General features: G+C 44.4%; 3 protein-coding genes across 4 annotated transcripts; 1 reads left to right on the top strand and 2 right to left on the bottom strand.

Annotated features, from left to right (window-relative positions):
* Positions 1–27743: 27743 nt before the first annotated feature.
* Positions 27744–36146, bottom strand: LOC149450377 (E3 ubiquitin/ISG15 ligase TRIM25-like). 2 transcript variants are annotated; one of them, XM_089692070.1, is made up of 2 exons: positions 35477–36146; positions 27744–28669 (listed from the first exon to the last, which is right to left on the bottom strand). In XM_089692070.1, the coding sequence occupies exons 1-2, from the start codon at positions 36144–36146 to the stop codon at positions 27744–27746; spliced, it is 1596 nt and encodes a 531-aa protein (XP_089548196.1). The 2 variants fall into 2 exon arrangements, with proteins under 2 accessions (XP_089548196.1, XP_089548197.1); XM_089692071.1 differs by having other exon boundaries at positions 35486–36146.
* Positions 36147–46893: 10747 nt separating this feature from the next.
* Positions 46894–95029, bottom strand: LOC149450376 (cytochrome P450 2C20-like). The gene is made up of 10 exons (XM_089692069.1): positions 94863–95029; positions 84516–84699; positions 77953–78115; positions 75848–75988; positions 71150–71310; positions 70563–70736; positions 58557–58698; positions 54144–54331; positions 53493–53634; positions 46894–48691 (listed from the first exon to the last, which is right to left on the bottom strand). The coding sequence occupies exons 2-10, from the start codon at positions 84693–84695 to the stop codon at positions 48495–48497; spliced, it is 1488 nt and encodes a 495-aa protein (XP_089548195.1). The 5' UTR covers positions 84696–84699; positions 94863–95029; the 3' UTR covers positions 46894–48494.
* Positions 95030–129885: 34856 nt separating this feature from the next.
* On the top strand, positions 129886–132253 carry LOC149450375 (syncytin-A-like; the record flags this gene model as incomplete). Its single annotated transcript, XM_089692007.1, has 1 exon — positions 129886–132253. A coding segment is annotated over one exon (1827 nt), but the record flags the coding sequence as incomplete, so codon positions are not given.
* Positions 132254–144179: the final 11926 nt, after the last annotated feature.

The following is a 144179-nucleotide window of genomic DNA, read 5'->3' as shown; positions in this document are numbered from 1 at the left end:
GCTGAGGCAGGGGGTATTTGTTGTTGGGATCTATTGTTGCTGAGGCAGGGGGTATTTGTTGTTTGGGATCTATTGTTGCTGAGGCCGGGGGTATTTGTTGTCGGGGATCTATTGTTGCTGAGGCAGGGGGTATTTGTTGTTGGGGATCTATTGTTGCTGAGGCAGGGGGTATTTGTTGTTGGGGATCTATTGTTGCTGAGGCAGGGGGTATTTGTTGTTTGGGATCTATTGTTGCTGAGGCAGGGGGTATTTGTTGTTGGGGATCTATTGTTGCTGAGGCAGGGGGTATTTGTTGTTTGGGATCTATTGTTGCTGAGGCAGGGGGTATTTGTTGTTGGGGATCTATTGTTGCTGAGGCAGGGGGTATTTGTTGTTGGGGATCTATTGTTGCTGATGCAGGGGGTATTTGTTGCTGGGGATCTATTGTTGTGGGGGATTGATTGTTGTTGGGGGAAGGGGTATTTTATTTTGCAGGATCTGTTGTTGCTGAGGGGGTCTATTGTTGGTGGGGAGATCTATTGTTCCTGGCTAAGTGGATCTATTGTACTGCTTTTCTTGTTACCAGTAACAATAGAGACGGTGCTTGGAGGTGGGTAGGGGGCGGAGACAAGCAGTGAGGTGAAAGGAAGTGGGGGGAGGGGTACCTGCACCTATTTTCTGAGAAAAAAATCCCTGACCATACCAGCCAGGCAGGCTTTCCTTTCAGTCATTAGTGATTTTCGGTCACACCTCTGCGATTTGAAATCATGCGATTTGTGTGTGATTTCTGAAGACTTTATTGCGACTTGTGAAGATTTTCAGCGATTTCTTGCCATTTGCGGTGCAATTTCCATTCTATTCTATGTAGGTGAAATCGCAACAAAACTGCAGAAAAAGCCATTGAAGATCTACTTTAGAAATCGCGCCGCAGCAAATTGCAAATGTTAAGACGCCGACATTCACATTCATTAGATGCGATTTCAATTCCCAAATCGCACCTGAAATCACACCGGTGTGACCGGGCACTATTGCTACTTGTGAAGATGTTCAGCGATTTCTTGCGTTTTGCAGAGCGATTTCCATTCTATTCTATGTAGGTGAAATCGCAACACAACGGCAGAAAAAGTCATGCGATAAACTACTTTGGAAATCGCGCCGCAGCAAATCGCACACGTTAAGCCCCCGGTCACATCAAGCCTGGCTTTGAAATCGTGCGACTTACAGTGAAGTCACACGATTTCAAAGTCAGGTGAACCGCCTATTTCTGGTGCGATTTGCAAGACATCAGACACAGATGTCTATACAAATCGCACCAACAGTAATGCATGCGCTGCTTTAGAAATCGGTGCGCCTCCGACCAAGTCGGAATCGCATGGATATGACCGCTCCAATTGAGGACAATAGGGTGCAAATTGGCATGCGATTTTCAAGTCGCATGTCATACCAAATTGCACCCAATGTGACCGGGATGTAAGACACCGACCTTCACATTCATTAGATGAGATTTCAGGTGTGATTTCCATTCCCAAATCACTGCGGTGTGACCGGGCACTAAGGCTCCATTCACACCCGGGCATTTTGATTAACGGGCAGAATTGCCTCGATTCTGCCTGCGATTTCAAAACGCTCGGCCCAAATGACAAATCGCACAACTCAAATATCAGATGCCATTCATTTTAATGGCACCCAAAAGCGAGGCGCGGTCCTGCCGCGATTGTCATGCGATAAATTGTGCTACAATTGTGGCAAATCGCATCAACATGAAGCCTGTTGTCCAGAAAAGGAGCAGGGGCTTCTATTGGGAGACAGGCCTCGTGTGATGCGGCTTGCCATAATTTACCATGCGACGATCGCGGCAGGACTGCACTGCGATTTTAGGTGCCATTAAAATGAACGGTGTGGTTTGTCCTTCCAGCAGAGTGTTTTTTAAATCGCAGGCGGAGTCACGGCGATTCTTCCAGCGATTCAAAATGCCCGTCTGTGAATGGAGCCCCTGGCCAACCAATACTTGGGGCAATATAGTGTATGGTATAACCTGTAGTAGGGAGACACCTAGTGGAGGTTTGAGATGCTGCACTTTTTAATGGAAATTAAAGGAAATTTAAATGGTTTCGGGCCAATTGTAATCTCACATTTGTTTTTTTTATATACATATTAAACTGTTTTATGTTTTCATTCCTCATCAATATAAAATATTTGTTTTAGAAATTTTAACATGAAAAATGGGATCATGCTTTGCTGGGGTTTTTTTTACCTTCCTCTGGATCAACTGTGGGTGTAGGATTATATCTTTTTTTTTTTTTAATGGTTGAACTGGATGGACTTTTGTCTTTTTTCAGCCAGACTAACTATGTAATTACTATGTAATCTGTGAACACGCTGTGTAGTGTATCCATCATGATTCCTGGGTGTTGTTGCAGCGTCCTGCATAAATCCTGCAAAAATCTAACCCCCCCCCCCATCACCACCATTGCAAAGAGGCTGCCATACCTGTGGCAAGCCATTCCATAGAAGGCAGAGCACAAATATAAACTGCTGAATTGTCCCTTGCACACCGTACAGGAAAGCACACATATATCATTGTAAGGGGCGCCTTATTCACAGTGGCATAGTGGTTAGCACTTCTGCCCTGCAGCGTTGGGGTCCTTGGTTCACATTTCCAGCATGGAGTTTGCCTGGTCTCCTGGTGCTTGCATGAGTTTCTCCCCACACCCACGCCATGGTGGGCGGTTTAATTGGCCCACAACCTTCTATTGAGGCACACAGTGCCCCCCCCCCCCAAGAGCCCACAGTTTCCACAGTGCTCCCAAGTCTGCTGCAGAGCCCCCAGCCCTCCATTGTGCCCCCAATCTCTGCTGTAGGACCAGGTGACCCACATTGCACCTCAACCTCCCCCAGAAGCCTCATCCACAATGGGACCACCAGGTCTGCTGCAGAGTCCCCTAACCACGCCACTGGGTTTGACCATTCTTCCAGAAGCACATTTGTCAGGTCAGGCACTGATGTCGGGGGAGGAGGCCTGGCTCGCAGTCTCCTCTGTAATTCATCCCAAAGGTGTTCTATGGGATTGAGGTCAGGACTCTGTGCAGGCCAGTCAAGTTCCTCCACCCCAAACTGGCTCCTCCATGTCTTTATGGACCTTGCTTTGTGCACTGGTGTGCAGTCATGTTGGAACAGGAAGGGGCCATCCCCAAACTCTTCCCACAAAGCTGGGAGCATGAAATTGTCCAAAATGTTGCCTTAAGGGTTTCCTTCACTGGAATTAGAGGGCCAAGCCCAACCCCTGAGGAACAAACCCACACCATAATTCCCCTCCACCAAACTTTACTTTTTTCTGCAGCGTCTCCATTGATGTCTATAGAACCAAAAATGCAACATTTTGAGTTTAAAAAAAGTCCCTGAAACTTTTAAAAAAATGCTTCGGGTGAAAATGCAGAGATGTGAACGTGCCCCATAGGAAATCATGTTCAATGGACTGCTGTGTGTTTCTGCAAAGCGCAACGGAAAATGCACAGGTTTGAAAGTGTTACTAAACCCTGGACCCTGCATTCAATATAGCTGCTCTCCCTGGACCCTGCATTCACCATATCCGCTCTCCCTGGACCCTGCATTCACCATATCCGCTCTCCCTGGACCCTGCATTCACTATATCCGCTCTCCCCGGACCCTGCGTTCACTAAATCCGCTCTCCCCGGACCCTCCATTCACTATATCTGCTCTCCCAGGACCCTGCATTCACTATATCCGCTCTCCAAGGACCCTGCGTTCACTATATCCGCTCTCCAAGGACCCTGCGTTCACTAAATCTGCTCTCCAAGGACCCTGCGTTCACTAAATCCGCTCTCCCCGGACCCTGCGTTCACTAAATCCGCTCTCCCCGGACCCTGCGTTCACTAAATCCGCTCTCCCCGGACCCTGCGTTCACTAAATCCGCTCTCCCCGGACCCTGCGTTCACTAAATCTGGTCTCCCCGGACCCTGCATTCACTAAATCCGCTCTCCCCGGACCCTGCGTTCACTAAATCCGCTCTCCCGGACCCTGCGTTCACTATATTTGCTCTTCCCAGACCCTGCGTTCACTATATCTGCTCTCCCCAGACCCTGCATTCACTATATCCGCTCTCACCGAACCCCGCATTCACTATATTCGCTCTTCCCGGACCCAGTGGTTGGGATTTGAACCAGTGACCCTAGTAATGCCAGGTGGAAATGCTAACCATTCACTATATCTGCTCTCCTCGGACCCCGCATTCACTATATCTGCTCTCCCCGGACCCAGCATTCACTATATCTGCTCTCCCCGGACCCTGCATTCACTAAATCCGCTCGCCCCGGACCCTGCATTCACTATATCTGCTCTCCCCGGACCCTGCATTCACTATATCCGCTCTCCCCGGACCCTGCATTCACTATATCCGCTTTCCCCAGACCCTGCGTTCACTATATCTGGTCTCCCCGGACCCTGCATTCAATATATCTGGTCTGCCCGGACTCTGCATTCACTATATCTGGTCTCCCTGGACCCTGCATTCACAATATCTGGTCTCCCTGGACCCTGCATCCACTATATCCAGTCTCCTCGTACCCCGCATTCACTATATCTGGTCTCCCTGGACCCTGTATTTTCTATATCCGCTCTCCCCAGACCCTGCATTCACTATATCTGCTCTCCCCGTACCCTGCATTCACTATATCTGGTCTACCGGGACCCTGCATTCACTATATCTGGTCTACCGGGACCCTGCATTCACTATATCTGGTCTACCGGGACCCTGCATTCACTATATCTGCTCTCCCCGGACCCTGCATTCACTATATCCGCTATTCCCGTCCCCTGCATTCACTATATCTGCTCTCCCTGGACCCTGCATTCACTATAACTGGTCTCCTTGGACCCTGCATTCACTATAATTGGTCTTCCAGGACCCTGCATTCAATATATCTGGTCTCCTCAGCCCCTGCATTAACTATATATCCGCTCTCCCTGGACTCTGCATTCACTATATCCGGTCTCCCCGGACCCTGCATTCACTATATCTGCTCTCTCTGGACTCTGCATTCATTATATCTGGTCTCCTCGGGCCCTGCATTCACTATATCCGGTCTCCCCGGACCCTGCATTCACTATATCCGCTCTCCCCAGACCCTGCTTTCACTATATCTGCTCTCCCCGGACCCCGCATTCACTATATCTGCTCTCCCTGGACTCTGCATTCACTATATCTAATCTCCTCGGGCCCTGCATTCACTATATCTGCTCTCTCTGGACCCTGCATTCACTATATCTGCTCTCCCTGGACCCTGCATTCACTATATCTGCTCTCCCCAGACCCTGCATTCACTATATCTAGTCTCCTCAGCCCCTGCATTAACTATATATCTGCTCTCCCTGGACTCTGCATTCACTATATCCGGTCTCCCCGGACCCTGCATTCACTAAATCCGCTCTCCCCGGACCCTGCGTTCACTAAATCCGCTCTCCCGGACCCTGCGTTCACTATATTTGCTCTCCCCGGGCCCTGCGTTCACTATATCTGCTCTCCCCGGACCCTGCATTCACTATAATTGGTCTTCCAGGACCCTGCATTCAATATAACTGGTCTCCCCAGACCCTGCATTAACTATATATCCGGTCTCCCCGAACCCTGCATTCACTATATCCGGTCTCCCCGGACCCTGAATTCACTATATCCGGTCTCCCCGGACCCTGCATTCACTATATTTGGTCTCCCCGGACCCTGCATTCACTATATCCGCTCTCCCCGGACCCTGCGTTCACTAAATCCGGTCTCACCGGACCCTGCATTCACTAAATCCGCTCTGCCCGGACCCTGTGTTCACTAAATCCGCTCTCCCGGACCCTGCGTTCACTATATTTGCTCTCCCCGGACCCTGCGTTCACTATATCTGCTCTCCCCGGACCCTGCATTCACTATAATTGGTCTTCCAGGACCCTGCATTCAATATAACTGGTCTCCCCAGACCCTGCATTAACTATATATCCGCTCTCCCCAGACCCTGCATTCACTATATCTGGTCTCCTCAGCCCCTGCATTAACTATATATCTGCTCTCCCTGGACTCTGCATTCACTATATCCGGTCTCCCCGGACCCTGCATTCACTATATCCGGTCTCCCCGGACCCTGCATTCACTATATCCGCTCTCCCCGGACCCTGCATTCACTATATCTGCTCTCCCCGGACCCCGCATTCACTATATCTGCTCTCCCTGGACTCTGAATTCACTATATCTAATCTCCTCGGGCCCTGCATTCACTATATCTGCTCTCTCTGGACCCTGCATTAACTATATCTGGTCTCCCCGGACCCTGCATTCACTATATGTGGTCTCCTCGAACCCTGCATTCACTATATCCGGTCTCCCCGGACCCTGCATTCACTATATCCGGTCTCCCCGGACCCTGCATTCACTATATCCAGTCTCCCCGGACCCTGCATTCACTATATCCGCTCTTCCTGTCCTCTGCATTCAATATATCTGCTCTCCCTGGACTCTGCATTCACTATAATTGGTCTGCCAGGAACCTGCATTCACTATATCCGCTCTCCCCGGACCCTGCATTCAGTATATCCGCTCTTCCTGTCCTCTGCATTCTCTATATCCGCTTTCCCCGGACCCTGCATTCTCTATATCTGCTTTCCCCGGACCCTGCATTCACTATATCTGCTATCCCTAGACGCTACATTCACTATATCCACTCTCCCAGGACCCTGCATGCACTATATCTAGTCTCCTCGGACCCTGCATTCACTATATCCGCTCTCCCCAGACCCTGCATTCACAATATCCCCTCTCTTGAGACCCTGCATTCACTATATCTGGTCTCACAGGACCCTGCATTCACTATATAGATTCTCCCCGGACCCTGCATTTACTATATCCACTCTCCCCGGACCCTGCATTCACTATATTCATTCTCCCCGGACCCTGCATTCACTATATCCACTCTCCCCTGACCCTGAATTCACTATATCCTGTCTCCCCTGACCCTGCATTCACTATATCCATTCTCCATGGACCCTTCATTCACTATATCCGGTCTCCCCGATCCCTGCATTCACAATATCCGCTCTCCCCAGGTACTGCATTCATTATATCTGGTCACCCGGTCCCTGCATTCACTATATCCGCTCTACTTGGACCCTACATTCACTATATCTGCTCTCCCAGGACACTTCATTCACTATATCTTGTCTCCCTGGGCTCTACATTCACTATATACGCTCTCCCAGGACCCTCCATTCACTTTATCCACTATCTCAGGACCCTGCATTCACTATATCTGGTCTCCCAGGAGCCTGCATTCACTATATCCGCTCTCCCCAGACCCTGCATTCACTATATCCAATCTCCCAGGACCCCCCATCCACTGGTCTCTCCGGACTCTGCATTCACTATATCCGGTCTCCCCAGGCACTGCATTCATTATATCTGGTATCACAGGACCCTGCATTCACTATATCCGCTCTACTTGGACCCTGCATTCACTATATCTACTCTCCCAGGATACTTCATTCACTATATCTTGTCTCCCTTGGCTCTACATTCACTATATCCGCTCTCCCAGGACCCTCCATTCACTTTATCCACTATCTCAGGACCCCACATTCACTATATCTGGTCTCCCCGGACCCTGCATTCACTATATCTGGTCTCCCCGGACCCTGCATTCACTATATCTGGTCTCCCTGGACCCTGCATTCACTATATCCGATCTCCCCGGACCCTGCATTCACTATATCCGCTCTCCCTGAATGCTGCATTCACTATATCAGGTCCACCCCGACCCTGCATTCATTATATCTGGTCTCCAGTAAAAAAAAATGCTGCGCTACATGAAACAATTGCACAATTCCTATATATCAAAAAAGCAAAGTGAAAAAATAAATAATAAAAAAAAATTATTAAAAAAGAATTAAGTAAATAAAACTCTCTCTCTCTCTATATATATATAACAAGGACCACAAAAAAAATCAAAAAGTATTTTTTGACCACTTCCTGTCCGGACACTTTTACCCCCTTCCTGTCCAGGGCAATTTTCAGCTTTAAGCGCTATCACACTTTGAATGACAATTGCGCGGTCATGCAATACTGTACCCATATGAATTTTTTACCATTTTTTTGAGACAGATAAAGCTTTATTTTGGTGGTATTTATTCACCGCTGGGATTTTTATTTTTTTTACTATGTAAATGAAAATGTCCAAAAATTTTGAAAAAAAGTGTTTTTTTTAATAAAATTTTGCAAATAAATAATATTTCATTATAAATCTTGGCCAACATTTATTCCGTTTTTTTTTTTAGTAAAAAAAAAAAAATCCAAATTAGTTTATAACCAAAAATTATCATTTTTAAACATTTTTTTTTTATATTTTTATTTTATTTTATATAATTATTATTCTCTTTTTTTTACATACTGTCACCCTAGCAGTACAGTGTCACCATGGTGACACTGTACTACTTGTGGGGCATGATGAAGATTTTTTTTTTTTTTTACACTGATTGCTTTTACACCCATATAGGATGTAAAAACCATCATTTCTCTTTCTCTCTGTCTGCATTCTTGCAGTCATTGAGAAGTACTGAGTGAGCTGTGATTGGTCACAGCTTGTCACATGGTACAAGGCTGTTGTGAATAGCCTTGTACCATGTGACCTCTGTGATCATTCACAGATTTCACACGTAGTAAGCAATGACGTCACAAGTGACATCTTGCTTACTACTTTGCATCTGATCACTGATTGGCCAATCAGTGATCACATGATCGGGACCTCGTACAGAGGTCCTGTCCGACGATCGGTGTTTCACTATGTACGGAGGACACAGCGGGCACCGGATCGCGGTGGTGCACGCTTCCAGGGAGCGCGCACAGCTAGAAAAGGCGGGTGCCGTTTATGAACGGCAACCCGCCCCTGGAATGCCACCGCCCTGCCGTTTATCAACAGCAGGCGGACGTCAAGAGGTTAAGTATGAATCAAGAAAAGTCATTCAACAACTCAAGTTCAATCAATAAAGTGTTCTTCTGTGAACTCTCCTTTGGATAACGAAAAATATATGCATCTGTCATCAATTCCCGTGCAAAGACATCCTCCACCATATATCTGCTCACCTCACGCAGTGTGACCGCACATTATACAATGTTACCTCTAACTGCACTTTTGGTCCCATTTGGACTCAGAAGATCAGCTTGTTGAATGAGGACTCCAAAGTAATCTCCCTCCTGATAAGCGTCTTTGTATCAGCCGTATTCCTCATTACAAAGAACTCCACATAGTGCTTTATCCTTTTACACTTTTATTCATCAATTAAACATAAGAAATGCACTCACGTTCCGGAGGTGTATATTGCACCAGGTATGATGAACATCCAGTGATGTACTGATTAGACACTAGATGGCAGTATCATCTCAGCAGCAGAGTCCTGTACATGCTCAAACCAGACCCCATCCATAATGTAATGCCAGGCAAAGCACGGGGCCACTTAATGAATGCTATTGGCTGCTGTAATGTTGTTCCTGGAGCCGCTTACAGAGTTCTATAACCGCTGACTCCCCGGACCCTGAATTCACTATACCTGCTCTCCCCGGACCCTGCATTCATAATATCCACTCTTCCCGGACCCTGCATTCAATATATCTGGTATCCCCAGATGTGGCATTTACTTTACCTGGTCTCCCCAGACCCTGCGTTCATTATATCTGGTATTCCCGAACCTGGCATTCACTATATCTGCTCTCCCTGTACCCTGCATTCACTATACCGACTCTCCCCAATCACTGCATTCAATATATCAGCTCTCCTCGGGCCCTGCATTCACTATATGTTTTCACCCCGGACCCTGCATTCACTATATCCACTCTCCCCAGGCCCTACATTCACTACATTCACTCTCCCCGTACCCTGTATTCACTATATTCGCTCTTCCTGGACCCTGCATTCACTATATCCGCTCTCCCTGGACCCTGCATTCACTATATCTGCTCTCCCCGGACCCTGCATTCACTATATCCACTCTCCCCGGACCCAGTATTAACTACATTATATCCGCTCTTTACGGAACCTGCATTCACTGTATCCGTTCTCCCAGGAACCTGTATTCACTATATTCGCTCTCCCAGGACCCTTCATTCACTATATCTGGTCTCACTGGACCTTGCATTCACTATATTCATTCTCCCAGGAACCTGCATTAACTATATTCGCTCTCCCAGAACCCTGCATTCACTATATCTTGTCTCCCCAGGCCTTGCGTTCACTATATCTGGTCTCCCCAGACCCTGAATTCACTATATCTGCTCTCCCCGTACCCTGCATTCACTATATCTGCTCTCCCCATACCCTGCATTCACTATATCCACTCTCCCGGAATCCTGAATTCACTATATCCACTCTCCGGACCCTGCATTCACTATATGTTGTCTCCCTGGACCCTGCATTCACTATATTTGATGTTCCTGGACCTTGCATTCACTATATCTTCTCTTCCCGGACCCTGAATTCACTATTTTTGCTCTCCCCGGACCCTGTATTCACTATATTTGCTGTTCCCGGACCCAGCATTCACTCTATCTTCTCTTCCCAGACCCTGCATTCACTATATCCACTCAAGTTCAATCATTAAAGTGTTCTTCTGTGAACTCTCCTTTGGATAACGAAAAATATGTGCATCTGTCATCAATTCCCGTGCAAAGACATCCTCCACCATATATCTGCTCACCTCACGCAGTGTGACCGCACATTATACAATGTTACCGTCTAACTGCACTTTTGGTCCCATTTGGACTCAGAAGATCATCTTGCTGAATGACTCCAAAGTAATCTCCCTCCTGATCAGCGTCTTTGTATCAGCCGTATTCCTCATTACAAAGAACTCCACATAGTGCTTTATCCTTTTACACTTTTATTCATCAATTAATCATAAGAAATGCACTCACATTCCGGAGGTGTATATTGCACCAGGTATGATGAACATCCAGTGATGTACTGATTAGACACTAGATGGCAGTATCATCTCAGCAGCAGAGTCCTGTACATGCTCAAACCAGACCCCATCCGTAATGTAATGCCAGGCAAAGCACGGGGCCACTTAATGAATGCTATTGCCTGCTGGAATGTCTTTCCAAGAACCGTTTACAGAGTACTATAACCGCTGTCCCGATGAATGGTAACCTTGTGACGTCATCCGCACACTCCTCCCTGGACCCTGCATTCACTATAACTGTTCTACCCGGACCCTGCATTGACAATATCCGCTCTCCCTGGACCCTGCATTCACTATATTCGGTCTCCCTGGACCCTGCATTCACTATATTCGGTCTCCCCGGACCCTGCATTCACTATATCCACTTTCCTCGGACCCTGCATTCACAATATTCACTGTCCCCAGACCCTGCATTCACTATATCCGCTCTCCTCGGACCCTGCATTCACAATATTCACTCTCCTCAGACGCTGCATTCACAATATTCACTCTCCCCGGACCCTGCATTCAGTATATACGCTCTCCCTGGACCCTGCATTCACTACATACGATCTCCCCGAACCCTGAATTCAATACATCCACTCTCCGCGGACTCTGCATTCACTATATCTGCTCACCCTGGACCCTGCATTCACTATATCCACTCTCCCAGGACCCTTCATTCACTATATCTGGTCTCCCTGGACCCTGCATTCACTATAGTCATTCTCCCAGGAACCTTCATTCACTATATCCACTCTACCCGATCACTGCATTCAATATATCAGCTCTATTTGGGCCCTGCATTCACTATATCCACTCTCCCTGGACCCTGCATTCACTATATTCACTCTCCCTGTACCCAGTATTCACTATATTCCCTCTTCCCGGACCCTGCATTCACTATATGGACCCTGCATTCACTATATCTGGTCTCCCCAGACCTTGCATTCATTATATCTCATCTCCCCGAACCCCGCATTCACATTATCTTGTCTCCCCGGACCCTGCATTCGCTATATCCGGTCTCCCCAGACCCTGCATTCACTATATCCGCTCTCCCCAGACCCTGCATTCACTATATCCAGTCTCCTTGGACCGCACATTCACTATATCCGCTCTCGCCAGAACCTGCATTCACTATATCTGGCCTCCCTGGACCCTGCATTCGCTATATCTGGCCTCCCTGGACCCTGCATTCACTATATCTGGTCTCCCCAGTCCCTGCATTCACTATATCTGGTCTCTCAGGACCCTTCAGTTGCTATATCCTCTCTTCCAGGACCCTGCATTCACAATATCTGGTCTCCCCGGATCCTGCATTCACTATATCTGCTCTCCTCAGACCCTGCATTCACTATATCCACTCTCACTGGACCCTACATTCACTATATGTGCACTCCACACACCCTACATTCACTATATCTGCTCTCCCCGATCCTGCATTCACTATAACTGGTCTTCCCGGTCCCTGCATTAACTAACAATGGTCTCCCCGGACCCTGCATTCACTATTTCTGGTCTCCCCAGGACCCTGCATTCACTATCATATTATGATGTGAAAAAAATGCTGCGCTACATGAAACAATTGCACAATTCCTGTATCAAAAAGCAAAGTGAAAAAATAAAAAATAAAATAAAAATTTAATGAAAAAAGTATTACTTAAATAAAACAATATATATTAAAACAAGGATCACAGAAAAAAATCAAAAAGTATTTTCTAAGTATGAATCAAACAAAAGTAATTCAAAAACTCAAGTTCAATCATTAAAGTGTTCTTCTGTGAACTCTCCTTTGGATAACGAAAATATGTGCATCTGTCATCAATTCCCGTGCAAAGACATCCTCCACCATATATCTGCTCACCTCACGCAGTGTGACCGCACATTATACAGTGTTACCGTCTAACTGCACTTTTGGTCCCATTTGGACTCAAAAGATCAGCTTGTTGAATGAGGACTCCAAAGTAATCTCCCTCCTGATAAGCGTCTTTGTATCAGCCGTATTCCTCATTACAAAGAACTCCACATAGTGCTTTATCCTTTTACACTTTTATTCATCAATTAAACACAAGAAATGCACTCACGTTCCGGAGGTGTATATTGCACCAGGTATGATGAACATCCAGTGATGTACTGATTAGACACTAGATGGCAGTATCATCTCAGCAGCAGAGTCCTGTACATGCTCAAACCAGACCCCATCAGTGATGTAATGCCAGGCAAAGCACGGGGCCACTTAATGAATGCTATTGCCTGCTGTAATGTCGTTCCAGGAGCCGCATACAGAGTACTATAACCGCTGTCCCGATGAATCGTGACGTCATCCGCACACTCCTCCCCGGACCCTGCATTCACTATATTTGGTCTCCCTGGACCCTGCATTCACTATATCCACTCTCCCCGTATCCTGCATTCTCTATATCCGCTCTCCCCGGACCCCGCATTCACTATATCTGCTCTCCCCGGACCCTGCATTCACTATATCTGGTCTCCCTGGACCCTGCATTCACTATATCTGGTCTCCCGGGACCCTGCATTCATTATATCTGCTCTCCCCGGATCCTGCATTCACTATATCTGGTCTCACACAGAACACAGAACATAGAAATGTAATTATTTTAGTAAAATTATAAACACTCCACAGCGCAAATAAATTATATATAAAAATTAAAATACTATAAATAAAAGTCCCAAAAAAATAAAGTCCACACATAAAATTTTTTTTTCCAAAACTATATAAATTGTGCTCAATCCCAAAAACCCGGTGCTCCAAAATTCTTCAAACAAATGTGCTCCCCCCATCCATGATGAATGCTCCTCCCCCCTCACCAGATGGAATGGACTCTTCCTGATATGGCACAAGAGTCAGACAAGCTTAGAATGAGTGGGCGTGTCCTCCCAGATAACTCTGTACTCAATATCCTCCAGAAACGACTCCCACGATTGGATGACAATGGAAAACAAAACAAAAACCACAAATAGTGCAATACTGTAAAAAAACTTTAATTTAAAGAACAAGTCTGCCTTCTATACACTCACATGATACAAAATATAGTCAGGCTTCATAATAGGCCCAGAGGCTCATATTATATGACAGATTTCCATTTGTAGAAGTGGACTGGCAAAGATCGATAGAAATCCCTTCTAGACAAGCAGGAAGTCACTCCGGAACACCGCAAACCAGCGTGCGTTCCACTCACCGGACGTGACGTCACCACGCACCCTCCGGAACCGGAAATACGGCGACACGTTTCACCCTCCTCCAGGGCGTTATCCAAGACATCATTTTCCAGCTCCAATCATCCTTTATACCTTCCCACTACTCCTCCCCTTTCTCCATTCAACCAAATCCATCCCATTAACCCTCTAACACCTCATCCCTCCAATCCACTTCCCAATTACAATCTCCAAGCCAACATATACATACCAATATCGATATTATAAACAACAAACACTTAATTACCTCTCTATTTATTTTAATAATAACAAATATTACTCCATACTAATTAATCTAATACGAAGAATAAAATACATGAAAAAAAAACCTAAAACAAATATTAAATAAATATTAAAAAAATAAGAAAAAAAAAACAAAAATAAATACAAATAAAAATAACAAAAATGAAAAAAAAGCAAAATAAAATAAAAAAAATATAAAATAAAACAAAAATAAAAAATAAAGACAAAATAATAAAAGTAAAAAAAACAAAATTCTACAATAAACAACAATCAAAGAATTCATATCTCATAAAATTTCATTTTATAGGAGACCACCAACTATTAGGAATAAACTTGTGAGAAATGTCCCAGACCCACCTTCCAAGAAAACTACTTTTTTGGATCAGGTGGGATTTTTCAAATGTGGGAGGTGTATGGCTTGTAAAGTGATGAAGGGTGACAGGAATAGGAAAATCTTACAAATTCAGTCACAGGCTAAAGGGGAATTATATAATATTAAGAAATGTGTTTCATGTGATAGACATCATGTAATGTATTTGTTGGAATGTCCCTGTCACCTTCAATACGTGGGAAGAACAACTAGAAAATTATCTGTAAGACTGGGGGAGCATATTAGAAACATTAACAAAGGTTTTAAGCATCACAGTTTGTCCCACCATTTTAGGAAGTGCCACAATAGGGATCCATCTTTGCTCAGGTTCTGTGGGATTGACAAAGTTGAGCCTCATTGGCGTGCTGGAAATATAACTAGGTCGGTTTCACAGAATGAGACAAGATGGATCCTAAAATTGAATACTTTATCCCCTAAGTTGTTGAATATAGATGTTGATCTTAATTGTTTCTTGTCCAATTGGTAGTATCTATTAGATATGAATTCCTTGATTGTTGTTTATTGTGTAATTTTTATTTTAATTTATTTTATTTATTTTTGTTTATTTTATTTTTATTATTTTTTGTTTTTATTTTTATCTTTATTTTTTTATTTTTATATTTATTTTAATTTTTATTAATTTATATCTAATTTTATTTTTTTTTTATTTTTATTATTTTTCCTATTTTTTTATTTTTATATTTATTTTTTAATATAATTTTTTTTATTTGAACTATTGTTTGGGGTCTATTAGATTAATTAGTATGCAGTAAATTTTTGTTTTTATGATGATTTAAAATAAATAGAGAGGTAATTAGGTGTCTGTGGAATTAAAATATTGATATTGGTATGTGTATGTTGGCTTGGAGATTGTAATTGGGAAGTGGATTGGAGGGATGAGATGTTAGAGGGTTAATGAGATGGATTTGGCTGAATGGAGAAAGGGGAGGAGTAGTGGGGAGGTATATAAGATGTTAGGAGCCTGAAAATGATGCCTTGGATAACGCCCTGGAGGAGGGCGAAACGTGTTGCCGTATTTCCGGTTACGGTGGGTGCGTGGTGACGTCACGTCCAGTGAGTGGAACGCACGCTGGTTTGCGGTGTTCCAGAGTGACTTCCTGCTTGCCTAGAAGAGATTTCTATCTATCTTTGCAAGTCCACTTCTACAAATGGAAATCTGTCATATAATATGAGCCTCGGGGCCTATTATGAAGCCTGACTATATTTTGTATCATGTGAGTGTATAGAAGGCAGACTTGTTTTAAAATTAAAGATTTTTTACAGTATTGCACTATTTGTTGTTTTTGTTTTGTTTTCCATTGTCATCCAATCGTGGGAGTCGTTTCTGGAGGATATTGAGTACAGAGTTATCTGGGAGGACACGCCCACTCATTCTAAGCTTGTCTGACTCTTGTGCCATATCAGGAAGAGTCCATTCCATCTGGTGAGGGGGGAGGGAGCATTCATCACGGATGGGGGGAGCACATTTGTTTGAAGAATTTTGGAGCACAGGTTTTTTGGGATTGAGCACAATTCATATATTTTGAATATAATTGTTTTGGACTTTTATTTATAGTATCTAATTTAATTTTAAATTTATTTGTGCTGTGAAGTGTTTATCATTTTATTTGATTGATTTTAAAATGTTGTTTGGTCGTTTCCTTAAGTTTTATTACTTTTTTTTGGTTTTTTTTTTTTTTTTAGACAATAGGAAATAAATCTTGGCTTGAAAAAAACTTAGACAGTACACACTTTGTCTTTTCCCCTTTTCCTTTTTGGTATATTCTATCGTTCTATACTAATATTGTTCTGTTTCCAGCACTGCTTTGTGCATTCACATTCCTCCGTTAGACCTCCGTCTGTCTGATGATCAGTGCCCTGCAGTGCCACACACCTGTGTCCATCATTTCCACCCATCTGTGCCCTGTGATACCCACCTGTGCCTAGCAGTGACACCCTCCTGTGCCCAGCGTTGCCACCCATCAGTGCTGCCCAGGAGTGCCACCAATCAGTGCCCAGCAGTACCGCCCAATAGTGCTGCCCATCAGTGCCACATCATCAGTGCTGCCTATAAATGCCACCTATCAGTGCCTATCCATGCAGCCTCATCAATGCACATCAGTGAAGGAGAAAAAATACTTGTTTGCAAAATTTTATAATACTTTTTTTTTCAATTTTTTTGCTTTTGTTTAATTATAGCGCAAAAAATAAAACCCCCAGCGGCGATTAACTACCACCAAAAGAAAGCTCTATTTGTATGAAAAAAAATGATAAAAATGTCATATGAGTACAGTGTTGCATGTCCGCGCAATTGTCATTCAAAGTGTGAAAGTGCTGAAAGCTGAAAATTGTCCCGGGCAGGAAGGGGGTAAAAGTGGCCGGTATTGAAGGGGTTAAAGGGACGTTCTCCTGATCCTTGTTACACTTGTTTCCTCATTAGCACAATACAATGAAATACACAGAAAAGTCGCCATCCGCTGCCTTATCCTGTACCTTGGAGAGAGGGAGGAAGACTTCTCCAGGAGTTTGGTGTAAGTAAATATCTGGCAAACATTCAATCCACACTAAAACACCCAGGAGAACAGCTGTCTGTATTCTCTGAATTTATTCAAATAGTAAAATATTTCATTCATAAACTTCAGCTGATATTAATTATTGATGACTTTAAATGAAAGTGAAATCTTCAGCAAAATCTAGGTTCCACCTATTCCCATCCCCCATTCTAAGGCGATTCTATGTATCCCTGTAAAGAAAAGATCTGTATACTTACCTATTCTGAAGCCACTCTGGCCTGGTCCCAGTATGAGCTGTCAGTGGCAGCTCCGGTGTAGAGGAGAGGCAGCCAACAATGGATGCCCCAGAGTAAGCCTATGGGTGATGTCATCTCCTAGGCATTTCTAGCTGTTGTTGGCGATCTCTTCTGTACACAGAAGCCACCGCTGGAGAGACCATGTGACCGGACCGTAGCGGCTTCAGAATAGCTACTGGAAGTACACAGATCTTTTCTTTAACCTCCCTGGCGGTAATCCTGAGTGTGGCTCGGGGTTAATTTTCAGTACCAAAAGAGGGAACCCCCGAGCCACACTCGGGATTACATTGTAGTGTAACGTACCTTGTCCCTGCGATCCCCGATGTCCTCCCACTGTGTCCTCCGGCCAATGCCGGCATCCGTCTTCTGGGTTCCCTTCCCTGCGAGTGCCATGACGCAGGGGGGTGGAACTGGCGGGAGATTCAAAAAAGTAAACAAAACACGACATACACACAATACATTGTCATCTGTTAGGATTCCATTACTGTATCAAACCATTGCTCCTCAATATCACGTACCTGGTGATGGAGGCCAATGGAGAGAGGGCTTCCCTTGTGGCTAAGTTCCGGACTCCCCTCAGAGTGGGACAGTGGGAGTCAGAACCAAAGTTGCACAGGTCGCCTGTAGGAGTGCTGGTTGGTGGTCCACTCAGAAGCACAGCTGGTGCACGGAGATAGGTCTGCAGACAGGAGGCGCCTGTGCGTGGTATGCAAGCCAAGGTCAGGTACCAGGCGGGAATCAGAGCGCCCCCAAGATTCCCATTTACTGGAGCATCTGGTATGAAAGTAGATGTTGAACACGACAACCTCTTGGCATACTTACAATTATTTCTGACCGATGAGGTTATTGAAAAAATAGTTACTGAGACAAACCGGTACCAAGAGCAAGAATTGGCTACTCTGCATCGAAAGTTTCCAAGAAGCAGAAAGTGGGAACCAGTGACCAAAGATGACATTTGGAAATTTCTGGGCCTAATAATACTTCAGGGAGTGGTGGGGAAACCCCTGCAGAAGTGGTATTGGACAACTAATAAATTGCTTGCCACTCCATTCTTTGGCACGGTCATGTCAGAGTACAGATTTTCCCTGATCATGACATTTTTACACTTCGAAAACAACAAAGAATTTGATGAAACTACTCATCCTGCACAAAAACTAAAGAAAATTTGGGAAGTATCTCAAATTATTCTAAAGAATTTCCAATGGAGCTATGTGACAGAAAAAGATATCAGCATAGATGAAAGTCTAATGGCCTACAAGGGAAGGCTCAGCTGGCTACAATACATTCCATCAAAGAGCACGATTTGGCATAAAATCCTACATGCTATGCGAATCGTCAAGTGGCTAGTGGCTAGTGGCAAGTGGCAGAAAGGCAAAATGATGGCACTGCGATGGCGTGACAAGAGAAGATGTGTGCCTAATGAGTACAATTCATAATACCTCCACTGTTATGGTACGCACAAAAGGTGGGAAAGAAATCAAGAAGCCACAAGTAGTGATAGACTACAATAACACCATGGGAGGTGTCGACAGAGCCAACCAAGCAATGACATACTACCCAGCAATGAGGAAACAGCATAAGAAGTACTACAAGAAGATCTTCAGGCATCTTCTTGAGCAATGCTTATGGAATGCCTACATTCTGTTAAAAAAAAAAAGAGTGACAAGCCTGAGATTCATTCTGACTTCATTTGGAAAGTTGCCAAACGTATCTTTGTGAACCACCAAACACCATCAATGGCTGTGAATAGAGCTAGACATCGTGCTGTTGGTGTTGTCAACCCGGAATGCCTGACTGGTCGTCACTTCATGGACTACATCCCACCAACCGAGAAAAATTCAGCACCTACAATGATGTGCGTGGTTTGTTGCTAGAAGCGAGATGACAGTGGAAAGAAAATCAGAAAGGAAACCAGGTTCCATTGTCCTGATTGTGACGTCAGACTTTGTGCAGTCCCATGTTTCAAAATGTTTCATACCCGGGATGTTTACTAAACCAATATGCAGTGTCTAGTAATATTGCACCCTTGTTTGGACAAATGTCAGTGTTTTTGGTTTGATTACATTATTGAATTAAATGTATTATTTTATTATTTTTTATAATTATTTATTATCTTATAATTTATGATTTTGTGTTTCAAACTTTATCATACCCGGGATGTTTACTAGACTCTTGTTTAGACAGATTTAAGTGATTTATTCCTAAAAATTACAGGCCTACAATATAAAACAACAAATTTCCATGCAAAACAATGTACAGCTTTGACATTCAAAAATATTGACATAATCAGACCACCAGGGAGGTTAAAGGGTAGACCGAATACCTTAGAATGGGGATGGGAGTAGATTAGTTACGTTTTGCATTAACTTCCACTTTCATTTTACTTTTGGTTTCCTGAGTTCTCGTTGATAACCAATGGTAACTATGGACAAATCCTCAAAACTAAGACAGACTCTGAGAGAAACCATAACAAACAATTTTCTTTTGTTCTACCTGTGGTAGAAGGAAAGAAAACTGTGTAATCTATGGCCTGCTTAAGACTTCATGGAGCAGTATGACCAAAGCTCTTTTGGCTGTACTTCTTCTATGGATCACAGAAGTGTAGTTCATTCTGCACTCCTGTGACCTGTTTTCAGCTGACAGTGGCCTAAAGCCTGCTGTCGGCTGACGTCACATAGCCGGTCCAGGCTCCCAAAAGAACTCAATGATATGGCCGGGATCCACCCGAATGCCTGATCAGCAGCTGGGTCAACCTCTTAGCATGCCGCTGAGAGCCTGCCCCCTCCACAGCCCAGCGCTCCAGTGAGTGCTGGAGGGGCAGAGTAGAGAGTCGGTGACTGACGGTCACCACTCTCTGCTCACAGAAGACTGAGAACTGAAAGACCAGCGGTCTTTGATAAGTCAGTTCTCAGTCTCAGAAGTGGCAGGGGATAGATGCAGCATCAGACAAATGCTGCATCCACTTAGATGAGCATCATTTTTTTAAACCCTGTATTTCTCTTTTAGGATTGCCATATATTATATCATCTTATCGGATCATTTTTCTTTAGATTCACCAAACCATATAATATGAGGTCAAACCTAAACAACACTTCCAATTTCTATCCAGTCAGGCAGGCCCTCGCACTACATAGCTGAAGGTAAATCTAGAGGAGATTGTTCAGAAATTGGACAAAAAAACTGTACAATGTATGGTGAGGTTTACAATAGAATAAAGGGTGTCATAGTACAAAGAAGTCCGTGGTAATCATCAAATTCATTATCCCCAACAAGCTGACATTTCTTTGAATTCCTTTTACAAGGATTTGGAAGAGTTCAGAGCAAACCTTGACATGCAAGTGATGAAAATTGCTATCATTGGTAACCAGCCCACCTCAGGATATGACCACAAGACAGCAACCATTCTGGTGGAGGGAACCAAAATCCTGGAGGGATTCAATATTCCAAGGTGCCGTGCTTTGCTGATGGGTATAATATATGCTCTGAATCTCTGCTATCCCAAGTAACTTAAATACACTTTTGAAGTGTTTCAGAAACTCTTCCTTGAACTTGATGGACTGAAAGCCAGTGCAAAAGTAATGGGTCTCAAGCACGGGTGGACTGACCAGTCAGACACTGGGGCATTGCACGAGGGCCCAGGGTCAGTAGAGGGCCCATTGAGATGCCCCTGGTACCTTTCATAGGCTTTTTTGGGAGTGGTTTGAGTGTTGGCGAGGACACAGGGGCCCCATGATCCCCTATTGTCCGGGGGCCCCATGAGTTGTCAGTCTGCCCCTGGTCTCAAGTACAGTATTTTCTGATGAACGTACGAATTCTATAGCGCATTCATACTATTCTCAGATGACATTTTTCACTTTTATTTCAGTTCACAAAATAGTTGCCACAGGGTAATGCGGAAAGAATATAGCAAATTGGAAGAAAGCTCACAAAATATCAGCTTTCAATATCCACCAATAGCTTCGCTGTATTGCCACAATTTGCTGCAACACATAGCAAAGGTCTGGTAGAGAAACCGTTTCTGCACCAGACAGACAATATAAAACAATCTTAATGCAAAGTGCTTACTCATTCATCAGTACAACTTTGAGGATTTGATTTCGGGGTGAAAAAAAATGAGTTTGAGTAATGTAACAAATGTTGTCACACACCTAATTAAATCATATAACAGCTTTATAGAACGTTTGGTTATCTACTCTTAAGGCTTCAAGGATCCTATGAAGGTCTCTCTGGTGCTTTTATTTTTTTTCTTTTTTATGTAATGTCACAACTGTGAGGTTGGTGGATAACAGAGCGGCTCTGGGATATTACCAGTCTTCTATGTTTCTTTGGGGTTTTGTTTACATTTGTTCATTCTGTCCTTTCGCTTCTTTGACCCCATTTGGGGCAAAAAGTATTTCTAACAACATAGTTCTCTGTGAATTTGTATTTGATACCTCAGCTCCAACATGACCTTCTAATATTGCTGCTTTCCTTGGATTACTTACTAGTAATAATTCCCTTTTTTTCTTTTAGGGATAAGATTGGCCTTTGCGTTTCTTTCTGGCAATTGGCCACTCAGATATGCGCATTATAGGTTTGTTACTGATGCTTGCAAATATATATTCAGGATAATGTTTTGGTATATAAAAATCTTTGTTCTTACTGGCTCCAATCTTATACAATATATTGTGTTTCCCTCCATGTCTAAAGTGACATCACACATAGGTATATATTGTTCTTTGTAAGAGATGGGATGTCATTTGTTATTGATGGTTGATAATGGACGCATGTATACGTACTATGCCATCTGTTGTACTTTACTTTTCTGTAAACTTAATAAGAACATTGAAACATAAATTATGTACGAATAAGTTCACCAGAAGAGGTCCCAGGACAGAGCCTTGGGTACCCCACTTACCACTCCAGACCAGTCTGGGTACATGGTACTTATGACCTCCTGCTTACATCAGGGTTCTCAGAGCCCCCCCTTTCATCCATCAGGGTCCACTCTCCCAGTTTGTAGGGGGGAGCTCTGCCCTCTCCTCTAAATGCTGCTCTCTCCCAGCATATAGACCAATTCCAGGTCATCTAATTGCTGCGATGGCCTCTGATGGCCTCTGCCTCAGCCGGCCCACGTGTTTTCTCTCTCTGAAACATTTTCTCTCTCTCCTTGCAGAGAGAAAAAAAACTGTAAAAAAATTATTAAAAGAAATAAATAATAATTTAAAAAAATCCTAGATCAAGGTTTGGTCTAGGTCAGTACCAGGGTTAGTGTTTGGGTCAGAATCAGTATTTTTTTAGCACAATTTTTTATTTTTAAATCAGTATCAGTGTTAGTTAGTGTCAGTGTCAGTTAGTGTCGGTGTGTTTTTTGGTAGGATAAGAAAATCAGAATGCGCACTGTTGATTCTAGGCTGTACTACGGGTACAAACAACAACTAACATACACACATGTGGTATCACTGCGATCGTCAGGAGCAGGAGAATTTATTTTGGGTTGTTCTTTGGTGATGGGTTATGGCAGCAGCAGGAAATATACAGCTACATTTTTAAAAAAAGTATTATTTTGGGTCAGTTTTCCTTCCATAAAATAAAAAAAATCAGGAGATATCCGTTACCATTTACCATCAAATGAAAGTGCAAATTCTCCGGAAAAAATTGCGGTATAATCCACCTGGATGCACAAAGTAGTAGTGATGATATGTACAGTTTCACTAACACATGTCAAAGTTACAAAATTGTGCTTAGGCATTAACATTTGTTTTACCTTTAGGCTTGAAAGGGCTCATTGAGGAAGCAGAAGCTAGAAGCTGATTGGCTCCCATGCACAGCTGCACCAGATTCTGAGTGCTCCAGTTTTCATAAATCCCCCCCCCTTCATGTGTTCCAGTGACACTTATCTAACCCTAGGTTCACACCTAAGCGTTTTCTGCAGCATTTTGAAGAAACGCACAGCAGTCCATTTAACATGATTTCCTATGGGACAGGTTCACATCTCTGCGTTTTCACACGGTGTGTTTTTTGGAAAGGATTAGGGACATTTTTGAACACAAAACATTGCTTTTTTGGTTCTATAGACTTCAATGGAAACTCTACAGAAAAGCATGTATTGCGTATTTGCTGCGTTTTTGCTGTGTTTTGCATTTTAAATCTGCCTAGCAACAAGAAAAAATGAACCCCCCCCAAAAAAAAAAAACACAAAATGCATCAAAAACTTGGCAAAAACACAAAACACAATGCAAAACGCAATGCAGAAACACATCAAACACAACCTGCATAGGTGTGAACCTAGACTAAGAGGGGGATTCCTCTGACCTCGCAGAGATTTCCTTGTGTCTCTGTGAACAGGAAATGAAAATACGTAAAAAAAAAAACTGAGCGAGGTTCTAACCCTTCCCTACTCTATCAAAACTAAAACAAAGGAAGGCTTTAGATACATTGTAACCAAAGCCTGAAAATGAACGCTTCAAAATACTAAACCGAACACTTCAAGGTTTCAACAAAACTTTATTGAAACATGAAAGATGAAAGTTGGACAATAAAATGTACAATAAAATGTCAGCACACAATAATCAAATCCCAGAACATAAAATGGCACAAAAATAGAGACAAGATAAAATGCATAAAAGTGGAATCTAAAACCTTAAAATGCATGGAATATATAAAACAACACATATAAAAGGGTAAAATGACTTCTCAGTAGAATTCCACAGAGACAACCAACAGGTGGATTTTGCTTTTTTTACCACCCGATGCATTTTTTTCTCTTGGCTGCATTAGTTTTCTTTTTTTAGGCTTTTCCCCTCTGTTTTCACCTGGTGATCTGGTCTGCAGGGCTGGGAAAAGGGGTGGGTAGGGGGGTGGATGCCCTGGGCACTGTGATATCATGTGAGGTGGGGGGGGGGCACCAAAAGAAGGTTGGGGGTGGGATTTGTGCAAGTAGGGGAGGTTTTCTTTGTGGGGTGGGGGGGGGGGTTGTGCTAGCAGGGATGATTGGGGGGATTTGTGTTAGGATGGGGGATTGGGGAGAATTTTTGCTGGGAGGGGGGAATTAGAGTGGGGGGAGAGGATTTGTGCTCAGAAGTGAAATTTGAGGTGAGGGGTAGAGGATTTGTACTAGGCGGGGGGAATTGTTTTCAGGAATGAGTGGATTTGAGCTGGGGGGTTGGGGGGGGGCACACATTTGTGCTGGGAAGGGGATTTCAGCAAAGAGCAGATTTGTACTGGGAGGAGGGGGAATGCTTAGGGGATAAGCAGGCAGATTAGTCCATTTTTTGAGGGGGAGGGGATTTTTGCTAACACATAATGCTCATACATCTGGGGGGGGGGGGGGGCACAATTCAGCATGTTCACCCTGGGCTCTAGATGATCTTGTCCCGGCACTGCTGGTCAGTAACACATCTTCTGTATTAGAGCGCCCCCACTCTGGAGGAAGGAGCACAGGGGGCAGCTTTGGACAGCAGCATTATCTGTCTGGGGGGAGGGGAGTGTTAAATGGACTAGCAGATTTAAATACACTAACAAATTGAAGCCAAACTCCAAGCAGTTACACCAAACATGCTTTCCCTTTTAGGATAAAGTTTTTACATAAATAAAAGCTGAGTATTGTAATCACGCCTGTCATTGGCAGATGGTTTGTCTCATCCCTGTAACCGCTATATCTGGAAGAGAGCTTGTTCCTTTGAAAAACAACAGACATACTGGCAGGATCACCAGATAAAAATAGAGGAAAGAAAGCCTAACAAATAAAACGAATGCAGCCGTCACATCTAAGAATTGGTAAGCTGCAATATAACAAATGTTTCCCTTTGGGTTTAATACGGCTTTGAGGTACAGAATGTCCTTCCCTTATAACCACTTTACAGAATAAAATATTTTCACCTTTCTAGATGACTTATTTATAACAGTGAATAACCATCCAGCATAATCTCTGCTGTTCAGCAGTCAGACGGGTAAAAGGGCCATAAAACCGACTCATGATTAAATCTTCAAAGGGGTTGTAAACCCTTACCTATACCCAGTGCAGTGACTGGCCTCAGGAGATACACAGGAAACAAATCCTCCTATGTAAGTTGTACCTGTGTATCTGCAGTCTTCTCTTCTCTACATCTGTTCAAAGTGCAGAATTTATACAGCTTGTCTAAAAGTTCAGAAAACAGAGGGCGGGAGCTAAAGTTACATAACCCCCAACCCAGGGGCGTATTTGCCGCAAGGCAAACAAGGCGTTTGCCTAGGGCGGCACTTTTTAGGGGGGCGGCGCTGTGCCGCCCTCCCCTTCCAACGGAAGGGACACTAAGTACAGGGGCGGGCAGGGGGCTGCTGTGTCTTACCTGGCTCCGGTCCCAGTCCCACGATGATCCAGTCCAGGAAGCGCTGCTCCTTCATTCTCTCCGGCCGCTCCATCACTCGATGTACGTGCTGCCGCTCGGCTCCGCCTCCTCACCGGTGATTGGGCGCCAAAACTGTAGCTCAGGAAAGGCACACAGGCGGCCAATCACCTGCGAGTAGGTGGAGCCGAGCGGCCCCGCAAACATCGAGTGAGGGAGCACCCGGAGTGAATGAAGCAGGACAGCTGACCGCCCGGTAAGTGTACCGTGCTGATGGTGGTGCTGCATCCAGGCATGCTGGCTGCAGCAGCACCTAGGCTGGAGCAGGGGTCAGCAAGGTAAGTGTCATTGGGAGGAATAGTGCCCCATCGTTGGTGTCACTGATACTAACGATGGAGCACTATTCCTCCACTCACTGACACCAACGATGGGGCACTATTCCTCCCCCACTGACACCAATGATGGGACACTATTCCTTCCAGCACTGACACCAATGATGGGGTACTATTCCTCCCACTGACACCAATGTTGGGACACTATCCCCCCCCACTGACACCAATGACGGGGCACTATTCCCCCCCACTGACACAAAAGACGGGACACTATTCCTCCCACTGACACCAAAGACGGGATACTATTCCTCCCACTGACACCAAAGATGGGGCACTATTCCTCTCACTGACACCAAAGATGGGGCACTATTCCTCCCACTGACACCAATGATGGGACACTATTCCTCCCACTGACACCAGTGATGGGACACTATTCCTCCCACTGACACCAGTGATGGGGCACTATTCCTCCCACTGATACAAATGATGGGGCACTATTCCTCCCATTGACACCAATGATGGGGCACTATTTCTCCCACTGACACCAATGATGGGTCACTATTCCTCCCACTGACACCAATGATGGGGCACTATTCCTCCCACTGACACCAGTGATGGGACACTATTCCTCCCACTGATACCAATGATGGGACACTATTCCTCCCACTGACACCAGTGATGGGACACTATTCCTCCCACTGACACCAATGATGGGGCACTATTCCTCCCACTGACACCAATGATGGGACACTATTCCTCCCACTGACACCAACGATAGGTCCATTGCACTGACGGTGAGAAGGAGTCATGTGAGCAGCGGCGGACTGACCATTTGGAAACTCGGGCACTGCCTGAGGGCCTGGGGTCAGTACAGGGCCCCATGAGATTCCCCTGGTACCTTTTTCCTATGAAAAAAGCCTATGTTTTTTGAGTTTGGGCAAGGACACAGGGGCCCCATGATCCCCTATTGCCCGGGGGCCCCATGAGTTGTCAGTCCCCCCCTGCATGTGAGATTTCTGATCGGTGCGGATTACAGGCTACTGACTTCTATGGGAACCGTTTGTAAACCGCACATGTGTGAACGGGATAAAATCCTGACCTGAACCTTTCCTGAACCTGATGTAAACCTGATCTGAACCGCTGAACAACTACTGTGCCAATTAGCTGTGAATCCTGAGCTTCAATCCGCACCGCACATGTGTGAATCAGCTCTTTATTGGGTCACATCAGGCAGACCCGTATACTACACAGCTGATGGGAGATCTAAAGGTTATTGTACAATCAGATTGTATAGTGTGTGATCAGCCTAATGCTAAATAACCCCCCCCCCCCAAATCTTGCCTTGTTGGATGTGGAAGTGATGGAGGACACTCTCCTCGGCTGAGATCTACCAGATCTACCGATTGAAGAAATATATTATCTCTACAAACGGTGTCATCCTATGAACCAGATTCACATTTCTCAGCAGATTTCACCAGATTCAGGTCAGATTTCCTGTCATATGATCATTTTACACGTCTCCTGACCCCCCCAGAGATCTTTATACAACCTTTTCTTACGTACAACCCGGCATGGAGGGGCTCAGTGAAGGTGGTGGTGAAGGTGTGGAGGTGTCTGATGGGGTCACACAGATCATAAAAGGACAGCTGCCCGGCCTCATAATCCACATAGATCCTGACTCTATCAGGGGGGGTATCGGGAGATATGGGGATTGTTTTATCATCATGTAATAGATAACACTCACTGTTATACTTCCTCAAACTCCAGGACTTGTTATTACATCCAATCACTGACTGCCCTCCTCCCCTCTCTATACTGGGATAACACATCCCGACTCTGCACTCTCCCTCACTGACATCCACTTCCCAGTAATGTCGCCCCGAGGAAAAACTCTGACTGCTTAATACCTGTTCCCAGAACTGAAATCTCTCTGGTGTTTCTGGACGATTCTGCTCTATATCTGACCTGGATGCAGTTTTCATGTCATCTGATATCTGTAGATTATTCTGAGCTGTGTTCACATCCAGTAATAAGTCTGAAGCTTCCTGTATATTGAAGCATACATTTCCCCCTTTTATCATATCAGATATCCCTGTGTGTAATGTGTGTGAGATTCCAGCCCCATCCAGATCCCCTCCATCATGGAGGAGTCTATCATGTCTCTCTCTGTCCTCATCATCTCCCTCCTCAGTATCACACAAGTCCCCTGTGTCTGATTCCTGGAGGACAGTCAGGGGGTCGGTCATGTTACACAGCTCCTCAATGTCCCCCATCTTCCTGGACAGATCCTTCTTCTTTATCTCCAGTTGATGGATCATCTCAGACAATGGACATGAAAGCCGCTCTTCCTGGCTGGCGATCTCCCTCAGGACTCTCTTCTCCAGGTCCTCCAGTTGTCTCCTGAGCTCTATGAACAGGGCAGTGACTCTCTCTGTTAGGATGAGAGAAGGAGAAGAAGCGCCTCTAAGTGCAGCATAACACTTTAATGAAGATGAGAAGTAGGAACCCTCCCATGTATGAGGTACAAGTAATGCATGAAATAAAGTGGTGTGGTGTAACATGGGACAGGAGGGGGTTGTCATCGGTGTCACTGAGCTGTCATCGGTAACAATGTGTCAGCGTTCCGCTGGAGCAGCGTGGTGGCTGGAGGGGGACAGCTGTGGAGCCGGCCGGCGTGCACGTCCTCCTCAAAGCCGGGGGGGAACGCACACTGGAACGCAGCGATGACGTGGGCGTGATGACGTCAGTTACCCAAGGTGCACTGCGACGCGTTTCGGAGCATGCGCTGGCCTGGAGAGGCGGAAGTGCGCTCCTTTATCAAGCCGGGGGAAGTGGGAGTCCGATAGTTGTATATATACGGAGTTAATCCTCAGAGGGGCTGATTGGCAATTAATTAACCAATTGTTTCAGCAATAATGTGATCATACCATTGTTGTAAGGTGACACTGTGTGGTTAAAAGAGTACGGGAAGAGAATTAAAATTGTAAATGGATGAAAAAATAAGAAGTTATTAATAATGAAAATAAAATGGTATGGGAAAAAATTAAACGGGAAAATGGAAAACAGAGGAAATGAAAAGAAAAAGGAAAAGACATTTGGTTATCAATATTTATAAAATCTGAATAAAAATAGAATGGTCAAAATGAAAAATAATAATGTAAAATCAAATGTAATTATATATATGTAAAAAATAAAATATATAAAATGTATATATATATATATATATATATATATATATATATATTAAAAAATATGTATACACAAAAAATTATAAAAAACTATAAAATAAAAAAATAAATAAAATTAAAAGACATGAAATATATATAATATATATATTGGGAAATTTAAAAATAATAAACTGTAAAAATTACAACATTTAAAAAATAATGAAATATAAAAATGAAAAATAAAAAATAAGTAAATAAATGAAAAAAAAATTAAAAATTAAAATTAACAAAAATTAATTGAAAATTAAAAAATAAGAATTAAAACAATATATATATAAAATTAGATATGTTGCACACAATGGTGTATGCTTGGTGAAATGGCTCATAAATTTAGCTATTGGCATAGGATGTGAAGATCACCTTGCAACAGTGGTATATAAAATAATTATGTGAGTAAAAAATGCAGTATAACCATGGTAACGGTAATGATGATAATCAAATACAGGTGAAACTCAAAAAATTTGAATATCTTGCAAAAGTTAATTTATTTCAGTAATGCAACTTAACCACCTTCCGTCCGGCCGTTGTATATAAACAGCTGGATGGTGGCACTGCAGGGTTGGGTAGCCGTTTATAAACGGCCTCCCCGCACCCTGCTTGTGCACGCTCCCTGGGAGCACGCAGCACCACAATCCGGTGCCCGCTGTGTTCTCCGCACACAGTGAAACACTGATCATCGGATGGGACCTCTGTACGAGGGCCCGATCATGTGATCACTGATTGGCCAATCAGTGATCACATGCAAAGTAGTAAGCAAGATGTCACTTGTGACATCATTGCTTACTACGTGTGAAATCTGTGAATTATCACAGAGGACACATGGTACAAGGCTATTCACAACAGCATCGTACCATGTGACAAGCTGAGACCAATCACAGCTCACTCAGTAGTTCTCAATGGCTGCAGGAATGCAGACAGAGAGAAAGAGAAATGATTTCTTTTACATCCTATATGGGTGTAAAAGCAATCAATGTAAAAAAAAAAAAAAAATCTTCATCACCCCCCACAAGTAGTACAGTGTCACCATACTGCTAGGGTGACAGTATGTAAAAAATAAAAAAATAAAAATAATAAAAAATAAAATAAAAATGTAAAAAATTTATTTTAAAAATTATAATTTTTGGTTATAAACTAATTTGGCTTATTTTTTTTTACTAAAAAGATAACGGAATACATTTTTGGCAATATTTATTATGAAATATTATTTATTTGCAAATTTTTATAAGAAAAACACTTTTTTTCAAAATTTTTGGACATTTCCATTTACATAGCAAAAAAATAAAAATCCCAGAGGTGAATAAATACCACCAAAATAAAGCTTTATCTGTCTCAAAAAAAATGGTAAAAAAATCATATGGGTACAGCGTTGCATGACAGCGCAATTGTCATTCAAAGTGTGATAGTGCTGAAAACTGAAAATTGTCCTGGTCAGGAAGGGGGTAAAAGTGTCCGGACTGGAAGTGGTTAAAAGGTGAAACTAATATATGAGATAGACTCATTACATGACAAATCTGCTTTGCATCATTGTGATGATTATGGCTTACAGCTCATGAAAACCCCAAATCCACAATCTCAGAAAATGAGAATATTCCATGCAATCAATAAAACACGGATTGTACATAGAACAATATCGGACCTCTGAAAAGTAGAAGCTGCATATGTACTCAGTATTTGGTTTGGGCCCCTTTTGCAGCAATTACTGCCTCAATGCGGCGTGGCATGGAAGCTATCAGCCTGTGGCACTGCTGAGGTGTTATGGAAGACCAGGATGCTTCAATAGCGGCCTTCAGCTCTTCTGCATTGTTCGGTCTCATGTCTCCCATCTTTCTCTTGGCAATGCCCCATAGATTCTCTCTGGGGTTCAGGTCAGGCGAGTTTGCTGGCCAATCAAGCACAGTAATCCCACGGTCATTGAACCAGGTTTTGGTGCTTTTGGCAGTGTGGGCGGTGCCAAGTCCTGCTGGAAAATGAAGTCAGCATCCCCATAAAGCTGGTCTGCGGAAGGAAGCATGAAGTGCTCCAAAATCTCCTGGTAGACGGCTGCATTGACCCTGGACTTAATGAAGCACAGTGGACCAACACCAGCAGATGACATGGCTCCCCAAATCAACACAGTCTGTGGAAACTTCACACTGGACTTCAAGCATCTTGCAGTGTGTGCCTCTCCATTCTTCCTCCATACTCGGGGTCCTTGGGCCTCTCCATTCTTCCTCCATACTTGGGGTCCTTGGGCCTCTCCATTCTTCCTCCATACTTGGGGTCCTTGGGCCTCTCCATTCTTTCTCCATACTCTGGGTCCTTGTGCCTCTCCATTCTTCTTCCATACTCTGGGTCCTTGTGCCTCTCCATTCTTCCTCCATACTCGAGGTCCTTGGGCCTCTTCATTCTTCCTCCATACTCTGGGTCCTTGGGCCTCTCCATTCTTCCTCCATACTTGGGGTCCTTGGGCCTCTCCATTCTTCCTCCATACTTGGGGTCCTTGGGCCTCTCCATTCTTCCTCCATACTCTGGGTCCTTGTGCCTCTCCATTCTTCCTCCATACTCGGGGTCCTTGTGCCTCTTCATTCTTCCTCCATACTCGAGGTCCTTGGGCCTCTTCATTCTTCCTCCATACTCGGGGTCCTTGGGTCTCTCCATTCTTCCTCCATACTCGGGGTCCTTGGGCCTCTCCATTCTTCCTCCATACTCGGGGTCCTTGGGTCTCTCCATTCTTCCTCCATACATGGAGTCCTTGGGCCTCTCCATTCTTCCTCCATACTCGGGATCCTTGGTTTCCAAATGAGATGCAAAAGTTGCTCTCATCAGAAAAGAGGACTTTGGACCACTGAGCAACAGACCAGGTCTGTTTTTCTTTAGCCCAGGTAAGACGCTTCTGACGTTGTTTGTTGGTCAGGAGCGGCTTGACAAGAGGAATACGACATTTGAAGCCCATGTCCAGGATCCGTCTGTGTGTGGTGACTCTTGATGCACTGACTCCAGCCTCAGTCCACTCCTTGTGAAAGTCCCCAACACTTTTGAGTGGCCTTTTCCTGACAATTCTCTCCAGGCTGTGGTCATCCCTGCTGCTTGTGCACCTTTTTCTTCCACACTTTTCCCTTCCACACAACTTTCTATTAATGTGCTTTGATACAGCACTTTGGGAACATCCAACTTCTTTTGCAATCACCTTTTGCGGCTTTCCCTCCTTATGGAGGGTGTCAATGATGGTTTTCTGCACAACTGTCAGGTCAGCAGTCTTCCCCATGATTGTGATTCCTACTGAACCAGACTGAGAGACCATTTAAAGGCTCAGGAACCCTTTGCAGGTGTTATGGCTTAATTATCTGATTAGAGTGGGACACTTTGAGCCGAGAATATTCCACCTTTTCACAATATTCTCATTTTCTGAGATTGTGATGATTATGACTTACAGCTCATGAAAACCCCAAATCCACAATGATGACAAATCACGGCTTGAACTATCTTGCTTTGCATGTAATGAGTCTATCTCATATACTAGTTTCACCTTTTAAGTCGCATTACTGAAATAAATGAACTTTTGCACCATATTCTAATTTTTCGAGTTTCACCTGTAGAATAATGACAATATTACAAATATGAAAAGAAAAATAAAAGTATTATTATTATACTCAATTTATGGCGTCAACAGTTTGCTCAGCGCTTTACAATATAACGGGAGACAATACAGTAACAATACAGTTCAATACAAGAGGGATTTGAGGGCCCTGCTTCTTGGATCTTACAATCTAGGAGGGAGGGGCTAGTGGTACAAAAGGTAGTAACTGTGGGGGATGGACTGGTTGGAAAACTGGAAGATTCCAGTATTAGCTGAGGGCAGGATAGGCTTCCCTGAAGAGATAGGTTTTCAGAGATTGCCTAAAAGTGAGCAGAGTAGGCAATAGTCTGATAAATTGGGGTAGAGAGTTCCAGAGGATGGGGGAAGCTCTGGAGAAGTCCTCGAGACAAGGGAGCTAGAGAGTAAGCAGTCTTGCAAGGAGCGGAGTGTGCGGTTTGGGTGATATTTAGAGACAAGATTGGTGATGTAATTTGGGGCAGAGTTATAAATGGCTTTATATGTTATTGTTAATGTTTTGAATTTTATCCGTTGGGCAATGGGAAGCCAGTGGAGGGATTGGCAGAGAGGGGTGGAGGACACTGAATGGAGGTCAGTGGAGGGATTGGCAGAGAGGGGTGGAGGACACTGAATGGAGGTCAGTGGAGGGATTGGCAGAGAGGGGTGGAGGACTCTGAATGGAGGTCAGTGGAGGGATTGGCAGAGAGGGGTGGAGGACACTGAGTGGAGACCAGTGGAGGGATTGGCAGAGAGCGGTGGCAGATACAGAACGGTTAGTAAGGTGGATGAGTCTGGCAGCAGCATTCATGATAGACTGAAGAGGGGATAGCCTGCGATGAGGTCGGCAATGAGGAGGGAGTTACAATAGTCGAGGCGAGATATAACAAGGGAGTGAAAAAGTTACTTAGTGGTTTCCGAGGTTAGGAACAGTTGTATCTTGGAGATGTTGCGGAGGTGAAGTCTCCAAGATTTGGACAGTGATTGGATTTGGGGCTGAAAGGACAGATGGGAGTCTAGGATTACACCTAGTACCCTGGCATGAGGGGAGGGACTGATGGTTGTGTTATTGATCTTGATGGAGAAGTCAGTGGGGGTGGCGGGGGCTGGGGGGAATACTAAGAGCTCAGTTTTGGAAAGATTGAGTTTGAGGAAGTGGAGTGACATCCATGCCGATATGTCACTTAGTAGGTTAGTAATGCGAGAGGAGACTGAAGGGGTGAGGTGAGGTAGAAAGATAGATTTGTGTGTCATCAGCATAGAGATGGTACTTAAAGCCATGGGAGTTTATCAAGTGACCAAGGGAGGAGGTGTAGATGGAGAAGAGAAGGGGTCCAAGGACAGACCTTGAGGGACCCCTACAGAAAGAGGGAGTGAAGAGGAGGAGGCAGCGTTATAGGTAACACTGAAGGAGCGCTGCGATAGGTAGGAGGAGAACCAGGAGAAAGCAGAGTCTCTGAGACCAAGAGAGTGGAGTTTTTTTAGGAGGGGATGGTCAACCGTATCAAAAGCCGCAGAGAGGTCAAGTAGTATGTACGGAGTAGTGGTTATTGGTTGGGATGAGTACAGAGTAGTGGCCATTGGTTTTAGCAGTTAGTAGATCATTAGTGAGGTTTAGTAGGGCAGTTTCAATGGAGTGTAGTGAGTGAAAGCCAGACTGTAAAGGGTCAAGAAGATTGTTGTTGGTGAGGTGGGAGCTCAGGCGATTGTAGACTAAGTGTTCTAGGAGTTTAGAGGTAAATGGCAGCAGGGAGATGGGTCTTAGGTTGTTCAGGTTGGTGGGGTCCAGGGAGGGCTTTTTAAGTATGGGAGTGATGTGCGCATGCTTTAGAGGGGAGGGGAAGGCACCAGTAGAGAGGGAAAGATTGAAGATGTGAGTGAGGGAGCATAGGATGGAAGAGGAGGGTGACCGTAGTAGTTGTGAGGGGACAGTATCCAGGGGGCAGGTAGTGAGACGGGCTTCTGAGAAAACCTCAGTGACCTCTTTAGGAGTAGCAAGGTCAAAAGAGGAAAGTTTTGAGGGAGGTTTAGTATAAGGTATGCTAAGTGGGATGGATGTCTGTGCAGTGGCGATGCCCCTACGAATTGCGTCAATCTTGTTTTTGAAATGATTTGCAATCTCATGAGCAGTGAGTGAGGTACTGGGTGGGGGTGGAGGTGGAGCAAGTAGAGCATTAAAAGTAGAAAAGAGACGACGAGGACTGGATGACAAGGTATTAATAAGGTAATAATAATAATAATATATAAATGTAGGTACGGGGAATGGAATTATTTTTTATTTATGAAGCAGCGGGTGGATGATGCATAGATATGATCACAATGTTGTGGTAGAGGGACCATATAATCTGGGACAGAGTTGGGAAAATTCAAAAACTGGAAAAAATAATAATTAGAAAAATTAGAATATAAATACAAAATTATAAATGAAAAATTGTTAGACCTGTTAGACCAGCTGATTTTTCTTGTACTTTTCCCTTACGTTCCTGCAGACTCTGGACTCTTTTCTCCGTCTTCTCTGTCTCTGTCATCAGTTTCTGCAGAACGTTTCTCAGTTTCTGTTTCTTCTTCCCAGAAGCCTCATCCAGAGTCTCCACCTTGTGTCCCTGGTGTTCTCCAGCCAAACTGCAGGACACACAGATACAGGCGGCATCTACAGCACAGTAATATTCAAGAAGTTTCCTATGGATGGCACATTTTCTGTTCTCCATGGAAGTGGTGGGGTCAGTTAGGACATGTTCTGGTGACTTGCTGTGGATTCTCAGGTGATTATCACACAGAGAAGCTTCACAATGCAGACAGGATCTAACAGCGGGTACAGGAGAGTGAATGCAGTAAGTACAGAAGATTCCAGTCTTCTTCTCATCTGGCTGAGTAGACCGGAAGGTCTCCACTATGTTACGTAGTGCGATGTTCCTCTGCAATGCAGGCCGATCCTGGAACTCTTCTCTGCACTGAGGACAGGAATAACCTCCAGACCCCTCCTGTGTATCCAACGATCGATCAATACAGACCCGGCAGAAGTTGTGTCCACATCTCAGCATTACAGGATCGGTATAAATGTTCAGACAGACGGAACAGTCCAGCTCCTCTCTCAGATCAGCAGACGCCATCGCTGACAGCAGAAGAGAGAAATGAAAGTGAAAGTCTCCGACACAGAAAATCTAAAGGTCGTCTCACATTTCTCAGCACAGGGCGGGGCTGAGCTGGTGTTGCAGTTTTATCTTCAGGAAGTTTGTGGATAAAGCAAATGTTTATAAATTAAAGGGATATATTCCGACATTTGTGAACTGATCTCTGTTTTTTTTTTATACGTCATATGGATTATAAATTGTAAATTGCATCTGCAGACAAGACATAAAACTGGGTTATATACCGCAGCGTGAAATGCTATTGGCAGGTTTCTGTTTGTTGTATTTTGTGGTTAAGGCTGAGTTCACACACAAACGCACAGGAATGGCTGCATTTCCCCACCACATAGCAATCCCACTGTGTTCATGCCATCTGCTGCTGGTGTCAACTAAAAGTTAACAACACCACAAAAGCAGGTGGCAGAACAAATTGCATTTGCTTGAATCAGATCACATGGGTATGAACATCCTTCCGATCCAAATCCAGCGTGGTAAAAAAAGGTGCCTGCACTTCTCCATGTGGATGTGGTGTGATATGAGCCATACAAAATGATGGGATCAAATTGCCCCGCACAGAATGGCATGTGATTTGCACAGGAATGTGGTGCTATTCCTGGGTGAATATCATACGATGTGGTGAATCACATCAGTGTGAACCCGGCCTCAGAAAAAATCATTTCCAAAGTTAAAAGAAACCCGTCCTGAGTGATATATGGACGGTGTTACTGGTGACCTTCTTTTAGAACATTTGGGTGAGAACATTCAATCAAAAATACTTGTTCTAAAAAAGTGTTGGAGTCAGAAAGCTGCATGACAACCAGGCAACTAATATTTGAATGTTAGAGGTCCTCAATGGCAGCTTTCTGCTTCTCTTTAAGACCTGGTTCACATGGTGCGTGAAATGCAGCGAATCCTGAACGTTTCCCGCACCGCATTGCAATCGCACGTCGTCCATGTGATCTGGTGTGGGTGTCATGTAAAATTATTGGCACCCCGAAACAGATCGCAAAATGCAGAGTGATTGCCAAAAATCGGATCACATGGGTGTGAACCATGCAATGTGAAACAGGTGCTGGAAAAAAGGGTCCGCACAGACATTGCATGTGATATGCAGAGGAATGGGGGAGGGGGGCTCCGCCTGGAAAAGTATGAAGCCCGAAGTTGGGCTTTAACAATGCTGCCAATGGGTTTCTATGCTGTGATGCCTGTAATAACTTTAATAACCCTCCAAGTTATTTTGCCCCCCTCTTTTGGAGCCCCTCAAATTATACAAAGGGTTTTGACTCCTGACAAACTCCGATCTAAATAAAATTTTAAAACCCCAACATTGCACAAAATGAAAAATTCACAGAAGAAGCGGGAATAGTAAAATAAAGACACTATAGATAAACCCTTCTGTGCCATGGCCAAAACCAACAACACCCAAATTGTCTATTTAGATGAATAAAGTATCTGCCACTTAACTGCTATAATAAAAACACATTAAATAAGCGCAACTACAGTATGTGAAGACCACGGACAACCAAAATCCTCAACTTATACAGCACTAGTGATCAATGAAAAAATACAGTATATACAGTTGTGTTCAAAATAATAGCAGTCAGACATCACTAACCGGATCAATCACTGTTTTTGGTAGAAATGATATTTCTACATGGCAAATAATTTCCTAGCAGGTGTAGAAGAGTAATAGAAATCCAACAGACCTAACAGTCATGACATGCATGCTGCTGATTCTGTGTCATTGAATCACTCATTGAAAGGGGAATGTTCAATATAATAGCAGTGTGGAGTTCTATTAGTGAGGTCATTCATTCTTTGAAAAACAGGTGACAATTATTGCCCTTATTTAACCTCCTTGGCGGTATGATTCTTTCCGATTTTTGGTGCTGAAAGCGGTACCATTTATTTGCATGGAAATATGTCGTTTTTTTATTGTAGGCCTGTAATTCTTAGGAATAACTCACTGAAATCTGTCCGGACAAGAGTCTAGTAAACATCCCGGGGATGATAAAATTTAAAACACGTAATCATAAATTATAATTTAATAAATAATCATAAAAAATAATAATATAATAATAATACATTTAATTCAATAATATAATCAAACCAAAAACACTGAAATGTGAAATATAGCGCCAAGTTAGCACATTGCTGAGCAAAGTCGCAAAATCGTTTTCAGTGTCTGATGACGAATTTCCCCACAAATCATTATCACTCAATTCTGCAAGTGGTTCTGATTTACTATCGCTGTTCTCTAGCTGATCTAAACCGCTTTTGACCTAAAGGGACACTTTTTGGACGCCATGGACATTTCTCAGTTTCCAGGCAGAAAGAACAGACAAAATGCAGGCAGGGCGCCGGACAAAGCATTAGGGACAAGATGTATGTGAAATTGGTTGAGACAGCAATGTTTTACTATGTAAAATGTAAAAAAAAAAGAAGACATTTTTTAAAATTTTTTAAATTTCCCGCCGCCAGCGGTGCCCATACGTCCCGACGTCACAGGGACAGGACACAGAAGCCGGATCCCGGCATCGGCCGGAGGAGATGGCTGGGGACGCTGCAGGGGACACATCGCAGGAGCGCAGGGTAAGGTAAGTGAAGAAAAAATGCCGGAGCAGTGCCGCATGGTATTCCCGAGTGTAGCTCGGGGTTACCGTTTGTGGTACTGAAATGTTACCCCGAGCTACACTCGGGAATACCGCCAAGGAGGTTAAGGAAGGAAGGCAGCAAATGTTGTACATGCCGGTTACAGTGCATTTCTCTCTGAAATTCTGAGGAAAATGGGTCGTTCCAAACATTGTTCAGAAGAACAGCGTACCTTGATTAAAAAGTTGATTGGAGAGGGGAAAACATATAAAGAAGTGCAGAAAATGATCGGCTGCTCAGCTAAAATGATCGCAAATGCTTTAAAATGGCAACCAAAACCTGAAAGACGTGGAAGAAAGCGAAAAACTACCATTGGAATGGATAGAAGAATAGCCAAAATGGCACGGACTCAGCCAACAATCAGCTCCAGGAAGATGAAAGAAGGTGTGACGTTCCCTGTGAGGACTGTTACAATTAGAAGACGCCTATGTGAAGCCAAGCTATCTGCAAGAAGTCCCCGCAAAGTCCCACTGTTGGAAAAAAGACGCGCTGAAGAGGTTACAATTTGCCAAAGAGCACATTGACTGGCAAAAGAGACATTTTGTGGACTGATGAAAGTAAGATTGTTCTTTTTGGGTCTAGTGGGCGGATACAGTTTGTCAGACGACCCCCAAACACTGAATTCAAGCCACAGTACACTGTGAAGACAGTGAAGCATGGTGGTGCAAGCATCATGACATGGGGATGTTTCTCATACTACGGTGTTGGGCCTATTTATGGCATACCAGGGATCATGGATCAGTTTGAATACATCAGAATACTTGAAGAGGTCATGCTGCCTTATGCTGAAGAGGAAATGCCCTTGAAATGGGTGTTCCAACAAGACAACGACCCCAAACACACCAGTAAACATGCAACATCTTGGTTCCAGACCAACAAGATGGATGTTATGGAGTGGCCAGCCCAATCCCCGGATCTTAATCCAATAGAAAACTTGTGGGGTGACATCAAAAATGCCGTTTCTGAGGCAAAACCAAGAAATAGAGAAGAACTGTGGAATGTGGTCCAATCATCCTGGGCTGGAATACCTGATCACAGGGGCCAGAAGTTGGTTGACTCCATGCAACACAGATGTACAAGCTGTGTATTCCTCCTCTGTAATAGGATCGGCATGCACTTTGGGTAAGAGCATTTCCTAACTGTGGTGAATGAACACTGCTGGAGGCAAACTCTTGGAAGATTCAAGTTGTGATGTTCTGGAATGTTGGACATTTTTTGATGATTCACTCTATTTCTTTGGACAGGTTAGAACTTTTGAGCATTACATATGGATTCATGAATGTTATTTTATACACAAATATTGGAGGATTATGTTTCACATTTGGGTTGTTTATTTTATTATATTTGCACTTTATTAGGTCCACCTTGCTAGTATCGGGTTGGACCCCCTTTTGCCCTCAGAACTGTCTTCATTCTTCATGGCATAGATTCAAAAAGGTGTATATTGGAGGATTATGTTTCACATTTGGGTTGTTTATTTTAACATAAAAAAGTGTGTTGTTCACGTAAACTGTGATAAATAAATAAAGCGGTATGTGCAAACTAAAAATTCACGTGTCATCAAATAATGTGTATAATATGCAAAACTGTGCAACCTGCAATACATATACCGTCAAATAATATATGATATACAGTGCAATGCAAAATAAACACATGTATATATATATGAGTCCCCAATCCAATGTGAAGAAAAAAGTTCTGCGTGCTTAACCACTTGCCCTCTAGAGGATTTACCCCCCCTTAATGACCAGGCCTCTTTTTGCTACTCGGCGCTGCACTAATTCAACTGGTAATTGCGCGGTCATGCAATGCTGCACTCAAACGAAATTTACATCTCCTTATTTTCACACAGAGCTTTCTTTCGGTGGTATTTCATCACCTGTGCGCTTTTTATTTTTTGCCCTATAAACAAAAAAAGACCAAAAATTGTGAAGAAAAACTATATTTTTTACTTTCGGCTATAAAAGATATATAGTGAACTCAAAGTTATTTATAAATTTATACCAAAATGTATTCTGCTCCATGTTTTTGGTAAAAAATCCCAGTAAGTGTATATTGATTGCTTTGTGTGACAGTTATAGCGTCTACAAACTATGGTATAGATACTGCAATTTATGCCATTTTTTTGCTATACAGCGCTGCGCTAGTTTAACTGACAATTGCGCGGTCATGCAATACGGTACATAAATGAAATTTATGTCCTTTTTTTACACAAATAGAGCTTACTTTTGGTGGTATTTAATCACCTGTGCGCTTTTTATTTTTGGCTCTATAAACAAAAAAATTGAGAAGAAAAAAAATATTTAAAAAAAAAACAATATTTTCTCATTTCTGTCGTAAAATATATCCAAAAAAACGAAAATGTCATCATAAATTTAGGCCAAAATGTATTCTGCTACATGAGTTTTCTTAAAAAATCCCAATAAGTGTATATTTATTGTTTTGTGTGAAAATTATAGCATCTACAAACTATGTTATAGATAATGGAATTTACACAGCTTTTACTCTCTGACTGCCCATCACATTTCTTGAGGTGCTAAATTACCAGAACAGTACAAACACCCCCAAATTACCCCTTTTCGGAAAGTAGACACTAAGCTATCTGCTGAGAGGCATATTGAGTCCATGGAAGATTTATTTTTTTTTCCACAAGTTTCTGGAAAATGACAAAAACTTTTTTTTTTTTTACACAAGGTTGTCATTTAAATGATATATTTCTCGCAAAAACCATGGGTATATGTGGAATTACTCCCCAAAATACATTCTGCTACTTCTACCGAGTATGGGGATACCACATGGGTGAGACTTTTTCGGAGCCTAGCTACATATACAGGAGCCTGAAATCCAATGACCACTTTGAAAGCCTGAAGGTGCGTAACTTCCTCATTTCACTTCCTCACTATCTATCACAGTTTTGAAGGCCTTGACATGCCAGGATAGCACCAACCCCCTTTTTGGAAAATAGACACCCCAAGGAATTTAAAAAGAGGCATGGTGAGTATTTTGCAGATCTCATTTTTTCCCACAATATAAAAAAATGTTTGTTTTTTTTTCTTTATTTTCCAAAAACTTGTGGCAACGAAGGAGATCTGCAAAATACTCACCATGCTTCTTATCAAATTCCTTGGGGTGTCTACTTTCCAAAAAGTGGTCATTGGGGGGGGGGGGGGGGCTGCTATCCTGGCACTTCAGAGCCGCCAAACTGTGAGGTAGTCAGGAAGAGTAATGAGGAAATAAAGCCCTTTAAATGCCTGAAGGTGCTTATTGGATTTTGGGGTCCTGTACTTGGCTAGACTGCCAAAACGTCTCTCACATGTGGTACCCCCATACTCGGGAGAAGTAGCAGAATGTATTTTGGGGAGTAATTCCACATATACCCATGACATGTGTGAGCAATAAATCATTTAAGTGACAATTTTGTGTAAAAAATAAAATTTTATTCATTGTCCAAAAACTTACTTTGGGGTGTCTACTTTCCAAAAAGGGGTTATTTTGGGGGGTGGGGACATTTTATGCCCAGCATTAGAAGTTTATGCCACACATCACTCACTCTTCTAACCACCTTCAGACCAAGCCTTTCTGCCACTTTTTGTTCACATGAAAAAAAATAGTATTTTTTGCTAGGAAATTAATTTAAACCCCCAAACATTATATATTTTTTTAAAGCAAACACCCTAGTGAATAAAATGACATGCAACGTATACGGGGTGATGCCGGACCAGCTCCACAAAAAGGTAAGTTGTAAAGAAAGCCGACGATCCCCGCAGGATGGATCGGATCTGCGGATTGAGCATAATGGATCAGAGTCCGATCCATTATGCTCAATCCGCAGATCTGATCCATTCTGCAGGGATCGTCGGAGGGGGTGTCACCGAGTGTTACCGCACTGGGTGACACCAACCCTAGGGATGCCTCTGATGGGATTGTTTTACTAGGGGGAAGGGGGTGTGTGCTTCACTGTAAGCACACTGATCCGGAAGGCTGAGCTCATCCATCCAGAGCAGTGTGCCCAAACGGACAGGGAGGAGGGCTGTTGGTAAACAATGCAGCTCTCCTCCCTGTCTGTGATTGCCGGTAATCACCGGCCGTGGCCACGATCGGCAACACAGGTATGGTGCGAATACACAGGTTGCTTGTGCCCCCTACTTGGAAATGCAAAATCACGTATATATACTGTACGTCATCCTGTGCACAGGTGCAGCCCTGTAGCAGTATACAGTATCTGCTAGAGGGCGGTCGTTAACTGGTTAATTAACTGTTAATGTGGTAACTTTTGTTTGTTAATTTTTTTTTACTCATTTAACATATATTTACATATTCCCATTTAAAAATAGCACACAATTAAAAAAAACAACTTTATTTCATTTGTTAATAACTTTGCAATGCAATGCAAATTTTGGTGTCATTTTAAACAGGACAAATTGAAGCATAAAAGGCGCACATTTCATGTGCAGGAACATGATTTATTTTTAAACTAACATTGCTCAATAAGAAAAAAATGCAGTTTGTTTACATAGTTACCTAGATGGTAAGGTTGAATAAAGACTCCAGTCCATCCAGTTCATCCTGTGTGGGTGTGTATGCGTGTGTGTATGTCCATATCATATCCCATATCCCTGTATACTACATTCACCCATCTCATAGGTTTTTTAAACTATCTATACTTCCCACGGACACCACCGAAGGGATTTCCACATCCTTACCGCTTTACCAGTAAAGAACCCTCATTGCAGTTTAAGGTATAACCACTTCTCCAGTTTCATGGAGGGGCCACGTGTCTTCTTAAGCCCCCTGGAAACTGAATAGTTCTCTCTGTATGCTGGAATCACCGAGGGCTGCTGCTAGAAACCCCATACAGCCAGCCCGACAGCCCCCCCCCCCCCAAAAAAAACGCCCCCCAGTTTTCTATGTTTCAGTTATGAATGAACACAGTGAGTGATTGGTGCGATTGCTTCATTAGGTTCATTAAGGAAAGGAAGGGGCTGGTAAATGTGACATATTTACCCTTCCTCCACTCTGCATCCTTGAAGATCCTATTGTGTGCTTGCAGCTGCTGGTGGGAAGGAGAGGAGGGGAGCACTGCGAGGGTGGGGCACACAAGGGGGCCTGGGCAACAGGGGGAAATGTGTGATGCACAGTGAGGGTGATGGGTGCAGCGGGGGGGGGGGGGGTTATTTACTGAAACCGATCCCCTGTATAGCTCTCTCTGCTGTGGCTGAAAAATGGCAGGAGGGAGAGGAGAGGAAGCCAGCTTTCAGCTGCTGTAGAGAGAGCCATGCAGGGGATCAATTCCAGGAATTGCCCCCCCCCCCCCCGTTGTGCAGAGCACTCTCCCTGCCCACATCAGATTCACCCAGCTGTCTGGCCTGGGCCCCATACAGGGGGACTGGTGGTACCCCCTTATCCATGACCCTGGAATCTCCTGTCAGGAAAGGAATCCCCATGTGTGCAGGCACATGAATTTAAGGAACTCTGTAAATGCGCAGGCATGTGCACAAACCAGTGCATGAGCGGATCACACATGCGCATATGCGAACACGAATTTGCTTTGGTGCCACAAGGACTGCACTATTGCAGCCTGTCAGTGCCATTTGGTCTATTGCATTCCTGTGTTCCTGATACCAGTTACTGCCTGATCTTCTGTTACTGACCCGGTCTGCCCCTGATTCTGCTCTGATTGCTGCCTGTACTGACCCTTGGCCTGTTCTTGGATTACGTCTCTGCCTGCTCCTCCTGTCATATACCGTCTGCTGTTACCGACTCTGGCTTGACTTCTGACTACGCTCCTGCCTGCCGCTTCATCTGCTTGCAAGTTGCCGACCCGGACCATCTGACCCTGCCTTGTGCCTGTCCTTCAGCTGCCTCTGCCATCCTGTGTCAGCATCAGTTCCAGTTCATCTGCAGCCTATCCGGTCCTGGGGTACTGCTCTCCTGATGACACATCAGCATCAACCAGCGAGAGACTTTCAGGCACTCCTTCCACCCCATGCTCTGGGGTTCCCTGTCACCTTACCAGGGGCTCCTGAACCGGGGCTATAAGAGAGGCCTTCCCCCGCACTCCAGGCTCCTCCATCAGGTACATTACATCACCATGGAGGTATTTGTATATCGCTCTCATATCTCCTCTCAAGTGTCTCTTCTTCAGGGAGAATACATTTTGTGTTTATAGTCGTTCCTCATAATTGAGGTCCTCCAGTCCCCTTATTAGCTTTGCTTCCCTTCTCTGGACTCTCTCCAGTTCCAGCACATCCTTCCTGAGGACTGGTGACCAGAACTGGACGGCACACTCCAGATGTGGCCAAACCAGAGTTTTATAAAGTGGTAGAATTATAGTCCTCTCTCTGGAGGAGATTCCATGTTTAATGCACGCTAATATTCTGCTGGCTTTGCTTCCTGCAGCTTGGCATTGCATGCCATTGCTGAGCCTGTGATCTACTAAGACCCCCAGATCCTTTTCCATCCCGGAATCCCCCAATGGTTCTCCTCCCAGTGAGTAACTTGCTTTCATATTTATGGACCCCCAAAGTTCATTACTTCTAACTCTACATTAGGAGCAGAGTATATACAGAGTTCCCTTGGTGTGGGCACTGTGGATTCTGCATATATTTGCAAAATGTGTGCAAACAAAACCCTCTGTTTTTAGCGCAAACTGTTAGACAGGGCTAATTCGGTTGTTTTGCAGGCTGGTCGGCTCATTTTTTTGATATTTTGAGCCCCCCCCCCCTTCAAGGTGCGTTTTAATAGGCGATTCACACTTAAGTGTATGATCCCCCGACGGCTGAAATCCATACTACAAGATGTATTTAATCTGATGGTTTTGCACAACACTGGAATGAGGGAATCTGCCATGGTTTGATGATATCTGGTGACTCAACCCCACCTGATGACGTCACCTGTATGCAGAGTTCCCATCTCCAGAGTACCTTGGAGTAGGTCTTATTTACTCCAACGCACAAGAATTTGTGCTATCTAGTTGATTCATCATTATTTTCTGAAAACTCTTCAGAGGTATTAAGTATTATGTGAATTTCTATGCTCAGATTTTCAATGCAAAATTTTTATTATTGCCTGTCTTGGTTAATCTGTCAGTTCTATTACTAATGATGCTATGTTGCCATGATACACCCTTGAAGGATTTCACCGGCTGAGGTTATGTATAATTGAAAACCCAATAAAGTTTCTTAAAAAAAAAAAATCCTGATCACTTGCCCAGAGTAGTTCCTTGATACTATGGTAACATTGTATCGCTTTGGTCACAGTGTGCTCAAAAATAATAGTATAAAAAATAGAAAATGTAATAAAAAAAATAAAAACGTAACAAAGAAAATACAAATTCAATTATTATTATTTTCACCAAAGCAATGTAGCAGAATACATTTTGACCTAAATTTATGCAGAATTGTTATTTACTTGCAAAATTTTATAATGGAAACAAAGAAAAGTGTGGGTTTTTTTTCAAACGTTTCAGGTGTTTTTTGTTTTATTTAGCAAAAAAAAAAACTCAGTGGTGTTTAAATACCACCAAAAGAAAGCTCTATTTACTTGAAAAAAATTATAAAAATGTCATATGGGTACAGTGTTGCATGACCGCGCAATTGTCATTCAAAGTGCAACAGTGCTGAAAGCTGAAAATTGGCCTGGGCAGGAAGGGGGTAAAAGTGCCCGGTATTGAAGTGTAAAAGGAGTTCCCCTTCATATCTGAGGATGTTACAGGATACTTGGTGGGTACGGCTGGGGGCACAGCACATAGCTCAGCATTGTGTTAGTATGCAGTCATTTGCCCAAGGGTAGTTTGAACTCTTTAGTTTTGTACTAAAATCCGCAAGAGATTTCCAGTGGAATTGCTGAAGGTAATCCTGTGTTCATCTGTGTATGATACTGAAAAAGAGCTGCTACTGGTAAAATAAGAATCATGAGCCCTTACACCTGCCACTGTCATGACTCTGGGGCTCTAATTACTACTCACCTAACAAATACATTTTTTGGATTCATCTAAACATTCAATCTCCTGTTTGTCTGATAATAGTTGGAAGTTGTTGAATAGCATCATGACAACAATATACAAATATTCAGAGTATTGTCTTTATATTACATTTTCATTTCAATCATTTTTATTTTCATTTTCCAAAAACATAACATGCTCCAAGTGCACCCACAACAAGGGGGCTAAGAAATGACTCAGAATAGCAAATATACATTGTATCCAAATGAATCAAACACTAAGATTAAGTCGACTGTATGGGGAGTCTGATTCAAATACTAAAAAAAAAATGCATAATTCGGCAAGTTAAATAAAAGCAGGTTTCCTTTCAATGGATTAAACCAGAAAATATGAAAGAACCTAAGAAAATATGAGTAAATAAAAAGGAATAGAATGAAGGGAGGGGGGAAGAGAGGGCAAAGAGGTACCATAGACTCAGGACCATCTCAGGCATCAACTAAAAATGGCTAAAACTGGCCAGGTGCAAAGAAGGGAAAGAATAATCGATCCAAGATGCCACATTTTTGAGAAACTTAGTGAGAGAGTCCTTTAATATGCTGGACTTCTGTTCATTGATCATTAAAGTGGTCATATGGTCTTTCGCTCCTTAAAAGAAGACAGTTGGTTTCTTCCAGGCCTGTGGAATGGTCCGCTTAGCAGACAAAAAATAAATTGGAAACCAATTTCTGAATGAGGCAATGTAGTGGAGCTAACATGGCATTCTTAACAATCATCAGGTGAAACAGTATGTAAGAGACCAAAGACTCTGGACCAAAAACCAGTCAACTGCAGACACGACCACCAAATATGTAAGACATCCCCTTGCTGGCCACAATTCATGAAGTATTTATCGCTACATCTGGAGTTTGCATGGACTGTCCAAGCAGGAACCCAGTACCACCACATGAGCATTTATATTAGATTTTCTACTCTGGTGGTCTATATTTACAGTGGCCTGTGAAGCAACATTACTACATTGATCCAACAGGATACACTATTCAGTGATATTACAATATAACACGTGTGGAAAATGTGTATGCACCATATTTCTAACCTGGTTGAATTATCCTTGTAGAGTTCAATGGAGAAATACACTGATACGGGTGCTTGGATGGTGTTTATCTGCTGTTTGCTACACATATGTTGGATTGAACATTTCATTTATAACATTTTTGTCTGGTCTATGGGCAGATTCGAAGACATGTTCACAGTTTGTCTCTCTTGCAATCCTATGTATTTTGTATGTAACTATTTATACATGAGCGGGGCACAACTGATTTTTATAATATTGTTTTTAAACAGTTTGGATAGACGAAAAAAAAAACATGCAAAAGTGTTAATTGTGTTGTATTATTATTATTATTATTATACTTGTATATTGAGGTCCATCACAAACCCCTAAGATGAGGTCCATCACAAACCCCTATGATGAGGTCCATCACAAACCCCTAAGATGAGGTCCATCACAAACCCCTAAGATGAGGTCCATCACAAACCCCTAAGATGAGGTCCATCACAAACCCCTATGATGAGGTCCATCACAAACCCCTAAGATGAGGTCCATCACAAACCCCTATGATGAGGTCCATCACAAACCCTTATGATGAGGTCCATCACAAACCCCTAAGATGAGGTCCATCACAAACCCTTATGATGAGGTCCATCACAAACCCCTAAGATGCTTTTTTCATAACAAGTTACTTGGTGGGTAATGCTCGGGGCACGGCACATAGCTTAGTATTAGACACAACATCACGTTTATTAGCATGCAGCCATTTGGAGTCCCGATGCTCATCTCCCGGGGGCAGCTTGAAGGTGAATTTCTGGAGCAGAGCAGAGAGGAGAAGGAAGAGCTCCATTCGGGCCAAACCCTCTCCGGCACAAACACGCTTTCCTGTAGAAGAGTTGAGGTTGAGGAAAATGAGGCAGAGTTATGAATCCACACTATAAATATGGCTGTTTTACTCTGTTTAATATTTCATCAAATGCATCAAAAGATTTACTCAGCCCAGATTAGTAACACATATTATAATGACACTAATTGTAAATACAATATTTGTTAGAAATAATGTGCACAAGATTGAAGATCAACGCAGAACAAGAACTGAGAAGTGAATCCCCGGATTAATGTATGGATTCACCAAATAAGGGACCATATCCAAGAATTTGCTGATGAAAAAAAGTATCATTAGCGGTAACCAGCATGGCTTTATGAAAGATTATTCTTGCCAGACCAACCTGTTAACATTCTATGAGGAAGTGAGCTGTAACCTGGATAGAGGAAAGCCTGTGGATGTAGTGTATCTAGATTTCACCAAAGCGTTTGACACGATACCCTATAAACGCTTAATGTGCAAATTGAGGTCTGTTGGCATCAACAATAGTGTATATACCTGGAGAGAAAGTTGGTTGCAGGGGCAATGCAAAGGGTGGTGATAAACAGCGTAACTTCTGAATAGTCTGGAGTTGTGAGTGGGGTGCCCCAGGGCTCTGTCCCGGGACCAATTCTGTTTAACTTGTTTATAAATGATATAAAGGTTAGTATATATACACTATATTACCAAAAGAATTGGGACACCCTTCCAAATCATTGGATTCAAATGTTCCAATCACCTCCATGGCCACAGGTGTATAAAATGAAGCCCCTAGGCATGCAGACTGCTTCTACAAACATTGGTGAAAGAATGGGTCGCTCTCAGTAGCTCAGTGACTCCAAGCGTGGTCCCGTGATAGGTGGCCACCTGGGCAATAAGTCCATCCGTGACATTTCCTGGCTACTAAATATTCCACGCTCAACTGTTAGTGGGATTATAACAAAGTGGAAGCAACTGGGAACAACAGCAACTCAGCCACCAAGTGGTAGGTTACGTCACATGACAGGGCGGGGTCAGCACTAGCTGAAGTGCACAGAAGTCGCCAACTGTCTGCAGAGTCAATAATTAAAGACCTCCAAACATGGTGTGACCTTCAGATTAGCACAACAACAGTGCGTAGAGAGCTTCATGGAATGGGTTTCCATGGCCGAGCAGCTGCATCCAAGCCTTACATCAACAAGTGCAATGCAAAGCGTCGGATGCCGTGGATGTGTTTTCAATGCATTCCTATGGGAAACCGCTTTTCGGGGTTACACATTTTTCGCAATACAAAATGTCCCAGAGAATGCATTAAATTCATAAACCGAGGCACCACTGTATGTCCATAGCCCCACAGAGCGCTGATGGGCCCTGCTCCCTCCTCACTGGCTGTGGTTGACAGGAGCGGAAGCCAATGGCTCTCAATGCTGTCTCTCTGAGCTGATAAGGAGGGAAAGGCTCTGTTCTGCACAGTGCTGGCTCAGAATTGGGCTCAGGTAAGTATAAACAGGGCTGGGGAGGGGGTGGAGCTGCATGCAGAAGGTTATTTTATTTTACCTTAATGTACAGAATGCATTAAGGTAAAAAAACGCAGAGCACAGGTGTAGTCTCAGGCTCCTGCAGACTCTCAGGATAGCTGTCTGCCTATCTCTTTGATCCTCCCAAGACCTTCTGCTCTCTAGTTCCTGTGTCACCTCCTCCCATGATCACCTCCAGGGCTTCTCCCCAGCTTCTCCCATCCTATGGAACTCCCTATCCCAATCTGTCCAGCTATCTCCTAATCTGTATACCTTTTAGATGATCCCTGAAAACCTTTCTCTTTAAAGAAGCCTATCCTGCTTCTACCTAGCAAACGGCCATTTATTTCCTCCATCAGCTCATCCTCCCACAGCTATTACCTTTTGTATCGCTCAACCCTTCCTCCTAGATTGTAAGCTCTAATGAGCAGGGCCCTCTGTTTCTTCTTGTACCAAATTGTGTTGTAACTGTAATGTCTACCTTCATTTTGTAAAGCGCTGCGCAAACTGTTGGAGCTATATAAATCCTGTATAATAATGCCGTGGTGTAAAGCACACCGCCACTGGACTCTAGAGCAGTGGAGACATGTTCTCTGGAGTGACGAATCACACTTCTCTGTCTGGAAATCTGATGGACATGTCTGTGTTGGGTGGTCAACAAGAGAACAGCAGTAGTTGCCTGACAGCATTGTGCCAAGTGTAAAGTTTGGTGGAGCGGGGGTTATGGTGTGGGGTTGTTTTTCAGGGGTTGGTCCCTTAGTTCCAGTGAAGGGAACTCTTAAGGTGTCAGCATACCAAGACATTTTGGACAATTTCATGCTCCCAATTTTGTGGGAAGAGCTTGGGGATGGTCCCCTTCCTGTTCCAACATGACTGCCCACCAGTGAACAAAGTAAGGTCCATAAAGACATGGAGGAGCCAGTTTGCGGTGGAGGAACTTGACTGGCCTGCACAGAGTCCTGACCTCAACCCCACAGAACACCTTTGGGATGAATTACAGCGGAGACTGCGAGCCAGGCCTCCTCCCCCGACATCAGTGCCTGACCTGACAAATGTGTGTGGAAAGGCAGGCGGCCCAATACTTTTGGCAATATAGTGTATTTTTCAGTGTGTTCACATTCAGTCTTTGAAGAATTCCAATTTTTAATCCTGTGTTCATTGATGCCAATATTCCCTCCGAGTCAAAGTCCTAGAGAACAGCCTCATCCTTGGAAAATTTGCTCTACTTAAGTTGAGTGTTTTTATCTTTCCAGTATGTGCTCGTTGTTTACAACGAACATTAAATGAAATCATGTTATAGGTTGGGCTCTATGACTGAATTTTAGTGCCTTTTTTTCAGTCATGACTGAAGTGTTTATTCCTTGTCTGGCTCCTTGTCTGTTCAGGACAATGTAATAGGTCTGTTTAAAGCCCATATCCCAACAATCTGATATCCATCTTCACAATCCTCCCGTCACTCCTTCTGTTGGTCACCACAAAATACCCAGTGCATCCAAGTATGAAGAAGACATGATCCACACCTGTGATGCAGTCCTTGGGACTAGTGACTAATAACTAGGCCAGAACACTGTCACATGGTTGAGGGATGACATCAGCATCCCATGTAAGCTCCAACAATGGATATTCTGAGAATGACAGTGGAAGGACTGGCAATGGAGCACTGTGAAGGTGGTAAGGGGGAAGTATAAGGTGGTTGAGGGTGTCTCTTTTCCCTAAGTGGGCAAGGCAACAAGGTCTCTTTAAAAACAAGGCTTGACAACATTTTCTTAGAATCTAGCTAAAAAAGTTAGGAGCCAGGTTTTTTTTAGCATAAAAGTGGGTTTGTCAGCGTCTGGGACTTCATGCAATGTAATTTGCCTCATGACCATCATGGCAAAACCGCACCACATTTTAGGCACCTTAGAAAATAATGGTACCCGAACCTGCATTTTGTGACCACAACAATTTTTCTGCTATCCCAAAACGCCCCGGGTGTGAATAGAGCCGCCCTAGTTCACACATATTGTATGCGATTTTGGACTCGCTTTGAAACTCACAGGTTTGCATGACAGGCTAGATATTTTGTGTTCATATTGAGGTGGTTTAGGCAGATACGATCCACACGAATTGTATTTTGAGTGCCATCATGAACAGGGTCCTGTGTGAGTTTGTAGCACTGCATTCCAGACTCACAAGTGATAGAGTGGCATGTGGAGATAAGTGTTCACATAGGATTGCTATTGACAGGAGTTTTTGTACTGGTGTCTATGGGGTGCAACTTCCCCATTGGAGTCTATGGGGCGCGACGTACACATTGGGTCTATGGGGCGCGACATCTCCACTGGGGTCTATGGGGCGCGACGTCCCCATTGGGGTCTATGGGGCGCGACGTCCCCACTGGGGTCTATGGGGCGTGACGTCCCCACTGGGGTCTATGGGGCGCGACTTCCCCACTGGAATCTATGGGGCGCGACTTCCCCACTGGAGTCTATGGGGCGCGACTTCCCCACTGGAGTCTATGGGGCGCGACTTCCCCACTGGAGTCTATGGGGCGCGACTTCCCCACTGGAGTCTATGGGGCGCGACGTCCCCACTGGAGTCTATGGGGCGTGACGTCCCCACTGGAGTCTATGGGGCGCGACGTCCCCATTGGATTCTATGGGGCGCGACGTCCCCATTGGAGTCCATGGGGCGCGACGTCCACATTGGAGTCTATGGGGCGCGACGTCCCCATTGGAGTCTATGGGGCGCGACTTCCCCACTGGAGTCTATGGGGCGCGACTTCCCCACTGGAGTCTATGGGGCGCGACGTCCCCACTGGAGTCTATGGGGCGCGACGTCCCCACTGGAGTCTATGGGGCGCGACGTCCCCACTGGAGTGTATGGGGCGCGACTTCCCCACTGGAGTCTATGGGGCGCGACTTCCCCACTGGAGTCTATGGGGCGCGACTTCCCCACTGGAGTCTATGGGGCGCGACTTCCCCACTGGAGTCAATGTGGCGCGACTTTCCCACTGGAGTCTATGGGGCGCAATGTACCTACTGGAATCTATGGGGCGCGACTTCCCGATTGGAGTCTATGGGGCACAACTTCCCCATTGTAGACTATGTGGCGTGACTTCCCCATTGGAGACTATGGGAGGCAGTGTGTGAGGCCAGGTGCCAGGAGGCAATTTCTAGTAGCCATGGTGACCTGGAACCTGGGATTTGTTGAGCTCTGCTTTAAAAACTCTACAAGAAGTCAGATCTTCAGACACTTGTGTGATATATTTCTATGTATTTCAGTGAAGAAATTGTTTACTTTACCCCAGCCTGGCACTGACAGAATAATGTTATGGATTTCTTACCGGCTGAGAATGGCATGAAGGCCACCCGATTGCGGAACTGGCCCTCCTCATCCAGAAAGTGCCCAGGATTGAACCGTTCTGGTGTTTCCCATTGAGAGGGGTCATTAAGCACCGATGTCAGGAATGGGATGATGATGGCGCCCTGGTAAAGGAGAGAGTCACTATTATACATGAGAACAATCACATTATACATTGTACAAGCTCAATGCCAATTAAATCATGTGAATGTCTGAGTGAAAATGTAACTTATTTATCTAGCAGTAAATGTTGGAATAATGAGGAAGAGTATAGTAACGACGAGTATTAGGTGCCCGAACAGGAAGAAAATTGTTTTTCATAAGCTTTTCTACACAACAGTAGAATACATTCTGCTAACATAAAATATTAATAGAAAAACTCAGAATGAATCGACTGGTTGACATAATAATAATAATTGGCCAAGTGCAGTACAAGTAAGTGGTCATTTTTTTGGCAGGCAGAAATACATCATTTGCCTACTCCTATATGCCTACTCCCTACAACTTTCCTCCTCCAAACAGATTTTATTGATTTTAGTTGGCTTTTTATTTTTAGCTGTGTTACATCACGATTTTCCTTATTATTTGCACTCTCTTGCATAAACATGGGCTGACGTATATCACAGTCGTATACCTTCGGGATGGTGTATCCACGGAACTTGATATCATTGGTCGCAGCATGGAAGAGAGCAATTGGTGCCAAATCTAGAACTCTCTGTATTTCATGGATGACGGCATTGGTGTACGGCAGTTGAGGTCTGTCTTCAATTCCAGGTAGACGCAATGACTGTGTCACCTCATCAATTTCCTGTTGAACCTTTGCTGAAATATAAAAAGGAGGTGGCTGTGAGTTCCTAAAAACATCTAGGGAATTGGTAGACTTTTTGAAAAAAAAAAAAGAAAACAAACTGCACAGAGCTGCAGGAGATGGCTGGTTGTTTGATAGCTTCATGGAGACAACTGATGGAGTTGAGTGTTGCAAAGTACTGGGCAACTGTATAGGATAAGTGGTACTCATCCGTAATCACCCAACATTGCAATAGTGTGCTCCCCTTCTTTCTCAAGGCTTCAGCTAGTCCTGGCAAGCATTGGACAATAAACTCCATGCTCTATTCATGTGCATGGCAACACTTCGATCCATCAGTTGTCTCCATGCAGCCATCAAATAACTAGTCGTCTCTTGCAGCGCTGTGCACTTGTTGGCCGGAGACATTCTCAGGAATTTGCTATGCTAAAGAGAAGCTCAGAAGAAACACGTAGTGGTCAATGAAGAATGTGACCTGTGGGTTCCATGAGACGTGTAGGTATAAAGAACATTTTTTTAGGTTCTTAATCTTCACTTAAATGTCTTAAATGGTTCACTAAAGAGGTATGTAGGATAGCAAGGGAGAAAAAAAAATCAGCCTATAGGAGAAAAAGGAGATGAAGCTGAAAGAGAAGTGTATAAAAATAGCCAAAAGAAAACCAAACACATTATCAGAGCTGCCAAAGCACAGAAAGAGGAGGAATTGGCCAAACTTATTAAGAAAGGAGATTAAACCTTTTTTAGGTACATCAGTGATGGAAGGAAAAATTTACAATGGGATCCCTAAAATGAGAACTGGGCACAACACTTATGTTCAGTGAGGCCTGGATGTAGCAAACCATTTAAACAATTACTTCTGTTCAGTCTTCCCAGTCAGAAATCATATTAGTTCTTAGTCCTCATGCACACGGGACATTTTTACAGCGGCTGTTTGTGGCTTTTGGAGTGTTTTTTCTACATCCGGTAAACTCCCCAGCATGTTATCCTAGGTATCTATGCACACATATTGTAGGTTTTAATCAGCATTTCTTGGCTGAAACCCCCTCAGAATTAGTGGGTTTCTAGAAGATTTTGTTTAGCTGTAAAACACTTTAATGTGGCAAAACTGCGTGTTTGGACTTTTTTTTTTAAGCAAAAAATATTTTTTTCTGTGTAAAAAAAAAAAAGGTAAAATTTCTAAAGGTGGAAAAATGCAGCTAAATGCGAATGCAAAAACACTAACAAAAAATGCTGAAAAACTTGCATTTTTAACGTGATTTTACACAGCTAACACTACTAGCGTTATTAAAATGCCCAGTGTGCATGCAGCCTAATAATGATGGTTCATTTTTAGGATTTCCGGAGGCAGAGGTAGCAGAGGAACTGACTCGGTTAAAGCTTAATAAAGCAATGGGCCGTGATGGATCATCCCAGAGTTCTAAGAGAACTTTGAGGTCTAGTTGCTGAACCATTAATGGATCTTTTTAATCAATCAATCTCTTCTAAGAGGAAAAGTTCCCCATGACTGGCAGACAGTTAATATTGTACCTATCCACAACAAGGGCAGCAAGGTAAAATCTGGTGATTACAGGCCAGTGAGTTCAACATCAATAGCAGTCAAGTTAATGGAATCACTCCTGAAAAGAAGGATCAATGAATACTTAAAAACAGACAACTTGCTGGACCCAAAGCAGCATCGCTTTACTGATGGCAGATCATATCAGACTAATCTAACTAATTATTAATATTTTTTTTTACTATATTACCAATGTTTTGGACTAAGGTGGTGCTGTGGACACAGCCTACCCTAGCTAAGCATTTGATACAGTTTCGCATAATGATCTAATACAAAAGTTGTGCTTATCCCTTGGGTGGTTCAGTGAATACACATGTAGTACCCTCCTAGTTAGCTAGGGGGAGCTAGTTAGGTTTTTTTAGTTAGAAATGCTGAGCAGCAGCCTGGGTGATAGTCAGCTGGGTCACATTCAGGTCAGGGCTGAGAGGCTCTGCAGATCACTGCCTTGATGCCCCCCCCCCGCTCTAGAATTTTGGAGAAGATTCTAGAAGCAAATAAGCAGAAATGAGGAGGGGCTGTTCTGCCTACTCAAGGGACTCTGGACAATCCCTAAGCAGGAGGCTTGGCATGGGACCAGCTCTTAAGTGTGACTGAGCCTACTCAGCAGCAGGAGAGTGCGGGTGGAAGCTGTGAGGAAGCCCGCCTTGAATGGGCCTACCTACATTCAAGAAGATGGAAAGGGGGATCGCTCATCCTCACTGGCCCCCAAAGCAAGCACCACCTGTACAGCCAGGAAAGGAGCCGGCCAGCAGAAGACCTGAAGTCAGCTAACTACCTACACCAGCTCACAGGAGAGTGACTGAGTGAGTAATCCTACACCTCCCGGGCCAGTTAAGGGGAAGAGAGCACTCTGGTGGGAAACCTTATTAGCGCCGTACTGGGGACTGTTCAACTAACTGTGGCAGGCACTGGACCCCCTTGCCCAGGGATTCCCTCAGGCAGCTGGATAAGAAAATGATTTATCTGGGGTCTGGGGTGGTATACTAGGAGAGGCTGGAGAACTCTCCAAATACTTATGTACATTTTCTTTTAGTTTTTATTTTTAATAAATTGCAAAGATTTCAAAACAAACTTCTTTCATGTTGTCATTATGGGGTATTGTTCGTAGAATGTTGAGGAAAAAATAATTGAATCCATTTTGGAATCAGTCTGTAACATAACAAAATGTGGCAAAAGTTAAGCGCTGGGAATACTTTCTGGATGCACTGTAGTGCTACACACAACTGGCTAAAGGATAGATACCAGAGTGTGGTTGTAAAGAGGGTTCATTCAGAACAGAGACCACTCACTACTGGTGTAGAACAAGGCTCTGTACTAGGTGCTGTTCTATTTAATCTATACAATATATAGGTAATATAACTAGAGGATTGGTGGGTCAGCTGTATCTGTTTGCTGATTATATCCCTGAAGGTCCCGATTCCTCTGTATAGATATTTATATCGCTAGACGGGTCACCAGCAGGAGGAAGGAGGTCCTTATTCCTCTATATGCTGTAGATCTTTATATCACTAGAGAGGTCACCAGGGGGAGGAAGGAGGTCCTGATTCCTCTATATAGATCTTTATATCACTAGAGGGATCACCAACAGGAGGTCCTGATTCCTCTGTATAGATATTTATATCACTAGATGGGTCACCAGCAGGAGGAAGGAGGTCCTGATTCCTCTATATACTGTAGATATTTATATCACTAGAGGGATCACCAGGGGGAGGAAGGAGATCCTGATTCCCCTATGTAGTGTTGGGAATGCAACAGCATGTACTATAATGTATTGTATATAGTATTTCTGTGTTACTATCACTTGGCCAGTAGATGGCACTGTACACTAAGGTCACTAGTTGTGCATATGTGTGAGACTTGTTAGTTCTCTGTCTCCTCTCTATCTCTCTTCAGGAAGTAACATGTCTGCTATCACTGCTGAAATGTGCTTTGTATGTTTGCAACTTAAGCCACACAAGTAAAGTCTGAATTCTGCCTCATCACTACCAGTGTCTTCTCTAACACATAACCAACATATAGACCTTTAGTTAGACCTCATATAGAGTACTGTGTCCAATTCTGGGGACCTCACTTACAAAAAGATATTGATAAGAAATCAAAGAACCAATATGGTGAAAGGTCTGAGGGATAAATCACATAAGGAGAGGAACTTCATATGTAAATTCTGAATCCTTTAAATACAGCAAGGGGTTGAATAAGGTTCAGGAGGTCAGTATTTTAAATATGAAGAACACGGGGACACGACCTCAAACTAGATGTGTGAACGTTCAAAACTAACCTTAGAAAGAATCATTTTACCAAAAGAGTAGTTGATGCTTGGAATAGACTTCCAGCAAAGGTAGGAAGTTAGCCAACCACAAGTGAATTCAATCATGCTTGGTACAGTCATAGATCTATTCTCAGCAAAAAAACATTATATAAAAAAAAACAAAAAAAAATCCAAAACATGTATAAATTTAAATAAAATGGGGATGACTTTATAGACCAGTTGATCTTTTTTTCTGCTTTTCTATGTTCCTGTGTCTTTTCAGAGCACTGCCTATGTTAACATTATCAACTCAAAAGTTGAACTGCAGCCATTTTATTCTTTGTGGTGAAGTGTTGGATGAAGTATGTAAGGGTTGGAATATCTGACAGACAAACATAAGAGATCATAGTGAATTCTGTGAGGGTATTATTGATCTTACCCTGGACTTCAGAATAGTGAGCCAAGAAGATCAGGCAGAATGTCAGGGTGGTAGCGGTGGTTTCAGAACCTGCTGCTAACAGACCCACCGCCATGGCCATCAGGCTGTCATCACAAAAATCTGGGTCCTTTTCATTCTCCACCTGAGAAGACAGAAGGGGGAACAACATCAGGAGGCATAAGCAACACGAATGAGTCACATATTACAGCAGGATGCCATGGCATGACAGTATAACATATACACATACTATATAATTTTTTTAAGCACCCTGCAAAGATAATATTTAATATATGTAAAAAAAAGTATATATATTTTAATACTTACCTGTTCAGATTTCTTTAAGTTTAGAAACTATGCCCTGCTGTAGGTCATGTGCCTGGGTCTTTATGGCATGCCGATGTTCCTTCAGTGAGGGACAAGGCAACATAAAACCCAGAAGTGTGTCTGCAGTTTTTTAACTGAGCAAATAAAGGTCTCACTACCCACCAGACAATTACATAATTGATCAATTTTTATTTTTTGTAGGGTGTAAAAAAAGTGACAAAGTTGTGGAGAGGAGAAGAAATGGAAGGCAATATGCTGTGGTAAGGAAAGGGAATAGAGGGGGAGAATTAGAAGAGAAGATAATTAGATGAAGGGGGGGGGGGATAAAAAGAAAGAAGAAGATGAGAAGAAAAGAAATGAGAGGAGAGGAGGGAAAGGAGAGGAGTGGAAAGAAGAGGAGAGGTAAGTGTTGGAATACAGTGTTCCTGTATTTTGTGCAACAACTACATCAGTATTCACTAGAGATATATTCTTCAACCAGTAGATGGCAGTGTTTATAAAAGTTTGTAACATGATATGTTTTGTGCAACATAATAAATGAAAAAAAATGACCAGTAACACAGCTGTAACAAAGCTTTCATTTGCAAATCTGACAAACCAGAACTACCAATCTTGGAAATTCAATATAAAAATGCTGTTAATAAAAGATGGTACAGTCTTTGCCAAAAATATTGGCACCCCCGTATTTCTGTCAGATAATGCACCACTTCCAGAAATGTGTTGCAATCATAAATGTTTCGGCATTCTCATGTTCACTTTTTTGTGTCATACCAATACAAGTAAAGAAATAGAGAAACAAAAAGCCAAATCTACACATTCCACACAAAACTCCAAAAATGGACTGGACAAAAATATTGGCACATTCTTAAAACTAAGAAATAATTGCATCCTAAGTTTGTGATGCTCCTGTAATTTGTAGTTAAACTCATCTGTATCAATGACCAGACGCTGACAATATAGAAATCATACCCGCAACAAGCTAAAATGGTGAAAAATGTAACCCTTTCTGTTGTGCGTCTGTGCCACATGGAGCATGGAGAAGAGAAAGAGCAGCAAAGAATTGTTTGAGGATTTGAGAACAAAAAGTGTGGAAAAGCATGACAATCTCAAGGCTGCAAGTTCATCTCCAAAGATCTGAATGTTCCTGAGTCCACTGTGTGCAACATTGTCAAGTTTAGAGCACATGACACTGTATCTAATCTCCCTGGACATGGACAAAAGTGAAAAATTGATCAAAGATTGCAACAAAGAATTGTTTGACTGGTGGATAAAGAACTTCCAGGGTACAATTGTTACAGCTCTCCCTATCTGAATGAAAAGGGACACTATGGGAGGAGACCCGGGAGGACCCCACTGCTGACACAAAAACATATAAAAGCCAAATTGGAGTTTGCCAAAACTTACCTGAGGAAGCCAAAATCCTTCTGGGAGAATGTGCTTTGGACAGACGAAACAAAATTCCAGCCTTTTTGTAAAGTCCATCATTCTACTGTTTTCAGAGAAAACAATGAAGCCTTTAAAGAAAAGAATCCAGTCCCTACAGTCACACATGGTGGGGGGGGGGGGGGGGTCACTGATGTTTTGGGGTTGCTTTGCTGCTTTAGGCTCTGGATGTCCTGACCATGTGCATGGCATTATGAAATCTGAAGACTACCAAATAATTCTGGGAGGCAATGTAGGCCCAGTGTCAGAAAGTTGGGTCTCTATCAGAGGTCATGGGTCTTACAGACGGACAATGACCCAAATCACACATCAAAAAGCCCCCAGAAATGGTTTCACACAAAGCGCTGGAGAGGACTGAACTGGCCAGCAATGAGTTCAGATCTCAATCCCATAGAGCACCTGTGGAGAGATCACAGAACAGCAGTTGGGAAAAGGAAACCTTCCAATCTGAGAGACCTGGAGGAGTTGGAGAAAGAAGAGCGCTCCAAAATTCCAGTAGAGAGGTGGAAGAAACTCATTGATGGTCACAGGAAGCCATTAATTTGTTATTTTTTTCCAAGGGACGTGCTAACAAATATTACATTGATGTTGTCCAGCCCATTTTTGGGGTTTTGCATGGAATATGTCAGATATGGCTTTTTGTTTCTCCACTTTTTTGTATCATACCAATACAAACAAAAGAAACATGAGAATGCCGAAATATTTGTAATTGCAACAATTTTCTGTGTGAAGTGGTGCATTATCTGCCAAATGCAGGAGGGGACAATATTGTTGGCCATGACTGTATGTGGAAATGTATAAAGTAAATCAGGCCATAACACCCTTCAGGAGGAGTGGATAGAGAAAGATCAGAAAGCTCGGAATACAATGTCTCTTAAATATATGTATGATTTGATCATCTTCTATGCCAAGTATGAAACTGCTAAAGAAATGTGGGAAAGCTTACAAAAGCTGCATGAAATAGCTAATCTCAGCAATAAACTGTTTTTGATTATACCAAACCAAGCTGATGAAAAGCCAGGATATGTAGGATTACATAAGGAACACCATGGAAATGGTTTAACGCCTGTGAGTTATAGGAGAAGAAATAAAGATTTTCATGTCGCAGCACTATCACTTTTAGAGGTTTACCAGAAAAGTTATGAAACACTTACCATAGCACTTTATGCATATCCAAATAATGAATGGACAATGATGGAATGTGTAAGGGCAAGCTGGTGGATGAATATAAGTGCAAAACAGCATTAATAGTAACGGTGCTTCTGTGGCAAGGTCTGCTTTAAAGATGAAAAATAAAAAACAGTAACATACAACAAGAAACACTTGATTGCTACGTGTGCAAAAAACAAGGTACTTTAAAAGCAGATTGCAGAATCTGGAAAGCTGGAATGCAAAATCGAACTAAACTGTAAATGGCCAAAAGTGTGAAGTAAGAAAAACAGTTTTCTTTAGATAATGAATATGTTTTGCAATCCAAAAGTTGGACCTCATCTTTGTAGGTGTAGCGCCCTCCTAGGTAGTTAGGGGGAGCTAGATCCTAAATTGACAGTCAGGGGCTGAGTAGCTGTACAGGTGCAATAGTCAGAAGGTTAAATTTGGGTCAGGAGCTGAGGGGCTCTGCAGACCAGCCTTCTGGGGAAAGGTCTAGAAGCAATGGGTGGATCTGAGAAGTGGCTGGTTTGTACTCTTAGGCGATCCTGGCTAATCCCCAAGAGGAAGCTTGACAAGGGGCCAGGGCAACCCTTTAATGTGATTGAGCCTGATCAGCAGCAGAAGAGTTCAGGTGGAAGAGAGAGAGGAGGATGTGAGGCTGGGGGCAGGAGCCTATGAGGAGGCCCAGATGGAAAGGGGCTCACCTGCAGACAGAGGACCATGGAAGGTGGAAAACAATGGACTTCACTGGCCCCCTGAAAGAGAACCACCTGTGTGGCAGGGAAGCAGTGGCCCAGCAGAAGGCCTGGTAGTATCCACCGACAACACAGAAGAGGGACCAAGTGAGCAAACCTGCACCCCCTGAGCCAGTAAGGGGGAAGGAGCACTGTAGTGGGGAACTGGATTTTCTATATTACCCAGGACTATTTCACACTGCAGTGGATCTCCTGCCCAGGGATTCATTCAGTACAGCTGGATGAGGAGAGGAGACATCTGGGGTGGTACTACAGGAGATGCTAGCTAGCTCTCCAGAAGAGAAACTTTGCTGTAAAGACTTGTACATAGTTGCAAAGGAGTTTGTCCTCAGTTGCCATTCCTTGGGAATCCCATACACCCCTTTACCCCATCCAAGTTCTAAACCCTTCAGTAAAAAAAAACTTCAAAACAAAGCTCAAGGACTGGTTACTGTCTCCTACTGCAAGTCTGAGTGAAGGAAAGGTGTATTGCCTTGCTGTGCAGGGCTATAGGGGGACCCAAATCTTTTGCAACTCCTAAGGGGGTGGTGCTACACAGGCATGGTGTGTTTATTCACCTTGACCAGAGTAAAAACAGAAACAAAATCACCATAGCTAATGGGCAAATAATGGAATCAGAAGGAATAGGAGATGTTTTCTTTCCTGTTCTATTTCCCAGAGTGTCCCTGCTCTTGAAACTAATCTTTTATCAGTGAAGAAGCTCATAAAAACAAAGCAATGTAGTGAGCTGCCAAGATTAGTTGTGCCATCACAAAGAGATATCTTGCTTGAAAAGGCTAACATTACAGTGAGATGGATACTACCAAGGAGGAAAAAAATTCAAACTGCAGGGCACAGACAGATTGGGCACAAAAGTGCTGACATAATAAAGAAATTAACTGAGAATGACTATGCAAGTGGAATAAAAATTAGTCCATGTGATCAAACAATGAAATGCACCAGCTGTATAAAAAGAAAAATGTAAGAAAGTGCCAGAGAAACTTGAACAACATTTGGATCACGTAAGCAACAAATTTGGCAAATTGCAGAATGTAATGCGCACAGACAATGGAGCTCAATATACAGGTGATAATACACAGACGATTCTCAGAAAGCATGGCATAATATTTTAAACTACTGTACCATACAACCCAGAACAAAAAGCAGGGTTGCAGAAGGAATGAGCTGTACTCTATGAGAGAGTAGAAGAACCATGCTGTTGGATGCAGATATGCCAAATTAACAAAAAAAGACTGAAAATTTTGAAAAAAAAAAAAACACGTTTTTTCTTTGTTTCTGTTATAAAATTTTGCAAATAAATAATTGTTCTTCATAAATTTAGGCCGAGATGTATTCTACTACATGTCTTTGGTGAAAATAACCCAAATTAGGATGTATTATTTAGTTTGTAGGAAAGTTATAGAGTTCACAAACTATGGGATAGATCTGAATATTGATCAATCCTGAAGTACTGACAGCCAATCTAATTTCTTGAGGTCCAAGAATGTCAGAATAGTACAGATATCCCCCAAATGTCAGAACAGTACAGATATCCCCAAATGACCCCTTTTTGCAAAGTAGACAGTCCGACGTACTTCATAAGAGGCATGGCAAGTTTTTTTGAAGTTGTATTTTTTTTGTCATAATTTTTCTGAAAATTAAAAAATTATTTTCACTATTTTTTTTTACATACTGTCACCAGTGCAGTACAGCATCATCATATAACTGGCATGGCGGTGATCAGGGACACTGACTGGTGACAGTATGAGAAAAAAAAAATATATATATTTTTTATTATTTTTAATTTTTTATTACATTTTTTTCTTTTTTTTAAGATTTTTTTTCATATTTCACTATGACCAAAGTAGTGCAATGTTACCATCATAACATTGTACTACTTTGGGGAAGTGATCAGTATTTTTTTTTTTACACATTTTGCTATAAGCAAGCATTTACCTGAAAGACCAATTCATTCAGATTTTTTTTTTTTTTTTATGCTTAGCTGTGATTTGGCCACAGCTAATCACGACATGTGCATGTGATCGCTGTGACCATTCACAGCTAGACACTAGTATACAATAAAAAAGGGGGGTGTAACGAGCGCTGGATGATTATAGGGCAAATTGTAAAGCAGCTGGCATGAAAGGTAAGCCTCCAAAACGCCTTGTGGTATACAGTCAAAAACAGAAAACATGCAGCGCTAGGGTATATAGGTCTATCTCATGATGAAATATGACCATATGAACAAGTATAAACGCAGCTAGCACAATGGTCTTATACAACCCATACTATGACATAATTATCATCAAGAAGGTGCAATTAGTGGTATAGGTGTCAAAGTCAATATATCATAGGAGTGACGTAAATCTGTGACATCTGTGGTAGGAAGTGTGGCTGTAGAATGCACTAACCAGATAGCGCAGATATTAGCGCATTGGAGTAAAATGACCTACTCCTGGTCGATGGATCAGGAAACCTGCCGGAGTGGTGGTCGTCTCTGCTGTGGTCACTAGAATCATCTGCGTCCTCTCCGATTATGGAATATCCGGGTGTCCAGTGGGGTAAACGCTCATCCGGTATATTTTGGAATCCTTATGTCAGCGACCTCCAGGGGTGCGGTGTGCGCTCCAGAAACAGGAAACACCTTCAGGGCTCAGAAATAAACCCAAAAGAGAGGCTTCCGATAGTGTAATATCTTTTATTAAGGTGTAAATAAACAAATGAAGCACTTACATGGTGCAATGCACAATTTCCAAAGATGGCCGCCCGTGTCAAGGTGTGGACCATGTGGGTAGTAGTTGTAGATCCAATAGCATCTCCCTAACGCGTTTCGTGGCAACTGCACGTTATAACGTGCAGTTGCCACGAAACGCGTTAGGGAGATGCTATTGGATCTACAACTACTACCCACATGGTCCACACCTTGACACGGGCGGCCATCTTTGGAAATTGTGCATTGCACCATGTAAGTGCTTCATTTGTTTATTTACACCTTAATAAAAGATATTACACTATCGGAAGCCTCTCTTTTGGGTTTATTTCTGAGCCCTGAAGGTGTTTCCTGTTTCTGGAGCGCACACCGCACCCCTGGAGGTCGCTGACATAAGGATTCCAAAATATACCGGATGAGCGTTTACCCCACTGGACACCCGGATATTCCATAATCGGAGAGGACGCAGATGATTCTAGTGACCACAGCAGAGACGACCACCACTCCGGCAGGTTTCCTGATCCATCGACCAGGAGTAGGTCATTTTACTCCAATGCGCTAATATCTGCGCTATCTGGTTAGTGCATTCTACAGCCACACTTCCTACCACAGATGTCACAGATTTACGTCACTCCTATGATATATTGACTTTGACACCTATACCACTAATTGCACCTTCTTGATGATAATTATGTCATAGTATGGGTTGTATAAGACCATTGTGCTAGCTGCGTTTATACTTGTTCATATGGTCATATTTCATCATGAGATAGACCTATATACCCTAGCGCTGCATGTTTTCTGTTTTTGACTAGTATACAATGGATGGCATGAATGAAGCCATTCATTGTATACAACTGTCATGTGACCTGCTGTCATTGGTCACAGCAGGTCACATGGTACCGGCAACGGGGCCGGTACTCAGATCTGTCATCGGCCGTGTCCGAGGTACACGGCCGGTGACAGATCGTGCCGCTGCGCAGCTCTGCTAAGAGGATTTGCCGGCCGCCATTCAGCCATTGGCCGGGCGGCTAATAGTTATTTATTACAGGTACTTATACTGTATAGCACCATCAATTTACTCAGCGCTTTACATATATATTGTACATTCACAATCAGTCCCTAACCCTCAAGGGGTGTACAATCTAAGGTCCCTAATTCACATCCATACATACACATACTAGGGCCATATTTTAGACAAGAGCCAATTAACCTCCCAGCGTGTCTTTGGAGTGTGGGAGGAAACCGGAGTACCTGGAGGAAACCCACGCAGGCACAGGGAGAACATGAATGTATTGGTTTGCTTGATGTATGAGAGAACATCTCTTAGTGGCCAATACCCAGACCACCTCACCAGGCCCCACACCGGAAGGGTCACATCTTCTCACCCACCAGTAACACCTGTCCCGGCATGGATTACAGAGTCATTTTGAAGGTAATAGTGCTGAACTCTGATTAACCTCCACCAGTCCTTACATGCATTACACTTCACTTGCTTCAGCCCGAAGGCATAAAGAGAAGCCACTGTATAATTTGAGGCCTCGCACATTCACAGTCCATGCACAGCCCCTGGGAAACTCCACAGCGGCCCCTAAGATAGGGTCCCTACCACTGAGAAGGGCAGATTAAACAGGCATCAATCTACCCCTGTGACAGACTTCCATCACTGGCCACCACCGCTCCATCTCCTGAACTGGCTGCTCCTCCTTTCTTGCATAGATGTTCATTCCCCATTAGCATTCACTGCAGGAGTGCACACTCATTCTCTTCTCATCAAGTGATCAGACCAGGCTTTACTGAAAATGGCATCTTTACATTTTATGCAGTGGTATCAATACAGTCCAGCAACAGAGTAGTTTGTTACATATTGATGGTTATTTAGAAGGTTTCTTTATTAACAAACACTTAACATTCAGTATTCTACTGGGAACATAAGCTATGGCTTTGTCTATGGCAGTGGTGTACCACTGAATTATGACACCTCCCACTAGTAACGATTCAGCTTCTTCCTCCAGTCTCATGTTTGGGTCCCACCAAGGCTTACTCCACCGTGCTGAGGAGTGACTACATCTCTATGGTATGGGCTGTCACATGTTTTCCATTAAACCAAAAGTCCAAAAGGTGCCGATTCCTTCCATCTATTTACCCTCTGACAGGAAACGACATAATCCCAAGGCCAACGCACCAGCGGTCACAGTTAACGCCAACAACTCTGGTTACTAATTCCATAACTCACATTACAAATACAAACAGTTGGCATCTGTCTACAGTCCCCTCTGTTAAATGCAGTACGTCCCCATACTTATAATATGATGTCCATATATGTCAATGAACATCAGGATACACAAGGAAACATGACGTTCCCATCAGTACTGGGACAAGGTCATCTAGCATCCAGGGCAAAAATGCCAAACTGTGCCCACGCTACCCCCTTTCATGATGTGCAAGCTTAGGAGATCCTACACCCAGCAGTCACTTTCTTGTCAAAATCACTGCCACTGTCCCTACTCCTGTCACTGGCTCCCACAATGACACAGGGCAAACCCTTTCAACATCTGGAAACAAAGGCTGGTGTCAAATCCCTCAGGTGTTGGATCGGGATGTGGGTGGGAAGCTTCCATGGTATTATTATGACCTGAATTCCAGCCAAACTTTAGCCATATGAAGTCCCAAACATTTGTGCATCTTCCAATCACAAAGCACTTACATCACCTGACCACATGCTGATAATGCTTCTGTCCTCACACTTGATCATGCTCTTGGTCATGTACTGGTTTCCAGTCTGGTTCAGGTGCTGATCTTTTGTTCCTTTCTTCATAGTGAATTCCTGTCATACAATGTATTCTGCTGACTAAGCCAAGTGCTGACAGCACCAGGGAACTACATGCTGTCAAACAGAATTTATTTGCTTGCTTGAATGATGTACAAGTTTACTGGCCAATAACCAGACCACCTCACCGGGCTCCACACTGGAACGAGCTTATCTTTACTCCCTTCGATGACACCTCTCCCAGCATTTACTACAGTAATTCTGAAGGACATAGTTCTGAACACGAATTATCCTCCACCAGTACTTACATGAAATACACTTCACATGCTTCCGCCTGAAGGCATGTAAGGAATCCACCATATACTTGGCACATTCGTGGTCCAGGCCCAGTCCCTGGGAAGCTCTGCAGCGTGCCCTGAGATAGGGTCCCTACTGCTCAGAAAGGCAGACTAAACAAGCATCAATCCACCCCATTAACAGAACTTCTGTCACCGGCCACCACTGCTCCCCCTCACAAACTGGCTGCTCTTCCTTCCTTGCATAGATGTTACTCTCCTACTCACTTGACCATCACCATTCCATTACACTTCATTCCCTGTTAGAATTTACTGCAGGAGCACACTTTCCTTTCTCATCCAATGACCAAACCAGACATTGTTGAATAAACAAAACTTGCTTTACTGAAGATGGTGTCTTTACACTTTATGCACTGTATCTATATAGTCAGGGGCGTATTTACCACAAGGCACTTGCCTAGGGTGGCATTTTTCAAGTGGGAAGAACCTCCCCCCAGAAGAAGGGATGAAAGAAGGGACTGACACATGGCACTGTGGGAACCATGTGGGATCCCAGAGAGACCGCTTGATGGTGTATGTAGAGCCTGACTTTTGTTTCCGGTGAAGTTCGGAGTTGTGAAGAGTGTCTCTCTATCACTGGGGAGGGGGGGGGGGGTAGTGGAAGGTTCTTCCGGGTGGGGAGAAGACTGAATATAGTCCAGCAACAGAGCGGCTTTCACATACAGCAAAGATGGTTATTAGGAAGGCTAGCAAACACTCAATATACAGTATACACAGCTGTGGTTATGGCAGTGGGGTGCATACCTTTAATTATGACCCCTCCCACTAGTGACTATTCAGCTCTTTCCTCCATTCCCATGTTTGGATCCCACCAAGGTTCACTCATCCACACTAAGTAGTAACTATATCTCTCCTGTATGGCCTTTACCGCTTTCCCATAGAAGCAAGAAGCCCAAATCTAGATACCTTATGACAGGAAATGACACAATCCCAAGGCTGACAGCACCATTCACAAATAACCCTCATAAATAACTTCAGTTTATATAACATTGGTATATCTGGTAGGGTGGGGAGTATATAACACCATAAAGAACCATTCAAAGCAATCCCCAAGATTTCATCCTGTCCACTACAACCTATTACATTCACACCACCAGGGCTGGTGCCAGACTATTGTGTGCTTTAGGTGAAACCAACGACTTTAACTGTAGTTTTACTTCACCCCTCCTAGCACACATCCTCTTTTACTTCAAATTTTCCATGCTAGCACAAATACTCTCCCCCAAATCCCCCCTCCTAACACAAATCCCCCCCCCCAATCCCCTCTCCAGACACAAATCCTCCCCCCATCCTCAATCCCTCCTCCTAGTACAATCCTCCCTCTTAGCACAAATTCCCACCTCCCCAATCCCCTCTCCTATCACAAATCCCCCCCAATCCCCTCTCCTATCACAAATCCTCCCCCTCAATCCCTCCTCCTAGCACAAACTCCCACCTCCCCAATCCCCTCTCCTATCACAAATCCCCCCCATCCCCTCTCCTATCACAAATTCCCCTCCCCCATCCTCTATCCTATCACAAATCCCCCCCTATCCCCTCTCCTATCACAAATCCCCCCTATCCCCTCTCCTATCACAAATCCCCCCCATCCCCTCTCCTATCACAAATCCCCCCCCCATCCCCTCTCCTATCACAAAACCCTCTCCATCCCCTCTCCTATCACAAATCCCCCCGATCCCCTCTTCTATCACAAATCCCCCCGATCCCCTCTTCTATCACAAATTCCCCCCATCACCTCTCCTATCACAAATCCCCATCACCTCTCCTATCACAAATACCCCATCCCCTCTCCTATCACAAATCCCCCCCATCCACTCTCCTATCACATATCCCCCCATCCAATCTCCTATTACAAATCCCCCCCATCCAATCTCCTATCACAAATCCCCTCTCCTATCACAAATCCCCCACATCCCCAATCCTATCACAAATCCCCCCCTCTCTTATCACAAATCCCGCCCCCCCATCTCCTATCACAAACCCCCCCCCCTATCACAAATCTCCCCCTCAATCTCCCCTCCTAACACAAATCCCCCCATTCCCTCTCCTAACACAAATTCCTTCCCAACCCCCCCTCAGAGCACAAATCTCCTCTCCCACCACCAATCCTCTTCCTTCAATCCCACCCCCCCCCCCCACCTATGAAAAATTCCCCCAAATCCCTTCTCTAGCTAACACATCTCCAAATTACCCTTCCCAGCATAAAATCGTCCCACCTTACCCGAATCCCCCAGGTTCAGTGTCTATGGAAAGAACGGTCTGGGATAGTACAATCTGGGGGATAGTGTAGCTCACCCTAGTGACCCTCTAGATCCAGCCATGGTGGAGAGTAAGGAAACCAGCAGCTGTGGCTGCACCATAGTCATCAGTGTTCCTAGGTGGCTGCCTAGTTCGCCTAGTAGTAGCACCAGCCCTGCACACCACCATTCTCCAGTTCAATTCGGATTGGCTGGTTTATGACGATACGGCCAAAGCTAATCAAAGACTCTTCAAAAAGATAAGGTTCAGTGTATGTACCTCTTTTATCTTCAGCAGGAAATAATCAATCAAATCTCGGGGGGCCTCCATCTTTAGGGTGCGTTTGTGTTCCTCGATGTAATCTAGCACAAAGTTCTGCAGGTAGGCGTTTTCTTTAAAGGCAATGTTTCGTAATAATGGCAGCTTGAGCAGGAACGGGAAGACGTTGCAGAGCTGACCATAAGAAACACAAGGAGTAAACAAATGAAGAATTACAATGCATGTTGGTGTAAAATAAAAATGCACATATGTACACCTCTGCAATAATGCACATTTTCCATGTTTTTTTATTAGATTTTGGGTTTACATATACTTTATCCTCAGTGTAAACTCTAAACCTAACCATAAAATCTAAAATACCTTAAATGTGCACCTGAAATTTCTAAAGATAGGAAATGCCATGATATGCTAACAATTTTGATAAAATACAATACAGGAAGAAAAGTTTGCCAAAAAACAGCACTGAAATTTTAGGCCCAGTATAAGTCATTCAAGAAAACCTAGTAATATGTTCTACTGGTTTCCTCCAGTGACTATGTAATTAGAGGTGCTAGTGGAAGACAAATCCACCAATGATTGTAACCTACCATGTGCAATGGGGATGTAACATTCTTAATGTGTCGGGAGGTGTGAGACATCAGATCATGTAACTTTGTGTCTTTGTAGTCAAAATGTTCTCCAAACAGCACTGAACTGATAATATTCCCAACAGCACTGGCCATGATCAGTAGCGGATTGAATGGTTTTCCTGAAATAGAGAAAAAAATTAAGTAACTTTTACAGTTCAAATTTTTTTTTTACAATTTCGTTACACTTTTGAGATTAAAAAAATAAGAGCCACTTGTCTGAAAGGGAACTGTGCCATTGGGGCCAATATAGGTCCATGGGGGATAGACAAAGCCATCATGTCATAACTGAGGCACTGCAATGCTTTTAGATGATAAACACCTAGAGCTAAGCACTCTTAGACCCTGACTACTGCAATCTTTTCTTGTGGAAGAAATAATATTTTTAACTGGGTTTTCAGTCTAGCTCTGAGGTAGAAACTTAACTCCAAAGGTTTGCTGAAAACAGGTTCCACCAAAAATGGCGAGCCAACTGCTAGGTTCAGTTACTAACTGGGGTCCTATTTATTTTTTAGGTATGGAAGACCTCAGTCAGAGACTGAACCTAGCAGTAAGCTCGCCGTTTTGGGAGGACCCTGTTTTCAGCTAGCTCTGAGGTAGGCCAGATCTTGAGGCTGGCCTAAAGTTGAAAATCAAGCCAAAGTTGGTCAGGGTCCAAACAGTTACTTCTCCGGATGTGATTAGATTTTTTTTGGAATGAGCCAGATGTTACAGACCATCCAGGTAATGGTGGATTTTTCTTATTTCATTCTAACAAATTTCTATGAATGCCTCTAAGGAATAGTACCCACAGTTCCAAAATGTTCTCCATTCAGACCTGCCTAAAACCTACAAGTCTTGCCTGATCTTGTAGGCCTGGATAGCCATCCCTTATATTGGGCTGGATTCAAGTCGAGCTGAGGTGGTAGCCTTAGAAAGTTTTTCACTGGAATGCCTTTCCAAGTTATTGGATTTTTCCAGCAGGTTCTGAGCTTCATCTTCTGGTCTGGAGTTTTGTTGCTGTTTAGGAAGATTTTGGTCCTGCAGAATCATCAAAGACTTCCCCTAGTAGCTTTATTAATAATTTCCAACTTTTCATTGAACAAGGAGTAGCCTTATGAGGGTATTTCATGTCATTGTTTTGAGGATGAGTCAACCAACCACAGCTTGAGTCAGAGAACAATTTTGGCTGTCATGGACCAGAGCAATTCTGGCACGCAAACATACAATGTTGATAGTTGGTTCTCCAACAAAACAAGACACAAGTCTGATGTTTTGCAGGGCAGCTACTATATCCTCTTTAGGAGAAGCAGCCAAAATTGCCGTCTCAACATGATTGGTCCAAAACGCCTTTGGCCACTGGTGTAAGGGCAGCCACTGGATGGAAAGATCCACCTGTGGTAAAGTAGATCTTTTCAAAATCTAAATCTTCACTATATGCCATTTAAGAATATCCTTGAATGTGTCTGCATCTTCTAGAGAGAAGGTAACATGTCTGGCTAACCACATGAAGTCAGTGTAAACCAAGCATAGGGAAACCCTTCCTTTTTTAGCAGCAAATGGCATGTGTCCCACCAACACAGCAGAACGATGCTAAATCTTGGTTATCGTTTTCTTGTTTCCTGTCTTTGTTTTATACCCAATATTTGTCCAATCAGCTCTCATGTTTCTGGTCAATCATAATTAATATTGTCTTCTACACAACTTATGTTCTTCACCTGAATCTACTTACTTAAATATAGCATTAAGTATTTATGGGTAACCCCCAAAATACCCAGGTTATCTTTGTGCAATCATATGGTCAACCCTAAAAACGTGAGAACCTCCCAAATGTGTCTAAAATAAGCTTTCGGGGACAAATGCCTTTCCTCAGAGCTATATGAAACGTGTATATTTTTTGTCCTTTTATACTTTTAATAAACCTTGGATAATGCACTAGATGTTTGCACCACCTGCATGCTTTCTTACAGTTTGTTGATCTCCCCATCTGAGGAGGGATGCATCTCTGGAACGTTATCCATAGAATATTTATGCATCTGATCTACTGGCCTTCCCCTGGCATTGGATCTCTCATGCGCTGGAGAGTTTACACATCTCACAGCGCTGGACTGAGACTGGGCTCAGGTAAGTATTTGGGGGGCTGCAGAGGAGATACTATTAAGAGGTTTTTTACCTCAGTGCACAGAAGGCATTCATGTAAAAAAAAAAATTACGTTTACAACCACTTTAACTAATGACACCACAAAACAACCTATTCACTCCCTGGATATATCCCACCTTGATTACTGCAGCTCTCTCCTTACTGGCCTACTGTAGCACTACCCTCTTAGGAGTTGCTGGTTTTGGGTCCCTCCATAGTCCTGCTCACATTCTCCCATTCAGACTTGCATCCATGAGATAGTAACCAGTCCTTGAGCTTGTGTTTTGGATTTTATTAGGGGAATATAAACGTGGATGGGGTAAGGTGTGTATGGGTAATGGCAACAGGACAGTCTTCCTAAACTATATACAAGTCTCTTAGCAGCAAAAAAACAAATCCTTCTTGGAGAGCTAGCCAGCATCTCCTGTAATACCTCCCCAGACCCTAAATACCCCTTATACAGCTGTTCTGGGTGAAACCCTGGGCAGGGGATCCAGTGCCTGTCAATTTAAGAGAAGAAAGTCCCGGGTAGTAGCTAATCCAATTTCCAATCAGAGTGCTCCTTCCCCTTACTAGCCCAGGAGGTGCAGGTCTACTCACTCAGTCCTTCTCCTATGCTGCTGTTGGGTTGGTGGCTGCTCTCATGCCTTTTGCTGGGCCACTCCCTGCTGCATAGGTGGTCCTCGCTCTGAGGGCCAGTGAAGTCCCAAGCTTTCCTCCTTCCAAGCTTCCCTACCTGTAGATGAGCCCCTTCCTATCTGGGCCCCTTCCCAGGCTCCTCCTCACCAGCCTCACGTCTCCATCTTCCTCCCGAACTCCCCCACTGCTGAGCAGACTCAAACACTCTTAAGGGCTGTCTTGGCTCCATGCCAAGCCTCCTGTTGAGGATTGGTCAGGATCCCTTGAGAGTGCAGAAAGCCACTTCTCACTCCCTCCCCCTGCTTCTATATTTTTCTGCAAAATCCTAAAGCAGGGGAAAGTCCCAGAGAGTTGGTATGCTGGGCCTCTCAGCACCTGACCGAAATCTGCCCCCCTGACTATTACACTTAGGCTGCCACTCAGCCCCTATCTACAAATTAGAATCTAACTCCCCCTAGCTACCTAGGAGGGTGCTACACCACCTTTATACAGACTATCCCCCCTTCAGTCTATCATGTATGCTGCTGATCCATGCCTCTCTGCCAATCCCTTCACTGCCTTCCACTAGCCCAACATATAAAATTCAAAATACTAACAATGTACAAAGCCATCCACAACACTGCCCCCAGCTACATCACCAATCTGATCTGCAGCTACCACCCAAATTGTCCTCCCCACTTCTTCCAAGACCTCCTGCTCTCTAGTTCCCCTCTTACCTCCTTCGATGCTCTACTCCAGGACTTCTCCAGAACGTCTCCCATACTCAGGAACTCCTCACCCCAATATGTCCAGTTAGCTCCTACCCTGTCTGCCTTTAGGAGATCCTTGAAAACGTATTTATTCAGGGAAGCCTACCCCACCTCCCCCTAAAACTAATTCCACATCAGATCATCCGCCACAGCTATTACCTTTTGTACCAGTTCCACCTCTCTGCTATTCCTTCTGTATTGAAATGTATTGTAATTGTACTGTCTCCTTTTATATTTTAATGGCTTCCCGCCCTCTGTACCAGGCGGCAGCTACAGGCAAAGCCATGTACAGGTACATCGCTCTGGCTGTACTAACACAGGGGGGTGCGCAGCGCTTCCCACCCGTGACTGCTGTGTCCAGCGGACACAGCGGAATGAAGTTCCTGGTGAATGGGACCTCGTGATCATGTGATCACTAAGCGATCATAATGTAAGCAAAGCTGTTATGAATCAATCTAATTCATAGCAGCTCTGCTTCTCTTCCTAGTCAGCTGTGATTGGCCCACAGCTGATACATGGGGCCAATCACAGCAGCCTGTACCATGTGACCAGCTCCAGCCAATTACAAATTACTATTAGGCTGTCAAAAACCTAACTCCTTCATAACAGTTCATGAATGAGTTAGGTTCATGGCAGCAAGCTATGCATTGCAGGAGAAAATGATCTTTATTTCTCCTGCAAAGCAAAGTAAAAAAAAATAAAAAATCCCTGATCAACCCCCCCTCCCCCCCCCCCCCCCCCCAACACACACACACACTAGTACAATGTTACAATTAAAAATTTAAATGCTAAAAATATAAAATAAAAAAACACCATATTGAGAATTTTTTTTTTTAAGGGTTTTTTTTTTTACAAACTACTTGCCGACAGCTTACCCGCATTTTACGGGCGAACAGCAGCTCTGGGAAAAGTGACGTAATCTTGCGTCGCTTCCTATTTTGTACAAACGTTTGGAGCTGTATAAATCCTGAATAATAATAATAATGATGTTTGTGTGTACATGCAATAGTACTCTGTTGCTGGAGGAGCTGAGTGAAGCAGCCATTGGGCCTTAATTCCTAGACAGTTAGGCCCCCTTTACATTTTCTGAACATGCAAGCTTCTACGTTTTTCACTTCAGCCAATCATTCAATAAAAATACATTTTTCCCACCTTCCGTCTCGGCTGCTGCCTGTGATAGATGATTCGACTCCTCCTGCACACGGGATTCCATATTCTTCTTTCCCATCCCAAAGTTCCTCAGAGAGGAGATGGTGAAGCGGCGCAGAGGACGCCATCGGGGGCCACTAATACCTGAAGAAGAAAATAATCAGCAATAAGTTACAAACCACACGACCAACAATAAAAAGGCACACCAAGCCACATTCTACAGGGGAGCATTTATAATGGTTCTAAAAAATTACATTTCTATGAAAAAGTATGGCAAACTTGTTTAAATTTAAATGAAGATGGTTTTCTGTTTTTTTTTATTGATTGTGCACATTTTTTTTATAATGTGTCCATGAAAAAATTAAGGAAAACAAATTATTAAAAACATTTAAACATGGTACAAAAAAAAAATAAATCAACAAAAACAGGAGGAGGGGAAAGAAGGGGTTCATTGTAGTGTATAAGGGGTACACTAAGAGTTAATTAGGAACACGGTTTACATTTATTTACTTTTCATTTTTGCTATTTGCAAGGTTGCTTTAAAAACCACCAGACAGTAAATATACTATGAGCGGGCGGCAGGTACAGCCATGTACATGTATGTGGCTGGCCTACTTCCTTGGCGACCCATGCTGTGATTGGACACAGCACAAATTTGGCAGAAGATTTCAGCTGAAACCTGCTGATCAGCTGTGTCCAATCATACACAGAGTTCTGTGTTTACAAAACGCAAAGAACTCTGTGTATATAGGAACAGCGATCTGACTGTTTCTTCACACATATATATATACAGTATATATATATATACACAACATAGTTTGTAGATGCTATAACTTTAACACAAACCCAATTACTACGTACTTATTGGGATTTTGTTTAGTTTTTTTACCAAAGACATGTAGCAGAGTAGATTTTGGCAAACATTTGTATATAGAAATTTGATTTAAAATTTTTGTTTGTTGGATAGGTTTTATAACAGAAATTAGAACATATTGGGGAATTTTCCCCAAAAAGTTTATCTTGTTTATATAATAAAAACTTAAAAAACAAACAGTGGTGATCAAATATTACCAAAAGAAAGCTCTATTTGTGTGAAAAAAAACCAAACACAAAAAAAAAAACAGGATTTAAATTTCATTGCCGTACAGTGTTGCATGATCGAGCAATTTCCAGTAAAAGTAGCGCAGGTCAAGGGGTTAACTAACCCCTATCATATGCAGGTCAAAAGTGAATCCTTGATCTGATTTGAATGAAACAGAGTAATTACAATGTAACATTTTTGCTACATTGTAATTCTTACTGAAACAGCAGACAATGTTCTATGACTCGAGTATCAATTTACATAGGGAACAGCTACAGAGCAAGATACAGAACCACATGTGCACAGCCATCCAGAGCAATGTGCCGAAGCCGACAGGGAGGAGGACTGTTGGTAAACAAACCAGTCCCCCTCCCTGTCACAGATGCTTGGCAATCACCAGGCGCCGGTGGGTAATCACTGGCCAGGACACGGTGATTGACAGCCAATGGCTTGCTCACGTGCGCCCCCTACCCAGTCTTTTTTGATCAAATGCCACCAAAAGAAAGCTCTATTTGTGGTGGGAAAAAAAGACATAAATTTCATTTGGGTGCAGTGTTACATGACTGCGCAATTGTCAGTTAAAGTGACACAGTGACATATTGCAAAAAATAGCCTGTTAGGAAGGGGGGGGGGTGGGGGGGAATCTTCTGGAGGGCAAGTGGTAAATGTACTATACCCTTATTGGGATTTATTTTATTTTTTACCAAAGTCACATAGCAGAATACATTTTGGCCTAAATTTATGAAGAAATTTAATTTTTTTTTATTTCTTGACTGGATATGTTGGAGGGTTTTTTTTCAAAATTGTCAGTCTTTTGTTTATAGCTCGAAAAAAACAAAACAAAATACAGAGGCAATCAAATCCCACCAAAAATAAAGCTCTATTTGTGGGGAGAAAATGGGGTTCAGAATAACCCTCGTACTTTGGCTCATTTGGCAAACCTCCCATGACCTGAACCAAGGTGTGTTCAGCTCATCCGTAATGTACAATATAGAGGGATGAGTTCTAAGTGTCCTTGAATTCTTACTGTATCCTTTGGTGGGGATGTGCAGTGTGGGTATAAATGGGCGGGCACTGAACTCCTCGGCGTGGGTCAGCAGTGCGTCCTTCACCGTCTCATAACCACAGAGGACCACCACCGGCTCCGTCAGTTTCCAGATGGTGAACACCGAGCCGTACTTTTGGCTGAGCTGTCATAGATAAAATGAAATGACAAGAGAGAGTCAGAGGTCAGTAGCATCAGGAATCCTTGCTCTGCGGGATCAGAGACTTGCAGGGCACCCCCAGCTCACGCCTTGTTGCCAAATATTATGTAGCAGCTAAACCCAATATTTAATGTAGATGTACCTCCCTGTTCCCTGCCTGTCTCTTGCTTCAGGACACACAAGGAGGGGGGAGCTGGGAATAAGGCCGGGCAAAGATGGTTCGAATCACAGCTGATTTAAATAACGGATTGAAACTTTTTCATTCTGCACATGTCTAGAGATAACATTTCAGTCAATGTGTAGGCAGGTGCGAGAATGCTATAGTATTCGGGGAGGACAGTGGCTAAATGGTTAGCACTTCCACCTGGCAGCACTAGAGTTGTTGGTTTGAATCCCAACCACGGCACCACCTGCCTGGAGTTTGCATGTTCTCCCTGTGCCTGCGTGGGTTTCCTCCGGGTACTCCAGTTTCCTCCAACACTCCAAAGACATGCTGGGAGGTTAATTGGCTCCTGTGTAACTTGGTCCTAGTATGTGTATGTATGAATGTGCATTAGGGACCTTAGATTATACACCTTGTGAGGATTAGGGACTGATGTGAATGTGTAATATATATGTAAAGTGCTGCGTAAATTCACGGCGCTATTTAAGTACCTGTACTAATAATAATAGTCAACACAGATGGGTTAATGTTTGGAAACACAGGGGTTAATAGTGTGCCTTCCTCCTGCATATCTCACTTCAGGTTGAGAAGCAATGTTTGTAGGAGGAGTTTGGACCCTGGGACTGTCTTGGAAGTTGGAAGGAGACCATACAGGTGAGGTGTGGAGTGACCCTGATACCAGGATCTGTACCATCCATTCATTGGGAATGAGCAATAAAAAGCGCACTTTAATAGAAGAAGGTCCATGTCATGTTTCTCTGTAATATTGCACTGTATGCGATTAAAATCTAAAGAGCCGTATGTACAAATGATTTGCTTCTGTAAAAGAAGTTTCATTTAAGTAACAATGACTGGTCTGATTTTCTAGGACCTCCTTTCTCAACCTTTTCAACAGAAAGGAACCCATGAAATGATTTTTGGTCTCGGGGAACCTTTGCTAAACATTACTGAATCTACAGCTCATGATACATCAGTGTGATGGTCAGTGAGAAGAATGCTCCTTACACTTGTGGTCAGTGAGAAGAATGTTCCTTACACTTGTGGTCAGTGAGAAGAATGCTCCTTACACTTGTGGTCATTGAGAAGAATATTCCTTACACTTGTGGCCATTGAGAAGAATGTTCCTTACACTTGTGGCCATTGAGAAGAATGTTCCTTACACTTGTGGTCATTGAGAAGAATGTTCCTTACACTTTTGGTCAGTGAGAAGAAGGCTCCTTACACTTGTGGTCATTGAGAAGAATGCTCCTTACACTTGTGGTCAGTGAGAAGAATGCTCCTTACACTTGTGGTCAGTGAGAAGAATGCTCCTTACACTTGTGGTCAGTGAGAAGAATTATTATTATTATTACACAGTATTTATATAGCGCCAACAGTTCGCTCAGCGCTGTACATTACAATGGGAGACAATACACGAGACAGTACAACAACAATACAATGCGATACACGAGGGGTTCGAGGGCCCTGCTCCTTGGAGCTTACAATCTAGGAGGAAGGTGATAGTGGTATGGGATAGATCGCTGTGGGGGATGGAGTGGTAGGAAGAGTGGCGGAGATAGGCAATTAGCTGAGGGCTGTGCCACTATTGGTCGCTGGGGATGTCAATCACTGGGTCCCAGCCAGTGATTCCCGGCCAGGACTTGGTGATGGTCGACAGGGCTGAGAGGGGAGAGGATTGTGTGCAAAAACACAGATCTCTCTCTGGTCAGCATGGACTTGCTGCTTTGTATTCCTCTGCACAGCATGTCTCCCTAGTAAAAACACACACAGCACAGTTAACCCTTTGATCGCTCTGCATATGTTAACCCCTTCCTGCCCAGTGTCGTTAGTACAGTGTCAGTGCTTTTTATTAGCACTGATCACTGTATTGGTGTCACTAGGGATGTCAGTGGCAGTTAGTCAGTTCCCCACCAGTGTCAGAATGCCCTCCACAGTCCCACTATAAGTTGCTGATCACTGCCATTACTAGTATTAAAAAAATACTTCTATTAAAGTGCGCTTTTTATTGTTTGTTCCCGATGAATGGATGATACAGATCCTGGTATCAGTTCCCCTGATGACGTCACATCTGACTAAACTCACTGGGTGCAGCAGGGGCGTACGCCACCACGCATGAGTGTACACTTGCAGCCATCTTTGATGTGGGATCAGATCAGGAGTTTGTACAGCACTGTATTTTTTATTGTACCTTTTTATCGTAGATAAAATCCAGAAGCTGTACAGAAACAGGAACTCTCACCAATATGTAGTGCACCCTCTGAGGTGAATTTGGTCCCATTTCCCCCTTAGAGCACACACTGCCAGGCACACCACATTTTCTGCACTCTTCCACTGGCTCCAAAGAACAGTCTAGGGATTTCTTTTTTGGGTATGATGAACTTCGATAGTGATGGAGAGCATGGTTTACCCCGATAAACTGTAAAACTGAACAACTTGAGGATTCCTCAAATTCTGGCTGCGATGCCCAAAAATGAATGTCCCACAGAATCTCTATGCTGATGGTGACTTGTACTCCTTCCAGAGTTAAAAGCTACATGCAGTCACCATTCTTCAGCATTGGGGTCATCTACTTACATAGCCACAGGATCATCAGTTGCATCCTGTTGATATTCACCAGGCTCATCCTAGTGAGGGAGATGCAGACTCACACCATGATAGGACTCTTTCCCACCACCTTACTCGTGGCTTTCTCCAGTGAGCTTTTCCAGACCAGACTTGATCCCCAGAAGTGGATTTGCAAATAGACCCCCGGCTAAGCCTAGCTGGGACCTCAGGGTCTTCTTGAAGACTTCCTCTTCATTGTGCACCAAGGGTAGTGCCCGTGCACAGGGGTCTCCTCCTGCAAGACTGGACCCAGGAACAATGCACCCTGAAGCCCAAACTATTTATGGGCTCTCTAACCACCTACTGGGCACACCTCCACAGGGATTAGCTAGAGTCCCATAAATATTCAGGCCGCAAGTTCTGTCCTTCCTCCCACTCTGATTCTAGAATCCTCTAGACGACAGGAGAAAGTAGCAGAGCACCACCCTGTGAAACACTGAGCAGACCTAAGTATTCAACCTCTACTCCTCTGATTACAGATGAGGCAAACTAAATTTACCTAGTGGTCTAGTCTACACTAGGAGGGTACTACAAATAGTTTTGGAATCCAAAAATATAAATTTCATCAACGATAACTAGCCAACACTTTTTGTGGGGTTATAACAATCCCCCCCCCCCCTTTCATGAGGGCAAAAAAAAAGATAATGTGTATGTAAATAATAAAAAATGTCTCTATTGTTACATCTATAATAAGATTCTTTCAGCCATGATGAAAGGGGGATACTGTATTATCCCCAAAAGGAATTGGGTTGGTACTTTGGATTTCTATTACAGACTCCAGAACTACTGGTGTAAGACTTCAGTTTTCCTACACATTCTGAATCATGTTAAAGTTATATTAAACCCAAAAACACCACTTTTTAGATGCTGTGACTGCATTTGTTTACTTTTTGCCTTCATTTACACCTGATCCTGCCAGCAAGTCTGTTATAGCAAAAGCGGCAAAGAGATGATTGGAACAAACCATTTAACACTGAGAGGGGTTCTTACAATGATCAGCTTTTATTCATTTATGTAAAACCTTTATCCCAAAAGGGGAAAAAAATACTTAACTGCCTACAACTACCACTGTTAGCTGGAGTTCTGCTTTAATCTTTCAGTCAAGTCCAATCAACATTACCCTCCCCCCAGATTGACAATGCTGCTGCCCAAAGGGTGGCTCCATTTCTCCTCCATCTTAAGTATAGACATTTCAAGGCAGGAAGGGAAAAAAATCCTAAAAAATAAAATCAATGCAGCCAACACATTTAATACACAACAATATTTTAAAAATGTTTTTGGTTTTAATACTACTTTAATAAAGGTCCATTAGTGGGGCGTGGGGGGTGATGGGGGCCAAGCTTAACTGTGTTGTTATGATGACATCAGTGCTTTATTATACTGTTCTGCTGTTTTTTTGCTACCTAAAAAAGTTGCCAACTATAAATGCCTGTACTACACACTGGAACCCCACTGGACGCCTACTGAGGAGCTTTACTTGCCTGCTGCTATGGATGGCGATTTATTTATCATCAAGTGTAGAAAACAAATTTTGCACAACCACTGAGTACAGTGTAGCCAGGAACTGGGCTACTACATATTGAAACAAATACATGGTTCTGTTTTCATTTCTCATAGACTTATGCAAGACATCTGGAATCATGGGAGGTGTAGTTCAAAATGGCAGCCATGGAATGATGCAAACTAACTTTCTAAACCACGGCTCCCAATAGTCTGTGGGACGCAGGAGGAGCCTAGAGGCCTTTTTCTGCCTAGGAAAAGCCTGCCCTCTTGACATTCCAGGAGTCCACAGATTAAAACCTGTTGGTGGGAGCAGGAAATCGAGCCAGCCTTAAAGAACCCATGGGTGACATCGCCAAGGAGCTAGTCACATCCAACAGCCTCTCTGACCATAAGAGCTTGCTGAGGAGAGACTGGAGAGTTCACCATCCTCCTTCCTCTTGAATGAATTGCAGCCACACTGCAACCAGACTGAAGGGGACCTTTCCACCGCTAACAGCCTATCACCACCTTTGGGAGTCATTGAGAGGGACTCTGACCCACTTTGTACTGTCAGCAGTATTCAAGTTACTGAAAGTAGTACTCTTTCCACACCCCTCCATTTTTTATCACTGTCGCCCTCAATATCTCTGCCGCATTATTGCCATTTATGAATGGCAGCTGTAGTGCATCATCACCACCTCTGGCCCAGTTTGTTCCTTGTACCACAGTCTACATTGCACCCTCACCTCTTAACTGCATGCAGGTTTAAGGGCCATCATAAGTGCACCAATGCTCCTCAAAGGGGGCCCAATGTTAGCCGGCAGGAGATCAACCTTAGAGAGTGCCCCCCTTCCCCTGTCCCCACCAGCCATTTTACATGTTCCCCTCATACTCTTACACTGTTTATGTTATTTAAATTCTAACTACATTTAAGCAGCTTGTCAAGGCCTAGCACAGCCACCATTAGTGCATACTAGCAGTATAGTCCTGTTATTGTTAGACTGTTTCACTACTACCTGTAATTGCATCCTAGGATGGCACTGCTACTGTTCCTGTTGATTAAGTTGTCCTACACCTCTTATTCCTAGTTTTTTTTGTTAGTCCTTTAGTGTGCTGGACTGTGCTACCCCTGTAACTTTTTATATTTTATTTTGCTTGTACCTGTGGGGTTATCAGCTGTCTGAGAGAATAATACATTGAATTTACCCCCATCATTGCTTGGTGTCTGGTTTTAAGATAATTCGTGTTACCTAACGCCAGAGTTATTTGCTGTGTTTCATTGGGTTTGTATTCTCTTATCCTGGTGTGTCAGAAGGGTTGAGGCTCTCGGAGGTTGAGACTAAGAACCAATCTTAACCAGCAGTTCCTTTGAAGGCAGCACTATAACTGTCAGAGCCTGGGTCCAAACCTGGACCTTCTGCTGTGAGTGGCAATGTTTCTTCTTGCTCAGCCACCTGGAATGTTGTCAGCTCCCTTGACAATTATTTGGATAATCCTGCCTTGACCTTGTTTGTCATGAACCTTGAACCCCTTGCTCCTCCCATGAATTTCCTGATATAAGCCATGTCTCTGCACTTCCTGTTTGTCAGATTATTGTGCTGTCCAGCCAGTATTTTGCTCCTTGCCTTCTCTGCTGTCATCCATATTTTGCTACCACTCGTTATGGACCCTTGGCTTGTTGTCGACTACGCTTCTGCCTGATCCCAACCTGCAACTGCTCATTACCGACCTTGGCTTGTTGTCGACTACGCTTCTGCCTGATCCCAACCTGCGACTGTTCATTACTGACCTTGGCTTGTTTACTGACCACGCTTCCGTGTTTTCCTTATCTGCTTAATACGCTACTGGACCTCTGCTTGCTTACCTCCTGGTGGGGTGATCCTGAGGACCACAACCTGGTGCTAACACGCAGCAAACTCCATCTCCACCATCAGAAGCTCTGGTGAACACCAGTTAGTACTTAGACTTCACACCTTAGATGAGCCCACTTCTCTGCCACAGTGACCTGCCTGTGTACCTATCCTGCTAGTTTCAGGTGAGCCTCTCCACTGCTATAGCAACTGGTCTTTATACCTGACCCCTGATCGTGACATAAACAGTCTCTCAAAAGCTGATTAGATCCCAGAGGTCACTTACCAAGGTGTAATTTTTATCAGCAGTTCTCATATCCATATACTTCAGGTTGCCCAGGAAAGGCAGTGGGGTGGGTCCGGGGGGCAGTGACTTGTACCGTATGTGCCGTCTCCACCATGATATAATAAAATGGAGGGTGATGAGAACAGTGACCAACAGAGCGAGGATTGTGGAGAATCCCATCTTCCTGGAAGAAACACATAGATACCAGCTATGTGAGAGGTCAATATTCCTTCTACTGTACAGCCCACCTCTTCACATGACTCAGTTCAAATTATTTAATTATACTTTTTTTGCTCTTCTCTAGTTGCAAAATTACTGAAATCAGCTTCTTTCTGTACTCCTTTTTCCTGTCTCCCTGGGAGAGATGTCCCTGTATTTCCTTGACAATCTGCCCAGCAGGAACATAGACAATTTTTTTTTTTTTAATGTAGCCACCCAAGGCAGGCGTTTCTATTTAGATGTAGTATTTGCCAAGCTGTAGTCAGCCTTAGCTGGATAGTACAGCTTTCCTGGGATCTAGTATTGTTTTCTTCTGCCTACTGCCAGTAATTGTCACCAGTGATTCTGTATCTCGCTAGGAGATTTATCAGTGGTGGGGAATGGGGGAGGGTATAAATATTCAGGAGTGACCTGTGGAAGGCAATTCTCCTCTGGACCTCCTGCCTGGGGGTACAGATGTTATTGGCTGTGAGATCCTCCTAGAACCTGCTGCCAGAGGAGAGTGACCATGTGGTTGGATAGGGGCTTGAGCATGAGGCCTAGCTTGTGTAACATGGAGATCAAAGTGCCATGCTGTAATGCCAAATGTATTGAGAAGCTGAATTGAAGCTTGTACCTCAGTGGAGTAAGGTGGCTACTCCCTAGGGTGTTAGACCATGTTGTACATAATAGCCGAATTCACAGAGTGTAGGAGTAGCTTCAAGGTTCTCTTTTTCTGGCAGCTCCAAATATCATTTTTGTTCCCTTATTTGGAGTCTGCCTAATCCAGGAGTATTATGTGCCTTAACCCTCTTTCCCAGAAGTATGAAGTCTATAGCTTGACATTGGCCGAACTTGCCCCTATGGGGTCCCACATGTCTTTGGGGGTCAGGGGGTGTTACAGTAAAATAAGGAAGGTGTTAGAACATCTGATGGCATATTCCTTGTTGTCTCGGCTCTTCTTTTCCAGTATAAACATCCTCCCCATTTCCTGTTTTTGTGTAATGGACACAGGAATTGAGGGAAAACCTCCCCAAGGAGGTTACTGTGGGAAATAGAAATGTGACAAATTTAAACTCTATCCAGGACAGCAAAAGCAATGGGGTGAAGTTAGGCTTTAGATGCAGCAGTTTAAATTGGGGCATAACTACAGACTATGGGGCTTCACAGCAAAATTTTGATGGGGCTCCCCAGCGACCTCCCTACAGTCATTGAGCTTAACATAACAGTATTTCTAAATCAAAGACAGGTAGACAGGATTAAATATCAGTGCTTGCTGGGATGACCAGAAGCTGTAGTAATAATAAGTCTACATTGTGTTAGACAACCAAACAAATTCTCCGTACTGCAAGCCAACAAATGAAATCTATTATTGGCAGCAATAATTCTGAATTTTCCTGTACATTTTATAACATTTTTTGATTTGAAATTCTATGTTCAAATTGCCTCAACAACCCCTCCGAAGGAGCGCCCTTCCACCCTCGGCTCCATAGCAGCCAACTGGGCTGCTATAGCTATTGCCATGCCACTGACTCATATTATTGCAAGCATACATTTCTGTATGGGTTTTTTAAGGTAATTTGGGAGAACTTTACTTTTTATTAGGTTTTTATTTATTTTGTTAGTAGTAATATTACATTTATAGTATTTTATATATTACTGTTTATTATTGTATAATTTTTATTTAGCATTTTAAGACTTCCTGACTAATAGTATCTTACTGGAGTTTTTCGCTACCTGAAGTTGATGACTCAATTTTCTCAAAATAGTATCAAAAAGCAAAATGTGGAACAAAAACAAAATATCTATCGATCTATCTGCTAAACTTTTATCATATTAGTCCATCAGATTAGAAGCCGCCTGCATTGCTCTTATCTTATCGCTTCTCTGGGCTGGACGCTCACTGTGCCAAAGATTATATTTAATTTGTGATTAAAAGAGCTCCAGGAACTAAGACTGGAAAAGATACATTTGTGTATGTAAAACCAAAACTTTTCCTTTTAAATTTTTAGATTTACTTTAAAATTACCTCACAATGTTGTCCTTTCCATATGCTCTCCGAAAACTGGAGGTTCTGATAGTTCAATACATCCTGTCCATGTGCTTTCTCCTTCCTTTGGTTCTATTTTATAAACGGAATTATAGAGATCTGTAGTCATTGACACATGATGGGCATTATATAGCTATCTGCACTCCACTAGGTCTTGTGTCTGGCAGAGGAAAGTATCCTAACATTGACCTCATGTCATGTGACTGACTGCTGAGAGCTGCAAAAGAAGCCAATTCTGGAAGATATGAAATATTGAGTCACAATAAACCACGTCCTTTAGGAACACCCACCTTTCTCACCGATCATTGTGGCACCATGGTACACTTTGTGCTGTAGACTTTAATTAGCCCTCAGAAATCCATCCCCACCATGAAAGGACTAGTTGGTTGGGTTTGCCCCAGGTCAAATATTCCAAACCCCTCCTCTGCTGGTTAGAAACTCTGCTTTACAGTTCCTGTTTTTCAGAGTCTGAGCGAGGTTTGATTGTGGGAACAATAACTTCTCTATATACCAAAAGAACCTAGAGGGCATTCAGGTGTGCAAAGACCTACAGTTTGTTTTCATTTAAAAAAACAGCCACAACCCGAGTAGAAACACCTGTCCACTACAAGCATGCTGCAGTGAAAGACCATTGCTCTCCTTTCAGAGGTTTGAAATACCCCCTGCTTAGTCAGAGCTCTATAATTAAAAGGGAGTATGAGGTTTGACTTAGTAGAAGGAATGTCAGACCTCTGGATAATAGAAGAGAGTAGAGGGAAGACAATGGGGTTGGATGATGGAAGAGTAGAGAGCAGTTGGGTTGGATAATAGAAGGGAGTAGAATAAAGGCAGTAGGAATGGATGATGGAAGGGAGTAGAGAGGAAGCAGTGACACTGGATAATGGAAGGAAGTAGAGGGAAGACATTGAGGCTGGATCGTGGAATAGAGTAGAGAGAAACCAGTGTGATTGGATAATGGAAAGGAATAGAGAAAGGCTGGATAATGGAAAGGAGTAGAGAGAAGGCACTCAGGTTGGATAATGCAAATGAGTAGAAAGTAAATATTTGGGTTTGATAATGCAAAGGAGTAGAGAGGAGACAGTTGAGTTGGATAATTATTATTATACAGGAGTTATATGGCGCCAACAGTTTGCACAGCATTTTACAAAATGAAGATAGACATTACAGTTTCAATACAATTTGGTACAAGAGGAAACAGAGGGCCCTGCTTGTTAGAGCTTACAATCTAGGAAAACAGAGGGCCATAATGGAGGGGAATAGAGGGAAGGCAATTGAGTGGGATAATGGAAGGGAGTCAAGGGAAGGCAGTAGGGATCGATCATGGAGTGTTGGTAAGGCAGTGAAGCTGCAAAATGGAAGGGAGTAAAGCGAAGACAGCAGGGTTAGATAATGAAAAGGGATTGAGAGAAGGGAGTGAGGCTGGATAATGAAAGGGAATAGAGAGAAGGGAATGAAACTTGGTAATAGAAGGGGTTCAAATAAAGGCAGTAAGGCTGGATAATGGAAGAGAGTAGAGGGAAGGCTGTGATGATGGATAATGGAAGGGAGCAGAGAGAAACTAGTGTGATTGGATAATGGAAAGAAGAGAAATAATTGAGGCTGGAAAATTGGAGGAAGGGAGTAGAGAGAAAGCAATTGGGTTGGATAATAGAAGGGAGTAGAGAGAAGGCAGTGAGGCTGAATATTAGAAGGGAGTAGAGGAAAGGCACCGATGGTTGGATAATGGAAGGGAGAAAAGAGAAGGCATTTGGGTTGGATAATGGAAGGGAGAAGAGAAAAGGCATTTGGGTTGGATAATGGAAGGGAATAGAAGGAAGACAGTAGGAAATGGATAATGGAAAGGAGTAGTGAGAAGGAAGTGAAGTCACATAATGGAAAAGGAGTGAAGTGATGGCAGTGGGGTTTTTATAATGAAAGGGAGTGAGGTTGGATAATGGAAGGGAGTGGACAGAAGGGAGTGGGGCTGGATAATGGAAGATAGTAGAGAGAAGGCAGTAACGCAAAAGACAGTGGGGTTGGATAACACAGGGGAGTAGGGAGAATTGGATAATGGAAGAGAATAGTGGGAAGGCAGTGGAGTTGGGTAATGGAAGGGAGTAGAGGGAAGGCAATGAATCACGATAGTGGAAATAGGTTGAGAAGAGGCAGCAAGACATTTTAAGGTGGGGCAGAAAGATGGAATTGTTGGGAGATGAGAAGATGTGGAACAGAAGAGGCAGCAGAACCAAAATTTGTGGAGGAGGAAGAAAACAAAAGCAATTAGACTGGATTATAAAGGAATGGGAGGGAGAAGGCAGAAAGAACAGGTTGTTAAGGGGAACATATGGAGGAAGCAGGGCAGGGTGTTAAATGTGGTGCATAGGGGGCGCATGCGCGGCCGGCTACTGGATGGACGCGCATTAGGCGCGGCTCCGTCTATCCGCCAGTAGTAAAGCGGCACACACCGACCCTGGGGGATAAAAACTATCTCCCTGCCTAGCTGACCTGTGCCCGCACCTCCACAGATATGCCCCGCAGGAGAAAAACCCCGGAGCAGCCGGGGAAACTAACTAAATTCTTCCCGGCCGTCCTTTCGGAAATCCAAGATGGCGCCCGCAGCAGCACACAGGGAGACAGCAGCGGCCACAAGGAGGACTACAGGGCCCAGCACGTGGATCCTAGGCTGCAGCACTCGCTGTATCCAGGGGACCCTGGTGAGTTGTCACCCCCACTGTCCCCCACAACTAGCAGCCCAGCCAAGTCTCGGCCACGACTTGACCAGGACCCTGACCCCTTCTACCAGGCCCTAAACATCCCACCTGAACCACCTCCTACAGCCCTACCAGACATAGACGCTTTTCCTGCAGCAGACCAGCCACTAACAGAAGTATCTATAAAAAACATGCTTACATCACTACGACAAACTCTGCATAACGACATTTTCACATCACTAAACCAAATATCTAGCGTGGTACAACAGCAAGAACGCACAATACGCCACATTGAAAGTAACATGGGAGACATAACGACACATAATGATTTGATCGACGCTCCCGCGGATCATTCATCTGACATCGAACAAATCAACTTAAAATTAGCCGACTTAGAAGATCGATCACGCCGTAACAACATTAAATTCAGAGGGATCCCTGAATCAGTTACAAACGAGACACTGCTACCCTACCTGCAACAATATCTCAAACTCCTCTTTCCATCACTCTCTGATTTAGAGCTTGCGATCGATCGAGCCCATCGACTACCTAAGCCATCATTTTTGTCGGCATCTATCCCAAGAGATGTATTGACCCGCATACATTTTTACCACATTAAAGAGAAAAATATGACGGCGGCTAGAAACCCACCACCACTCCCGCCATCACATGCAAATCTCTGCTTGTATGCGGATTTATCCAAAGCCACACTCCTTAACAGGAAAAAAATGGTCTCCATTACCAAGCCCCTACGAAACCATGGCATTGCCTACCAATGGGGTTTCCCCACAAAGCTACTAGTACGGCGACAAGGCAGAATTCTCACCATCAAAACCCTAGAAGCAGGCCTAGACCTGCTCAAAGCCTGGAACATTCTCCCTGCAGACACACAGGACGCTACACCTAACTCCGTCCACTATGGAGGCATCATAGTTGACAACGCAGCACACTCCATGCTCAGGCACATCCATGCCCTCCCCCAGAGGTCACTTTTCAAGATACAAATTTCTGGCGATCAGCCTAGAAGTTCACTCTACCTACTTATAGTCAGCATGATCCCTTTCAAAGCCCGTTCAAACCCCCCAGTTCTGAAGTAGCAATGTTAGCTGCTCGGCTTACTTGCGTTTTTTGCAAGTGTGTTTTTGTTGTCTTTTGTGTCCCTACCTTCCTTTTACCACGGCACCACCAGCTATCTACCTATACCTCAAAATACGGAAACCTTGAGTCAACATGGAATACTCACTCTGCACCCCCAATCCAGCCTAATCTACACTACAGCTACGCTACTACTTTCCTTCTCAGAGAGACTACCGAGTCCCGATTCTCTCAAACAGAAACCCAACTAATAATATACCTCAGTAAAACCCCTACCAATGATTAATATTATCTCTCTTAATGTTAGAGGCCTAAACTCTCCTTTCAAGAGATCGCTGCTCTCCAAAGAAGCCCGGAAATCCCAAGCCAACATACTTTTTATACAGGAAACCCACTTCGCTACAGAAAAAACACCCAAACTACATCTCCACCTTTTCTCCCAAATATTTATGGCGAACAATTCCAAAAAGAAGAATGGAGTCATTACGGCCATTCACGACTCTCTCTCATTCTGCACCATTTCGAAAGCAGCAGACCCACACGGACGCTACCACATCTTAGTATGCCAGATAAACCACATAACACATACTCTGGTGAACGTGTACGGCCCGAACAGCAAACAGCTGCAATTCTACCGTAAGCTCTACAAAACCATCTCTCATTATAAACAAGGCAGACTAATCATTGGCGGAGATTTCAACGTTACGAGCAACCCAATCATAGATTCGTCTTCCAACAAAAAATCCACCAAACCTATCCTTACCCACTTCTTGCATGACCATGATTTGTACGACATCTGGAGGTGCCAACTACTATACCTACTACTCCCTCACCTCTCATATTCAAGAATAGATATGTTCATTATCGACAAATGGACGCTACAACACGTGACTTCTTCCACCATTGGAACTATAACCTGGTCAGACCGCGCTCCAATCCATATATCCTTGGACGACGATCGATGATCGGCAATCCCGCCCATTTGGAGACTTAACTTCTCACTCCTGAAAATTCCAGAAAATCAGAAGCATATCCTAGAAGCCCACAACCTCTTCTTTACTACTAACGCCACTCCTGATATCTTTGTTACTACACTTTGGCAAGCATACAAGGCCTACATGAGAGGTATCCTCATACAATTAAACTCCCGTATTAAAAGACAGAGATCCCAACAAATTGACCAACTCTTGACCTCCATCCACCTCAACGAAGAGATTAACAAAAAAAACCCAAATCCCTCCACATCCGCGGCCCTAAACCTAGACAGAAACAAATTACGCACCATTTTACTCCACACTTATGACACTAATCTCCAAAATACGAAGACCAAATTCTATGCACTCAGCAACAAAGCAAACTCACTTCTCACTAAAATCATCAAACAAAAGCGGCTTAAAACTAAAATTTCCACAATTCAACACCCTACCACACACTCTCCCCTTACAAACCCACAGGATATAGCTAACGCTTTTGCGTCTTATTACCAGAACCTCTATAACATAAAAGACGACCCAAATACAACCCAACCTACAGTTCTCTCCATTGAAAACTTCCTACATAACACCAACCTTTCCCGCATTACTACATCTCAACTCGAATCTCTCTCCGTGCTGATCTCACCCACAGAAATTGAAAAAACCATAAACACCCTACCCTTAAAAAAATCGCCAGGGAACGATGGCTTCACCAACGAATTCTACAAAACATTTGCACCCAATCTTAAGTCACACCTATCTGCCCTTTACAATCATGTTGCTTCTAATGGGGAATTCCCCCCGGACATGCTACAATCAATTATCACCACTATCCCGAAACCAGGCAAAGACCCCCAATTAGCCAAGAATTACAGACCAATCTCACTACTTAACACGGGTATAAAAATATACGCCAAAATAATTGCCCAAAGATTACTTCCATATCTACCTACATTAATCCACCCAGATCAAGTGGGATTTATACCTGGTAGACAGGCTCCCAATGCTACTAGGCGAATTGTATCACTGCTACATCATCTTGAATCCGACAACCGACCCTCCCTCCTTCTATCACTAGATGCGGAAAAAGCATTTGACCGAATTCACTGGCAATTTATGACACTTACACTCCAAAAATTTGGCACAACAGACTGGATGCTTTCAGCGATCCTATACCTGGCAAGTGCAAGTACGATACCCATACCCGGCAAGTGCAACTACGATACCCATACCTGGTAAGTGCAAGTACGATATCCATACCTGGCAAGTGCAAGTACGATATCCATACCTGGTAAGTGCAAGTACGATATCCATACCCGGCAAGTGCAAGTACGATATCCATACCCGGCAAGTGAAACTACGATACCCATACCCGGCAAGTGCAAGTACGATATCCATACCCGGCAAGTGCAAGTACGATACCCATATCTGGCAAGTGCAAGTACAATATCCATACCTGGTAAGTGCAAGTACGATATCCATACCTGGTAAGTGCAAGTACGATATCCATACCCGGCAAGTGCAAGTACGATATCCATACCCGGCAAGTGCAAGTACGATACCCATACCCGGCAAGTGCAAGTACGATATCCATACCCGGCAAGTGCAAGTACGATATCCATACCCGGCAAGTGCAACTACGATACCCATACCCGGCAAGTACAAGTACGATATCCATACCCGGCAAGTGCAAGTACGATATCCATACCCGGGCAAGTGCAAGTACGATATCCATACCTGGTAAGTGCAAGTACGATATCCATACCTGGTAAGTGCAACTACAATACCCATACCCGGCAAGTGCAAGTACGATATCCATACCCGGCAAGTGCAAGTACGATACCCATACCCGGCAAGTGCAACTACGATACCCATACCCGGCAAGTGCAAGTACGATATCCATACCCGGCAAGTGCAAGTACGATATCCATACCCGGCAAGTGCAAGTACGATATCCATACCTGGCAAGTGCAAGTAAGATATCCATACCTGGTAAGTGCAAGTACGATATCCATACCTGGTAAGTGCAAGTACGATACCCATACCCGGCAAGTGCAAGTACGATATCCATACCCGGTAAGTGCAAGTACGATACCCATACCCGGCAAGTGCAACTACGATACCCATACCCGGCAAGTGCAAGTACGATATCCATACCCGGCAAGTGCAAGTACGATATCCATACCCGGCAAGTGCAAGTACGATACCCATACCCGGCAAGTGCAAGTACGATACCCATACCCGGCAAGTGCAAGTACGATACCCATACCCGGCAAGTACGATACCCATACCCGGCAAGTGCAAGTACGATACCCATACCCGGCAAGTGCGATATCCATACCCGGTAAGTGCAAGTACGATACCCATACCTGGTAAGTGCAAGTACGATACCCATACCTGGTAAGTGCAAGTACGATATCCATACCTGGTAAGTGCAAGTACGATATCCATACCTGGTAAGTGCAAGTACGATATCCATACCTGGCAAGTGCAAGTACGATACCCATACCTGGCAAGTGCAACTACGATACCCATACCTGGTAAGTGCAAGTACGATATCCATACCCGGCAAGTGCAAGTACGATACCCATACCCGGCAAGTGCAAGTACGATACCCATACCCGGCAAGTGCAAGTACGATACCCATACCCGGCAAGTACGATACCCATACCCGGCAAGTGCAAGTACGATACCCATACCTGGCAAGTGCAAGTACGATACCCATACCCGGCAAGTGCAAGTACGATACCCATACCTGGCAAGTGCAAGTACGATATCCATACCCGGCAAGTGCGATATCCATACCCGGTAAGTGCAAGTACGATACCCATACCTGGTAAGTGCAAGTACGATACCCATACCTGGTAAGTGCAAGTACGATATCCATACCTGGTAAGTGCAAGTACGATATCCATACCTGGCAAGTGCAAGTACGATATCCATACCTGGCAAGTGCAAGTACGATACCCATACCTGGCAAGTGCAACTACGATACCCATACCTGGTAAGTGCAAGTACGATATCCATACCCGGCAAGTGCAAGTACGATACCCATACCTGGCAAGTGCAAGTACGATACCCATACCTGGCAAGTGCAAGTACGATACCCATACCTGGCAAGTGCAACTACGATACCCATACCTGGTAAGTGCAAGTACGATACCCATACCTGGCAAGTGCAAGCACGATATCCATACCTGGCAAGTGCAACTACGATACCCATGGAGGTATACATCATAAATGGACACACTTATCAAAGAATTCAATGCATACTTCTATAAAAAGGTGGAATAGTAGGTACAGAATGATAACCCCCCCATAGAGAACCCCATTATCATACCTGCTCTTTAGTAGAGGTGGGACCACTAATCAGTGCTTTCCCTGTATCTTTACTGGTGTTTTGGTGTTAACAGTCCTGACTGCCCTCAGTAAAGTCCATTCTTGTTACAAATCCTCCCCATCGATCCTGTTAATGATTAAGCCATCAGTACCTGTAAACAAGGAGTGCGCAGTCACTGGATATGATCTTGTCTTGTGTAACATTACCTTATCAACCTGTCCAACAAGAACTTCCAGATCTCAAGTAGGGATGAAGGTGGGGTTTGGGTCTGAGGGGATTTCTGTGTATTTTGAGGTTTGGGGTCCCAGCAAACTAATGCGGGAATTCACCGGCCCAAATTCTTTAAGCTTAATATGCTGCAAGGACTTTTGATCTAAAGTCAGCTGGTTTAGGGGATTTGTTAAAAATAAAAACACAGTACGATGCTGATACCAATACCAAGTAAGTGCAAATACAAAGTATGATACCGATACCTGGCAAGTACGATATCCATACCCAGCAAGTGCAAGTACGATACCCATGCCTGGCAAGTGCAAGTACGATACCCATGCCTGGCAAGTGCAAGTACGATATCCATACCTGGCAAGAGCAAGTACGATACCCATGCCTGGCAAGTGCAAGTACGATACCCATGCCTGGCAAGTGCAAGTACGATACCCATGCCTGGCAAGTGCAAGTACGATATCCATACCCGGCAAGTGCAAGTACAATACCCATACCTGGCAAGTGCAAGTACGATATCCATACCCGGCAAGTGCAAGTACGATATCCATACCCGGCAAGTGCAAGTACGATACCCATGCCCGGCAAGTGCAAGTACGATACCCATACCTGGCAAGTGCAAGTACGATATCCATACCCGGCAAGTACGATATCCATACCCGGCAAGTGCAAGTACGATACCCATACCCGGCAAGTGCAAGTACGATATCCATACCTGACAAGTGAAAGTACGATACCCATACCCGGCAAGTGCAAGTACGATATCCATAACCGGCAAGTGCAAGTACGATATCCATACCTGGCAAGTGCAAGTACGATACCCATGCCTGGCAAGTGCAAGTACGATACCCATACCCGGCAAGTACGATACCCATACCCGGCAAGTGCAAGTACGATACCGATTACTAATACTTTGCGGCCCGATTTGAGTCAATATAAAAATGTATTGGCGCAAATTGCACCGCAAAGAACAGCATGCGGTTTGAACAGGAATGTGATTCCTGTCCAAATCGCATGTGGTTTCCCCACTGCTCCTGTGAACCCGGACTGTCATAGCCAGAGTTCACACAGGAGCGGTGCAGGGAAGTTTCTGGCAGCGGAGAGTGGGAGAGTAGGGATGTATACTACAGTGACATATTCACCATATTCTCAGCAGGAGGAGACATGGATGGTGCTGACCAATCATATGCCGTCTAGCCCTTACTGTCATCACTGCAAGCAGAGGAGAGAAAGCCGCAGGGATTTCAAATCCCCAGACCTGTGAAGCGGCTTTCTCTCCTCTTCTTGCATAGATGACAGTTTGGGCTAGAAGGCTTTTGATTGGTCAACACTGTCACATGGACGGTTCTGATCAATCAGATGCTGTCTAGTCCGTATTGTCATCACTGCAAGGAGAGGAGACAAAGGTGAATGATTTGTACCAGTGTAAAATGATCTCTCCCCCCCCCCCAAGAGGATTTTGCTCACTTTAGAAACCACAGCTTGGCATTGCATGACATTATTAAGCTTGTAATCTACCAAAACCTTCTTGACCATTAATTCCCCCAGTTGTACCCCCCTAGTATGTATGATGTATGCATTTTCTTAGTTCCTAAGTGCAGTACTTTACATTTATCAACATTAAACCTCATTTAAAGTCCAAAACCTTTTCTTATATGAACACTAAACCCCTAATGAAAAGTGTCCTCAATATTCAAAAAGTACCATATCATAAAAATCCTTCTTCCTCCTCCAAGATGATTCTCTCTCCTGTGATTACAATGTGAAGTTTCCAATATTCATGTACCTCAAAAAAATATATAAACTAACATAGTGTTATACCCTTCAAAAAAAAAATCAAACATATGTGCCACTAATAGTGGATCATGCAAACACATAATTTATGCACATCACACGTGGAGAAGAAAAAAAAAAAATAAAAAAATTATATATATACACACACACATATACATATATATATACATATACATAGACAAATACACACACCTATGCAACTCCTACAAACGTGAAAAACACAACAAATGTGCACTACAAAAACAATATTTCACTCCAATACTGTGTATACCACACTGCAGTGATCACACTTCAACCCAAAAAGCCACACTACAAACTCAACCTGCTACAGCTGAGCTCATTAACCCAAACAGATTCACTTTACAGCACAAAAGGAAAAAAACAGTCAGTGTACAGCATGAATCTGGAACAAATACCCCCCCCCATCCTGGACACACCCATAGTTCTTCCTGGCTTCCTGTCACATACACCCCCCCTTCCCGTTTCAAACTTGGTGTTGGAACAAGCAGAGGTTGGCAAGCATGCGTACACTCGGGACAGGGCATCTGCATTCCACAAACACCGGGGCGGTGTTTTATGATAAAACTGATTTCTTGAAGGGCCAGGAACCACCTATTCACCCTCCTATTGGTCTTTGGTTTGTGCCATCCACTTTATTGGAGCATGATGTGTTACCAGTTCAAATTGTTCACCCAAGACATAGTACCGGAGAGAATCTAAAGTCCACTTTATTGCTAAGCATTCCTTTCTCAATGGTGGCATCATTTTCTTCATGGGGCTTTAATTTCGGGCTCAGGTAAGTATTAGAGGGCTGAGGGGGGAACAGCACACTGAAGCTTTGTTACCTTTATGCATAGAAAAACTTTCAGCCTTTGGAACCACTTTAAACATTTAAGCAGGTTGCAATACAGCTAGCTAGGGGATGTCCCAGGATGGGAGGATTAGGGTTGACCTGAGTTCCCGGGTTTTCCGCTTGGCGGGCTTCTTGGGTCAGACCCACTAATCTGAGGCTCTTGCTGTGAATCCTGGGCCTGAAAGAGAATGACATTACACCTCTCTGTTATCTTGGAACCCAATGTAATATAGGAAGCCACTGGGGCCCGGGGTTCACACCGAAGACACCAGTTGCTGGACTCTGCAGATCCTAATGGACTTACCACTAATGGACTCTACATTTTGTAGGTATGCCAGGACAGCACACAAGCCTGAGTTAGGGTTTAGGGACATAGAAAAAAGGACTGTTCTCATATGTTGGACTCTAATGTTTCTGGCACTTTTCTGAGTAAAGCCAGCCTTCTGCTTGGTCCGAAGTTCTTAAATAAGTGCAACGCAAGTAACCAACACATTGTACACTTCGCTTAAAACTTTGGGTCACTAAGCACATTGGGGTATGAAGACAGAACTTACAGAGTCATCCTAGTGCCGTACAGCAAGTGGTTACTGAGGGTAATGGAAGCCAGCAATCAGTCAAGCATCCTATAAGCGTGTGCCTGTGTCAGGTGGGACAACCTTTAGCAGCAAGGGAGGTGTTGGAAGCACTCCTTCCAAAGCTGTCTGTTTCCCATAACAATGGGAGTGGCTCAGCACCCCTGAGGTTCCCAGCTAGTGCAGAGGTAGAGAAGTCAAGAGTCAAGTGCATGCATGGAGCCCACACTAGGTGCACGGGGGGGTTCCATTCTGCTACTGGGAGGGAGGTAGTGGAGAACGCTGGGCAGGTGGATGTGGACACAGACTCAGCGTATCTCTCATAATTGCAAGTGGATAGTGAAGGTGTGTATTTGTACGGGTACCCAAGAGTTACCTGAAGGACAGTTATTGTGCAAGTGTACATGATGTGTGTTCATCTCTAAGAGTGGATATATATATATATATATTGAAATATATTTTAAATATATTGAATATGTCCAAAATTGTAGCATTTCAAACATATGTAAATATATTTGGGAAGAATATTTTTAAAATATATTTCAAATATATTTTTCTTCCATGTGGGTGTAAAGTTAGGTGATCCTGTTACAGGTGCCTAGTGTAGCCCAGAAGAACCCATAACAGGGGCAATCCTGTTGTGTGACCCCGACATCCCACTACAAACACCTAGTATTGGTGGTCAGCGGTGCTTCTCTACAGACACCAGAACTATGGTGTCACTGTGGGACTAACAGTGCCAGCACAACTGCAGTACCAAGTGGTGAAATGCTCCACCTTTCAGTACCTGAGACTTTATTACATAAACTTTTACATAAACTCACATCACAGACATGGGGGCAAGGAGGTTTTTTGTTTTTTTCAAACCATCTGTAAAAATACAGGGGGCTGACAGCCCTCACCTGGAGGGAAAAACAGGCAAAAAAATGGTGACATAGAAAATGGGACAATATTTTCTTACCTTTATACAGACAGCTCAGAATTTACAGTATCTAATGTCATACGCCAGGAGTGCAATAGTCCACACTGCTGCTATGAATCTGGGTCACAGAAGTTCAGAGCTAAGTGCACTCCTGTGACCCATAGGAGAAGTCTGGGCAATACTTCTTCAATAAATAATGGTGTAACCCTCCTGCGCTTCTACCTATGATAGATGCAAAAAATACAGTTGTGTCCAAAATTATTCAACCCCCAATGCTGTAAAGGGGTTTAGGGACTATAGTGTACATTTGGAATTGTATTCAGAATCAAATCCTACAAGGACGTTGTAACTACCCAAATGCAACTAAAATGACATCAATTGTTTATGTAATACAGTAGTAAATGGTTCTTATGTGGTTTCTTCATTGCCACAATTATTCAACCCCTTAAAGACTACCACTCTGAAGAACAGAGGTTCATACAGGTGCTTTCCATCAGGTATTGAAAACACCTGTGGATGTCACCGAGCAGCAATCAAGCATAATAAGCACCAATTAGGCAGCTTTAAAATGACTGTGATACTCAGCTCCTTCTAGACATTTACTGGTGTGGTTACAAACATGGTGAAGGCAAGAGAATGGTCCAGGAAGACAAGAGAAGAGGTGATTTCTCTTCACAGGAAGGGCAATGGCTATAAGAAGATTGCAAAGATGTTAAACATACCAAGAGACACCTTAGGAAGCATCATTCGCAAATTCAAGGCAAAGGGCACTGTTGAAACGCTACCTGGTCGTGGCAGAAAGAAGATGCTGACTTCGACTGCTGTGCGCTACCTGAAGCGTAGAGTGGAGAGAAGTCCCCGTGTGACTGCTGAGGAACTGAGAAAAGATTTGTCAGATGTGGGTACAGAAGTTTCAGCCCAGACAATAAGACGCACACTGCGTAATGAAGGCCTCCGTGCCAGAACTCCCAGGCGTACCCCCTTGCTGTCTCCAAAGAATAAGAAGAGTCGACTGCAGTATGCCAAAAGCCATGTGGACAAACCACAAAAGTTGTGGGATAGTGTTCTGTGGACTGATGAAACAAAATTAGAACTGTTTGGGCCCATGGATCAACGCTATGTTTGGAGGAGGAAGAACAAGGCCTATGATGAAAAGAACACCTTGCCTACTGTGAAGCATGGTGGAGGGTCAATCATGCTTTGGGGCTGTTTTGCTTCTGCAGGTACAGGGAAGCTTCAGCGTGTGCAAGGTACCATGAATTCTCTTCAGTACCAGGAGATATTGGATGGAAACGTGATGCAGTCCGTCACACACCTGAGGCTTGGGAGACGTTGGACCTTTCAACAGGACAATGATCCCAAGCATACCTCCAAGTCCACTAGAGCATGGTTGCAGAGGAAAGGCTGGAACATTTTGGAGTGGCCATCGCAGTCACCAGACTTAAATCCGATTGAGAACCTCTGGTGGGACTTAAAGAAAGCAGTTGCAGTGCGCAAGCCTAAGAATGTGACTGAACTGGAGGCCTTTGCCCATGAAGAATGGGCGAAGATACCCGTAGATCGCTGCAAGACACTTGTGTCAAGCTATGCTTCACGTTTAAAAGCTGTTATAACTGTAAAAGGATGCTGTACTAAGTACTAAGATTGAATGTCACTTGGGGGTTGAATAAAACTGATAATGCTGTGAGCACAGAAAAGACATTTGTGGTTATTTCATTATAACTGTTATGTTATATTTGTCTGACCTACAAGTGCCTCTTTAATGTAAATGTAAGCAAGATGACTGAATGATCAAAAGCAATGTCAAACTGGCCAAAACACTCAATTTCAGTGGGGGTTGAATAATTTTGGACACAACTGTAGGGAGAAGCTGCTACATCCAATCATATACCAAATGATCACGGTGAAATACGATAAAAAGGAAATGATGCAGCGCTACTCCAAAGATACAAATCATATAATATAACCTAATATATACATAATATAAATAAATGTGAAAGCAATATATAAAGTGACACGATGTGCAGAAGAATGGAAAAGTGACCTGATCCTCCTGGGATCTTCAGATATCTAACTGTGAGCTGATCCTCAATGGATCCAGAAGTGAACGCAGTGAATGCTAAACCACCACAAGGATGGTAATAGCAGAGTTATGTGAACCAATACTAAAAACGTATGGTATAAAGGTGAATAAATCCTGAATGGGATCTGAAGTGATGGTGAATATGAATAAAATATATATAAACTTAGTCCAAATGGGGACTAATAAGTGGAATGTCCAACAATTAGGACTAAAAAAAAAATGCATAAACATGCAAGTACATATCAGAAGTGCATAAACCATGCATAAAAAATAAGTAAACCCCAAACACTACATAGTGTTTCCATACACAGATATAAGTATATATATATATATGAAATAAACAAACAAACAATCTATACAATAGTGACAAATATCTGTGTGACTACATCATGGAAAACACGCATGACCCAAAACAACAAATATATCTGTGAAAAGTCCAAAATTGGTGTTGACAACACCATGTAATCCAGAAAACCAAAACAACACTCGTGCCCATGGATGGTGAATGTGGGTAACCACAGAATGGTATCCGAAGTAGCCGAATTAGCCGATCACCTCCTTGCTTCCACCCGCAGGCGTCAAAACACTTTTGGGATCACAAAACCTGATCCTCCATGCATATAATTCCTCTAACTCTGGATACCTCTCCCTTCAACGATCTCCCTCTCAGAGATGTGGGTATAAGTGGCGATATCCTCTCCAGGTATACGGGTAGGGTGCAAGCCAGTATCAATCCTTAGATGTGGTGGCTGCATTAGTTTTCTTTTTTAGGTTGTTTTCCCTGTATTGCACCTGGTGATCCATCCAGTAACACACTTCCTGTCTTAGGGTGTCTGTTTTCTGGATGCAGGGGCAATGGAGCCACCTGTGGACAGCAGCTTTGTCAGTCTGGGAAGAAGGCAATGTTAGATCAGCAGATTTAGATGTGCCTGACTAACAAGTAAAAATTTTCAGGGTAAAGTTTCAGTACCACAAGCGGTAACCCCCCCCCCCAGATACACTCAGGAATAACCTGCAGTGCTGATCCGGGATCTGTTCTTCTCTTAACTTGTCCTGCGCTCCCGCGATGTCCCTCCTGCAATGTCCCCGGCAATGTAATCTGGGTTCCGTCCCCTGCGAGCGTTGGGACGTACGGAGGACGGAACTGGCGGGAAATTTGAAAATGTCAATAAGTGTCATTCAATAAATACACTAAAATCACATAGTATAACATTCCTGTATCAAACCATTTCACATACATTTTGTCCCGAGTGCTTTGTCCGGCCCCCTGCCTGCATTTTTACTGTTCTTTCTGTCTGGAAACTGAGAAACGTCCATGGCGTCCAAAAAGTGTCCCTTTAGGTCAAAAGCGGTTTTAGACCAGCTAGAGAACAGCGATAGTAAACTAGAACTACTTGCAGAATTGAGTGATAATGATTCGTGGGGGAAATTCATCATCAGACACTGAAAACGATTCTGCAACTTTGCTCAGCGATGTGCGAACTTGGCGCTATATTTCACATTTCAGTGTTTTTGGTTTGATTATATTATTGAATTAAATTTATTATTATATTATTATTTTTTATGATTATTTATTAAATTATAATTTATGATTTCGTGTTTCAAGTTTTATCATCCCCGGGATGTTTACTAGACTCTTGTTCAGACAGATTTCAGTGAATTATTCCTAAAAATTACAGGCCTACAATAAAAAAAATACATATTTCCAAGGAAAAAAATTGTACCGCTTTGAGCACAGAAATATGGACATAATCAGACCGCTAGGGAGGTTAAGTTGCATTACTGAAATAAATGAACTTTTGCACGCTATTCTAATTTTTCGAGTTTCACCTGTAATTGACATGTATCAGTCTGGAAAAGGGTTACAAAGCCACTTTTAAGGCTTTGGGACTCCAGCAAACCACTTTGAAAGCCATTGTCCACAAATGGAGAAAACTTGGAACAGTGATGAACCTTCCCAGGAGTGGTCGGCCTACCAAAATTACTCCAACAGCACAACAACTCATCCAGGAGGTCATAATAGAACCCAAAACAACATCTAAAGAACTGCGGGCCTCACTTGCCTCAGTTAAGGTCAGTGTTCATGATTGAACAATTGGAAAGAGACCAAGCAAAAATGGCCTTCATGGGAGAGTTCCAAGGTGAAAGCCACTGCTGACCAAGAAGAACAAAAAGGCTCGTTTCACATTTGCCAAAAAAATCTTAATTATCCCCAAGACTTTTGAGAAAATATTCTGTGGACTGATGAGACAAAAGTTGAACTTTTTGGAAGGTGTGCATCCCGGTACATCTCATGTAAAACTAACACAGCATTTCATAAAAAGAACATCATACCAGCAGTCAAACATGGTGGTGATGGTGTGATGGTCCTGGGCTGCTTTGCAGCTTCAGGACCTGGACGATTTGCCATAATTGATGGAACCAAAAATTCTGCGTTCTACCAGAAAATCCTGAAAGAGAATATCCGACCATCAGTTCCCGACCTCAAGCTCAAGAGCACTTGGATTATGCAGCAGGACAATGATCCGAAACACACCAGCAATTCTACTTCTGAAGGGCTCAAAAAAAATAAAAAAATGAAGGTTTTGGCGTCACTTTAGACTGGATGAGACGCCGTGGCATGGTCTTATACAAACCATTCATGCTGGAAAACCCTCATGTGGCTGAATTAAAACAATTCCGCAAAGAAGATTGGACCAAAATTCCTCCACAGCGATATGAAAGACTCATTGCCAGGTATAGCAAACGCTTGATTGCAGTTGTTGCCGCCAAGGGTGACACAACCAGTTATTAGGTATAGGGGGCAATTACTTTTTCACATAGGACCAGGCAGGTTTGGACAGCTTTTTTCCCTTAATAAATGAAATCATTTAACCACTTCCATACTGGGCACTTATACCCCCTTCCTGCCCAGGCCAATTTTCAGCTTTCAGCACTGTCGCACATTGACAATTGCGCGGTCATGCAACACCGTACCCATATAACATTTTTATCATATTTTCATGTAATTAGAGCTTTCATTTGGTGGTATTTAATCACCGCTGAGTTTTTTTTTTTTTTGCTAAATTAAAGCAAAAAACTGAAACTTTTGAAAAAAAAAAAACACACACACTTTTCTTTGTTTCTGCTATAAAATTTTACAAATAAAATAAAATTTCTTCATAAATTTAAGTCAAAATGTATTCTGCTACATTTCTTTTGTGACAATAATAATAATTGAATTTGTATTTTTTTTTCAAATGTTTCTATTTTATTTTTTATTTTTTTTTACTATTGACAATTGACATGTGATCTGCTGTGATTGGTCACATCGGTCACATGACACTGGTAACGGGTGGGTGTAGTGATGTCATCGGCTGTGTTCCGTGGACACAACTGGTGACAGGTCGCCCCGTGGCTGCGTGAGCGGCTCGTTTTGACAGGACATCATACAGTGAGGAACAGAAGTATTTGAACACCCTGCGATTTTGCAAGTTCTCCCACTTAGAAATCATGGAGGAGTCTGAAATTTACATTGTAGGTGCAATGTGAAGTGTGCGGTGTGTGCAAACCTGGTCAAGAACTACAGGAAACGTCTGACCTCTGTAGTTGCAAACAAAGGCTTCTGTACCAAATATTAACACAGATTTTCTCAGGTGTTCAAATACTTCTGTTCAGCAGTGCAAGACAAATACATTCTTTACAAATCATACAATGGGATTTCCTGAATTTTTTTTTTTAATTCTGTCTCTCAGAGTGGGAATGCACCTACAATGTGAATGTCAGACCCCTCCATGATTTCTAAATGGGAGAACTTGCAAAATCGCAGGGGGTTCAAATACTTCTGTTCCTCACTATATAATACCCACATTTTTGGTAAAATAGAAAATATGGTGTTGTGCCAAGTAAATAGATAAAAACCCGTCATGCTTTATAATTGCGCACGATTATGGAATGGCGCCAAACTACGTGATTTACAAATCTTTGTAGACCCGGATCAAGTTGGTTTCATCCCAGGTCGCCAAGCACCCGATGCTACCAGAAGAATTATATCCCTCCTACACAACTTAGAAACTACTAAGACCCCCTCCTTACTCCTATCTTTGGACGCAGAGAAAGCATTCGACCGGATACATTGGCAATTCATGCAACTCACACTCCAAAAATTTGGCATTACAGGATGGATGATGAAAGCCATCTTGTCATTATATTCACACCCATCCTCTAGAGTTCTGACAGATGGCACATTATCTGATCCCTTTAACATCTCAAACGGTACAAGACAAGGCTGCCCACTCACCCCGATAATATTTACACTCCTTATTGAACCCCTAGCTTCAAAACTCAGAGAGGACCGAACATTCACAGGAATCACACATCTTAATATGGAACACAAAATCAGCCTAATTGCGGACGATATAATATTAATGGTAACCAACCCAAAAAAATCCCTCCAAACGATTCGCTCACACCTATATTCCTACTCTACAGTTTCATATTACAACTAAATGAACCCAAATCTTCCATACTTAACCTTCACATCTCAGCCCAACTCAAAACCCAATTAGCCAAACAATTCCCACTTTTATGGGAAACAAACAGCATTCCTTACTTAGGAATCAGACTCCCACCATCGACAGACCGTCTATACACAGCAATCCACAAAACGTTGCTTGAAACTATCCCCCGAGAACTAAACACTCTACACACCTCAGAACTCTCCAAACTAGGCCGAGTGGTGACTCTAAAAATGTATATTTTACCAAAAATCTTGTACATATTCCGCACACTCCCCATACCAATCCCTAATTCATTCTTCTCTAACCTTCAACAATCCTCACAAAGTTCCTATGGAACCCGAAAAAAACGAAATGTACCACCAATCTTCTAATACGACCTACAACTAAAGGAGGAGCAGGACTCCCACACCTCAAATCTTATTACACAGCTACTCTCTTAGACCAATTATATTTCTGGTGGAATCCATCAAAGGAAAAAATTTGGTCCATAATGGGAACCCTCCCTGTTCAGCCACTTAAACCCCAAAATATACTCTTGACCCCACCGTCCAAACGAATAGAACCCCAACTACAACATCCCTGTATTATAGCCTCCCTACAAGCTTGGCGGGACCTCCTATCCACTAAATTCAAAGACATTAAACATATACCTACTCCAACCAACATACTACACCTCCTCATTCCCTCATTAGACCTATCCCAATGGACAGAACAAGGAATAACCAACATAACAGACCTCTATATCAATCAATCCTTATGCCCCTTCCAAATTCTTCAATCCAAATATAATATCCCTTCTACCGAAAATATACATACCTAAGAATCGCTCATTGTCTACAAACAACTAGCTTACCCAACAACACTACGATACCAATTACAGCCTACATCTTCTTCACCAAACCCCAATACCCAGGTACAGGTACAGGTGAAACTCAAAAAATTATAATATCGTGCAAAAGTTCATTTATTTCAGTGCAGCAACTTAAAATGTGAAACTAATATATGAGATAGACTCATTACATGCAAAGCAAGATAGTTCAAGCCGTGATTTGTCATCATTGTGATGATTATGGTTTACAGCTCATGAAAACCCCAAATCCACAATCTCAGAAAATGAGAATATTGTGAAAAGGTGGTATATTCTCGGCTCAAAGTGTCCCACTCTAATCAGATAATTCAGCCATAACACCTGCAAAGGGTTCCTGAGCCTTTAAATGGTCTCTCAGTCTGGTTCAGTAGGAATCACAATCCTGGGAAAGACTGCTGACCTGACACCATCATTGACACCCTCCATAAGGAGGGAAAGCCTCAAAAGGTAATTGCAAAAGAAGTTGGATGTTCCCAAAGTGCTGTATCAAAGCACATTAATAGAAAGTTATGTGGAAGGGAAAAGTGTGGAAGAAAAAGGTGCACAAGCAGCAGGGATGACCGCAGCCTGGAGAGGATTGTCAGGAAAAGGCCATTCAAAAGTGTTGGGGACTTTCACAAGGAGTGGACTGAGGCTGGAGTCAGTGCATCAAGAGCCACCACACACAGACGGATCATGGACATGGGCTTCAAATGTCGTATTCCTCTTGTCAAGCCGCTCCTGACCAACAAACAACGTCAGAAGCGTCTTACCTGAGCTAAAGAAAAACAGACTTGGTCTGTTGCTCAGTGGTCCAAAGTCCTCTTTTCTGATGAGAGCAACTTTTGCATCTCATTTGGAAACCAAGGACCCCGAGTATGGAGGAAGAATGGAGAGGCCCAAGGACCCAGAGTATGGAGGAAGAATGGAGAGGCCCAAGGACCCCGAGTATGGAGGAAGAATGGAGAGGCCCAAGGACCCCGAGTATGGAGGAAGAATGGAGAGGCCCAAGGACCCCGAGTATGGAGGAAGAATGGAGAGGCACAAGGACCCCGAGTATGGAGGAAGAATGGAGAGACCCCAGGACCCCGAGTATGGAGGAAGAATGGAGAGACCCCAGGACCCATAGCATGGAGGAAGAATGGAGAGGCACACACTGCGAGATGCTTGAAGTCCAGTGTGAAGTTTCCACAGTCTGTGTTGATTTGGGGAGCCATGTCATCTGCTGGTGTTGGTCCACTGTGCTTCATTAAGTCCAAGGTCAACGCAGCCGTCTACCAGGAGATTTTGGAGCACTTCATGCTTCCTTCCACAGACCAGCTTTATGGGGATGCTGACTTCATTTTCCAGCAGGACTTGGCTCCTGCCCACACTGCTAAAAGCACCAAAACCTGGTTCAATGACCGTGGGATTACTGTGCTTGATTGGCCAGCAAACTCGCCTGACCTGAACCCCATAGAGAATCTATGGGGCATTGCCAAGAGAAAGATGAGAGACATGAAACAGAACAATGCAGAAGAGCTGAGGCCGCTATTGAAGCATCCTGGTCTTCCATAACACCTCAGCAGTGCCACAGGCTGATAGCTTCCATGCCACGCCACATTGAGGCAGTAATTGCTGCAAAAGGGGCCCAAACCAAGTACTGAGTACATATGCATGCTTCTACTTTTCAGAGGTCCGATACTGTTCTATGTACAATCCTTGTTTTATTGATTGCATGGAATATTCTCATTTTCTGAGATTGTGGATTTGGGGTTTTCATGAGCTGTAAGTCATAATCATCACAATGATGACAAATCACGGCTTGAACTATCTTGCTTTGCATGGAATGAGTCTATCTCATATATTAGTTTCACCTTTTAAGTTGCTGCACTGAAATAAATCAACTTTTGCACCATATTCTAATTTTTGGAGTTTCACCTGTATATCCACCTTCTATACACACCTCATAAACTCACAATTCACTCTACAAACAACCTCCCTAACCAACTGGGAAAAAATCTTATCAGACCAAATAACTTTAAAATGCTGGGAAAATACCTTCACCATCACCTATAAAGCGACCCGATGCAGCTCCCAGTGGGAGTCATATCGAAAAATACTCCACCAATGGTACCTGACCGCGGTCAAACTCTCCATCTACTCCCCGAAACAATCTCCTACATGCTGGAGACAACGTGGTGAGCCAGGCTCCACATTACATATTCTGTGGTCATGCAAGTCACTTCCATCCTTCTGGAATACGACTGTTCAATTAATCTCCGAAATACACAAAATCGTGATAGTCCCGAACCCCTCATTAGCACTCCTACACATCGGGATCGAGGAACTCCCTTCCCATCCCCCAACAATTATTACCCACATACTCTTTGCTGCCAAAATGAATATTACTAGATTCTGGAACACAAACAATCCCCCCCCAATCACTTCACTGATTACAGACCTTAACATTCAATGTCAGATGGAAACATTATCCGCAATGAACACTTCTTCCCATCACACATCTATTATCCAATGGAGCCGAAAACCACCCGAAATGTCCTGTACAACCCTGATGACCTTTCATGAGATGGAATCACATCCCATACCGAGACTGGTGTCTCCTCAATTACCCAGTTATATCCCTCCTCCCCCAATCCTATCCCCCCCCACCCCCCACCAAAACCCCCTAATATACCAATCTCCTCCCCCAATCCTATCCTCCCCCACCCCCCCACCAAAACCCCCCTAATATACCAATCTCCTCCCCCAATCCTATCCTCCCCCACCCCCCCACCAAAACCCCCCTAATATACCAATCTCCTCCCCCAATCCTATCCTCCCCCACCCCCCCACCAAAACCCCCCTAATATACCAATCTCCTCCCCCAATCCTACCCCCCCCACCGAACCCCCCTAATATACCAATCTCCTCCCCCAATACTATCCCCCCCCACCAAAACCCCCCTAATATACCAATCTCTTCCCCCAATCCTATCCCCCCCACCCCCCCACCAAACTCCCCTAATATACCAATCTCCTCCACCAATCCTATCCCCCCCCCCCCACCAAAACCCCCTAATATACCAAACTCCTCCCCCAATCCTATTCCCCCCTCACCAAAACCCCCTAATATACCAATCTCCTCCCGCACCCCCCCCCCACCAAAACCCCCCTAATATACCAATTTTCTCCACCAATCCTATCCTCCCCCACCCCCCCACCAAAACCCCACTAATATACCAATCTCCTCCCCCAATCCTATCCTCCCCCACCCCCCCACCAAAACCCCACTAATATACCAATCTCCTCCCCCAATCCTATCCTCCCCCACCCCCCCCACCAAACACCCCTAAAATACCAATCTCCTCCCCCAATCCTATCCTCCCCAACCCCCCCACCAAAACCCCCCTAATATATCAATCTCCTCCCCCAATCCTATCCTTCCCCACCCCCCCACCAAAACCCCCCTAATATACCAATCTCCTCCCCCAATCCTATCCTCCCCCACCAAAACCCCCCTAATATACCAATCTCCTCCCCCAATCCTATCCACCCCCCCACCAAAACCCCCCTAATATACCAATCTCCTCCCCCAATCCTATCCACCCCCCCACCAAAACCCCCCTAATATACCAATCTCCTCCCTCAATCCTATCCACCCCCCCACCAAAACCCCCCTAATATACCAATCTCCTCCCCCAATCCTATCCTTCCCCACCAAAACCCCCCTAATATACCAATCTCCTCCCTCAATCCTATCCACCCCCCCACCAAAACCCCCCTAATATACCAATCTCCTCCCCCAATCCTATCCTCCCCCACCAAAACCCCCCTAATATACCAATCTCCTCCCCCAATCCTATCCTCCCCCACCAAAACCCCCCTAATATACCAATCTCCTCCCCCAATTCTATCCTCCCCCACCAAAACCCCCCTAATATACCAATCTCCTCCCCCAATCCTATCCTCCCGCACCCCCCCATCAAAACCCCCTAATATACCAATCTCCTCCCCCCCCCCACCAAAACCCCCCTAATATACCAATCTCCTCCCCCAATCCTATCCTCCCCCACCCCCCCATCAAAACCCCCCTAATATACCAATCTCCTCCCCCAATCCTATACTCCCCCACCCCCCCCCCCCACCAAAACCCCCCTAACATACCAATCTCCTCACCGGGGTTCATCAATTGCACACGAATACTTCTGATAATATTGCTAAATAAGACCAACACCTCCTCCGTCCAACGGGGGGAACCGCAACACAATTATCAGCCATATCTTGTCTATTGCAATATTGGATGATGGAACCATTTCTCTGTTCAGTGTTTTTTTTTCCGTTTATCTCTGAAAATACTTAATAAAAATATTGAAATACACAAATCTTTATAGGAGACACTTTATAAGCCGTTCCAGGTTACCAGTTTAGAGTCACAGAGGAGGTCAGGTGATAGAATTATTGCTCTCCTCCGACATTCACCGCGATACCTCACATGTGTGGTGTGATCACTGGTCATGTATGTGTATGACACCAATGCCTGCGTTCACCTTTGCACTTCAGCGAGGGGGGGATGGGGGCACTTTACATTGTTTTTTTTTATTTATGTTTTTGTGTCCTGTACACTGTGACAGGTGATGACATGTGTGTGGGACACTGACAGGTGATGACATGTGTGTGGGACACTGACAGACGATGACATGTTTGTGGGACACTGACAGGTGATGACATGTATGTGGGACACTGACAGGTGATGACATGTATGTGGGACACTGACAGATGCTGACATGTTTGTGGGACACTGACAGGTGATGACATGTATGTGGGACACTGACAGACGCTGACATGTGGGCAGGGACAGATGCTGCTTGGTGTCCTGGTGTGGGGGGGCTGCAGAGCTGTGTAATGGAGGAATAAAATCATCAGCTACACACATCAACTGTCACAATTTGCAGCATCCCCCCCTCCCCCCCTCACTGAGCTCTCACAGACCTCAGCTGAGGGAACAGCTACAGAGACACGTGTCAGCTGACATTCAGAGATGGCTGTGATTGGACACTGCCATCACCATTGGAAGGTCCAATCAGAGCGCCCATATCCCAACCAGTAATGGATCACAGATCACAGATCCGTGCTGTTGCGTGGCCCCGGGGCCGCACACAAGCGCATGTTCTGAGGGACGTACAGGAACGTCCAATCAGAACGGGGGAGCTCCCAGCTGGCCGTTTATGTACATTGGTCAGGTGGGAGGGGTTAAAGCCCCTTAAAGGTCATCAGTGTAGTGTATGGAGGAGGTCTGGTGCTGGAATTATTGCCTCATCCTGGCGTGTGAGCTGATATGTAACGTGTATCGCAATCCACATCTTCATGTGTAGGGGCCCCACTGTGTGCTCGGATGTTTCAACATGCATATATGTGGGGGGGTTTCAATCTTTATATTTTGGAGGGGGGAGGAGATGTGCTTGGGTGTAACTTTCATTTATTACTTTTATTGTTTTTTTTACTTTTTTTCTGTGTGACAGGTTCTCTTTATTGAGACATCAAAGGTCTAAAAGCCCCGGGTGTGTCCCCTGTACTACACTGACAGGAATACAGTGCACTGCATTACATTCTATCCTGGCCTCCATGGTCAGGAGTCTGTCAATGGGGCCCCAGAAGTCATATCATCACGTCACTTCCGGGTCAGGACACACAGGAGCCACACACAGCCCGATACCCAGGAGCCACACACAGCCCGATACCCAGGAGCCACACACAGCCCGATACCCAGGAGCCACACACAGCCCGATACCCAGGAGCCACACACAGCCCGATACCCAGGAGCCACACACAGCCCCATACCCAGGAGCCACACACAGCCCGATACCCAGGAGACACACACAGCCCCATACCCAGGAGCCACACACAGCCCGATACCCAGGAGCCACACACAGCCTGATACCCAGGAGCCACACACAGCCTGATACCCAGGAGCCACACACACAGGCCCATACTCAGGAGCCACACACAGCCCGATACCCAGGAGCCACACACAGCCCGATACCCAGGAGCCACACACACAGCCCGATACCCAGGAGCCACACACAGCCCGATACCCAGGAGCCACACACACAGCCTGATACCCAGGAGCCACACACAGCCCGATACCCAGGAGCCACACACACAGCCCGATACCCAGGAGCCACACACAGCCCGATACCAAGGAGCCACACACAGAGCCCGATACCCAGGAGCCACACACAGCCCGATACCAAGGAGCCACACACAGAGCCCGATACCCAGGAGCCACACACACAGAGCCCGATACCCAGGAGCCACACACACAGCCCGATACCCAGGGGCCACACACACAGCCCGATACCCAGGGGCCACACACACAGCCCGATACCCAGGGGCCACACACAGCCCGATACCCAGGAGCCACACACACAGCCCGATACCCAGGAGCCACACACACAGCCCGATACCCAGGAGCCACACACACAGCCCGATACCCAGGAGCCACACACAGCCCGATACCCAGGAGCCACACAGCCCGATACCCAGGAGCCACACACAGCCCGATACCCAGGAGCCACACACAGCCCGATACCCAGGAGCCACACACACAGCCCGATGCCCAGGAGCCACACACACAGCCCGATGCCCAGGAGCCACACACACAGCCCGATGCCCAGGAGCCACACACACAGCCCGATGCCCAGGAGCCACACACACAGCCCGATGCCCAGAAGCCACACACACAGCCCGATACCCAGGAGCCACACACAGCCCCATACCCAGGAGCCACACACAGCCCCATACCCAGGAGCCAAACACATGGCCCGATACCCAGGAGCCACACACAGCCCCATACCCAGGAGTAACACAGCACCATACCCAGAACCGCACGGCCCCATACCCAGAACCGCACGGCACCATACCCAGAACCGCACGGCACCATACCCAGAACCACACGGCACCATACCCAGAACCACACGGCACCATACCCAGAACCACATGGCACCATACCCAGAACCACAGTGGTCATGAACAGTTTGTAACAAGAGAGACAACAGAGTTGATCCCGGCTGAGCAGATGAACTGCAACACCCTGTGGTACAGACATAGAGGCACCTCTCTGGGATAAGACCTGGAAATGAACACATTATCATTTGTGAGTTTATTGCCCTTCTTCACACCCGGCTATCACAGGCTATAACCTTTCATCAGTCACTGTTCAACCATCGCAGACCTGACTGTTATCAGGGGCAGAGAGTGGAAGAGATGGAGTCCTTCATCTGTTTACTCACTACCTCCAGCAGAGGGCGCTGTAGCCGGGTACACACTACAAGCTTTGTTTTCATTCAACCCAGTGGACTGATTTTTGTAAAGAGTAGCGTGGATTGTCAGCTCCTGGGGCAAGGCGACTTTTGGGGGACAAGCTTCACACGATGCGACTTACCGCACGACAATCACGGCAAAACTGAAACGTTTTCAGGGCTCATGTACACTGCAGCTGCTACACTGACGGTCAGGAACTGTGGAACAGATTTTTCAGCAGCCCCTGAACTCTCCTTTATGTCTCCCTGTGTCCATGTACACACAGGCGTTTACAGACGTTTACAGGCAGATCAGTTTAGTCGGCTTTTTTTTAACGCACCAAAATTGCATTCAGGAGTAGATTTTACCGCCATTTCAAACGCCAAACGCTTATGAACGCTATTAACCGCCTTTACAAGCGTTTGCGTTTAGACGCATTTTTTGACAGGTCCATATCCAGATGCTGTCCAGAGCCGATTTTCTTCATCAAAAACACATGCAAAGCGTTTTCCATGTATTCCAATGTATTAAAGTCTATGGGAGGGGATTTCGCATTAAAGTCTATGGGAGGGAATTTCGCATTGGAAAAAAAAATTCCATCATTTAGGGAAATAACGATAAAAGAAAAAAAAAAAAAAAAAAAGACAAATGAAAATATTTGTTCTGCAGGAAATCTTTCTATTCAGCGATAAGGCTCCAATCACAGAGTTCTCATAGGAATAAAGACCTTTATTTTAAGCCGTGGGACTGTAAGGTTGAAATATCAATCAAAATAACTCACTTAAATTAAAAAAAAAAGAAAAAACCTCTTCTCCTGGTATATGAGATCTATATACTGAGGCTGCATTCACATAACTGCCGCCCCTTTAGGAAAAATCGTCAGTTGTGTTTGTCTGAGTACCAGGAGATTTGAAAAAAAAAAAAAAAAAAAGTCACCTAGAGTTCTTAAAGGGGCCACGTCCTTGTTTTTGAATTAAACCTGCAGGTGGCAGAAATTAAAAAGGACGTGGCCCCTTTAAGAAAACTTTGAAGCAAAAAAAAAAAAAGGCTCTCCAACATCGTGATGTCATCGCCTGGCCCCTCCCCCTCCCCCCCTCCCCCCCCTTTCTCCCCCTAAGCCAGCTCTCCCAGAGTCCCTTCAGTCGCTCCTTGTACCCGGTACAGAGCAGACGTGATTGTTCCTTCTCCTGAGTTTGGCTTGCAGTCTCATCGGTTCGGATTTGATCCGATTGGCTGCACTTCCTCTCTCACACAGGTTGAAGCGGGTTTCATTATTTTCCGTAATGAGACAATTGAAGATTAAAACGTTTATTTCTCAGAAAACCACCAAAGAGGAATCGGGGGAAGGAAAGCCCCCTATGGAAGGAGGGATCACTGAGCAGTCTGCAGATCCCACCACCAAGAGGCCCACCACCATGAAGAGGACTCGGGCTTTTCTGCGCGGCTGCTTCAGAGCCGTTGCTGGATGTTTAGGCGCCGGCTGTAAAGTCAATGGGCGCCACCACAAGGCAGAACACCAAAATGGTATGTATTGTGGATCTAGAGAGAGACGAGGGAACTCACCTCCCCTCACTGGACCCTTTTTTCCCCTTTTTCCCGGCTGACATTCCCATATGGACACATGTACAGGGATCCCCATAGACACTGAGGAGAGCTGACATTCCAGCAGGGATGGGGAATTCATATGGCCGGGCATGTCCGGACACGTCCCGGGGGTGGGGCAGGTAGTTTCCTCTCCCCTTCAGCCCTGCTGCGGGGCTCACCTGTCAGGTGGAAGCATTGGAGGGGCGGGGCAGCCGCTTCCACACAGTGCCGGCCCCCCCGCCCCGTGTGACCCTCCCCCCGCCCCTTGTGACCCTCCCCACGCCCACTATCTCCAGGGCTCCGCCCCCTCACCTGCGGACACCAGGGCCGGCTCACCGCCTTCAGCAGGAGAGGAAGGAGGAGAGCGTCCATCCCCGTCTGGTCCTGACCAGGAAGTGATGGTGTGATGTCACTTCCTGGTTACCGATCAGAGATCCCCGCCCACCGAGGGCGGGACATATGGAATCCGATGTGCATTGCAGTCCATCCAGTGTAGTACAGGGGAGACATCCGGGGTCTATTACACCTCAGATGTCTCCATAAAGAGAACCTGTCACCAAAATACATCCCAGACGGCACATTGTTCCCTATGTCATGGAAACAAATTCAGAAAAAAAATATATATTTTTTTTAATTGAAAAAATTAAAGTTCCAACCAATCACATTACACCCCCCCCCCCCCCAGACATACAGTTGTGGCCAAAATTATTCAACCCCCAATGCTGTAAAGGGGTTTAGGGACTATAGTGTACATTTGGAATTGTATTCAGAATCAAATCCTACAAGGACGTTGTAACTACCCAAATGCAACTAAAATGACATCAATTGTTTATGTAATACAGTAGTAAATGGTTCTTATGTGGTTTCTTCATTGCCACAATTATTCAACCCCTTAAAGACTACCACTCTGAAGAACAGAGGTTCATACAGGTGCTTTCCATCAGGTATTGAAAACACCTGTGGATGTCACCGAGCAGCAATCAAGCATAATAAGCACCAATTAGGCAGCTTTAAAATGACTGTGATACTCAGCTCCTTCTAGACATTTACTGGTGTGGTTACAAACATGGTGAAGGCAAGAGAATGGTCCAGGAAGACAAGAGAAGAGGTGATTTCTCTTCACAGGAAGGGCAATGGCTATAAGAAGATTGCAAAGATGTTAAACATACCAAGAGACACCTTAGGAAGCATCATTCGCAAATTCAAGGCAAAGGGCACTGTTGAAACGCTACCTGGTCGTGGCAGAAAGAAGATGCTGACTTCGACTGCTGTGCGCTACCTGAAGCGTAGAGTGGAGAGAAGTCCCCGTGTGACTGCTGAGGAACTGAGAAAAGATTTGTCAGATGTGGGTACAGAAGTTTCAGCCCAGACAATAAGACGCACACTGCGTAATGAAGGCCTCCGTGCCAGAACTCCCAGGCGTACCCCCTTGCTGTCTCCAAAGAATAAGAAGAGTCGACTGCAGTATGCCAAAAGCCATGTGGACAAACCACAAAAGTTGTGGGATAGTGTTCTGTGGACTGATGAAACAAAATTAGAACTGTTTGGGCCCATGGATCAACGCTATGTTTGGAGGAGGAAGAACAAGGCCTATGATGAAAAGAACACCTTGCCTACTGTGAAGCATGGTGGAGGGTCAATCATGCTTTGGGGCTGTTTTGCTTCTGCAGGTACAGGGAAGCTTCAGCGTGTGCAAGGTACCATGAATTCTCTTCAGTACCAGGAGATATTGGATGGAAACGTGATGCAGTCCGTCACACACCTGAGGCTTGGGAGACGTTGGACCTTTCAACAGGACAATGATCCCAAGCATACCTCCAAGTCCACTAGAGCATGGTTGCAGAGGAAAGGCTGGAACATTTTGGAGTGGCCATCGCAGTCACCAGACTTAAATCCGATTGAGAACCTCTGGTGGGACTTAAAGAAAGCAGTTGCAGTGCGCAAGCCTAAGAATGTGACTGAACTGGAGGCCTTTGCCCATGAAGAATGGGCGAAGATACCCGTAGATCGCTGCAAGACACTTGTGTCAAGCTATGCTTCACGTTTAAAAGCTGTTATAACTGTAAAAGGATGCTGTACTAAGTACTAAGATTGAATGTCACTTGGGGGTTGAATAAAACTGATAATGCTGTGAGCACAGAAAAGACATTTGTGGTTATTTCATTATAACTGTTATGTTATATTTGTCTGACCTACAAGTGCCTCTTTAATGTAAATGTAAGCAAGATGACTGAATGATCAAAAGCAATGTCAAACTGGCCAAAACACTCAATTTCAGTGGGGGTTGAATAATTTTGGCCACAACTGTATACACATGTACACATGTAAAAGCACACGCTGGGGCGCCTACACATGAAAACATTGATTACAATACACGTTACATATCGCCGCACACGCCAGAATGAGCGCAATAATTCTAGCAGCAGACCCCCTCCATACACTATACTGATCACCTAGAAGGGGCTCTAACAGTCCGACATTTTCTGTAGTTGACGCTTTTACAGCCCCTTCTAGGTGATCAGTATAGTGTATGGAGGGGGTCTGCTGCTAGAATTATTGCGCTCATTCTGGCGTGTGCAGCGATATGTAACGTGTATTGTAATCAATGTTTTCATGTGTAGGAGCCCCAGCGTGTGCTTTTACGTTTGTACGTGTGTATATGTCTGGGGGGAGGGGATTGGATGATATGTACTTGGGTGTACCTTTCATTTTTTACATTTAAAAAAATGAGGGAAAAAAAATTTATTTTGCCCGCAGCAAAAGGTGTTGGGCGATAGGATTTCAACATCCCTGGGCCATAGACACTGATGACGGCTCGGATTCCCATATGTATCCATGTACAGGGATCACCATAGACACTGATGACGGCTGACATTCCCATATGTATCCATGTACAGGGATCACCATAGACACTGATGACGGCTGACGTTCCCATATGCACACATGTATACGGATGGTCATAGACACTGATGACGGCTGACATTCCCATATGCACACATGTATACGGATGGCCATAGACACTGATGACGGCTGACATTCCCATATGCACACATGTATAGGGATGGTCATAGACACTGATCACGGCTGACATTCCCATATGCACACATGTATACGGATGGTCATGAATACATGTGACGCTCACATTGCAACTCCACCAGCAAAAGTATGAATATCCATATAACATTGATAAAAACATATGACTAGACATAAATATTCCTACTACATTAGTCACGTGTTTACTCTCCCTGCCAATGCAAACAATCAGCTGTTGTCAGGCTGGTGTATGACCCCCCCATAGTGGGTGACCCGTATCCTGTCTGACCTCAGGGCTGATAAATGACACTTTCTGGGCCAAACTGCCAGTAAAAAAAGGCTGTGCTTAGCTGGCCCAATGATTCACAAACCCCAGCCACAATGCAGAGCCAGGCGGGTGACACCACTACTTCCTACTGCCACTTCCCTTGTGACCCACCCACTCATTTAACTTGCCGGTTTCTTCAGTCATTTCATTGTAGAGGCTTGGCATAACTGCCACCCAACTAGCATTTTTATATGAAGGCCACTATAGTCATCCCTGTGTCCCTATCATGTCAGGTCTCCTTACTGTCCCTGGCACAGGTGTTTCTAACTTTATTCTCTGTAATTTGATTTTGTATAAAGAAAAATATATAAAATGTAGATTAAGGTGCTAAATTCAATTCTTTTTTTATTGTAGATGTAAATATTATTTACTGCAAACACAGCTCACCCGGCAGGCTTGCCACAGTGAGCGAGAAGAGATATGATATCGACATGGAGGCTCCGTCAGCATGTGCCCAGCACGTGGAGGCTCCGACAGCATGTGACATTCACGTGGAGGCTCCGACAGCATGTGCCCAGCACGTGGAGGCTCCGACAGCATGTGCCCAGCACGTGGAGGCTCCGACAGCATGTGCCCAGCACGTGGAGGCTCCGACAGCATGTGCCCAGCACGTGGAGGCTCCGACAGCATGTGCCCAGCACGTGGAGGCTCCGACAGCATGTGCCCAGCACGTGGAGGCCCCGACAGAATGTGCCCAGCACGTGGAGGCTCCGACAGCATGTGCCCAGCACGTGGAGGCTCCGACAGAATGTGCCGAGCACGTGGAGGCTCCGACAGCATGTGCCCAGCACGTGGAGGCTCCGACAGCATGTGCCCAGCACGTGGAGGCTCCGACAGCATGTGCCCAGCACGTGGAGGCTCCGACAGCATGTTCCCAGCACGTGGAGACTCCGACAGCATGTGCCGAGCACGTGGAGGCTCCGTCAGTAGTTGACATTCACGTGGAGGCTCCATCAGCATGTGACATTCACGTAGAGGCTCCGTCAGCTTGTGACATTCACGTGGAGACTCCGACAGAACGTGACGTTAATGACAAGACCCTACCAAAATGCCAGGGGAACATCTCCTCCAGTGAAGATGGGGACAAGGATACAAGAAAGGATAGACATATACTGGTGGTAGGGGACTCCATTCTTAGAGGTACAGAGAGAGCAATCTGTCACAAAGACCGTCATTGCCGAACAGTCTGTAGTTTACCAGGCGCTCGGGTTCGGGACATTGCAGATCGCATGGACAGATTGCTGAAAGGGGCTGGGGAGGACCCAGCTGTCATCGTACATGTCGGTACCAACGACAAAGTCAGAGGAAGATGGAACGCCCTACAAAAAGATTTCAGAGACTTGGGAGCTATATTGAAGAAAAGAACCTCCAAGGCAGTATTTTCAGAAATACTGCCTGTACCTCGAGCCACACCAGTGAGGCAGAATGAGATTAGAGAGCTTAACAAGTGGCTGAAGAACTGGTGCAGAGAGGAGGGGTTTGAGTTCATGGAGAACTGGGCAGACTTTTCGTTCAGTTACCAGCTCTACAGCAGGGACGGACTGCACTTAAATGGCCAGGGTGCGACTGTTCTGGGAGTTAAGATGGCCAAGAAGTTGGAAGAAATGTTACACTAGGAGGTGAAGCAGAGGAGGATCTTCATCATCGGAAAGTCCCCTATGTCATCGCTCTATTGAAGGATTGTCATCAGCACCTGCCTCCAAGAAAGCAATTACACCAGCTCTCTTCACCCACAAGAGAGCTACAATATTTTGTTTCAAGGTGTGTGTTGGACCGGCTATAAGGGGAGGTTGGAGGCCGGTAGCTAAATGGTTGGAGGCAGCACATTGGCTAAATGGTTAGCACTTCCGCCTGGAAGGCTCTGACAGCATGGGCCGAGCACGTGGAGGCTCCGACGGCATGGGCCGAGCACGTGGAGGCTCCGACGGCTTGTGCCGAGCACGTGGAGGCTCCGACGGCTTGTGCCGAGCACGTGGAGGCTCCGACGGCTTGTGCCGAGCACGTGGAGGCTCCGACGGCTTGTGCCGAGCACGTGGAGGCTCCGAGGGCTTGTGCCGAGCACGTGGAGGCTCCGTCAGCATGTGATACTCACGTGGAGGCTCCGTCAGCATGTGATATTCACGTGGAGGCTTCGTCAGCATGTGATATTCACGTGGAGGTTCCGTCATCGCTCTATTGAAGGATTGTCATCAGCACCTGCCTCCAAGAAAGCAATTACACCAGCTCTCTTCACCAACAAGAGAGCTACAATATTTTTTTTCCAGGTGTGTGTTGGACTGGCTATAAGGGGAGGTTGGAGGCCAGTATTTTTTTTTCACTCATGTTTTAGACGTCTATAGATGGTAGTTTCGTATATGATTGCAAATATATGCAACCAAAACCTCTGTTTTTGATTTAATTTTTGTTGAACTAGTTTACATTCTGAATGTATTTCTTGCTCTGTATGTCACAATTTGAAAATGACATTAGAGTGGAGTTAGGGACCGCACTGTACAGAGGAGCCTTGACGTGGCAGTGCGGCTTCACATATATTTGCAAATGTATCCAACAAACTGAACACAAATTGCTGAAACATTTTAGGCTTTTTCCAATTTTGCTGGCTGGCTGGTAAGTATGCTGGAGGACTCTGTGTATTGTAACGTTCTGTGAATTGCCCTGCCTATGCGCACCTTACATGAAGCATCCAATCACACTTTGTGTTGCGGTAAGATGCATTCATGCAACATAGGACGACACATGGTCCATGCATTAGCGTGTTGCAGTGCCATCCATTGTCAATAGGAACCGAACGCACATCTGACAAACATGCATTGCAGCGCACCACACTGCACATCTAGTCAGAAGAAACAATGCGTGTCCGATATTTGGTCTATTCTGGCGTGTGTCGGCAGCCCGTTCAATGGAACACAATAAATTGATCAGAGGAGGGGCAACTTCAGGCAACAGAAAAACTTGAATGCACAACTTGGGCAGCACAGTGGCTAAACTTCCGCCTGGCAGTACTTGGGTCGTTGGTTTGAATCCCAACCACGGCACCTCCTGCCTGGAGTTTGCATGTTCTCCCTGTGCCTGTGTGGGTTTCCTCTGGGTACTCCGGTTTCCTCCCACACTCCAAAGACATGCTGGTAGGTGAATTGGCTCCTGTCTAAATTGTCCTAGTTTCATCCCTGGCCATGTGGGATCTCTTGCATGGTGGGGGTGGGAGAAAGACCTGGCAACCTACCCTGTAAAATAACTGCTAAGAGAATTAATGGAAAAAGTCGCTTACGAGTGACGGTCCATGCAATCACCAAGGGTCGGGTACAACTGGATGGATAGATAGATAGATAGATAGATAGATAGATAGATAGATAGATAGATAGATAGATAGATAGATAGATAGATAGATAGATAGTGTATGTATGGATGTGAGTTAGGGACCTTAGATTGGACGCCCCTTGAGGGTTAGGGACTGATGTGAATATACAATATATATGTAAAGTGCTGTGTAAATTGACGGCGATATAGAAGTACCTGAAATAAATAATAAATAAAATACACTTCAATCTCAATAAACATGAGCTATTTTCAATCCTTCTGCTGCTATCCTCAGCAAATACACGGCTCAAAAAATAAAGGAACACTTTGAGAACACATCAGATCTCAATGGGGAAGAATCTCATGTTGGGTCTCTATACTGACATGGACGGGGTGATGTGTTAGGAACATAAGGACGCCCCATCGTTTCATGAAAATTATCAACCAACAGAGGACTGAATTCAAAGACACCCCGAAAATCAAAGTGAAAAAAAAAATGCAGCAGACGAGTCCATTTTGCTAAAATTGTATTGCAGCAACTCAGAATGGTCCTCAGTAGTTTGTATGGCCCCCACGTGCTTGTATGTATGTCTGACAACGTCGGGGGAGGGTCCTAATTAGACGACGGATTGTGTCCTGGAGGATTTCCTCCCAGATCTGGACCAGGTCACCACTGAGCTCCTGGACAGTCTGAGGTGCAACGTGGCAGCGTCAGATGGACTGAAACATGAGATCTCAGAGGATGCTGGGATATCTTTTTAACCACTTGCCAAGCGCGCTATAGCTGAATAACGGATAGAGCGCGGTTGTCCAGTTCTGGGAGGGCGTCATATGATACAAAACTAGTGAAAAACAGTCAGAAAAGATGAGTAGGGAAAAAAATATCAGTGGCCTCCACCTGTAAAACCATTCCTGTGTTGGGGGTTGTCTCACTGTTGCCCATCTAATGCAACTGTTGTTCATTTCATTAATACCAAAGCAGCTGAAACTGATTTACAACCCCCTCTGCTACTTAACTGGCCAGATAAATATCCCAGAAGTTTAATTGACTTGACACTATACTCTGATTAAAAAGCGTTCCTTTAATTTTTTTGAGCAGTGTATTTAGGAACGTAGATCATATCTACTTGTTTTAAACGTATTCTTTTTTATTAACAATTCCTCAGTTACTTCCTGGTTTCTAGCCTAGGCAAATGAAGTCATACATCCCAGGAGTATTCAGGAGTGGAGCAGGGGCTTTCTCAGCAAAGCACACCCTCATGCCTGAGCTAAGGGCAGATGGGTTCCAGGAAGTAAATGCTACATCAGTCATCTGCCCTTACTCAAGGTGGCCACAGCCAGAAATGCTAGACAAGAGTTTTTCAAAGTGATTTCTCAGTAAAATAAAGCATGGAAACATGGATGGATGGGGGAGTTTTCTTTGATTATTACAAATGAATAAATGATCATTTTCTCTTTGTGGTGCTCAGATACAGTGTAATTCCAAGTCTGTGGTGATGTCATTTCTATCATTCCGTGTGTCCCGTACTCCTTTCATTTGTGTACCACCACCATATCCTGTACAGTTAAAGGGTCAGTCCACCCAAAAGTGATATTTTAGTTCCCAGTGGAGTCTACGGGGCTTAGTCACCCTCTGGCCTCTTCTGTCTCTCATAGTATCATCTGTTCCCACTAATTCTGCTACATGGACCATCCAATAAAATGAATCCCACATCTAGAAGAGTTGAACCCTCTAGTCATGGCTGCACTGGATGTGAAGATCTGGGATCCCGATTCCAGACATCTCACCACAACATATAAGAGACTATTAGGTAGTAGAACTCTGTTCCATGAATTAACCAGCTGCCGACAGGCCCATGCAAATATACAGCAGCCTGGGGTCTCCTCTGCACCAGATCACGTACATGTATGTGATCTTTGATTTCTAGGTAGGGGGCATGTGTGCCCGTTACCCCCATCTGTGCTGCCATTCGCTACAGCCCAAGCCAATCAGTAGGTTCAGCCAAATGATTTATGGCTGGGACCTGCTGAATGGCTGAGCGAATGACTTAGCAGAGCTCTGTGTTGACAAGCAACACAGACCTCTGTACAAACAGCAGCGATGTGTCTATTTTTTTCTCCCTGCAAAGCAGAGAGTAAAAACATCCACATGGATAAGTAAAAGCAGCCCATACTACACACAGTACACACCGCTAACCCTTTGATTGCCCCTAGATGTTACCCCTTCCCAGTCAGTGTCATTTATACAGTGACAGTGTATAGTATTAACACTGATCACTGTATCAGTGTCACTGGAGATGTCAGTGTCAGTTGTGACAAAGTGTCAGATTGCTCGGCGCACTATCACAGCCCCACTCATCATCGCCATTAATAGTATAAACATAAATAAATGTAAAAGATAAAGAAAAATTCCAGTATTTATTATTTATCCCATTGTTTGTAGACGCTGCAACTTTCACACAAACCAATTAATACACATTTACTGATTTGCGTTTTTTTTTTTTTACCTAAAACATAACAGAATATATGTTGGCATAAATTTATAAAGACATTTGATTTTTTTTGTTTACATTTTTATTGGATATGTTTTATAACAAAAGTTAAAAATATATTTTTTTTGGTTTCAAAATGTTCATTTATATAATAAATACCTCGTGGTGTTCATATATCACCAAAAGAAAGCTCTATTTTTGTGGGGAAAAAATGAAAAACATCATTCGTGTGCAGCGTTGCATGACCGTGCTATTGCCAGATAAAGCGAAGTGAGGAATAGCAGAAAAAATGCCCAACTTACCCCATACTCATTCACATGGGGGGGGAGGGCAGTTGGGTTGGCAGGATCTGGGGTCTCCCCTCTTTACTGGCCAGCCCGACCACATGCTACGATAAGGTTTTTCTTTTTGGCATGGGGTTACCCTCAAAATCCATACCAAACCAGGACAAGCAGCCAGCTACCTGGCCCCCTCCTTACCCTCTTCCCGTCCGCCCATTCTACATAGACGGCAGACGGGAAGCAGCGCCGATGCGGGCTAATGTTCCTGTATGTTAGGCTGCATCGATGGCTCGTGTGCGGCTCACAGAGCGCTCACCACGAAACCCGGTGATTGGTGTTGAAGGGAAATGTATGTCTTTTAGGTCTGTCATTTTGTTTTTCCCACTCCATTTTATATTCCATGTTGATTAATTGTTTTGTATTATAACCAGAATGAGTTAATGAAAATATGCTATGTCAGTTATGTATTACAGAACTATACTCACAAAATTCTTCTATCTTTTATCTTAGCTTAGCCTTGGTAGAGACGGTGAAAGTATTCAACTATTTCTTTGTATTAACAAGCACCTGTTTCTCCTATGATACAATTAAATGTCAAATATTTCTGTTCCATGAGAAAATAATTGTTTGTTACTTATAACTAATTACAATGCCTGAGAAAGATCATGTTCATAGCCTTGAAAAGTATCTAGCCAGATTCTATTGTATGTAGCAGATAAGTTTTTATGTAATATTATAGACATTCCTTATTCTTAAAAAAGTTAACACTATATTGTACTATAAAAGAGAGCTTTCGTTGTGGAATAAATTAGAAGTTTTTTGGTTACTTACAAGACGGTCTCATGTGTGATTACTTGTAACCAATGCTTCTCCAGGCCTGAGGAGACAGAACGAGTGACAGAGAACTTAGACCAGGGGTCTAAGGGTCAACAGAACCAACAGTTTTGGGGGCTCGTCCGGGATATCGGAATCACCCGCTCAGTGACCATCCACTTGTCCGGTAAGTAGAATTATTTTCTATATAACCTGTACAAGTTGGATATAAGGAAACTGGGAGGCTCTGATTAGTCCGATATCCATTTAAGCCAATATGTGTTCTGGGAACACAACACTCCGGGAGTGTTAGAGAAAAATTGTCTCAGGGAGACTAAGAAATCTCAGGGAGAAAAATTGTCTCAGGGAGACTAAGCAATCTCAGGGAGATTGCCTATAGTCACTCATTCTGTGTCTAAAGTTTATTATTTTCTACATATAGAAGTATAAGATAATATTGACGTCAATGTTTGTCTTTTTGTATTCAGCCAATCAATTACTGACAACTCAGCTTTTTGATACTCTGTGCCCCACCTTTCTTTTTTCTGTTATATTAATTTTCTTCCCACTAATAAACTTGAGAGATTGATTTTACCTATCACTGTGTGTATGTGTATGTCTGTTGTCTTTCTCTTCTGAGATGAAGTCAATCTCCCCGACGCGTCCTTACCTGAAACTGACTATAAAGACTGATAGCCAGGGGCTATGGACAACCTTTCATTGAGTCTCCGGGAGACTCAGATAAGGAAAGGTGATTTATGTAGACGGGGTCTACATTTTAAATACCTAGACAGGGTCTAGGTATAATTACAGAGTCTTAACTAGTCTGTTGGGGGTAACCAACTTTCTTTTCTTTGCTTCTATTATCAAATGCATAGAGTAATAAGATAATTTGTTTATGAAAATAAGTGAACCCGGTTGGTAAGTGAACGGGTTAAAGTTATTGAAATAGAGTCAATATTTAAGTTCTTATTGTCTATCTTTTGTTGAGAGTGATAAGTGGTTATGTGTTACTAGACCCGCTCCGTACTGTCAGCTCCGTACTGTCAGAATATATCCCTCCTTCTCCAAAGAGGGCATGAATTTTTCCTTGTAGTTATTGCAGCACAGCAGCAAATCCAATCCACAGCCTCATCCCCCGTCCCAGTCCAGGACGCTGTGGAAGATCAACCTAAACCCCCACCCAAGGAATTCCTGATTCCACACAGAATGAGGAAACTTTTTTTTTTTTCCTGCTGAAGGATTAAAAGAGATATCAGGGTCCCTATTAGTAGACTTGGCAAATAAAGCAGGAATAGATAAAATTTTCAGTCCCGGACAGGCAGGTAGAACCAGATACAAGGTGGCAATACAGACCAAGCAATATCCATTTCTCACTGTAGGAGACACGTTAATAATTAAATGTTTAGAAATAGAGGACATTGACTGTGTTATAAAACATTGTTCTGTTGGTGTTTGACATTCCGTATTTTTTGCAGCCATACCGTCTGATGCTGAATGTTTTTCAGTAATTGATTTAGCAAATGCATTTTTTAGCGTCCTTGTTGATGCAGAGACACAGCCCATTTTTGCTTTCTGTTTAATGTCTCAGGGTTTTTTGTGGATTTTTCTGTAGTCTACTCAACTGTTCTCCAGGTCACTCTGAGGGGGTGGACACCGGACTATGGGTCAGTCCTGCTGCAGTACGCAGATGTCATCTGTCTCTGCAGTCTCACTAAGGGGGCCGGCCTGAGGGATGGGGAGAGTTTGTTGAAATGTCTTTTTGAAGGTGAATACAAAGTGTCAAAGAAAAAACTACAATGGTGTAAAGCAAGTGTTGAATATCTGGGTTTTGTGTTTACAAAAGGAGGAAAGGAAAGTCAGTCCAAAGAGAGCTGTGGCTCTCCTGAAACTTGCCCGCCCACAAACCAAGAAAGACATGCTCTCCTTTCTTGGAGCCATTGGTTACTGCCGCCAGTGGATACCTGACTGTTCCTATTATGATAAGTCACAACCCAGAAAATGTCAGAAATTGTTAAGTGGTCAGATGACATGGTTGATGCATATGTGTATTTGAAAAATGCAATGGTAACTGCCCCAGGCCTTAGCCTTCCTGATTATGTAAAAATGTTTCATGTGTATGCAAGGGACAATTGTAAGACCATGGCTGGTGTACTCGCCCAGGAGCACGGAGGCAGACTTCGCCCTGTAGTTTTTTTTTTCTTTCTCAAAAATGGTGCCAGTTCAGGTCCAAGGCATGCCTGCGTGTCTCAAGGTGTTGGCATTTTACATTATGACTGTGGAGATGTCTATGTTATTCACCTTAGGACACCCCATGATATTGCACACTACACATAATGTAGCTATTTTACTAAGAAATATACACATTCAGCACATGTCCTCCCAACAACTCAGCGGATATGAGGTTATTTTGATGAGCAACCCCATGTTGCATATCAAGTATAACAACTCAGGTCCAGCCATGATCCTAAATGCACTGTTGGGTCTCAAATTGTCAAACGATCTAGGACCCGAGGTTCATGACTTCCTCAAATCCATTAAGGCTAATATTTCATCCAGACTAGATTTATTAAAGATTCCAATCCCAAATGCTGATGTTGTTTTCATAGATGGCTCCTGCATTAGGCCAAATGACCAATCTTTTTTCAATCAGCCCAGGCTGCTGAATTGATTGTTTTCACTAAAGCATGTGAACTGTACAAAGATCAGTATGTCACTATTTACACGGATTCTAATATGCCTATGGAACAGTATATGACCATGGTGTATTATGGTCTCTCAGAGGCTACATAGGAGCGGAAGGGAAAAAGATTGCCCATTCCCAACTATTAGCCAATTTGCTCAAGGTTCTCACACTTCCCAAGGAACTTGCTGTCATACACTGCAGAGCACATACCAAAGGGGACGATGATATAACAAAAGGTAACGCTCTAGCAGCTTATGAAGAAAAAAGGTAGCTCAGTAATAATTTGTTTTACTGCAGATGCCCACTTTATGCCCCATCCTCCCAGATGATTTTCAATTGATCACAACTTTGTAGCAGTCAGTTTTCACAAAGGAGCTCAAAGACTGGTGCTACCCTATTTTACAGAAGAATCCAAAGACTGGATTAATCTGCAAAGAGGGGAACCATGCATCCCACGGTGTAATACCCTGATATACATTGCACACCCTGATATACATTGAACAATACCATGGTATAGGACATATAGGATGGAAGGCAACCCTAAAACAACTCCAAAAAGATTTTTTATATCACAGAAGTGGTGGAGTTAGTACAAGATTTTGTGAAAAGATGCATCACATGTATCAGGAGTAACCCAAACAACCCAAATAAAGCCATGCATCAATACCTGCCTTACCCCACAACACTTTTTTTACACATCTTCAAATTGACTTTACACACATACCCCAACAAAAGGGAAGACAACAACCAGCTTGTGTGGTCACAGATGTGTTTTCCCGATGGCAAAAAATGTATCCCACAAAAAGAGAACGATGTTATCCGCAAGTTTCCGTTTTTTTTACAGGAAAATACCCACCCGTTCCAGGCCGGAGATCGTATTGTGGTGAAACAGCTGACGAGAAACAAGAAATAGCAGGATTTCGTCTATGGACCAGAAATTACAGTCGTAGCAGTAACCAGAACAGCAGTTCTCACTGAACATAGTTCCATCTGGATCCATGCTTCCAGAGCGAAGCTGGTCGAGAAAGGCCCAGGACCAGACCCAAGAAGCAAGCAAGGAGGTACTAACGGGGGCAGAAAGCCCTGACCTCGAACAGGACAAGGTGCTGTTTATTAAAGGAGGTGAAGCAGGTGATACAAATCCTCGAAGAGTGAGTGAAGCTGGTAACAAAGCCTCTGAAAATAATCAAGATGAGCATTCTATTAGCCAAGGACTCTGGCAAACTATGGATTCTGCTGGGAGTGATTACATTTTTAGTGTTTACCCCAATATGGACAGTGACTAACTGTATATACTCCCCAGAGGATTTGGGTGCTGTTCAGGTTATATGTGGTCACAACAACAATGATAAAAACACCTCAGAAAAACACATATTTGATAAAAACACCTCAGAAAACGCACACCCAATACACACTAGGACCAAAAGAGAAAGCAATGTACCAGCACAGAAACCAAAGGTTGCTATTACCAGAGAGGGGAAGATTATTACATTGTGGTTTGACTCTTCTAATACCTATGTTGCTACCTTTTCTTTCACCTATGACGATCTAACAGAAAAAGGGGATGAAGAGAGTAGCAGGAAAAGGGCACATAAGAGGGAGGGAATAGGTTACATTTGTGTAACTGATGATTATTGGGGGAGTAACTGTGATTATTGGGGAGCAGTGGGATGGAACATAGGAACTGACTGGGGATACAAACCTGACACAGCCATAAATAAGAAGGACAAGAACGGAAAATCCCTCATAAACAGAATGACTCTTACCAAGCCCAATGCCAAATATACGCTTACCATAGAAAATCCCAGCCCTAGTGATTCGGGAATGTATGTATTTGGGTTATACTGGGGAGGAGGTATATCAGGCACAAGGGGGAAATTTAGGATACAAGACATGCATAATAACAATGATTACAATCCCCTGAAGCCACATATCAGTTCTATTAGGGATATGATTGCCATTGCTGATCCTTCTTTCGAAGATACCGTAGCAGCGGAGATGGGATTTTCAGATGTAAATCTTTGGTTAGAATGGATGAGGTACAGTGCCCTGCAGTACAACAAGTCTAATTGTTATGTCTGTGGAGCAGCCAGACCCCATGTGGGAACAGTGCCACTAAACCTTCCTGAAGATGTTGAAGAATGTTTTCTAAGTCTTTTTACAGGAGCACATGACAAGAATGCTTCCTGTGAAACCTGGAAAGCAAAGTATCCCATAGTTACAAAAAACCCCAAACCAGGCGAAGGTTTGCAAATTTACCCAGGAAATTATACCTGCTATAGAGGAGTGGCAAGGAAAAGAAGTTTTGGAAATTTTACAAAAGGTTTTTGTCACACATACAGCAACATCTCATCTAGGCTTTTACAGAATCAGACACAATCTTTAGGTGATATCTACTGGATTTGTGGTGATGGTAAGATCAGGTCTAGATTGGAGAAGGAGTGGTCTGGTGAGTGTGCTTTGGCCAAAGCTATTATGCCCCTACATATTTTTAGTGAAATTCCTTCTGAGATCCCTGAAGATGTAACAGGAGGTACTCAGAGGTACAAGAGGGAGGCCCCGATGGGTAGTTTTGACCCACATGTGTATATAGACGCCATAGGGGTTCCAAGAGGGGTCCCAGATGAGTTTAAGGCCAGGGACCAGGTCAAAGCAGGTTTTGAGTCAATCATTCCAATCATCACCGTCAACAAAAATGTTGATTGGATAAATTATATATATTACAATCAACAGAGGTTTGTCAACTACACCAGGGATGCATTAAAGGGGATAGCGGAGCAGTTGCAGGCTGATTCCACCATGACCTTTCAAAATCGTATGGTCTTAGATATGATGCTTGCAGAAAAGGGTGGTGTGTGTGCAATGATAAAAGGAACAGGTACTTGTTGTACCTACATCCCAGACAACACTGGGCCAAATGGCAAGGTCACTATGGCTATAAAAAAACTGTCTGATCTGTCGGAAGAGTTGAAAAGGAATTCAGGGATCACTGATCCATGGGATCAATATTTTGGATGGCTCAAGGGATGGAAGCAGATGCTAGCACAAATAGGAGTGATTATTGTAGTCACCCTGATACTTCTAGCCCTGATAGTGTGCTGTGTGATTCCGTGTATTAAGAAGCTTATGAACAAAGGTATAGGTATGACTATGTATGAAGAAGTGATCCAAGAACAAACTGCCCCACTGAACCCAAAACCCAAAGAGTACAATAGTTATCTAGCCAAATACAGAGAGAAGCAGAAAAAGAACTATGTTGTATAAGGGAGAATAAAAATCATATATGTAAATAATGATTTTAAGAGGGGATTGAAGGGAAATGTATGTCTTTTAGGTCTGTCATTTTGTTTTTCCCACTCCATTTTATATTCCATGTTGATTAATTGTTTTGTATTATAACCAGAATGAGTTAATGAAAATATGCTATGTCAGTTATGTATTACAGAACTATACTCACAACATTCTTCTATTTTTTATCTTAGCTTAGCCTTGGTAGAGACGGTGATAGTATTCAACTATTTCTTTGTATTAACAAGCACCTGTTTCTGTCATGATACAATTAAATGTCAAATATTTCTGTTCCATGAGAGAATAATTGTTTGTTACTTATAACTAATTACAATGCCTGAGAAAGATCATGTTCATAGCCTTGAAAAGTATCTAGCCAGATTCTATTGTATGTAGCAGATAAGTTTTTATGTAATATTATAGACATTCCTTATTCTTGAAAAAGTTAACACTATATTGTACTATAAAAGAGAGCTTTCGTTGTGGAATAAATTAGAAGTTTTTTGGTTACTGACAAGACGGTGTCATGTGTGATTACTTGTAACCAATGCTTCTCCAGGCCTGAGGAGACAGAACGAGTGACAGAGAATTTAGACCAGGGGTCTAAAGGGTCAACAGAACCAACAGGGACACTGACGGGTGATGACATGTTTGTGGGACACTGACAGACGCTGACATGTTTGTGGGACACTGACAGGCGATGACATGTTTGTTGGACACTGACAGGTGATGACATGTTTGTTGGACACTGACAGGTGATGACATGTTTGTGGGACACTGACAGGTGATGACATGTTTGTGGGACACTGACAGGTGATGACATGTTTGTGGGACACTGACAGGCGATGACATGTTTGTGGGACACTGACAGGTGATGACATGTTTGTGGGACACTGACAGGTGATGACATGTGTGTGGGACACTGACAGACGCTGACATGTGGACAGGGACAGATGCTGCTTGGTGTCCTGGTGTGGGGGGGCTGCAGAGCTGTGTAATGGAGGAATAAAATCATCAGCTACACACATCAACTGTCACAATTTGCAGCATCCCCCCCTCCCCCCCTCACTGAGCTCTCACAGACCTCAGCTGAGGGAACAGCTACAGAGACACGTGTCAGCTGACATTCAGAGATGGCTGTGATTGGACACTGCCATCACCATTGGAAGGTCCAATCAGAGAGCCCATATCCCAACCCGTAATGGGCTGAGTCCGACATGCGTGGCCATCACAGATCCGTGCTGTTGCGTGGCCCCGGGGCCGCACACAAGCGCATGTTCTGAGGGACGTACAGGAACGTCCAATCAGAACGGGGGAGCTCCCAACTGGCCGTTTATGTACATTGGTCAGGTGGGAGGGGTTAAAGCCCCTTAAAGGTCATCAGTGTAGTGTATGGAGGAGGTCTGGTGCTGGAATTATTGCCTCATCCTGGCGTGTGCGCTGATATGTAACGTGTATCGCAATCCACATCTTCATGTGTAGGGGCCCCACTGTGTGCTTTGACATTTGAACATGCATATATGTGGGGGGGTCTCAATTTTTATTTTTTTTGGAGGGGAGGAGATGTGCTTGGGGGTAACTTTCATTTATTACTTTTATTTTTTAACCTTTTTTTTCTGTGTGACAGGTTCTCTTTATTGAGACATCAAAGGTCTAAAAGCCCCGGGTGTGTCCCCTGTACTACACTGACAGGAATACAGTGCACTGCATTACATTCTATCCTGGCCTCCATGGTCAGGAGTCTGTCAATGGGGCCCCAGAAGTCATATCATCACGTCACTTCCGGGTCAGGACACGCAGGGGCCACACACAGCCCGATACCCAGGAGCCACACACAGCCCGATACCCAGGAGCCACACACACAGCCCAATACCCAGGAGCCACACACAGCCCGATACCCAGGAGCCACACACAGCCCGATACCCAGGAGCCACACACAGCCCCATACCCAGGAGCCACACACACAGCCCGATACCCAGGAGCCCAACACGCAGCCCAATACCCAGGAGCCACACACGCAGCCCGATACCCAGGAGCCACACACACAGCCCGATACCCAGGAGCCCAACACGCAGCCCAATACCCAGGAGCCACACACAGCCCGATACCCAGGAGCCACACACACAGCCCGATACCCAGGAGCCACACACGCAGCCCAATACCCAGGAGCCACACACGCAGCCCGATACCCAGAACCACACGGCACCATACCCAGAACCACACGGCACCATACCCAGAACCACACAGCACCATACCCAGAACCACACAGCACCATATCCAGAACCACACAGCACCATACCCAGAACCACACGGCACCATACCCAGAACCACAGTGGTCATGAACAGTTTGTAACAAGAGAGACAACAGAGTTGATCCCGGCTGAGCAGATGAACTGCAACACCCTGTGGTACAGACATAGAGGCACCTCTCTGGGATAAGACCTGGAAATGAACACATTATCATTTGTGAGTTTATTGCCCTTCTTCACACCCGGCTATCACAGGCTATAACCTTTCATCAGTCACTGTTCAACCATCGCAGACCTGACTGTTATCAGGGGCAGAGAGTGGAAGAGATGGAGTCCTTCATCTGTTTACTCACTACCTCCAGCAGAGGGCGCTGTAGCCGGGTACACACTACAAGCTTTGTTTTCATTCAACCCAGCGGACTTATTTTTGTAAAGAGTAGCGTGGAATGTCAGCTCCTGGGGCAAGGCGACTTTTGGGGGACAAGATTCACACCATGTGACTTACCGCACGACAATCACGGCAAAACTGAAACGTTTTCAGGGCTCATGTACACTGCAGCTGCTACACTGACGGTCAGGAACTGTGGAGCAGATTTTTCAGCAGCCCCTGAACTCTCCTTTATGTCTCCCTGTGTCCATGTACACACAGGCGTTTACAGACGTTTACAGGCAGATCAGTTTAGTCGGCTTTTTTTTAAAGCACCAAAATTGCATTCAGGAGTAGATTTTACCGCCATTTCAAACGCCAAACACTTATGAACACTGTTAACCGCCTTTACAAGCGTTTGCGTTTAGACGCGTTTTTTGACAGGTCCATATCCAGATGCTGTCCAGAGACGATTTTCTTCATCAAAAATGAATGCAAAGCGTTTTCCATGTATTCCAATGGACCCGGTACACCAGCGCAGTCAGGTCCAGGTTTCACGTGAAGGAAAAAATGGTAAAACGCGTCGCATTATGATGGGATCCATAGTGACTACAACCAGAAAAGACAGGTCATCTCCACACATACTGCTCTCTCTGCTTCTGCTCTCTCTATTCCTCTCAAAATGTCTGAAATACTTCAATATTTACTATTTTTCAGTGCATTCTGGGCATTTGGAAGGTCTCCTGACGCTATTGTTTAAAAACGCTTCTAAACGCAAACGCGTATAAACGAGGTATGCAAACGCGGCTAAACTGACATTTTATAACCTACGTTTTCTAGCAGACAGTTTCCAGAGGTCAGAAGAGTTTTCCAAACGCCCCGTGTACATGAGCCCTAATAATAAATAATGGCGCCTGAACCTGCGTTTTGCGATCACAGCGATTCTGCCGCAATCCCAAAATGCCCAAATGTGAAAGGAGCAGCCCTGGTTCACACATATGCCATTCTGGATGCATTTTCAAACTCACAGATTGACATGACAGGCGAGATATTATGTGCTCCTATTGAGGAGGTTCACACAGATGCCACCCACACGCATTGTGCTTTGAGTGCCATTATGGAAAGGGTTCTGTGCGAGTTTGTTGCGGTGCGTTCCAGAATCACAAGTGATAGAGCAGAGCCTCAAGAGAAGAGAAGTATTCACATAGGATGGCTACTGAAAGGTGTTTTTGCATTAAAGTCTATGGGAGGTGTTTTCGCTTTGAAATCTATAGGAGGTGTTTTCGCATTGAAATCTATAGGAGGTGTTTTCGCATTGAAGTCTATGGGAGGTGTTTTCGCATTGAAATCTATGAGAGGGGATTTTGCATTGGGAAAAAAAAAGTCCATCATTTAGGGAAATAACGATAAAAGACAAAAAAAAAAAAAAAAGCAAGACAGAAATGAAAATATTTGTTGGGCAGGAAATCTTTCTATTCAGCGATAAGGCTCCAATCACAGAGTTCTCATAGGAATAAAGACCTTTATTTTAAGCCGTGGGACTGTAAGGATGAAATATCAATCAAAATAACTCACTTAAATTTAAAAAAAAAGAAAAAACCTCTTCTCCTGGTATATGAGATCTATATACTGAGGCTGCATTCACAGAACTGCCGCCCCTTTAGGAATAATCGTCAGTTGTGTTTGTCTGAGTACCAGGAGATTTGAAAAAAAACAAAAAAAAAAACAGTCACCTAGAGTTCTTAAAGGGGCCACGTCCTTGTTTTTGAATTAAACTTGCAGGTGGCTGAATTTAAAAAGGACGTGGCCCCTTTAAGAAAACTTTGGAAAAAAAAAAAAAAGGCTCTCCAGCACCGTGATGTCATCACCTGACTCCTCCCCCTTCCCCCCCCCCTTTCTCCCCCTAAGCCAGCTCTCCCAGAGTCCCTTCAGTCGCTCCTTGTACCCGGTACAGAGCAGACGTGATTGTTCCTTCTCCTGAGTTTGGCTTGCAGTCTCATCGGTTCGGATTTGATCCGATTGGCTGCACTTCCTCTCTCACACAGGTTGAAGCGGGTTTCATTATTTTCCATAATGAGAGAATTGAAGATTAAAACGTTTATTTCTCAGAAAACCACCAAAGAGGAATCGGGGGAAGGAAAGCCCCCTATGGAAGGAGGGATCACTGAGCAGTCTGCAGATCCCACCACCAAGAGGCCCACCACCATGAAGAGGACTCGGGCTTTTCTGCGCGGCTGCTTCAGAGCCGTTGCTGGATGTTTAGGCGCCGGCAGTAAAGTCAATGGGCGCCACCACAAGGCAGAACACCAAAATGGTATGTATTGTGGATCTAGAGAGAGACGAGGGAACTCACCTCCTCTCACTGGACCCTTTTTTCCCCTTTTTCCCGGCTGACATTCCCATATGGACACATGTACAGGGATCCCCATAGACACTGAGGAGAGCTGACATTCCAGCAGGGATGGGGAATTCATATGGCCGGGCATGTCCGGACACGTCCCGGGGGTGGGGCAGGTAGTTTCCTCTCCCCTTCAGCCCTGCTGCGGGGCTCACCTGTCAGGTGGAAGCATTGGAGGGGCAGCGCAGCCGCTTCCACACAGTGCCGGCCCCCCCCGCCCCGTGTGACCCTCCCCCCGCCCACTATCTCCCGGGCTCCGCCCCCTCATCTGCGGGCCCCGGGGCCGACTCACCGCCCTCAGCAGGAGAGGAAGGAGGAGAGCGCCGTCCCCGTCTGGTCCTGACCAGGAAGTGACGGTGTGATGTCACTTCCTGGTTACCGGTCAGAGATCCCCGCCCACCGAGGGCGGGACATATGGAATCCGATGTGCATTGCAGTCCATCCAGTGTAGTACAGGGGAGACATCCGGGGTCTATTACACCTCAGATGTCTCCATAAAGAGAACCTGTCACCAAAATACATCACAGACGGCACATTGTTCCCTATGTCATGGAAACAAATTCAGAAACAAAATATATATTTTTTTAATTGAAAAAATTAAAGTAACAACCAATCACATAACACCCCCCCCCCCCCAGACATATACACATGTACACATGTAAAAGCACACGCTGGGGTGCCTACACATGAAAACATTGATTGCAATACACGTTACATATCGCCGCACACGCCAGAATGAGCGCAATAATTCTAGCAGCAGACCCCTCCATACACTATACTGATCACCTAGAAGGGGCTGTAACAGTCCGACATTTTCTGTAGTTGACGCTTTTACAGCCCCTTCTAGGTGATCAGTATAGTGTATGGAGGGGGTCTGCTGCTAGAATTATTGCGCTCATTCTGGCGTGTGCGGCGATATGTAACGTGTATTGCAATCAACGTTTTCATGTGTAGGCGCCCCAGCGTGTGCTTTCACGTTTGTACGTGCGTATATGTCTGGGGGGGGATTGGATGATATGTACTTGGGTGTACCTTTCATTCTTTACATTTAAAAAAATGAGGGAAAAAAATTTCATTTTGCCGGCAGCAAAAGGTGTTGGGCGATAGGATTTCAACATCCCTGGGCCATAGACACTGATGACGGCTGACATTCCCATATGCACACATGTATAGGGATGGTCATAGACACTGATGACGGCTGACATTCCCATATGCACACATGTATACGGATGGTCATAGACACTGATGACGGCTGACATTCCCATATGCACACATGTATAGGGATGGTCATAGACACTAATGACGGCTGACATTCCCATATGCACACATGTATAGGGATGGTCATGAATACATGTGACGCTCACATTGCAACTCCACCAGCAAAAGTATGAATATCCATATAACATTGATAAAAACATATGACTAGACATAAATATTCCTACTACATTAGTCACGTGTTTACTCTCCCTGCCAATGCAAACAATCAGCTGTTGTCAGGCTGGTGTATGACCCCCCCATAGTGGGTGACCCGTATCCTGTCTGACCTCAGGGCTGATAAATGACACTTTATGGGCAAAACTGCCGGTAAAAAAAGGCTGTGCTTAGCTGGCCCAATGATTCACAAACCCCAGCAACAATGCAGAGCCAGGCAGGTGACACCACTACTTCCTACTGCCACTTCCCTTGTGACCCGCCCACTCATTTAACTTGCCGGTTTCTTCAGTCATTTAATTGTAGAGGCTTGGCATAACTGCCACCCAACTAGCATTTTTATATGAAGGCCACTATAGTCATCCCTGTGTCCCTATCATGTCAGGTCTCCTTACTGTCCCTGGCACAGGTGTTTCTAACTTTATTCTCTGTAATTTGATTTAGTATAAAGAAAAATATATAAAATGTAGATTAAGGTGCTAAATTCAATTCTTTTTTATTGTAGATGTAAACAATATTTACTGCAAACACAGCTCACCCGGCAGGCTTGCCACAGTGAGCGAGAAGAGATATGATATCGACATGGAGGCTCCGACAGCATGTGTCCAGCACGTGGAGGCTCCGACAGCATGTGCCCAGCACGTGGAGGCTCCCACAGCATGTGCCCAGCACGTGGAGGCTCCCACAGCATGTGCCCAGCACGTGGAGGCTCCGACAGAATGTGCCGAGCACGTGGAGGCTCCGACAGCATGTGCCGAGCACGTGGAGGCTCCGACAGCATGTGCCCAGCATGTGGAGGCTCCGACAGCATGTGCCGAGCACGTGGAGGCTCCGACAGAATGTGCCGAGCACGTGGAGGCTCTGACAGAATGTGCCCAGCACGTGGAGGCTCCGACAGCATGTGCCCAGCACGTGGAGGCTCCGACAGAATGTGCCCAGCACGTGGAGGCTCCGACAGAATGTGCCCAGCACGTGGAGGCTCCGACAGAATGTGCCCAGCACGTGGAGGCTCCAACAGAATGTGCCCAGCACGTGGAGGCCCCGACAGAATGTGCCGAGCACGTGGAAACCCCGACAGAATGTGCCGAGCACGTGGAGGCCCCGACAGAATGTGCCGAGCACGTGGAAACCCCGACAGAATGTGCCGAGCACGTGGAGGCTCCGACAGCATGTGCCCAGCACGTGGAGGCCCCGACAGAATGTGCCCAGCACGTGGAGGCTCCGACAGCATGTGCCCAGCACGTGGAGGCTCCGACAGAATGTGCCGAGCACGTGGAGGCTCCGACAGCATGTGCCCAGCACGTGGAGGCTCCGACAGCATGTGCCCAGCACGTGGAGGCTCCGACAGCATGTTCCCAGCACGTGGAGACTCCGACAGCATGTGCCGAGCACGTGGAGGCTCCGTCAGTAGTTGACATTCACGTGGAGGCTCCATCAGCATGTGACATTCACGTGGAGGCTCCGTCAGCTTGTGACATTCACGTGGAGACTCCGACAGAACGCGACGTTAATGACAAGACCCTACCAAAATGCCAGGGGAACATCTCCTCCAGTGAAGATGGGGACAAGGATACAAGAAAGGATAGACATATACTGGTGGTAGGGGACTCCATTCTTAGAGGTACAGAGAGAGCAATCTGTCACAAAGACCGTCATTGCCGAACAGTCTGTAGTTTACCAGGCGCTCGGGTTCGGGACATTGCAGATCGCATGGACAGATTGCTGAAAGGGGCTGGGGAGGACCCAGCTGTCATCGTACATGTCGGTACCAACGACAAAGTCAGAGGAAGATGGAACGCCCTACAAAAAGATTTCAGAGACTTGGGAGCTATATTGAAGAAAAGAACCTCCAAGGCAGTATTTTCAGAAATACTGCCTGTACCTCGAGCCACACCAGTGAGGCAGAATGAGATTAGAGAGCTTAACAAGTGGCTGAAGAACTGGTGCAGAGAGGAGGGGTTTGACTTCATGGAGAACTGGGCAGACTTTTCGTTCAGTTACCAGCTCTACAGCAGGGACGGACTGCACTTAAATGGCCAGGGTGCGACTGTTCTGGGAGTTAAGATGGCCAAGAAGTTGGAAGAAATTTTACACTAGGAGGTGAAGCAGAGGAGGATCTTCATCATCGGAAAGTCCCCTATGTCATCGCTCTATTGAAGGATTGTCATCAGCACCTGCCTCCAAGAAAGCAATTACACCAGCTCTCTTCACCCACAAGAGAGCTACAATATTTTGTTTCAAGGTGTGTGTTGGACCGGCTATAAGGGGAGGTTGGAGGCCGGTAGCTAAATGGTTGGAGGCAGCACATTGGCTAAATGGTTAGCACTTCCGCCTGAAAGGCTCCGACAGCATGGGCCGAGCACGTGGAGGCTCCGACGGCATGGGCCGAGCACGTGGAGGCTCCGACGGCATGGGCCGAGCACGTGGAGGCTCCGAGGGCTTGGGCCGAGCACGTGGAGGCTCCGAGGGCTTGGGCCGAGCACGTGGAGGCTCCGAGGGCTTGGGCCGAGCACGTGGAGGCTCCGAGGGCTTGTGCCGAGCACGTGGAGGCTCCTAGGGCTTGTGCCGAGCACGTGGAGGCTCCTAGGGCTTGTGCCGAGCACGTGGAGGCTCCTAGGGCTTGTGCCGAGCACGTGGAGGCTCCTAGGGCTTGTGCCGAGCACGTGGAGGGTCCGACGGCTTGTGCCGAGCACGTGGAGGGTCCGACGGCTTGTGCCGAGCACGTGGAGGCTCCGAGGGCTTGTGCCGAGCACGTGGAGGCTCCGAGGGCTTGTGCCGAGCACGTGGAGGCTCCGAGGGCTTGTGCCGAGCACGTGGAGGCTCCGAGGGCTTGTGCCGAGCACGTGGAGGCTCCGAGGGCTTGTGCCGAGCACCTGGAGGCTCCGAGGGCTTGTGCCGAGCACCTGGAGGCTCCGAGGGCTTGTGCCGAGCACCTGGAGGCTCCGAGGGCTTGTGCCGAGCACCTGGAGGCTCCGAGGGCTTGTGCCGAGCACCTGGAGGCTCCGAGGGCTTGTGCCGAGCACGTGGAGGCTCCGAGGGCTTGTGCCGAGCACGTGGAGGCTCCGAGGGCTTGTGCCGAGCACGTGGAGGCTCCGAGGGCTTGTGCCGAGCACGTGGAGGCTCCGAGGGCTTGTGCCGAGCACGTGGAGGCTCCGACGGCTTGTGCCGAGCACGTGGAGGCTCCGACGGCTTGTGCCGAGCACGTGGAGGCTCCGACGGCTTGTGCCGAGCACGTGGGGGCTCCGACGGCATGTGCCGAGCACGTGGAGGCTCCGACGGCATGTGCCGAGCACGTGGAGGCTCCGTCAGAATGTGCGAAGCACATGGAGGCTCTGACAGCATGTGCCAATCACGTGGAGGCTTCGTCAGCATGTGATATTCACGTGGAGGCTCCGTCAGCATGTGACATTCACGTGGAGACTCGGTCAGCATGTGACATTCACGTGGAGGCTCCGTCATCTCTCTGTTGAAGGATTGTCATCAGCACCTGCCTCCAAGAAAGCAATTACACCAGCTCTCTTTACCCACAAGAGAGCTACAATATTTTTTTTCCAGGTGTGTGTTGGACCGGCTATAAGGGGAGGTTGGAGGCCGGTATTCTTTTTTAAAGGCGTGTGTTGGACTGGCTATAAGGGGAGGTTGGAGGCCAGTATTTTTTTTCACTCATGTTTCAGACGTCTATAGATGGTAGTTTCGTATATAATTGTAAATATATGCAACCAAAACCTCTGTTTTTGATTTAATTTTTGTTGATCTAGTTTACATTCTGAATGTATTTCTTGCTCTGTATGTCACAATTTGGAAATGACATTAGAGTGGAGTTAGGGACCGCACTGTACAGAGGAGCCTTGACGTGGCAGTGCGGCTTCACATATATTTGCAAATGTATCCAACAAACTGAACACAAATTGCTGAAACATTTTAGGCTTTTTCCAATTTTTCTGGCTGGCTGGTAAGTATGCTGGAGGACTCTGTGTATTGTAACGTTCTGTGAATTGCCCTGCCTATGTGCACCTTACATGAAGCATCCAATCACACTTTGTGTTGCGGTAAGATGCATTACTGCAACATAGGACGACACGTGTTCCATGAATTAGCGTGTTGCAGTGCCATCCATTGTCAATAGGAACCGAACGCACATCTGACAGACAAACATGCATTGCAGCGCACCACACTGCACATCTAGTCAGAAGAAACGATGCGTGTCCGATATTTGGTCTATTCTGGCGTGTGTCGGCAGCCCGTTCAATGGAACACAATAAATTGATCAGAGGAGGGGCAACTTCAGGCAACAGAAAAACTTTAAAGCACAACTTGGGCAGCACAGTGGCTAAATGGTTAGCACTTCCGCCTGGCAGTACTTGGGTCGTTGGTTCGAATCCCAAAGATGGCACCACCTGCCTGGAGTTTGCATGTTCTCCCTGTGCCTGTGTGAGTTTCCTCCCACACTCCAAAGACATGCTGGTAGGTGAATTGGCTCCTGTCTAAATTGTCCTAGTTTCATCCCTGGTCATGTGGGATCTCCTGCATGGTGGGGGTTGGAGAAAGACCTGGCAACCTACCCTGTAAAATAACTGCTAAGAGAATTCATGGAAAAAGTTGCTTACGAGTGACGGTCCATGCAATCACCAAGGGTTGGATACAACTGGATGGATAGATAGATAGATAGTGTATGTATGGATGTGAGTTAGGGACCTTAGATTGGACGCCCCTTGAGGGTTAGGGACTGATGTGAATGTACAATATATATGTAAAGTGCTGTGTAAATTGACGGTGATATAGAAGTACCTGAAATAAATAATAAATAAAATACACTTCAATCTCAATAAACATGAGCTATTTTCAATCCTTCTGCTGCTATTCTTAGCAAATACACGGCTCCAAAAATAAAGGAGCACTTTGAGAACACATCAGATCTCAATGGGGAAAATCTCATGTTGGGTCTCTATACTGACATGGACGGGGTGATGTGTTAGGAACATAAGGACGCCCCATCGTTTGATGAAAATTATCAACCAACAGAGGACTGAATTCAAAGACACCCTGAAAACCAAAGTGAAAAAAAAATGCAGCAGACGAGTCCATTTTGCTAAAATTGTATTGCAGCAACTCAGAATGGTCCTCAGTAGTTTGTATGGCCCCCACGTGATTGTATGTATGTCTGACAACGTCAGGGGAGGGTCCTAATTAGACGACGGATGGTGTCCTGGAGGATTTCCTCCCAGATCTGGACAAGGTCACCACTGAGCTCCTGGACAGTCTGAGGTGCAACGTGGCAGCATCAGATGGACTGAAACATGAGATCTCAGAGGATGCTGGAATATCTTTTTAACCACTTGCCAAGCGCGCTATAGCTGAATAACGGATAGAGCGCGGTTGTCCAGTTCTGGGAGGGCGTCATATGATACAAAACTAGTGAGAAACAGTCAGAAAAGATGAGTAGGGAAAAAAATGTCAGTGGCCTCCACCTGTAAAACCATTCCTGTGTTGGGGGTTGTCTCATTGTTGCCCATCTAATGCAACTGTTGTTCATTTCATTAATACCAAAGCAGCTGAAACTGATTTACAACCCCCTCTGCTACTTAACTGACCAGATAAATATCCCAGAAGTTTAACTGACTTGACACTATACTCTGATTAAAAAGCGTTCCTTTAATTTTTTTGAGCAGTGTATTTAGGAACGTAGATCACATTTACTTGTTTTAAACATATTCTTTTTTATTAACAATTCCTCAGTTACTTCCTGGTTTCTAGCCTAGGCAAATAAACTCATACATCCCAGGAGTATTCAGGAGTGGAACAGGGGCTTTATCAGCAAAGCACACCATCATGCCTGAGCTAAGGGCAGATGGATTCCAGGGAGTAAATGCTACATCAGTCATTGCCCTTACTCAAGGTGGCCACAGCCAGAAATGCTAGGCAAGAGTTTTTCAAAGTGATTTCTCAGTAAAATAAAGCATGGAAACATGGATGGATGGGGGAGTTTTCTTTGATTATT

The sequence above is a fragment of the Staurois parvus genome, unplaced genomic scaffold (genome assembly GCF_062004578.1).
Source record: "Staurois parvus isolate SC_StPar_1 unplaced genomic scaffold, SC_StPar_1.0 ptg000575l, whole genome shotgun sequence".
In the NCBI taxonomy this organism is placed as follows: domain Eukaryota; kingdom Metazoa; phylum Chordata; class Amphibia; order Anura; family Ranidae; genus Staurois; species Staurois parvus.
Note: the sequence above shows the minus strand (reverse complement) of the source record. Positions and strands in the feature narration are given on the sequence as shown.

Coding starts and splice junctions, on each gene's coding strand:
- LOC149450377 (XM_089692070.1), bottom strand. CDS start 36,146: ATGGCGTCTGCTGATCTGAGAGAGGAGCTGGACTGTTCCGTCTGTCTG. Junction 28,670..35,476: donor AAAATCAGCTGGTCTAACAG/GTCTAACAATTT, acceptor TCATCCTAACAG/AGAGAGTCACTGCCCTGTTC.
- LOC149450376 (XM_089692069.1), bottom strand. CDS start 84,695: ATGGGATTCTCCACAATCCTCGCTCTGTTGGTCACTGTTCTCATCACC. Junction 78,116..84,515: donor CTGATAAAAATTACACCTTG/GTAAGTGACCTC, acceptor TATCTATGACAG/CTCAGCCAAAAGTACGGCTC. Junction 75,989..77,952: donor CATCCCCACCAAAGGATACA/GTAAGAATTCAA, acceptor TTTCTTCTTCAG/GTATTAGTGGCCCCCGATGG.